Below are 144,179 nucleotides of genomic sequence, written 5' to 3'. Positions count from 1 at the left end.
ACACATTGCATATTATCACTAAGTACAAATCAACCACTGCAGTTTTAGTACCAATAAAGATATATACTCTTTCAAAGGGGAAAAAAGATTAACCGTTAATAGTACATGTTGTTACAATAAAAATCAGAGCGGACTCAATACCGTGCCAAGTTTAAACACAGCATTATTGTAAGGACAACTCATAACTGAAGCACGTCATCATTGTGTGTGTTGTAAAATGTGCATTTATGCATTTATACAGGTTTGGTAGAAAAAGAGCATTTCTGTGTACTGAAGCCCTGTTAGTTGCTGCGATGTTTGGGACGGCATTTGCTCCAAACTACCAAGTGTTGGCTGCATCAAGATTTCTGGCAGGGTTTGGACAGAACACATTTCTGCCTGTGTTTTCAATGGGTAACTCACGAATTTAAGTCTTCCCTAATTGAAGAGGTTTCTAAATACTAAATATTTTACGCAGGGCGGATCCAAGATTCGACGTGAGAGGGGGCGTAACATTTTGATATGCGCCCCTCCTTCTGAACCGAAATTTATTTCGTTCAATGTGTTGCCAGTGGGGTGGTAATCCCCCTAGAAAGTTTTAACATAATCTAGTCCGAAATGGTGCATTTTGGGCGTATTTTATTACTGTTTTCTCCAACATTGAAATACTTGGACGATCCGCTAGTGATCTATATGTAGATATGGCGTTTCACAGTGAATTACAGATATAGAGAGGATTGCTATTGTTTCAGTGTTTTCTAGATATAAATTTATTAGAGACTTATCCGTGAAATAAAAATTATATGTCATTGCTTCAAGCAGACAAATAACAAATTCAAATGTTGCACTTATTCGGAGAATGGCCGAGGAGTTCCGAATGATGTTGCACTGTTTTGAAATTTTAGTCCGGTCTTACTTCCATATCTGACTGCAGCGCGCAGATGGCCGGGACACAATGTCAACGATGTAACGTTCTCATACAATTTGGCGCGTTTCTTTTCTTCTGGAAAACTATAATTCCCTGTCATTTTATATCATTTATATATTAATAAGATAACAAATAATTGGTTTAGTTCAAGATCGCAATATGTCTCACCTAAAAAATTTCAATCGTGAAATATAACGATCGGTGCTCGTGTTCGAACTGACGTTAAATTTTGATATGACAACAGGCTAAACTTTCGAAACACTAAAAAATATCAGTGAAATATCAATTTTATTTCACTGTTAAATCTCAATAAATCACCGGAAAGCAAACAATTACAATTAATTTTAATTAACGTTAAATTCAAATACATGCATTTTTCCGATGTAAATGCTTACAGTGAACATTTATCTATACGTTGTTTTTTGTATGATTTTCATATCAGCGATGGAACTGGTCGGTCCTTCATACCGCGTGGCGGCTGGTATAATCGTCGAGCTGTTTTGGTGTGTCGGCCTATTCATTCTCTGTCTTTTGGCGTACTTTGTCCGCTCCGCGACCAACCTTACACTTGTTGCGGGGGTTCCTATGATCCTGGTATTCCTTTATATATGGTATGTACAAGAATATTGAATTTATGATAGTATATATATAATGCACTGTTAATGCTTAATTCATTGATTCACGGTCTCTATATAGGCTTATTCCAGAATCTCCTAGATGGCTGATCTCCAAAGGAAAGAACAAAGAAGCTTATAAAATCATACAGAAAATTGCGAAGAAGAACCAGGTCACTCTCCCTGAGAACGCCATCGACGAACATAGTGTGGAGTCAGGCGAATCAATGTCTGTTTTCAAAATGTTCACAATTCCAAAACTTCTTATTCGGACCTTGATAATCTACTTAAATTGGTGAGTTTTGTTTGTCAATGTTTCATTTTTTCAATTGTGCATACACTTGCTAAACCTTTTTTCATTTCAACTTGGATAAAATGCTCCGATGCCGTAAGTATAATATGCCACTATACCTTGGGTATAAAATGCCACGATACCCTGGGTATAAAATGCCACGCTGCCTTTAGTATAAAATGCCACGATGCCTTGTGTATAAAATGCCACGGTGACTTGGGTGTAAAATGCCACGGTGACTTGGGTATAAAATGCCACGATGCTGTGGGTATAAAATGCCAGGATGCCTTTGGTATAAAATGCCACGATGTCTTTTGTATAAAATGCAACGATATCTTGGGTATAAAAATGCCACGATGGTGTGGGTATAAAATGCCACGATGCCGTGGGAATAAAATGCCACGATGCCGTGGGTATAAAATGCAACGATGCATTTTGTATAAAATATCAGGATGCCGTGGGTATAAAATGTCATGATGCCGTGGGGAAAAAATGCCACAATGCCGTGGGTACAAAATGCCACGTTTCCATGGGCATACTGTCGTGGGTACAAAATGCCACACTGCCGTGGGTACAAAATGCTACACTGCCCTTGGAACAAAATGCCACACTGTCGTTGGTGCAAAATGCCACGCTGTCGTGGGAACAAAATGTCACACTGCCGTTGGTGCAAAATGCCACGTTGTCGTGGGAACAAAATGCCACACAGCCGTTTGTGCAAAATGCCATGTTGTCGTGGGTACAAAATGCCACACTGTTGTTTTCAAGTAGAAATGTTTTTGGGTTGAACTGATAACTGGCCAAGAATCGATATATTCCTTCTCGAATAAAGATGGCAACTATAGTTTCAAAGAAGTACTATTTTTTTTCGAAGAGTAAGTATTATATTCACCACTGAAAAGTTAGGCATTACTTCGTTGGTGAGGAAGTGAAAGAGGGAACAGATAAACATATATGTCCCTACAATGGGATTTCCTCAATTTATAGCTACGTGTCAACAAATTACCCGGTTAAAACGCAAAAATATCGTGAACATTTTTATTTGTACACACCGCAAATGCTTTTATTTTTGTTTTGTTCATGAAAGCTGCACCCTAACAGATTGACAACTTTTTCTTCTTCTTTTTTTGTCTTGGAACGAGACACATTTTGCGAAAATGCATGGAAACCATTTGTATTAGACTGCTGACAAAAATAAGATCGCAGATTTATATTCAAGTTGAAAAATTGATGTTTTATGCATTTTTCTTAAACCGTTTAATCGTGGCATCCATGGATAAATTCTGATATCCTAAATGCAATAAAACAGAGGGACTCAGCTTTTGAACAGTATCAAAAAGTCAGAAGTGATGAAAATTATAGTACTTTTAAAGCATTACGCAACAAAACACAGTATTTGATTAATTCATCCAAGAATAGCTTTTTCACTGAGACTCTGGAAGAAAACAAAATGATTCAAAGTCCCTGTGGTCTATTCTTAAAAATCTTGGCTTACCTTCTAAGAAAGGGTTATCTTCTTCAAGTTCCTATATTTGTCTTACTATTGGTGGTGATATTTGTTTTGATAAGAAAACTATTGCCGACTCTTTTAACACATTTTATACCACAGTTGCCTCTAACCTTGTTGAAAAATTACCAGTTTGTGTAAATAAGTTTGGAGAATCTTTTGTGACAAAATTTTATTCCAATTTAGGCGTGTTGTTAAATAGCTTTTCTTTTTCATTAGTTTCCGAAAATCAAATTTTAAAATATTTATCTCACTTAAGTGCTTATAAGGCAACAGGTTTAGATGGTATGTCTTCTCGTTTTTTAAAAGATGGAGCTCCTATTATTGCCGAACCTCTTGCTCATGTCATAAATTTATCCCTTATTCAAGGTGTGGTACCAGATGATCTTAAATCCGCTAGAGTAGTTCCCATATTTAAAAAGAATGACAAAACTTCTGTAGGTAACTACCGCCCGGTTTCTATTCTAAGTATTGTATCAAAGATTTATGAAAGGGTTGTACATGTATATGACCAAGTTGAATCATACTACAAAGTAAACAAGTTATTGTATAAATTTCAGTCTGGGTTTAGAAGTGGCTACTCAACAGATACATGTCTAATTCATTTAACAGATTTTATAAGGATGGAAATGGACAAAGGTCACGTAGTAGGTATGATTCTGTTAGACCTCCAAAAGGCTTTCGATACAGTCGATCACTCAATCCTTCTTATGAAGCTTCGATCAGCAGGACTTGGTGATGACATTTTAAGATGGTTTGAATCCTATCTTTCAGATAGAAAGCAACTAGTTGATGTCTCTAGTACACATTCTACTACTTCTACTATTACATGTGGAGTTCCTCAGGGTTCCATACTAGGCCCTCTTTTATTTTTGATTTATGTTAACGATATGTCAGCCGTGGTTAAAAACAAGCTCTTGTTATACGCTGATGATTCTGGCATACTTGTTTCAGGTAAATGTAAGTTTTCTGTGGAAACGTCATTGAAAGATGACCTGCATCTTGTTAGTCAATGGTTGGTTGATAATAAGTTGTCACTTCATTTGGGCAAAACTGAGTCAATTTTATTTGGGTCTAAACATAAAATAAGGTCAAACTCAACACTTGATATAACATGTAATGGTACCACTATTGAACCAACTTCTGCTGTTAAATATCTTGGCGCAACTATTGATCAGACCCTATCTTTTGATTCTATGGCTCGTTCGATATTAAAAAAGGCTAATGAAAGATTAAAATATCTATATCGAAAGAAAGTTTACCTTACAAAACACACCAAGAAACTCCTTGTCATGGCCTTAATTCAATGCCATTTTGATTATGCCTGTTCTATGTGGTATCATGGTCTGACCAAGTTACTTAAAACCAAGCTCCAAACCACACAAAATAAACTTATGAGGTTTGTTTTGGATCTTGATGCAAGGTCTCACATTGGCCCAGAACACTTTAAATTACTCAAATGGTTACCTGTCAACAAACGTGTAGACCAGATTATCTTGGGTCATGTCTTTAGAATAAAAAATGGCATAGCCCCGGACTACATGGGAGACAATTTTATCTCCCAAGATACTGTACACACACATAGGACAAGGTTATGCCAGAAAGGGGCTTATGCTGTTCCAGAGGTCAATTGTTTTGGGTTAAAGTCCTTCTTCTTTTCTGGCATGTCCTTATGGAACAAGTTGCCATCTTGTATCGCACAGACTAAGAAATTACCTGTTTTTAAATTGCTAGTAAAGAATCTTTTTTTAGATAATTTGGCATAATTAGTTACGCTATTAAAAAGCTTTTTTTTCATTTATTTATTCAAAGATTTTCAGTAAAGGAACTATTTTAACTTAACCTCGCATTTTATAAGTAATACATACTGTCATATTCATACTTTAATGTGATAGTTATATATAACTTTCTCAACTATAACTTTATGTTACTAAATTATGTAAAGTGACTGTGATACAACTATGGCAATATTTATTTTAATGCATAAAAACTAACTTTCAATATATTTGTGCAATTTCGATTACAGCTATATTATTACTTAAATATGCAATGCCTCCCTATGCCATGCCAACAAAACAAAGGACCACAATGGAAATAAGAGTCTTCTCTTTTTTGTGTCATCCTTGGTTCGGTGTGCCTGTCATGGCTATTGATAATATCATGTATGTATAATGTTATTTACTATACATCTTGTTTATTTTAAATGTCCATGTATGTGCATTCCTTACTGAAATAAATCTATCTATCTATCTATAAAACATTATTTTTCGAACTGAAATATGAAAATCTGCGATCTGACTTTTTTGTCATCAATCTTTTATATATGTGAGAAAACAGCTTTAAATAGGAATAGGAATAGTTTATTTGGATATAAAGTCAAGAGAGTTAAACATAATAACACATTAAAATTACAACGTATATATTTGTATGCATCAACTTATATACTATACTGTCTATTCATTACGATGTAACTAAAATATAATTAAAATTATACAACCTACATTCTCAACAAATATTTTTTGCTGTGAAATAAAGTCAAAAATAGTCATATTTAACTTGAGCATTTACTAGGGAGTAAAAGGAAGAGCTCGACTGTTCCAGGGCCGTGGTTAACATGGTTTATTACGGTCTTGGCTTGAACGTTGGAAATCTGGGTGGAAATATCTACGTCAACTTTGCCATCAACAGCGCCGTGGAGACGGCGGCGTACCTACTATGTCTCGTTTCCTTGCACAGAGTGGGTCGGAAGACATTGCATTCTGGAAGCATGATTGTCGGCGGCGTCGCATGCCTTTTGACAATTTTCTCCACACTTTATGGCGGAACATGTAGGTACACGCGTACATAAGGCGAATTTTTTTTTGTTTCCACTAACCCGACCGACTCTGTATTTTCCTCCCGAGTCTACACTTTTTTGCAGACTCTGTATTTACCTGCCGACCCTACACTTTTTTCCAGACTCTATATGTTCCTGCCGACCCTACACTTTTTGCCGACTCTATATTTTCCTCCCGACCCTACACTTTTTGCCGACTCTATATATTCCTCCGGCCCTACTACCGACTCTATATTTTCCTCCCGACCCTACACTTTTTTTGCCGACTATATTTTCCTCCCGACCCTACACTTTTTTGCCGACTCTATTTTCCTGCCGACCCTACACGTTTTTGCCGACTCTAGATTTTCCTCCCGACCCTACACCTTTTTACCGACTCTATATTTTCCTCCCGACCCTACACTTTTTGCCGACTCTATATTTTCCTCCCGACCCTACACTTTTTTGCCGTAGTGTGGATTTTTTTGTAATTTTCTAAAAAATGTGCATTTTTAACTGAACATGTTAAAATTTTACTATTTAATGTTTAAAACTTTATACAATAGTGATATGCCCTGATAAATGTCGGTTTTGGACAGAATCGGTTTTCAAAAAAATGTCTTCCTACCTACCTACCCAATTTGTTTTGGAGATGTTAGTGGAAACAAAGACCTTTTAAGCCTAAGAAATAAAAGGCTGTCCCCCCCCCCCCCATGATTTCTCCAGAGTTTTATGTGGCATGCATTTTGAGAGATATTTTTCATGAACAAAAAATGACAGCAATATTGACACGACAATTAACGCGTTTAAAGTACATCTTTTATTCAAAAGACACCACACAATAATTATATGATGACCTTATAAAATTACGTTACAAGTGACAAAACTACATACAGAAAAGACTTATGTGCACTCTATGTAACACTTACATGTTTTGTCAAATATTTTTACAGCCTTGCATTGGCTGACAATAGCCCTTTCAAACATCGGGAAGTTTGGAATATCTGCAGGATTTGCAATCGTGTATATCTGGACAGCTGAACTGTTTCCCACGCTGGTCAGAAACTCGGGGATCGGTTCTAGTTGTATGGTCGGACGTTTTGGAAGCGTCATTTGTCCCTACATAACAGACCTTGTGAGTTTAATAAAAGAACGCATTTTGCTATTGTTTTTATTCGCTGTAAAGCAAGTATAGTTTAATATTGAATTTCCAAAGCTAGAACTTTTGTTAGCTACATCAGGAATCGGATCCGACATAGCCTCATTCTAACCGCTATTTTTTTCTCACTTTTTGTGTAGATGAATCCTCCTCTTCCTTAGTGATTCACTATGTATGCGCTATATTGCCCCTAACAAACGTTATTTATTATAAATTGACTTCAGGACTTAATTATGCTACTTAAGTTCTTATGTTTCCACTTAATTAAACACCATTGTACCTTAGTGTGTATACCACGTGATAAATTACGTCATTTATGCTACGTCTGAAAGGAACATTTTTCTTCAAATGAAGACTTAGAACATAGATAAATTTTCTATTCCTACACCATCAGTGTCAGAAATCTTAACTTTAGTTACGCTGTAAGTAGATCGCGTAGTAATTTCAATTTAGCAGTTAAACTTAATTACTTTACTCTTGGGAATCATATTTTTTTTAATTCAATTACACACTCCAATGACAATCCATTTAAACTCAGTTATACACAATACATGTTAAAAAACACTGCATTTAATTAATGCATTTTGTTTACGAACTACTTCTACTGATTTACCGGCATACACCCTAGGTTGTTTTCGATGGAAAATGGTCGCGAGTTCCGAGTGAAAATGTCTAATTAAATGCCAAAGTATTATACAACATATTTAATAATAACGATCGGAAGAGATTTTTGCCTTTTCATAATTTCTAGTGGTAAATCTTACACACGAGACAATATACTCCATACCGCGAATTTAAGTTACGATGTTCACCAGATATGGTTTGCTTTGCCATGTTTATTCCACATCGGGTCACCAACTAACACAGTAACGTATATAGCACGTCCACGACCTGTTTACATTGAGCAAGTTAAGAAAAATGTTCTACTTTTTCATCGGAATCGGATAAAAGTCGTCATTTTGGTACGATATAATTGAGTGACCCAATATTGAATAAATAATATGCGGTTACACGGTGACTAGGCCCTGACCTATGGCGTTGCGTCATTCGTGTTTGTTGCGTGTGATGTTTTAACAATGTTTCATCAATTTACAAATTACAATCAGGGTCGTTTTGTGCCGGGAAAATTTGGGCAAGCTCTACCACTGATTGTGTTTGGCGGTCTCTCCGTAGTTGCCGGTTTACTGTCCCTTTATTTGCCGGAAACCAACGGAGTTCCTCTGCCGGAAACCATACAGGATGCAGTCAACTTCGGCACCAAGTTTGTATACCCTCTTCCATAATGTTTCTAATTTAAAAAAATGCCGCGTAGGACCTATTGTCCGATATCTTATATTTTGGGATTTATATAAACTGGGGCTTTGTCTCCATTTTGCCAGAGAACTATAATTGCAATCGGGTTTGTTTGATATGAACCTAGGTAAGGTATAATAAGATTCATTGGAATGGGAAAATAGACGCCTTTTTGGTACGATATAAAATTTGGTGACCCAATATGGAAAAAATATAGGGTTGACCGCGTGACCAGTCCTGAACCAATGGCGTTGCGTCATCTATGTTGGTATAGGTGTGAATCCGTTTGATATATACTTGTTCAGGTTTGTAAGAAATACAGCTAGTTCGTTTGAGCTGAAGCTTGTTAAATGGTTGGGTTTCTTATATATGTAGAAATGGAATGCAGCTAAAAAGAGGTAACATGCACGAGTTATCTTCGCATTGCATTGTTTTTCTTTAACCCGTGGTGGCTGAAACAAACTGAATAACGGGATCACATGCTGAACTACAAATATTACCACTGTTGACTCTTTCAGGAAGGAGAAAAACAATGATGCCAAAGAGAAGGCCTCTTTAGTATAACCAACATGTTTGTGAATGCGCTAATATTCAAGAGACAACACTTCCTCAAATACTACGTGTTATTCGAGTTGTTTGTTTTCTGTAAAACTGTACTCAGCATACTTACTGTAATAAATATGAAAAACGCATTACTTTTCAGATGTAAACTTCGAACTGTTCGTGCTATTTATTTGCACACAAACGTGTGTGTTTTTGCTTTTAACAAATATTAATAGGCTGATCTTCAATAATACGTTACAGGCATATTACTTGGATTATTTTAAAAGCAGTTTATTAAAGCAGTGTTTGAAGTATTAACTCAATATCGGAAAGTCAACCAAGTTCATGCGATTTCTTTTATCGCGAAAGCATAAAAATACTTGCAATTTAAACATATCTTTACTGATGACGATGTCTTGCTTTATATTTGTAAAGGGTCATGCAATGAAGCTACCTGTAAAGTTTCATTGAATTTGGCCTGCTAGTTTCAGAGATTTTTTTAAGCAAAACAGTAAGTTGGCCATTTTGTTGTTGTTGTTGTTGTTGATCAATCCCAATGCCTTGTTGTATTTTTGTAGAGGGTCAAGCAATGAAGCTTCCTGTAAAGTTTCAGTGTATTTGACCTGGTAGTTTCAGAGATGTTTTTAAAAGCAAAACAGGAAGTTGGCCAGATTGTTGTTGTTGTTGTTGATCAATCGCGACCCTTGTTGTATTTTTGTAGAAGGTTACCCAAGGAAGCTTCCTGTAAAGTTTCATTGAATTCGGAAAGGTTTTAGAGGAGATGTTTTTTAAAGCAAAACAGGAGGTTGGCCATTTCGTTGTTGTTGAACAATCGTGAACCCCTTGTTGTATTTTTGTAGAGGGTCACCAAAGGAAGCTTCCTGTAAACTTTCATCGAATTTGGACAGGTAGTTTCAGAGGAGATGTTTTTTAAAGCAAAACAGGAAGTCGGACATTTTGTTGTTGTTGTTGTTGTTGATCAATCGTGACTCATTGTTGTATTTTTGTAGAGGGTCACCAAAGGAAGCTTCCTGTAAACTTTCATCGAATTTGGACAGGTAGTTTCAGAGGAGATGTTTTTTAAAGCAAAACAGGAAGTCGGACATTTTGTTGTTGTTGTTGTTGATCAATCGTGACTCATTGTTGTATTTTTGTAGAGGGTCACCCGAGGAAGCTTCCTGTAAAGTTTAATTGAATTTGGACTGGTAGTTTTAGAGATGTGTTTTTTTTAAGCAACAGGAAGTTGGCCATTTTGTTGATGTTGTTGTTGATCAATCGTAACTCATTGTTGTATTTTTGTAGAGGGTCACTCAAGGAAGCTTCCAATAAAGTTTCATTGAATTTGGAGTGGTAGTTTCAGAGGAGTTGTTTTTTAAAGCAAAACAGAAAGTCAGCCATTTTGTTATTGAGGGTCACCCAAGGAAACTTCCTGTAATCTTTCATTGAATTTGGACTGGTAGTTTCAGAGGAGATGCTTTTTGAAGCACAACAGGAAGTCGGACATTTTGTTGTTGTTGTTGTTCATAATAAATCGTGACCCCTTGTTGTATTTTTGTAGAGGGACACGTAAGGAAGCTTCCTGTGAAGATTCATTGAAATTGGCCAGGTAGTTTCAGAGGAGATGTTTTTAAGCAATTTTGATGGCCAAACAGACTGACTGACGGACAGACGACAAAGACCGATCACAATAGCTCACTTTGAGCACTTCTTGCTCTGGTGAGCTAAAAACCATCAGCAATGGTCGTATACAGTTATCATGTGAAAAACAAGAGCTGACACAGAGACAGCGCGCTTGACTATTCCGCCGCTTTTCAATGTAAGGATTGAAAAGTTTTGTTTGGTTCCATGCAAAATTTTAACGAGAATTTCTAAGTCTAATAATAAAGGGCCATTATTTGCAAAATACAGTTATCTAACTTGATTATTAAATGGTTGAATACCACTGTATAAAGTCTCAATGCAATACATCAAATAGTTGCTGAGATATTATCCTATGTGTGCTAACATGCAAGACCTTCACCAGAATTTCTAAGCCACATAATAAAGGGGCAAAAATTATATATTATAAAAGATAGAGTTATCTTACTTGATTAAATAAGAAGGTTAAATAGATGGGAGCCTGTGTGTAAAGTTTCAATGCAATACATGATGTATTTGCTGACGTATTGACTTAAATGTGGTTACATGCAAAACCTTAACCAGAATTTCTGAGTCGAATAATAAAGGGCAATTATTTTGCATTAAATGCAAACTAGAGTTATCTAACTTGGTTAATTAAGTAGATTGGATGGTTGAGTACCATTGTATAAAGTCTCAATGTAATCCATCAAGTAATTGCTGAGATATTAACCTATGTGTGCTTACATGCAAAACCTTAACCAGAATTTCTAAGTCAAATAATAAAGGCCCATAATTTGCATTATATTCAAAAATTGTTATCTGGAAATACATATCTAATGTTTCAATGCAATACATGATATATTTGCTGAGATATTGACTTAAATGTGGTTACATGCAAAACCTTAACCAGAATTTCTAAGTCGAATAATAAAGGGCAATTACTTTGCATTAAATGCAAACTAGAGTTATCTAACTTGGTTAATTAAGTAAGTTGGATGGTTGACTACCATTGTATAAAGTCTCAATGCAATACCTCAAGTAGTTGCTGAGATATAAACCTATGTGTGCTTACACGCAAAATCTTAACCAGAATTTTTAAGTCAAATAATAAAGGGCAATTATTTGCATTAAATGCAAACTAGAGTTATCTAACTTGGTTAATTTAGTAGGTTGGATGATTGAGTACCAATGTATCAAGAATCAATGCAATACCTCAAGTAGTTGCTGAGATATTAACCTATGTGTGCTTACACGCAAAACCTTGACCAGAATTTCTAAGTCGAATAATAAAGGCAGATTATTTGCATTATATTCAAATAATTGTTATCTAACATCATTAATTTAGTATGTTAGATAGTTGGGAATACATATCCAAAGTTTCAATGCAATAACTGATGTCTTTACTGAGATTATGACTTAAAGGTGCTTACATGCAAAACCTTAACCAAGGTGTGACGCCAACGCGGACGCCAGGGTGAGTAGTATAGCTCTCCTTATTCTTCGAATTGTCAAGCTAAAAATGATACATTCGTACTGCCTCGGACAGTGCTGGGACTAAATTCAAAGGTATTGGGTTAAAGAGTTTGCCACTTATAAGATTGACAGACATCACCTGGAAATGCCAAGATGGTTCAGTGACGGGAGCTGTTATAGAAAAACGATATAATTGTACGGTATGGCTTTTGTAGTTTGGGCGCAGTCTTTGGAGTAACTGAATTTATAAGGAAAGAAGTTCGAAAACAGTGGTGCATGCTACTTCATACACGTCCTTTATCATGTGCTGTTTGATATGGCTGTCTTGAGACTAATAGTAAAGCGGATCAATAATACACTCATTATGATATGGCTATCTTCTGATTTATAGTAAAGGAGATTGCTTATCAATTACTACTAATCTTTACTTAATGTACAAGGCACTTGTCACTTGAGACCATTAAAAGTATATGGGATGAGACAATATACTGGCTACTTGATGTATTTGACTTTCTTGAGTTTTATTATATATTTTTTATGGAATTTGCTACTTAATGTATCTGACCATCTTCAAAGTTATAGTCTAGGAGATTGGCTCATCCACTCCTTAATATATATATGGCTATCTTGACGTTAACAGTATATAGTATTTGCTAATTCACACATACTTGATACAATGGCCATCGTCAGATTAATATTAAAGGACATGCTTATTCACTGACTACTAAATATACATGGCCATCCAGATATTATAAATATGGTTGATTCCCAGTCGACACATATATCTCTGTCACAACAAATGTCTCCTTCAACTCTGTATAAACTCTATCTATGCATTGATCTAAACGATTTATACATTTTTTTTAATCTTTGAAAGACCACTGCCAACTGTAATAAAAAAATCCTTTACACATAAAACTAAGTCTTTATGTGATACACTATATTGACAGGAGCAAGTCCCTTCTACAGACAAAAATCCTAACAAGTCGGGGATATTAAATAGTCTAATAATGGTACACCGATATCAAAATTTAATTGAAAAATCACAAATTCTGAACACCATATGACTAGTTATAATTTTATAATTCTTATTAGAAATTCATGGCATATTCCATAACCCACGTGCTATCAGCTTAGGTGTTTTTTCATCAAAGCAAGGAAACAGCAATTCAGAATTTGGAACACTGTTTTTTATACATTAAATCTAATAGTGTCATATGACTTGAGTCATTACTATTCAATATTTACAAAGTCATATACTATTTCTTTCTGAAATTACATATTAATGAATTCAAACCTTTTCGTTCTATTATTAAAAAATGACAACAAGATCACTATTTATCTGAAACATTTCTACTGAGACAGATAACTCACGCAATGAATTTTTCAACATATCAAAATGCACCAATTAGAAATGCACTTTCTTCTATATGTGTTCGGCTATATAAAAACACTGTCAAATCCATATATTGATGTGGTCCAATATTGAATTCCACAGTATGTCAAATTAAAGTGGGAAGGAACAGCTTTACCTCTCAGCATAATAGTTCATGACCAAATAAGCCATCAATATTATACAATCATTTCTTAAGATGTTTTTAAAATACTGGTAAAACTGGCAGAAACAAATGCTTCAACATTTGAAATATATTGCATAAAGCGCTTGGAATAATCTAATTTCAACCTAACATGAGATTCATGCAATTTTTGCCAACCAATCCTGGATGGCATTAATATCAGCTTTCTCCTGGCAGCTACACTCAACAAAGTCTATCTTCATGGGCTTTAGGTCGTTAAAGGTGAAGTCACGATCCCGTCTACCGAGATAGGTGTTGTTGTTGCTGGCAGAAGTGTCTTGAAGAGCGGCCGACTTAGTGATTCTTAGGGTGTTCCTGGAAATATACAACATGACAATATTCATATTTTTTTATAAACTATGAGACCTTTCTTTTAGTTTTTTCAATTATATTGACATCATCAGAGTTTAAGCTAAAGAGTAATGGAAGGGTGCTTTTTCATAGCACTCTTTTGCCCTCATGGAGACTAACATGGGTATGCATCTGGCTTCAAAATTATTTATCCCTATCCTGACTGTACCAAACTAAGATTCGCCCCCTGCATATTTGTTATTGTGTATTATTACCATTATGATTGTTTCAAACGTTTAACTGTATTTGTTTTTTCATCATTCTAGATGCATTTTATGAGAAAAATGAGACTTTGAAAAGGAGGAGACTCCACGACAATTACACTAATACAACTTCAAAAAAAGACACAATTTAATTTTGAAATTAAGACACCCTTTCAAAATAACCACAACATTTTGTTTAAGCCTGGTAAGGAAGAAAAATGCATTAAATTGGGTATAAAAACCAAAAAATTCTACGGGGAGATCCCCCATTTCCCCTTGTGGAGCACAACCCAATTTGCCACTTCAAAGCTCATGTAGCTTGCCCTTTTCAAATTTTGGCTGGAGCACTGTTATATGTGATCTATCTAAATTAGGGAATCAATATTTTTGTGTGTGATGGTTTGGATTTTGATTTTTCTCAAACAATTCATAATAAGAGCACCAAAACTTTCACTTGTCTTTTGGTCTTTAAATCTTGGCTGACCAGGGGTCATAACTAGCCAGAACATATATGTACACTATCATTGTTAACATGTGTTAGTATTAAAGGCAATACAATGTCCATCTGACTTTTTGAAAGGCATATAAAATGCTTGTTGTCGGGGAAAAGCACTAAAAGCTCTGCTTTTTAAAAAATCTGTTTTAAAATATTATTTATATAAAAGTATTAAGTTCAGTGTTGCACTGTTGTCTTGGAATTACAAATTGATTACAAGGGCCATAACTCTGCATCACTTTGCCCGACGAAAAAAATAAACTAATGTGCATAATCTTCATTTACCCTCTATCCACATAATGAGTTTCATGAACCTAGCTTTGATACGTTTTGAGTTATTATAGGACCAAATTGGCTATATTTTTAATAAGTCAAGGGCCATAACTCCATATTGCCCTCTTTCCACATACTTAGTTTCACTAACCTAGCTTTGATACTTTTTGAGTTATCACAGGATGGAGATTTTGACGAATGGACGCACAGAGGGTAAACCTTAAGTCCCCTCCGGTGAAACCGGTAGGGGACTTATAAATATGTAAAAAAATTAAAATACTTGAATTGTATTGTTTGTTTATCAAACTCACTATTGTTGAACAAACCCTCTACCTACCCTTCTTGAGTGTTTTATTACAGTGAGTTAGTGTGATACAAATTGAACTCACATTTCCTTCTCCAGCAGCGCCTGTATGACCTTTGCCCCCTTGGTAAAGCTCATGTCCTGTTTGTTGCATGCGACCAGCAGTGGTGGCGACATGTTGGAGATCCGGTTGTCACTCAACACAGTGTACAGGTACCTGTAATACATGATGGTGATGTAAAGGCAACAGCTACATGTACCGGTACTATCATTGCAATACTAATTTCTGAAAAAAATGAAAAAAGGGTTTTACCTTGAGCATTGACAACTTTATTCACTTAAACAATAGAAAACTGAAATATTTTTTTCACATTCAGTTTAAATGAATATACACAGTCATCAGTATCAGTATTTAACTCTGCCACCTACTGTTCAAGCTATTTAGTATTTAAATGTACAACTTTGATACAAAGTATGTGTACTTACTCAGCAATATCCTTTATTTCTTTCTGAACAGAAGAACTGTCTATTACAAAGATGACTCCTCTGAAACAAAGCCAGATAAATGCTCACAACACAGGCTACTTCAAAGAAATTATTAAAACAAGCTGTAAAATTAATCACAAGCGCATAATTTAACTACCAGTATACACCAGTGATGCAAATATGATATGTTATTGGTTCTGCCAAAAACCCCGCAGCCGTTGTATAAAACCAGTTAACTCTTTGATTTGGTCAAATTTAGCCAAAATGTGTATTGATAGGTCAATATTTATCCAACTAATGTTAACCATTCAATTGATTTAAATGTGCCAACTAGCCAAAAGATAACCTGTAGACAATTTATTACAGTTAATGTAATAGGCTGCTGATATATATACCTAGCAAGATCTTTATGCCCATCTAACATCTGCTGTCGGATCCTTTCATGTCCTGGAAGGTCAACCAGCCTCAAGGTTTTTCCCTGAAATAAAAGTAAAATCTATTTGTTTTATCACCAGACAGAATGTTAGGTTGACTTCATATTAAGGATTTTAGGTATAATACTGTGTGCAAATGAGCATTTTTGAAGCATTGAATGATCATGGGGTTTGCTCTGCCAAAATGAATGTAGACTAAGTGATACTGAATATTGTGTAATATATAAAGCCCATCAATTTACTTCACAACATCTATTGAGAGCATTATTGTATGTATCAACGTGGAACATACTACTAAGGGGCAATTTCATAATCAGCATCTGCATGTACTGTTTGCGTTGGTTTCACATCAACCAGTCAATTAAATCTTATCCTAAAATTGTGCTTTTTGAATTGCCGAAAAACTAACTGTTCCAAATTTATTTTTGGGATGGAACAAATGTACTATAAAAAGCATATGATGATGCTTTTATTCACTGATTTTAATTTATTTGCTAACAGTAGTATCAGTGTCTGCTTATTTTGCAATTTAAAGACATATTCGGTCTAATATAAATTTTTAATAAGACTTGAAACAATTGAAGTGCGATTAAGTTATAGTGAAAAGTGATTACTGGGTATTCGGTATAATTAAAGTCAACGTATGCTGATAAGTCTCTCTTTTATCAATATTCATTTAGTGTTATTGACTAGTTGGAATCAGAATTAAAATAGAAGAACCTTAAATGGTGTTTGCTGTATTACTTTAAATTGTGATTTATATATGTATATGAAAGAACAGAAATAACAGAATAATTGCTACCAACAAATGTTAACAATATCAATTGTCAGCTAATTTATGAAATTTACTTCAATCTGTAGTATATAGACACTCACACTTTCAGCAACTGTGTAATTTCCGGAATTGGGAGATATTGATGAAAATGTTTGGTTGTGCTTCTTGTAGATGAGCTGAAATAAACAATATAAAACAATGCCAAGATTGATAGGACAATATACTATGGCCACTCAATTAAACTGTCTTGGTTGTGGTGAATGAAATATTTTTTCTGGTAAATCATTCAAATTTTGAACAAACCTCATATACATTTTACCAAGTAAAAATGTATTCTAGATAATCATTTCTGCAAACCTCAACGCATTTTTATGTGTTAAAAATACACCTTAATGTCTTATGTCTGAGGGTAGGAATACCTGAGTATAGAGGAGTGTCTTGCCAGCATCACAGTTACCCAGGATCAAAACACCTCGTCTTTTGTTTTGACGCTGTCTCAAGAATCCAAATACAACTGAAAGTAAAGAAATATGGTTATTAAATGGGGCTTTAAATATTTCAAAAAAATAATTTGACATCATTTTTCACGAAAAATACAAAAAGAAGCTAATAAATTCTTCTTGTTTTTATTTATATTACCCCACCCATACTAAATACATGCATTTTCGCATATGTTACAGACGAAAGATGAAAAACAAGGCTTTTCTTAAATAAATTCAGGTTCAATTACTTACGAAAAGTCAAAAGTACTACAGAAACTGCTACTATGACACCAATAACGGAATAATCTCCAATTTCGACGGACTTTTGTAAATAATTCATCCAGACAACTACGTGGTTCTTCGCGGAGGCTGCCATGTTGACAAATAACCTATTTCCGGGTTGGGTTACATTCAACTATAGCTTAAGGCGTATCAGTTAAAACGTCCCAAGTCGAAAATGACGGAACGTTTCTGTCCTTGTGAGATACATGTTGATTAATTTTACAAACGTGATTTGTGTTTAAAACCACCAAAAAGAAGCTTCATTTACATAAACTTTAAATATGTTACTTTACTTTTACATTTTATTTTCTGCACTGGTAAGCTGTGATTAACATATGGTATTTCATGACCCACGTTTGAAAATAAAAATTATCTTATCCATCTAACCCTTACTATAGTTGATATATACTGGGAGTAGGATTTGTTCTTTGTACATCTGAAGGTGTTTTCGATAGAAATGCGCCAGAGTTCCGAATGACTTTACTGTATTTAGAGAAATGTTGGTTTAAACAGTATTTATTTTGTATACATGTATATGATATATACAAAACTCCACAAACAACAAAGTACATATATACGTTTTATATACTATATATTTATACTAGTATATAAAACGTATATATGTACTGTGTTGTTTGTTAAGCTTTGTGTTGTAGGTCATGTTTCTGGTTGGTGATTGTTTGGTTTTGTGTTCTATGTCTTTGGCGTTGATCATGTGCCATAAAACAGGGTTTATGTTTTAACTTTCGACTCCTAAGCCTGTTTCTGTAGTTATTAATATAAATATTTATATGGAACCCCTTTCTTCACTATGAATAATCATTAGAATTCATGAAATCCAGTGAAAAGCATTGATATACTGTATGAACTGAAACATATTATTTATATTATATATGTTTAAAAGCGGTAAACAAAGTGTAAATCGTATACATTATAATTATAAAAGATTATACATGACAGAGACGCAATAAAAGTATAGAATTGTACTCAATACTTTTTAAGTGTAAATATAGTTACCGTAACGAAATAAAAACAATATAAAAATTATCATGTTACTCGTTTAAGTTTGCAAAAGCTAAGCAGTATATTTTGCTGGGGTATCGTATTCATGAATTGAGGTACTTTCTATCTATGTTTGATTTTGATGTAACCTGAGTTGGCAATTCATAATTGGTGGTGGTATATTAAGTTAGAATGGAAGAGAAGAAAGAAAAGAAAAAGGAAAGGAAAGAGAAAATATGGTCGCTCAACCCAATGGGTCAGCCTAAGCCTTCCCGGAAATCAATGACACAATTTTAATACGCCACTTTTAGAGCTGAAACTATGAGGTGTTTTGATAAAACGACGAACGTCTATGCAATTTTCAATTTTTGAGTCTTCGTCAAGATTAAGGGTCACCGTACAAAAGGCGGGGGTGGAGATTGAAACGCTTGTAGATTTTCAATCACGTTCGGTCTTTGATCTTCGTATATAGGGCATTCTAGAAAATAGTCTACAGTTGTCTCAACCTCAACACATATGAAATATATGGAGTAAAGATGTTCTTTCGAATTACAACAATGAGTCCTGAGCCTTGCATGCTGAATATTCGAGAGGCGTTGGCCATAGTAAAACTGTGATGGACTCGATGTTATTCCCAAATGGCAGTTGAATTATTTACTTAATATTATTGGCAAGCTTTCTGAGTTATGCATTGTTGCCGGGAGGTAGTTCCAAGATTTCATAGTTGATGGTAGAAAAGAATTTGAATAAAAACTGTGTGGGGCATCGTGGAATTCTAACATCTCATGGGTTTCTAGTGCAATAGCCTGCCTCCTCTGCGTCTGGTACTAGAGAATCAAGGTATGCAGGTTGTTTTTCATTTTGTAGAAAAGTATAATCTATGCATTAATGTTCTCGAACTAAGCGACCCGACGCCGGTTTCAGCTGAGAGCTTTGTAAAAGATACCAGTCTTTTATTGCCTGAGATAATACCAAGAGCTTCTAGCTGGATCTCTTCTAGATCTTGTTCTTCAGTCTGTGTAAGATTATCCCAAACAAAATCAGAATATTCGAGTATTGGGCGAATAAAAGTTGCGTACAAGAGAACGTCTGTCAAGAGTAAATTTTATAGAAGGAAGTACTTTAACACGTTCCCATGCCTTCTCTTTGATCATATTAAGGTATGCACACCACTGACCACCATTAGATAAAATAAGGTCAAGGTGTTTGTGGATGTCAACTTCAGAATTAGTTGTAAGTACCTTACTAATGCAACTTAACCATGAAAAAGGTCGATAATTGCCAACTAACATTGTGCCGTTCTTCTTATGAACAGCACATATATGGGCCAATTTCCACTTCTTTGGGACTTTACTAATTTGAAAGGAGTAGTTTAAAAGGAAGCACAAAGGTTCAGCTTGTTCCCATGCCGACTCCATCTAAACATGATTGTTTATTTGATCCGTACCAGAAACTTTCGATAGCGACTTTAATGATGATACCTCCGATTCGGTAATAACAAAATGACCGAGACATGGTTGATCCTCAGGAAGATGACACTCAGGAAAAGCTTTATTTGAATCATCGAGAAAAGTTTGCGACTGGAAAAAGGTTTTAAGAATGTTAGCCTTATCAGAATTTTCAGTGTGGAATTGATCGTTATGTCTTCGAACAGTAATGTTCTGGCTCGAAGAGGCAGAACTGGTAAACTGCTTAAGAATGTTCAAAAGTAAGTTACAAGTTATTATATCGAAGCTTCTCTGCCAAATTCCTCCATATGATTAATATGATTAATACGAGCTTTCTGATAAGAGATGTTGTTTCATAACGTAATCGTTTTTATGCGGCCCAATCGCTGTGAAAGCCTGATAACTTGGCCTTGTCATGTGCTCTTTTCCTCCTGCGTATGTGTAATCTAATAGAGTTATGCATCCATTCTGGATCAGATTTCCGAACCGTTACTATTCTATTAGGATTTGCTGCAAGCTATAGGTTAACCAGACTTGTTAATGTCAAGTTAATGCATACCTTGATAAGATTTACCTTTTGCGTTTTATTTTTATTTAGGATTGTTGGGATAAGAGTGAGATTGTGCACCTAAACTGGTTTAAACCCCCCAGTAAATTTACATTTTACTGACCGTTCCAAGGCGGTACCTAACAATCCTTGATAAACATACCTAGTTTTTATATATATAGTATGTATGCACTGTGCTACTTGTGGAGTTTTGTGCTGTTCTTCCATTTTTCTTGTTTGTGATTTTATGTTATATGTCTTTGGCGTTTACCCAGTGCCATTTAACCGGGTTTATGTTTAAACTTTTTGCTAATGAGCTTGTTTCTGTAGCTTTTTGCATAAATATTGTAGTAAAGTCCCAGTTGAATAAACACTACGTCGCAATAGGTTGAAGTCCCCTCGGTCATACTTCCATATATGTCTCTTGTAAGTCGATGATCATGGCTTAGAATACTTAAAGCAACAGAAGACACTGAGTAGTCATAAATTTCACATAACGATTGAGAAACAAAGCTAGCATTGAAATGGTTACAGTTAAGTTAACACATTTATAGTATTTAACGGTTTGGATGTAGCAACACGAACTAAAAAGACATACAAAATCACTTACAAAAATAAGCAAGTAGGCAATCAAAGCAAAGAATTATCCGATTGCAATCAGGATATTTAGTCGTACCAGGTTAGTCATAGTATGGGATAGTTATATGTATGTATTATCTGAATTGATAATGTAAAACACGGCGGTGAGGTAGATTTTATAGGGCACTGTAGTTAATATAAATTTTACATCGGGTAATGTACCGATGTGGGAAATCATTCGATAAGCAAGCGGGGTACAGTCAAGATCGTTTCATTGTAAACTTATAGCGTGTTGTTGTTTTCTGAAACATTTTTATATTGGACATTGGAAATTGGAAATTAAATATTTAATATTACTATTTAATTTACATGTTTGTGCGAACCGAAACAGAAGGCAGTGTCTTGCGAAAGGACTCGGAAGCAGGGCGCAGAGACATATCGGCATGCCACGTATTAAGTTTTTGAGCCTACAAAAAAGTACCGTTGCGGGAAAGCCTTACCCACAGATAAGTTAATTTATCAACGACATTCAATTTCTTAGCGTCGTAATATAAATTACGTTTTCTGATTGGTTACCTTTTTTACATACCATAACACAAGTGTTCTCAATATTGACAGATATTATAATAATTATTCAGATTATTTAACAATGTTTGCAGACCATCAGCAGTATATGTTAATAACACAGCATCATCTGCAAAGAATAAAATATAAATATACGAATATCATCTATGGTAACAACATCTACGTCATCGCTATCCAAATATTGTTGCATATCGTTAATGAAAAAACAGACATAAAAGTAGACAGGGTGGTTCCCCTTGTTTTACACCCATATGACTTTCAAAGAAATCAGTATACTCTGTATTTACTCTTACACATGAAGAAACGACATCATAACTTTTCCTAAGCATTGATACCATTCTTCTAGAGAGGCCGTAGAGAATAAGTTAAAGCCAAATACCATTACGATAGACAACATCAAACGCCTTACGGAAATCAACAAATACACAATACAACTTTCGTTTACACTTGTTAATAACTTTGTTCATAATAGACCGTAAAACAAATATACAATCAGAAGTACTTCTTTTGCTTCTAAAGCCGTATTGATAGTCTGACAATAAGTTATTATTGTTGCCCATAGCCACAGCCTATTATCTTAAATAATTGAATAAAAAATATAATTTCGAAATAAATACTTGTGAGAGTTATGCCTCTGTAGTTATTTGCATGGTTTATGTAACCTTTCTTAGGTACAGGGAAAATAATACATTTTTGTCCAACTAGAAGGATATAGGGAGAATACATATAGTTAAATAATTTGCGTAATATCGGAGCAAATATGTCTTTCCATCGAATAAACATTTCCGGAGTTAACTTGTCCGTACCACTATTTTTATCTCATGTGGGGATTGCAACACCCTGAGTTACTTCCTCAATATCAAACTCTTTGAACAATTGCTCAATATTAACAATGTCTATCAAAAACTGCTCTTTCAACTTCATCATCGCTGAATATCGTGCCATCACAACTCTAATTCTTAAAATGGTTAAAAAAACTCGTCTTTTTGTCAAATTTGATATGCCTGATTTGCTACTGCGAATTTCTTTAATTTCAGACAAAAAAAAATCGGAGGCTGTGATTTAGCTAAATTACATCAAATATCTCTCTTATGAGCATTACAAATGTTCTTATAGATATTGCGCTTTGACAATAATATTATACAGTTACCATCACATTTGAATTTTCTAAAATGTCTTATAGCCAAACGAAATTCCCGTCTAGATTGTTCACATTCCTGGTTAAACCATTGATTTTTAAATTTACGTCTAGGTTCTATGTCCAGCGTTTAGGTTCCACCACAAGCATTAAAAGCCTTATCATATAATAACTTCCTGAATCAATATTACCATTATTTTCAACAACATTGTCTAATATTACAAAATTCAGTAGCATTTGAAACTATTGAGATATTATATCATTCCATATTGTCACTATTCAAAGTCAATATATCAACTTTTTTCGATACAAAATCTGTAATTTTAAATTTGATGTTAACTGAGAGTACATCTCCAACAGGTACATGTCTTGAACAACGTTGCAAATCGTGAACAATAAAATTATTGACAACGGGAAATAAATACGTTGAAATAAAAACATAATCTATTACACTATTACCAACTTCCGAATAATATGTACAACTACCAATTTTAGCATCACCTCCTGTTCGACCATTTACAATTTTCACATCTTTGCTTAAACATAAACCCAAAAGTTTATTTCCGTGTGAATTATTAGTTTTATCCATAGACCATCTCGCTGGTAAAAAAAGATTATACAGTCCAAACTCGCTATGTCGGCGTCGGGTATCTCGTCTTTCCGGTTGTGTCGATTTTTTTCTCCGATCCCGAATTTATTCCTTCTTATTCTATATAAAATAAATCTGCTTGTGTCGATTTTTCTATCTCGATTTTTTCGCTATGTCGACCTCCTATTTCAGTCCCATTGATCGAATTTCACACGTTTTACTTGTCCCTTATGTCGAACTGTAGATCCGAGTTGTAGGTATGAAATTTGTCAAGAAGGTTTGCGGCATGTTACTAAATTACCGTGCGTGTCAAAATAACAAACTTTCATAATTGGAGGTTAATTGGTTAGTGTGAATAATAAAAGTTGTTTGTTTATGTGTTTAGTTAAAGAGACATTTATAGATGAAGCTATACATTGAAACGCACAATTTAAATCGACGATGACATCATCATAAAATTCGACATGTTACATAACTAAGTAATTTCTCTATACTGCATGCAGAAAACAAACGGGCATAATATATGTGCTTTACCGTTTTCTTCAATATACAAGTGTATGTTATTGTGGTATTTGATATGTGTAATCCAAAAAACGTGAATAAAATAAATTTGGCACAATAAATATTTTTGAATCACTTTATTCTTAAATAATACATTTGCTGTGTCCACGACCGTAACAAGACCGTACAATTCAAGTCGGATGTCGGACATATATCAAGCTGGTATGTGTTTGGATTGGTGATACATTCGGATGTGTCGAATGTTCGTTATCTCGCCTTTTCCCCAGGTCCCGACAAAGTCGACATAACGAGTTTCGACTGTATATTCGTGTCATTTCTATCAATAGAATAAATAAAATTGTCAAAGTCATGTCTATTCGATAAAATATCCGGCCGTACGCCTGTTCTGCAGCTCAGATCCCCGAATAACCGACTGACACTTTATTTTCTTAAACCGTTATCAATAATAAAAAATATGTTCATTCGGCTGAAAGTAAATAGAATTGCTGGGTGGAACATAAACACAACACGCATAAATATCTTTTGAAATTGAAATACTCTTTACTAGGTTTCGACCAGATTAATCCACTTTTGTCATATTCACACAATGACATTTCATCACTGTATTTATTTTTGTACAATTATAAAATGCCTCCGTGACCACTTGTAAAATTACTACTTTACTAATTTCATCGCCTTCCTTTAAACACGTTTCACACAAAAATAAGATATCGTATAAATTGACAATATAAATAAATTCCTGATTACTAATGTATGATTTTATACCATCAATATTTCAAGGACCAACATTGATTGAACTCTTTTCTCCAATGTCGTAGTCTGATATTGGCGATGGTATGGCAGACCCGTCGTCGTGGGCGTCGGCTGAGCTCTTGGTGTTGTCGTCGGCTGGGCCTTTTGCACATTCGACGTCGGAGATGCTGGCTGGTTCGTTGGCGCGGCTGATAAAGAATTATTTGAAATCTTGATTAATAAGTTTGGGCTGAATTGTAAGCCATTTTCTGTTTTCCTATTGGTTAAAATATTATACTTGACCGGGCAGCACGAGGGAGCTGACATTTAAATGTATTCAATGGACACTTGATATTGGTCTAAGCTCAAAGGTGGTTTTACCACAGTCCAGCAACCTGTTAAGCGTTATCGCTTAAAATTTGATGCTATTTTTTGGATTGCACATTCTGTGTTATTGCATCAAATATTTGTTAAGGTAAGAATTTTGCTTATTTTAGCATATGACTTTTAATGTTTTAAGGTAATTGTATTGTTGACTTAGAGTTTTGTGAAAGAAATATTATGTAAAGTAAATGTCATTGGCAATGCAGTTTGCGAATATTATGGACATGCAGTCGATAAGTAAGTGTTGATAGCTCTACGAATGAAACTATTTGTATACATTTCTAAAAGATCATTATTTTTTGTTATTTGTGACTCATGAGCGAAGCGTAACAATGTGTATCTGGCTTATGCACCAAAGTCGCCTTTAGCGCTGTATTCTTTTTAAGTCACTATTTTGTTTTAATTGTAAAATATTGTTTTAAAGCGACAGTCCGCAAATCGGGCAAATTAGCCATGAAAAAAAAAAAAATTCATCTATGTGTTGATAAGCATTCCTGACTGACGAATCCAAAAAAAATTTGGTTCAAATCGACCTAGAAATGAGTTTTTCGTGTCATTTTCAATATCTCTTCGTAAGTATCGGCCCCCGAGAGTTAACGGTAATATAAATAGAAAAAACAGTGGGATTCCAAAGTTCTTGCGCATGCGCAGGGCGATACTATTTCCCGGTCTCTCCTCGTAAAATCCGGTCTCATCCGGTCTCATAATTCCCAGTTCATAACTTATGGCCCCAGGCAACGGATTGTGTTGCTGATGTTTATAACACGATTTTGACAATCTTATTTGTTTTTATATGTAACAAAATGGTATAAAATATATAAACATTATGTCTTAATTTATGCAATTTGTTATAGGTATACACTATTTATGCAATTCGTGTTAAAGGTGTAGAGAAAGATGCGATGCAGTACAAATGCTCATGTTTTTTGCATAAAAGATTGAGGACGGCTAGAGTATGAAGTAACTTAGAATTGCACCTTTTAAATTATGTTATTTTATGTTATTGTTCTTCCTTTTATGTTTACCCCCCCCCCCCCCGACATAAAAATTTTTAAGCATAAATGATTACAATTGAAAAATTCCATGTTTGCATATCCGACTCATATCGATACGATACGATATGTTTATTGCGTAAAACATTATACAATGTTCATCGCATGTAAACAAGTAAATCAATGAATGGAGAAAAAGTACACAAACACATTTTCTGGAGCTAAAAGTTGCAATGTTATAACATCCTATTATAGTAATTATGCGTGTGCTTAGACATTAAAGCTACTAGATGAAGAGTGTTTCTTTGAAGTTGCGCCATTCTGAAGTAATCAACACATTATGTCTCCATTTTTCGTTTATAATTTTGTGCTATTCGCTAATGCTAGGTTTATATTAGGCCACGATTACCACGATGTCCCCGATTCCAGAGCATCGTGGCGAACGTAACAGAGCGTGGACTCGAATCGGGGTGATCGTGGGGGAGCGTAACGGAACGTGGTTGAATTGGGACATCTTGAGCATCGGGACAGATTTTAAATCAAACTTAAATTTCACCACGATTGCCCCGATTCATTTTCTAATCGTGACATAGCGTGGCCTTCGTAACAAAACGTAACAGAACGTAACGAAGCGTAACAGAACGTGGAGTACAATCGCAACAGATCGGGACCAGCGTGGACACATTTTTTCATCCCGCTTCGCTGCGACGTCTCACGATAGCTCCACGCTCTGCTACGATCTACCACGATCTGTTACGATATACACTTTTCTACCATTTATTGCTCCACGTTGCGTCACGCTCTCCTACGGTATCCCCGATTGTCGTTCACGTTCTGATACGCTCTGACACGCTCCAACACGTTTCCTCACGATAGCCACGATTTCCACGCAAGCTGCATATACATAACAGCTTTATCTACTGGTACTCTATCGTTTAATCATGCCAGCTTATAAAAGTTCCACGACTTCTATAACAACCAAATGTACATGCCTGTGGTGTCTTTGCAACTGCTAATGCTGTGGATTTTTGTTTTAAGAATGGCTATGTAAATACAAACGTCAATTTCGTTGTAAGTGAAATGAGGGAACATCTAGTCAGCTGTCTAGAAAATAAAAAAAATCCGTTTTATAGAGAAAATGAAAAGTCGCGATCCCTATGAATTTCAAATTAAAAACATTCTGTTCATGTGAAATGCCAGAATTCGTCGATAATTTAGTTATTTGCGAAAATAGAACATGCAGGAAAAGATTCCACATGAAATGCGTCGGCATAAAAATTAAAATTAGACGATCAGTTGGCAGAAATACATAAGGCAACTGGTCGTGGAAGCGCATCTGCTGCAACAAAATCAATAGTTAAACAAAAGAAGGATAATAGAATTCCTGAAGTACTGAGATAACTTACAAATTTGATTTACATGTAGTCAAGCATTGTTATTTTTTTTATTACTATTATCAATAGTATACTTATAACTGAATTTAATATGAAAAAAACACACACTCAATGTGTTTGTTATTCATGACATTAATTTCAGTACATGTGCATATTTCATGTTTTTATCTTTGCCTAAATTTATTTTATGTTTTATTGATATAAAATTTGAAATAAATAGTGACATAATTATCATCAAATATCTAATGTTTTAATCAACTGTAATCTTTTGTAATCCTATTACCCCCCGCGGTCATTAACACCTTTTTGATCACGCCCGATAGCTACTATAAAACAGAGACCGGAGGAGACCGGGACCGGATGAGACCGGGACCGGGAAATAGTATCGCCCCCCAAGAGTAGTCGGAAAAACCGTAGACCTACTTTCTCTTTTGCCGTCTAAAAATAGCAACTTTCGGCAATTTTCAATTTGTTAAATCTAAGTTATTAAAGCGATTTTTTAAAAAATAATTGCGGTTCAGTCGGTCTGAAACAATGTGGAACTTATTAAAAACTTTTGAAATACGGTTACTTTTGCGGACTGTCGCTTTAAAGCTAAACAAATGTCTTGCTGAGTGATATTCAATGTATCTTTGATAAAAAAGTTTAGTTTATACATATAAACATGTTTTATAGTCAATTTCATTGATGTTCTATATGCACAGTATGTAAGATTTAAACTGTTTGTTTAATTAGAACTTTGAAACTTTGAGTATATTAAAACATGCATTAAAAGCAGTTTAAACATTTTAAAATGTCGAGTTATTGATATAAATTTACAATGGTTTTATGTTGTTCTCTGATTTTCACCCTTTAAGAGTACCGGTATGTTTTGTGACTTTTTTCCTTCTTTTTTTTCGACCACCCGGTGGACATTTTTTCCAAAAATTCTTGTAAACCAAAAAATAAAAAAGGAGTGGTCTTACTGCTTTCTAGCGTGACTATCAGCTGATCGATGTAGACCAAGTACAACCAAAGCGTGCAACATTTTGTGGATTTTCAATAAGATCAAGTTACGTGAAATGTGGAATACTCCAAATAGTTACTAATAAGATATGGAGTTATACTCAAAATCATATAAAACTTTATCTGGAGCTTTGGTTTCATAAACAATGCGCTGCCATGGATAAAGCATTAAGGAATTTTTAGTCAAATCTACTCTACACTTCAAACTTGACTTGAGGCGTATTTAATTTACTAACAGGGTCTGCAGGCTTTACCAAATGCATCCCATAAAATGCATTGGACATACTAATTAGGTTTATGTTTAAGGCTTCTTTCTACAACGCCTAATACCTCTGGATCTATCACCCACATACTATTTCTTCCCTGTATTTTTGATGTACATGTATCTTAATAATGCCCTCAACATATGTCACTCGTGGACAAAAATGAACAGATTTATATCAGTTTTTTTTAAAATATGCATATAAGCATTATACTACATGCTCAAGATATTGGACTGAAATTACCGAGAAAACTTAGAAATATTCACACACTTTTTGTTCCATTCGGCATTACATGACTATGACAAAATGTAGCCTGTCAACGCTTTGCGCGGTTTGATTTGAATTGTAAAAGTGTATAATATTCATTTAGTAAATGGTTAAAAGGTTGTTAGTATGTACCTACACAAACGAATGTTTTTATGCGACACACATTTAAAAAAAAAACTCAATTAAAAACTAATAATCTCAATAAATATGTCAAGTAATAGCCGATTTAGGCAATTTAAAACGAAGAAATTATACTTGAAAAAACTGATTGTAGGATAAAATGAACTATCATAATTTCATTTAAAACTTTATGGTTTGATATCTTACGCCTTATTAGCATTTATAGCATCATAATACGATCCATATTTTTTTAAGTCTTTTAACGACTTCTCAGAGGTTATTTCTGGGGAATAAACCTGTCTGAATGCGATGACCCACATTCTATTCTTAACTGCATTGTACATGTAGATGTTATCGGTTCCCGGCCGAAGCAAAATGTACAAATCTTACAATGTACAAATGGATGCAATTGTGGTTTTATATGTGTTTTGTATGATCCATAAACGTAAAAGAAATAAATTTGACACAAATAATTCTTCTTTTGTTTCACTTTAATTTCAATAATAAGTTTGCTGTTTTCACGACGTAAATATTTAACAAGACCGTTCAATTGTGGATGTAAACATCGTACAATCCAACTCAAACGTGTTGGGATTGGTGATATTTTTTTGTTATTCGGATGAGTCGACTTTTCGTTATCTCGACTTCACTAGGTCCCGAAAAAGTCGACCTCACGAGGTTCGACTGTATGTATCAAGTGCGTTATATTACGAAAAACGCAGCGTTTCCAAACTATATTAACCGCATAACATAGACTGAAGACTCATTGCGGCGCAACTTTTAGCAAGCTGATCAATATGCAGAACACACTCCGTAGCAATTAGAGCAGATTGCTTACTAGGTATTTTCGATGTAAATGTTAATGTAAATTAGGTCGTTGACCCACGCAGGTCTAACCGCGCTGTGGTTGATACGCCCGTGCGCGCATTAATTCGCTAAAAGTTAAAAATGTTATGTCAATCTGCCGATGCGATTTCCGAGATACGGTTATAAAAGTCTGCAGGCCTAGCGGCCTACAGCCTAAAAATGATGAAAGTACTCCTCCTCGACGCACAGAGCGCCGGACGTTTATAATGTCTGACTTCAGCCCGTCGCGCGTACTACGCATTTCAAGTGTAATCGCACATATTTATGATGATGCGATTTTTTCCACAGAAGCCAAGTTGCCCGAGATCGTAGAATAAGCTTCCGTGCCAAACCAAATCGAATGCGGCCTTCTGGTTCAGACTCGCGGTATAAACATGTTTTCACCCTCAAATAATAGATTTTGTGATAATAGACATGTGTGTTGATTCTGTTTAATAAAATCCGTTTATATAATTTGCAGAAACAAGCGAGCAGGGAGACGGGTCTGTGACTGTACGGATCGTTTTTGACTTTTCCCTTTCCCTTATATATTGGGGGTATAATTCTGGATTTCCATTTCTCTGGCAACGTTTCAACGTGTCACACAGATTAATTAATGCTTCTTGAACTATCGACCCCCCATAAATGACATGCTCGTTTAAAAATATTTTGTCATTTCTGTTTCTTTAACGTTTTCGAAGCTTCTTCATTTTCATTAAGTCCAATATCAGCTACAAGTGATGGGTCAGTTGTATTGTTGTTCCATGAATAGTCATATACGCACTGTATAATTTGTTCATTTTTTTATAGTGAATACTAATAGTCGAAAACTGTTTCAAAATACTACTGTTTGCAACGCTATCACCGGTATATTCAACACTATCAACTTTTTCTTGTTTCAGTCTCTGTATACGCCGAAACTTTGCATTGGCCACATTTTTTCACGGTATCATATTCAATTCCTTGAGGCCGACCCGCCGCCATCCAGATCCTTCGTAGATGTCTTGCTATGATGTGCCCGGCCTCCACTTCCTTCGTCCGCTTAAACCGATGACCGGTAGGTTTCTCGTGGCAGCGTTTAAAACGTCTGTAATGTGATAATTTAGAAAGTCCGGGCCGCAGCAGTCACTCTCTGTTTCTAACATGCTCTTCTATTCATTTTCAATTGTACTTTTTTATTGTTCAACGTCATTGTCACTGTCAATTATTTCGAATTTTTAACCTGTTCTCGGAATGTTGGTTCTATTCGAATAAAGTCCAGTATATTGCGTTGGCATAATCGTATAAGCGTCACCATGGTTACAGAACTGTGATACTGATAAAAACTTTTTTTAATTATCAAATTGATGAGTAACCTTGATTTGCCCCTCCCTCGATCGCCGTATTGTAGAAACTGGCAATTTAGGTCCCCAGCAACAATAACACTCCCTACTTGGGTATAATGACAAATCAACGATTTTATATGAAGAGTTTATTGGCGAATCGGCATGTTTGCCTTTGCCCATTTACTAACTATCTAATTATGGCCGAGACACAAACGTATTATGATATAGCATTTATATAGTGACATGACAAATATATTTACAAAAAGCAATATCCTACTTATATATATATATGCAATATATCGTCTAATAAATTTTATTTTTAGCTCGACTATTCGAAGAATAAGGAGGGCTTTACTCCTCGCCCCAGATCTCGAGTTTGCGTCGGCGTCCGGTTAAAGTTTTAGGGCAAGTTGGGATTTTCACCTATAAGTCCAATATCCTTCATTCAAATCCCTTAATACTTCACACAGTCGTTCATGGCCATCACATAATGAGGTTAGATAACTCCATATTATTATTTATACAAATTATGGTCCCTGATTGACTTTGGAACTTAGGTTAAAGTTTTAGAGCAGGTTGGGATATTTATTAATAGCTTATGTACCCTACATGCAATTGACTTGATACTTTACACAGTTGTCCAGGACCATCATAGAATGAGGTTACATAACTCCATATTATCCTTATTACAAGTTATTGCCCCTGATTGACTTTGAAACTTACGTTAAAGTTTTAGGGTAAGTTTGGATTTTAATAAAAAATATTCTTTACCCTTCATTGAATTGAATTAATACTTTGCACAATTATAATGATGACCAGCTTACAATAAGGTAACACATCCCCATTTAAACCCTTAATACCAATTATGGCCCTTGATTTACTTTTTTTTTAAATTTTCTTTTGATTTATTTTGACAAGCACATGTTTATATTCTTAACCAGATTTTCACAAAGGGAAAACAAGATATAAGAATGACTTGTGTCATTATTTGGGCGGGCTGGTGGGAGGACAGCGTCAAAGTCACCTTAAAGGGACTGTACACCAGATTGGCACCAAAAACGTTTTTTCTGTAACGAATCTCAATTATCTAATAGAATGTGTTACGCTTTGATATCATAATTGTAAAAAAAGTACTTAAATGTAAAAAAAAGGTGTCGGAGACCGGTTTCGAACCCGTGTCGGTTCGAACCCGTGTCGCCAAAATTGCAGTCCAGCGTCATATCCACTGTGCTACAAAGGCTTACTCTAATTGGATGACATAATTAAGCTTTACACCTACCTCGGTAATATCACGCGATAACACCGACAAGCCAATCACGCACAAGAAATGAATTATACCTGGTAGATAATGGAAAAATACGAAATAACTGCTTAACTTAAATAAATTGTAAACTCTGTGGTACTTCAGTTAGTAAGTTTCAATACATTGTACACATCGATGCCAAGTTTATGTCAGTTTTCGACAATTTTCTTTTTCTTTTTTCGCTATTTTATCATACGGAGTACAGCCCCTTTAAGTATCGAATAAATTTAGCGAGGTTTGACATCCAGTGACCAAAGTTGGTATATAGGAAGAGGTTATAGAGACCTTTCATGAGATTGCGTTTGAGGCCGATAGGATCAAGGTCAAGGTCAAGGTTATTTTTAATGGAAAAATTGTTGGTGTTGAATAACTTAAGTAAGGGATGACATATTGCGAGCAAACTTGGTATATATAAAGAGTTCATAGAGACCTTTCATGAGATTATGTTTTGGCCCCCCGAGAGTAATGGTCACTGTTTACTTTTTAATTTGATTTTTATTGCTTTTGACGCGCACATACATCAATATTGTATTCACTTCTAAGTCAAAGCGGCGTAGTCGAGCGCGCTGTCTTACGACAGCTCTTGTTATCTAAATCGTTACATGCTGGTAAGTATGCACAAAAGATGTACTGTGGTTATAAATTTAAACACTTAACTTCTAAACCACTTACTCTATCGTTTGAAATATTTTCAATAAGTTCTGTACAATATGATAACGACTTTTTATACATAATAGCTACACCAGATTTACCACATCTTATGCCGTTATGGGACCATACTCATGGGCGGATCCAGGAATCGACGTTGGAGGGGGGTAAATTAGGGGCGTACCCTTTTGACTTGAGCCCATCCCTAAGTAACGAAATTTATTTGGTTAAAGTGTTGGGAGGGTGGTTTGGTGGAAAATGTTAACAATTTAGTCCGAAATGGTACATTTTGGGCGTATTTTATTACTTTTCTTCTCCAATATTGAAATAAAAAGTAATCTTAGACGATTTGAATCCGCTAGTGATACTGTACTGTTATCAGCAGTGACAAATGAATGGGTATGCAATAATAAATCCAAATGTTTGAACACCAGTAACGCACAAGATTGATTAATATCTCTATTGTTTGAGATAGTTCTTGCAGACTTACTGCGATCCATGATAGCCACCAGTCTCAATACAAACTTAATGTAAGTATGCATATGGCGCCATAGGTCATTTGCAAGAAATAATCCTAAACACATATAAAATCTCTGAATATATTCATCGAATCGTTATAATATTGCTGTCAAAACAGTGAATTGTGGCAAATAACATTTCTGCCAGTGTACAATTAGAAAGTATCATAAAATCTAATTACATTTAAATGATAAAAGGTTCTTATCATTACATTCAATTATAAAACAACTGTTTGGTCAACATGGTGATTTATCAGACGAAGTAGTATCAGCCTAGGGCTACGACCTCAATGAAATGCAATTATTGAACTATATCTACAACCTTTGGATCAAACACGAAGGCAGAGACTTTCTGCAATTTAAAATAAAGCTGAATGGAATACTCTTTATTTCGTTGGTAACAGTTTTTGTGTAGAAATTGCAATTGTATGTGAAATTACAACATTAACTTACTGTGGAATATTCTTAGAAATCGCAGATGGGGTATTATTTTTTTTCAAATGATTAATTTGATATATCAGCTGTGTTTTTGTTTGCGGCTGTTTAAGGCCTTTTGTTTCTGCATGTATATCATTGTGTCGTCATATGTAATAGTGACATTCCCACCTCTACTGTGATTTGCGTTAGTGTCCTACTAACCAATACGGTTAAACTGTCGTGGAAATTAGTGGTAGTATGTATGCAGAATGAACATGACGGCTCTTAAGGCTTTATATTTAGAATTATTTAAATGTAAAGATTACGATTTAACGTCTCAACTCTGCCAGTTGTTCGATGCAGTTGTATAATAAATATATATTAAACTATTCATGTGAAATTTGGGGTTATACAAAATCGAAAGAAAAAGAACGAGTTCATTTGAAGTTCTTAAACTTTAAGCTCGGTTTATTTACTAATTCAGGTTACAATACATGCAACAACATGGATATGGTTTGTATAAAACGCATGTTAAATTTCTGTAAAAGATTATTACATGTTAAAACTTTTTTGATACAAAGGTCTGTATTATTTTCATTGCTTTTTGGTGCCATTTGGCCCACAATGATCCCGATTTTATCCATAAATACTTACGGTCGGTGTACGTGTTCACGGGCCCGGACACTATTTTGTATGGTTATGTATTATGAGTTTATAAAATGTTTGCAATCCTCTTTACATTTTCAAGTCTAATAGTTAGTTCTAATTCAGACATTTAGAAAATGGCCACTGTTTTCATCGTTAATGTAAATTCATAACATTCTGATGATAATAATTTAAAATATGGTGAAATTTAAAATTTATGGAAAATACTCGTATATCTGATTTTGGGTCGTTGAGTGAAATTAAAGTTTCCATAATAGATTCAACAATGTGTGAACATTTCTTAAATGTTGGTTGTATTTAAATAATTCTGTGAGAGTAACATTTTAATCTTTTGTGGGAATTATATATACTGAAAGTGTAGTTGGACTTAAAGGGGCTAGACACCAGATGGTCCCAAAATAGGCAAATACATAATTTCCACAAGACAATACTATAATTGTCAATACGTGCTAGTATGAGGCCTATAATACATCACTTTACATGGTTAAAATAATATTGTGATGTTGTCTCAGCTGAGTTAGCCTGTGTAAAATTAGCGCACAATTGTTTATTGTTTGTATATATTCAGCATGTGAAAGTCACGTGATTATACAGATACATATTGGATTTACGTGGTAGACATCCGCAGTAAAATCTGCGACAGATACATGTGTGGTAAGAGATGTGATACATCAGTAAGTGAAATTCAATGCGTTGTACACAATGATATACATTAAATGTAAGTCTTTGAAAAAAAACTTTGGACAATTTAATATTCTGTTGTAGTTAAATTTAAGCATTACTTATTTTAAATTTCTTGTGTAAATTTGTTATTTAAAATATTGATTTGTTGAGTGTCTGTTACTGATTTCTCTTTCACTGTTGCGTTTGATGGTAGTGATATTATTCATTTTATTACTCACGAAATAACGTCACATATAAATTATATAAGTACACCATAAGTCATACAACTGTAATGAGAGTAAAGCACGATATTACATTATTCCCATACTCGCTCGGGATATAAACAAGTGAATTCGGTCATCTATTGTTTGAAAATAAAATAACCGAAATGTGCTCGTCACAATAGACAACGCACGATCTCAATACCAGCCGCCCAATTGATATCTGATCGACAGCGGCTTCGAAAAGTTAGTTTCAACACTTTAAAGATGTTCTTTTGTGATCCCGGTGTGTTTGAGTTCAATTAACTTACACTTTTTACCTTAAAATATTAAAAATATACGTCAAATTGTATCATCGGTGAATGAAATACTAAAAACAAATCATAAAAGGGACATAATATGCCTTTATTTATGTATTTTAGACCCTACCCCGTTCAGTTCGACATCCCTAAAATATATCCTGAAGAAAACTGCTTTCTTGGCAAAAGAAATGCATAAACAAGTTGATTATTTTAATGCAGATACCCGTGAATGCATATTTGTACTAAGATGTAATATCTAAACAATGTATGTTATGACGTTGTCTGCCTGTAGGCCCTTAAATATAGTGAGCATTTCAATATGATCCTGGTTTAAATGTCTGTATATCGGGCTAGGCTAGTCCCTCTGTGTCCTCATGTTAAAAAACGCGCTGTTTTTACTTGTTGATAATGTCATAAACGATAGTGCCCTTGCAGCAACAACCATTCACTTGGTGAATCGAGCGAACTACTGTGGATTCTGCTACGACAATGTAGTTAACATTGCAAGCAATGTCAATGTCCATCGAATAGTTGTAGTATGTCGAGCACACCAGACAATTGTCGTAGTAGATCGCAACGTTGAGAAAACGACTGTTTTAAAGATGATTTATATACGGAATTCTAAACATATTAACGAACTATCACCAGTTAACTTTTCTCGAGTTATGAACTATTGCTTAATTTCGTTAAAAGTAAACAGTGTATTACTAATGCAATAACAATGACTGTTTTGTGTTTTAAACAGTGAAATATCATTTAATAGATGTAATTCTATATTATTTCACCCAATATGATGAGCAAAGAATAGATGAAATTTATCAAAGATATTTATTCCAGGGCATCCATCTCGTCGCCTGTGGCATAATGAACACTTCGCCTAAAAGAAGCTGTTTTGTGCTGTATAAATTGCGAATAAATCATCTGAAAGTATCTTAAATATCTAACTGATACATACAGAATCATCAAAAATGAAATGTATGAGCAGGAAGTTTGCTTGCGTGTGTCTGACCGGACTTCCAATCTTCGCCATTCTCGCGGTGTTAGTGTCAAATTATTCTGAAAATATTGTGAGAAATGTCACATGTGAGGAACTCATTAATATATATGCGCATGAAGCAGTCACTGAAGAATTAATATTGAAAATCGCGAAAGCTTGTGTAGATAATAGTGTTAATGACCAAACGTTCAATAATGACATGTTCAAGAGGGTGTTTAGTCATGAATATTTCAATCAAGTGTCTTGTAACCCTGTTGTGATTGGACCGCCGAGTTCGGCCATGCCTATGGTCTCCCTGGCTAGCTTTCCTGGATCCGGTAATACTTGGACAAGACATCTGCTTGAACAACTCACAGGTACTTTTCATTAAAACGTTGCTAAGAAACTCAAATGTTGCTTCATTTTGTGATCTTAATTCATGTTCCCGAATAGGTCTTAGATGATGGTAACGATTGCATAAGATCACAAAAATGCCGGAGCAATCAACAGTGAAACCATTATGAGAATTTGTTGCATGCAAAAAACACACAAGCTTTATTGATGCTACTTTCGCAAGTAAAAAGAATAAAAGCACACAGTAAATATTTATATGTTTTCATCTTGCAAACAAGCATAGCGAATGAGTGTGAAGAACGCTACAGCTATAATGTTATGTTGTGATATCACATGTTTAACTGACATCGTAGCATTTATACCTGACATCGTAGAATGTATAACTGACATCGTAGAATGTATAACTGACATCGTAGTATTTATACCTGACATCGCAGCATTCATACCTGACTTCGCAGCATGTTTAACTGACATCGTAGCATTTATACCTGACATCGTAGCATGTCTGACATCGTAGCATTTATACCTGACATCGTAGCATTCATACCTGACATAGTAGCATGTTTAACTGACATCGTAGCAATTTTACCTGACATCGTAGCATGTCTAACTGACATCGTAGCATTTATACCTGACATCGTAGCATTTATACCTGACACCGTAGCATGTCTAACTGACATCGTAGCATTTATACCTGACATTTCTAGCATTCATACCTGACATCATAGCATTTATACCTGACATCGTTGCATGTTTACCTGACATCTTAGCACTTATACCTGACATCGTAGCATTTATACCTGACATCGTAGCATGTATAACTTACAATATAGAATGTATATCTGGCATGTATAGCTTTTACTGACCTCTGACATCTTAGCATTTCTAACTGACTTATTTGCATGTCTAACTGAGATATAACTAACATCATAATTGTCTTGCCTACCTTAATAACAAATGCTTAGATTTTGACAAACTTGTGTGTTATCGTGATATTGCATCAACTTTTCAGGCATACAGACTGGAACTATATTCGAGGGCGTGGTTGCAGATACATTCTCGGGGGAGAGCATTTGTCCAACCAACAACAGTGTGTTCTTGGTTAAAACCCATAAAATCGGGGCCATAGCGGGAAGGGTTAGGAAATTCTGTCCAACGCATCAGACTCTGCAATTTGAAAAGGCGGTACGTGACGACTGAAATTATTCTAGTATTAATTAATTTTTCTTGTACACAGTAGTGGTCATTCGGAACTCGTCAGGCCATTTTTCTTTAAGACAACCTCGGATGTATGCCGGTACACAGGGGCAGGTTGCGTTGTTTTGACACACCACGCCCCCGTCCGTTTTTTTTTTTTTTAAATTTTATTATTATTTTTTATCAATTTTTAGTAAGAATATGATGTGGTAACTGTAACTTGTGAAAATTGGCAAAAAAAAAATTTTTTTTGGCCAATTTTCACAAGTTACAGTAAACAAATCATATTCTTACTAAAAATTGATAAAAAAATGATAAAGAAAAAATTAAAAAAACAACAACAAACGGACGGGGGCGTGGTGTGTCAAAACAACGCAACCTGCCCCTGTGTGCCGGTACATCGGTTGAAGAATTTCGTAAATTTTAAATCAGCCATCTGTTACTAGTATACACGAGTATGGGTTGCTAAATATGACATATCAACAAAATCATACTGAAAAAGTAATCGATACATGAATAACAACATGATAAATAGTAATATTTTATCACATGATAATAAATTAATAATATGTTCAGTTTTGTTAAATATACATTGTATTATTTCTCATTCTGTATGCATATCTTATGTAAGTGGCAAGATTATTAAATTCGTTTATCTTTCTAGAATTAAACAGTGATTCATCTGGAAAACACTTGGATTTCAGGTTTATATATTACGGAACCCATTCAACGCTTTCTTTTCTACGTACAACTTGGTGCGGGTGGGGAAGACGGGATCAGTCAGTATGGACTCCATTAAGAACGACGCACGTAAGAATGTTTCCGACAAAATAACTGAAGTTTGCTGAAGTCTTGCGAGGATCAAAGTGGACCAGGCCCCAATTTCTCGAAACTTCTTAAGTCTCTTATAACAGGATTAAGCTAATCTCACTATTTTTGTTGTTATATTAAATGTGTGATATTTACTTCTTCAAGATTTTTTTTAAAAATTATGTAGGAATAATCTGTATGCTTATCAGAATAAACCATTTTTCATTTATCAAAATCCATTTTCAGTATGTAGTATGGCTAATTGAAATAATGACTTAAGCCTGTTAAGCTTAAGAAGTTTCGAGAAATTGGGGCCAGCAGGTGACTTATTTCAAACTCCATGTGTGTTAATTTTAATGTTAAAGAATGGCGCCGCCGATTACTAAATAATCTAAAACCTCGCAAATCGGCAAAAATCTTAAGATCGCGATAAGGGACCTCGCGATTTTTTTACCAATCTGCAGTGTTCCGAATGTGCTTGTCTTATGCACCAGTCAATTGTAACCACGGCCCCCGAGGTCCGGGGAATAGCGGGGACTTTTACTTTCGGTCCAGCCAACCCAGGCTAAAATCCCCGCCCTGCGGAGACGAACAGATGGTAAAATCCCCGCCAAATGCCCCCGCACCCCAGGGACCCTAGGTAAGGCCCATTCCCCGCTATATTTAAAGCGAAAGCAAAACCACAACATTCACCCGGCACTGCGGGGCCACCTGAAAGGAAAAAAACACGGCCCATTTCCCCGGCTATTCCCGGTATAACCCCGGACCGGGGGGGGGGGGGGGCGTGGTTACAATTGACTGGTGAATTAATACTACTCTTGAATAAACACTTTATACATTTTTTTCTCTTTTTAGATTTTGAGAATTTCGCGACAAGTCGGGCAAGATCCTGGAGTGATCACGTGATGTATTGGCTCAAGGATTTCAAAGAACCGGTGCACGTGCTCGTGTATGAACGATTGAAGACGGATGTACTTTGGGAAATGTTCAAGCTGTATGAGTTTCTTGACGTTCCGGTGACGTTACGTTCATTGTGGTGTTTGTCGTTGAATTTAGAGGGTAGATACCACCGTGAACGCAAGGATTGGGTAACTCATGACAACATATTTGCGTCATCAGTGACGTCAATTTTCAAGTCAGCAGTTGATAACGTAACAGACCGTTTACGTATGCATGGTGTTGATGATGATGTTATACAGTCGTATTATAAATATAACGATGAATTGTAAATCAGAAAGCTTACTTATGGTAACTGTAGTGCGATTTAACGTCGCCAAGTTTTTTTTACAATCATACTTGGACTTTAAAAAATCCCCCAAATCGCGAAAATAAAACAAATAAAACATGACAATATCGCGAAAAGAGCGACGCCAATTAAAGGTTTTCCACAGCAATCACGTTTACGATGATATACACGGTCAAGCGAACATACGAGTGTATTTGTCAAATAGTCTCCTGTAATTCTGTATAGAATGGCCATATAATTATTTGTTTTATGTGTTGCATGTAACTTTTAGTATGTATATGGACGAGACTCTAATAAAGATATAAATAAAATACGTACAAAGCTACGAGTGATGTTGTGATTGCAGTGAAGGGTGAAGAGTGAAGACATGGAATGTTTTTCTCCGGGGAATATTAGTGATTTAAATTAAATAAAACTGGATTATTAAACTTATTTGGACAGCAGTGTATTGTGTAAACATCAGACTTCATGTCAGATAACGAAAAAAAGAAAAACAAAAAATCTAACAAGAGGAAAAAGAGTGAAAAGAGAAAGGCGAGAAATTGGAATGTCAGAAATATGGTTAAATCAAGAAATACAACCGATTTCGATCGAAATAATACGACAAAGAATGATTGATATTTATAAACAGTCGTGGAATACAGATATTAATGATACAAACAGACTAGAAACATATCGCTGGTATAAAAATGAACTCAATCAAGAAAAATATCTAGATAGTATACACATAAATAAATATAGAATTGCCCTTACAAAATTTCGAGTTTCCTCACATGACCTATTAATCGAAACGGGAAGACATCATAACATCCCAAGAACAGATAGAATATGTACCTTTTGTAATATGAATACCATCGAAAATGAATATCATTTTCTTTTAGTATGTCCAAAATATCACAATCTACGAAAACAATTCTTTAAACCATACTTTTGCCATTGGCCAACAAAACAAACATTTATTAACCTTTTGTCCTCAGATAGCGGAAAAACTATGCACTGTGTTAGTAAATATCTATATCATGCATTTTTGTTACGATCAGAACCTAATTATGTTGAGAATTGATATGATATATAGTACACTTCTCTATTGACTATGTCTTTGCTCTTCACGATGATTTGTTTCATATGATTTATTTCATATGTTTTGCATTTTGGCTATAGATGATATGTCATTTAATGCTGAATAAATATTATGTTATGTTATGTTATGTTATGTTATGTTATGTTATGTTATGTTATGTTATGTTATGATAACACTCCTTGTTTTCTAGTACATGTAGGACCTTATTTTTCATATTTTCACAGGTCTGTGAAAAATAGTTTCAAACTGTGACATATATGATTGACCAAAATGGTGGAAAGCAAGAGAATCATATTCTTCACAGATTTGTCTACGACATTGCCGTTTGATAAATTTGATATTAAAAATGTAATATGAGAAAGAAAAAAAGAAAAAAAATAATAATAATACTAAAAATAATAACAATAGCTCCCTGGCTTTTGGCTCCAGCTCAACCCAGAAAAAGAGTATAAACATGCTTATTCCGGTAAACAGGCGGTCATTTTTTCCCGACAAAATAAAAGCACTCGATAATACCGCTTTTATCTTAAATGTAAGCTTCTTGAGTGAAATTCAGCTGAAAATTGGTGAAAATGTTCTACTTTCGTTTGTAAACATGCATGTGTTTGATGGGAGAATCGGTTTTATTACTCCATAAACAATATGTTTACAAAATAACTGAAATACGTGTGAAGATTAAACATATTTATATGGCACTGCATTCCCCGATTTCTCAAATAAGCCCTCATAATTGTGATATTAGATAAAATAACGAGTCATACTTACGTTTTATGATGATATCCGTTCTTTTGCTCTAGCTCGGAAGTGTCATTGGCTCTTTTTTATACACCGCTCCTAAAAGAGCTGGAGCCACTGTTTCGCAGCCGTGTATATAGCACTGCGGTATTCACTGCTTGCCCGAAATTTAGCCGTTGAAAGCGTTGGAAATACTTTTTCCAGTACATCTGTCTATGCCAACACAACTCACGACAACAAACACAATGCCATCTACCTTTACTAGGTATACACCAACGATTACGGTGCCAACAACAACCAATAATCTTCCTACTTATACCACTATACCCATACAGCAACAACATAAAAAACAACAAAAAAACAACAACTATCTCTACAACAACCGCCACTGCGCCTACAACTGTAGCCAACTAACAGCAACAACAACATTATAATGAAAGATTCTTTGACTAGAATATATACGCATACATGTATATCAACAAAATCTACCTGCAATACTGGAAAAAACAATCTGTGACAAATGTGACTCAGTTGTAAAATTTACTTTTTTTGTTAAAAAAATGATGCAATTTTTTACCTGTGAGGAATGTGATTTCATGGTACATAAAAAACCGGCTTCGATAACAAATTTCCCAGGAGCTGTGACATAATAATAAAATGATTAAGCCTGTGGTCTAGATCAAATAGCAAATGAATACTTTAAATCAACGCGTCATATTTTTATCGATGTCTACGTTAAATTGTTTAATGTTGTGTTGCAAAGTGGTATTCTACCTGAATCTTGGCTTGTTGGTGTTATACTACCGATTTATAAAAATAAAGGAGACATGATGTCCCCGGAAAACTACAGACCAATTACAATCTTAAGCTGCCTTGGCAAACTATATACTGCAGTATTAAATGCTAGGCTTACATCTTTCATTGAAGAAAATGAGTTGTTGTTAAAAATCAAGCTGGCTTTCGAAAAAAAACATAGCACTATTAACAATATATTTATTTTGCATTTATTGTCAGAATATTGCAAGCATAAGAGAACCAAACTATTCTGTGCATTTATTGATTTTAGAAAGGCGTTCGATTATGTATGGAGAGCGGGCCCCTGGGCAAAACTAGTTAAATATAATATAAATGGGAAATTGTTCAATGTCATAAAAAATATGTATAATAACATTAAATCATATTTACTGTTGAATAATAACACAACAGAATATTTTCAATGTTGAAGCGGTGTCAGACAAGGCGAAAATTTATCTCCTATACTGTTTTCTTTGTTTTTAAATGATTTAGAGCAGTATATGCTAAGTAAAAGCAACTCATGTATTGATATAACTGATGTTGACCTTGATATATACTTGAAAATAGTATTATTATTGTATGCAGATGATACAGTACTGTTTGCTAAATTAGAAAATGAGCTAATTTCTTTAATGAATAATTTTGCTGATTACTGCGATAGATGGAAGCTTGATATTAATATTGAAAAGACAAAAGTTTTAGTATTTGGTGACTGACCAAGACGCAATAGAAATATCTTTGTTAATAACAAACAATTTGAAGTTGTAGACGCTTTCAAATATCTATGAGTAACTTTTTCAAAAAATAGAAGGCTAACAAACTGTAAAAAAACATGTTGTGGAGCAGGCTAGAAAAGCTTTATTTTGCCTTTATGTGAAGATTAGAAACTTATGTCTACCATTAGATTGCCAAATTAAGTTATTTGACAATACGGTTGCACCTATTTTACTCTATGCTTGTGAAGTTTGGGGCTATGGTGACCTTAATTTAATAGAAAAGGTGCACACTGATTTTATGAAATATATTTTGAATGTTAAAAAAGCACCCCTCATATAATGCTTTATGGTGATCTTGGCCGATACCCTTTAAGTAACGCAGAGAAGGATTTTGGTATAAACTGACCCATAACCATTACAATATGTCATCCATTTTGTATAAATTTCTATTGAAAGATTTTACTGCTCATGAACAGTATTATGGATGGTTGAGTAATGTCAAAGCTATTCTTGATGAATGTGGTTTGAGCTATATATGGCAGAACCAAGATTATACTGCTTCAAAGCAATCTTTGTTAAATCTGGTCGAAACTTGTTTAAAAGACCAGTTCAAACAAGCCTGGAATAGTGATGTCTTAAACTCCTCCAAATGTACCAATTACAGAATTTATAAAATTGAATTGGAACTTGAAAAATGTTATCTTAATGTAAATGAGAACCTTGTCCAATCTCTAATTAATTTTAGACTTTGTAATAATCATTTACCAATTGAAAAAGGAAGATGGTTCGGCATAGACAGAAATGATAGAAAATGGCAATTGTGTACTCTAAATGAAATTGGTGATGAATTCCACTATCTTTTACTGTGCCCATATTTTGATAATGATAGGAAAAGATACTTACCTTATGTAAACAGGCATAATACTAATATATTTACTTTCAAAAATGTTATGTGTGAAAATGATCTTTTTAAGCTGAATAACCTGAACAAATTTGTCAAAATTATATGTCAAGCTTTTAAAACCCCACCTGGCAACCCTTAACCAACATTACTTTATTTTTCGAATTTTAGCATCCACTGTCCTTATGAATAGTTTTATCTGTTGTACTCAAACTTTTGTTTGAACCTATTTAGTACTACATTACTAACCATACAGCCTGGTTAATATATATTAATATATATTATTGTTCTTTTACATGTTTATATACAACATTTTGTATTATTCATGTTGATGACCTCAAAACACATATTTGTATTATGTGATGAGAGTAAATAAAAACTGAAACTGAAAACATATATGTTTGAAATGTGTGACAAATGTGATCTTATTTTTCCCAGCTGTGAAGAATAGGATCCTATTTTTCCAAGGTGGGAAGAATATGATCTGGGAAAAATAAGGTCTTACATAGCTTTCAATACAATTCAAGTTGAATCTGAACTTAACATTCGTTTGCAAAAATAAACCTTTGTGTATGGTAAATCTGCATTCTCACAGATTAACCGATTTGACAACTTTCTTTTATTTTTTTGTCTTGGAATGAGCCCATTTTTGCGTAAATATCTGCAAACCAGTGATTAAAGAATTCTGACAAAAAAATCCGTTGCTGTTTTATGGCTAAAAGCGTTACTAACGGTTAAAGAAAAATGCATTAAACATCATTTTTGGAACTTTAATATAAAAATCTACGATCTGATTTTTTTGTCAGCAGTCTTATATTACTGGTTTCCATGCATTTTCCCATACGTTGTCAAAACGTTCAATCTGTGAGAGTGCACCTTTAAGGGTCATATGTCGTATCCGTTGTATTGTTTTATCAAGTGTTAAAGCTGCACTTTCACAGATTGAACGTTTTGACAACTTTTTTATTTTTTGTCTTGGAACGAGCCAATATTTGCGATAATCCATGGAAACCAGTTATATAAGAATGTTGACAAAAATTAGATCGCAGATTTTTATATTTAAGTTCAAAAAATGATGTTTTATGCATTTTTCTTAAACCGTTAGTAACCATTAATTTTCGAATGGAAATATGAAAATCTACGATCTGATTTTTTTGTCAGCCATCTCACATCATTGGGTTGCAGATATTTACGCAAAAAATTCTCTTTTCAAGACAAAAAATAAAAAAAAAGTTGTAAAAATGGTAAATCTGTGAGAGTGCAGCTTTAAACGTTACGCAAGAAATCCCTTTGCATACGTCTACTTAAACCCATGTGGCATTTTTAATAAGTGCTCTGCGATCTTCTATTGTCTCATAAGGTACATGTAGTATTAAATACCATGTTCTTTGCATATTTCTTTCAAATTAAAATCGGTATCCTTCAAAAGAACCACTGTTTTTGACATGTATTCATCCGTTTTGGTATATAACAAAACACTTGTATTGACTGTGGTAACTATTATTTGGGAGTAAGAGTGCATCTTTAAAATCTTGTGACATTTTAAATATATGCTCAATACCGGCGAGAACACTCAATTGGTGAATTGTGCCCATAGCTGGATGACCTAGCAAGAAACAAGTAGCGGTTTTACAGCGCTTTTTAAATAACCAATGAACAGAGAACAAAACCGATCGGAAACGGACAAAAACAATGCTTCCAAAAAGAAAATAGAATAAGGCTCAAGTAAATTTTAAGAAAGACGATTTATTTCTCCTGCAAAAGTGCATCCATATTTATGCGAGAAGGTGAACGAGCAATAACCTATCTGCATTGAAATATGCTCTTAGTAACTCCCGGGTGAGACTAGAACACGCAGCCAACGCCCTTTCGCTTTCATGCGCGGCTTCAGTAAGGGAAGTTGGGTTTGACTGGACCCCTGTTCCGTGAAGTTGTGAAGGTATTAAAGGGTGTTTCTGTGTTGTGTTATAGGACCAATACCAAGCACACAGAAGCAGTTTTGTCTCTTATGCAGTTATCTCCCTTGAGGAGCAGAGCAGATTGCTGCCACCATGTACGAAAATAGATGGATTTCAGCTATATGCATGGTTTCTTTTGAAAACTGTTTACACGTATTTATGCAACAATTTATCAAAATTGTTGACAAATAATAATTTATTTCAAATTAAAGAACATTTAAACTTCTTGAATGACTCCATACAATTTTGGTCAATTTAATGATTTGAAAAGCAGTTATTTCTCTTTGATCAACTTTTGAGGAAGAAAGTTATGTCAACATAAAAAATAAATTCTTGAACACTGTATTTGTTCAAATATATATTTTTTTCGGAAATAAACAAATTTCACCGATTTTATTACGGAAACATACTAAAATTTCTAACCATTTCTATGCTAAATGCTGGAACATTTAGAATATTTGCTCACATTTGGACAAAGTGCAACATCATTACCAAAAACAAACAAACAAATGCTCGAACATGTTTTGGGTGTCATTTTATATATCTAATATATTTTCTGTCTGACGTTGTATAACAAACTACACTGAACATTTACGCAACACTCAGTGACTAGTAAGTAAACTTACAAACCACAGATCTAGTGTTTATCCACATGTGTTCTATTTACATTGTTTACCTTGCACATTTTTAAACCAGTTATGTAAGATAAGTAACTTCTCAGCCCAAAATGGAATATTACTGTAGACTCAAACAAAAAAAAAATACATAGGGAGAATAGTCAACGTGTATTAAACATGACAACCATGGACAAGAATGCTCAAGAGTTAGACTAAGATCTCATTCACAAGAAATAGAGACTGGTCGATGTATTTACATAAGTAGAAAAAAATAAAGACTGTAAACTTGGTGTACACAATACGAGGGATGTCCGGATATATATATATATATATATATATATATATATATATATATATATATATATATATATATATATATATATATATATATATATATATATCCAGCAATGATTGCCAGTGTCCCATCTCCTAATTGGTGGCGCTGCAAACATGGCGTGACCCTGAAGCACCCTTTTTATGGCATATCTTTGGTATTACATTTTATGAGATAAGAAGCAAATATGATTGGCTGAATAAAGCCAAATAGTTGTATCTACCTCTCATGGCTTAGATAAAATCAAAGCACTGAAAGTGCTGAAGGGCTTGACAGGTGAATCCTTCTATGTGATATTCAAAATTGAATGATAGCATGCCGCTTGCTTTCTCGCTCTCACACCTGCCCGTCCACACTTTTAACCTGCCAACACATCCGCCCGCTCACATTCACCACTCAAAGCACACTCATAACCCAACCCACCCACCGTACTGATTCGGTGTATTCTATGAGCAGCAGAATAAAACGGGCATCACAGGAAAAGGTGGTATTCAGATCCAACATTTATATTAGTGTGTTATTCTATTATGCCTATCCACTCAAATTTTAAGAGAAAGTGAGAACAATTGTAGAATAGAAACTACTCTGTTAATTCAGATCATAACTTAGAGAAGGAGAGCAAAACAAATCATTTACAAATGTACATATTTAAATCAATAATACGTAAGTGCACTATATGTAAATAAGAATATTTAGAATGCTCATAAGCGTATGACTTACATACGCAGGGTTTGATTTTTTTAACTTACACATAGAAACATAGGAAAACAGAGGAAAATGACCCAGCTTACCAAGAAGTTGGAGTATGAACGCCAATATACGTTTGCAAACTCTGAGGTACATATCAATGGATAATGATGTAGGGTATATGTTCTTCTCTTCCATACAATACCACTGGGTATATTTCGTCCGTTTAGCTATATTCACTGCTAGAGCAGTGCAGACAAAAGAGCGAAAGTCGCACTGAATTTATGATGTATTGTACATCTGAATCCCCCTGTATTATTCTATTTGTAGAATTGTGATGCAATATAGTTCCAATTTGGTCAAAACCAGAACTTCAAGGAGATTTCCAGTTTATAGGGGTTTCTCTTTTCATATCCGTTTTTATACTGTGTCTTAAAATTGATATACGCAAAATTTTACAAACTATTCCATGATCTTATTTTGTAAATCATTCATTATTCCAGGTATGGTTAAGAGACGGATTTTCATTGAAAGCTGGTACTTTCGAGTATGGTGTTCAACTCTACATGGACTCAGTTGAATTTTTGTGGTCTATTACAAAAGTCTGGATCTAAAGTTCAATCCTAACACTGATTAAACATCTTTGTGTTAAAAACAAGCAAATAAATAATCATATTTCTCAAATATATTTATTGAAAAAACAATATACACACACTATAATCGGCACAAAAATACCAGTTACGTTAATATATACAAATTAGATTTATTGTTTACAATTACAGTATGGTGCAATCTCAGAACGTGTTTGATCTAACCAGTGTCATGGTTGAAATCCGGAAATATAAACATTCTGGCTCTACTCAGCTTATCATCCAGGACAAACAACACAACACCGTATTTTACAACCAAAAGTGTAGCGTATTGATTTACATATGTAAATTCAGAAATGATAGAACACGTGAATGAGTCATGAATCATGAATTTTAATTAACTAAACGTGACTTTTTATTTGTACCGGCATAAGGGAAACACCAGTATGTGAATTCAAGGTTACATCTATTTTCCTGTTAATATTTACAGAGTCGTGAAAGTGTCGTCCCATAGTAAGTAAGAGTTGGGTTTTTTAACCAGCGTTTAAAAAAATCCGTTTCCACAACCAAATTAAAACAAATAAAAACTTTAGCCCATTGTAAGTAATAGTTGGGGTTTTAACCAGTAAAAAGGACAATTCCTGTTCCCATAACCAAATATGTACATTAATTATGCTATCTCCACGAAACAAATGAATATGGTAAAACTACAAATTTAACATTTAACAAATTACAGCAGATGAACCATTTTGTGAAATGCACACGTAGTAAATTGTAACCAAATCTAATATACACCAGCGTTCAAATGTATATAATATATACATTACAATGCTCATAATGTTTATCACAGCAAGAACACCCCAAAGACCAATGACAATATAGTCATGGCTACCGAGGCGATTTTAAAGCTTCTGGAAGACCCAGATCGAAGTTGGCGCTGGAAGCGCGCTATTGCGCATGTCTGTTGCAAGCGTCTTTGAACCATACCATCATTTTTACACGAGGAAGGGAGAAGGTTGCATTCGAACTCGTGTTTAAGCCCCACCACGCTTTTTTCACACTGAGAATCCCAGGCGCTGAGATCACACTCCATATGCTGTACACGCAGTCTGAAAAAAACCGCATATACGTGATCAGAGGCGGTTCCACTATCCAGCATTAACCGTTAAATGCGGTATGTCCCTAGTACAGAATATCGAAGAATGGTTAGTATATACGGGGGAAGGGTTTTTTCCTTAGAGTTTTTTTTTTCATTTAAATGTTTCCCGGAGAGACACATTTTAGCTTTCCTTTCATTTTAAATTGATATATAACAAAGAATAAATTGTTTTGAAATCTAACGCTGGAATAAATTGTGTTGCAATCTAACGTTGGATATCTATGTTGAATAAAACCATTTAAACTAGATGTTTCCTCGGACATTGACAAAAGTCGTTCACTTGGACAATTTTAGACAGTTATCTTTTATTTCAGTTACATGAATGTAAAGTTCACGTAGTTTTGTTCAGTTTGTCATCGAAAATGTCGTATGATGAAAAATTGCTTTAATTTCAAGTATTGTTTAGGAATAAATATATAATCAGTGCGATGTGTTCGTATACATTATATCAAAATAACACTGTTTCGTGGGTACATGCATATAAGAAATATGTATGCATTTTAATCACACATAAACACGCACGCACGTACATCTACGTATAGCACACTATCCAAGCGTGTGAATTCAATTGTTCCTTAAACCTCTGTACTTACTGGCAATATCTGGAGTTGTACTGGCCAGGCGGCATGTTGATCCTTGCTTGTTCTGCGGAGAGGTCAGCGACCTTCTGTATCATGGTGTTGTAACACTGCGCCGCCTCCTGTGTCTTGTTGTTAAAGCACTTCACTCCGTCCAAGTAAACTGTTGGACATAAATAATCGTGCATATCGAAAAAAATCAATAAAGCCACATGCTAATGCATTTCGCACATGCCAACTGAATCCATATGTAGACAGCGATGTCCAAAACACGCTTTTTACGGCGCCAACAACTTCTAAGTTTAGAAATAGAATAGATATTTTTTCAGAAACAAATCTGAATTGCATCTTTTAATTCAATGAGCGATAAAAGACCAATCTTGATAAATTCCAAATTATGTTTAAATCATAACGAGAGCAAAGCAAACGGATTCCGACACTGATCCATTCCACAATTGATCAAGGGGTACTCGGTTGGCAGGTTGCTACGCATGTGCGCATTGCCATAGTGACCAAGTGTACCAAGTGTCATGAACGTATTATAGTTTTGGTCAAGGTAAATGAATTTTTACATGACACCTTTTCTCTACAGTTAACAAAATGGAGTGCTTCTACTTACTGCCAACGTCATGGCATACGACATCGATTCCGTTACGTATAGCTTCTACGTCATATCCGCTGAGCGCAAGGATTTCGGAAGCGCCGGGACAACGCTCAATTTTCTGATTGAGGCACGTGTACAGCTGTTGTTTGACACTGAAACAGACAGAGTTACACATAAGTGTGTGTGATGTATCGGAAATGTGTTGAACGAATGTGTATATTGGCTAGATTGTTGTTGCGATTGTACGGACGAGCATGAAACGAAATCGTTTGGCAGGTGAAATAGGGCTTATACATATGATGTCCATACTGTGTATATAGTTAATTAATAATTTTGCAAAATCCTAAATTCAATTTAATTCTCAGAAACGGCCGATGCTAAAAGTAAACTTTGTCATTTAACGTTTGTGGGTTTTTAATAATAAACTAAATTTTCATTATTTGATGAAAATAAGACAAACTGACAAAAACGATCAAAATATTAGTTTATGAGCCCCAATATCTATATGTATGAATACCACGGGCCGGGACAAAACGTAGAGAAAAAAACGAGTACATATTCAAGAAAAGAAATTTGTTACATGTGTTAATTATCATTATATTTATGATTATAATGACGACGACGACGGCGGCGGCGGTGGCGGTGATGATGATGTTGATGATGATAATTATTATTATTATTATTATTATTATTATTATTATTATTATTATTATTATAAAAAGATGCCATTACCATTATTATTATCATTTTATTATTATTATTATTATTATTATTATTATTATTATTATTATTATTACTATAACTTTTATAACTATAAGTTATAGTATAACTACAAAATGTATACAAATTAAAAAACGAATGGTATTGAAAGGTTAATGACAATTGTGTTTTAATTAACTTGTATTAGTATTTGATTTACCGTTTCATTTTAAGTGAAAACCAGCCTCTGCGAAAAAAGTGCTTTTTTAACAAACATAAAACTGTTCATAATAAATATGTCGCCGTTCGATAAAAAACAACATTGCAATACACACTAGTTAGTGTCAAAATGTCACCAGTTATTGAATAATTCACATTTGTATTTAATTAGGTCATGTACATATACCTCCATTGCCCTTGGCAACATAACGGAAATAGTTTTAGCATTACTTCACGTATCTAATCAAGTTATTTATGCTTTTTCGTCGAGTCATTTAGATTTAGAAGTATATATGATTCATTTTTGGTATAAGATAATAAAAATACAATTTTGAAAAATGTAACTATTTAACGCAATTGTTGAAGTGTATCATGTAAAGTCTCACATTCTTGGTATCCTAAACTAGTCGAGTATTTTTTGCAATGTGGAATTTACATTTCCATGATTTCAAACATTACATTTTCGCACTAAAGAGAAAATAGTGAAATGGCACTACTTACCGGCAGAATTTATCGGCAGATTTCGTGTCTTTTCCTATGATAGAGCCAATGATCTGACTGGGCCCCAAAGTCCTGGACACGGCAGTAGCGTTTGGTGAAAACAGGCTTCCGTCTAGTCCAGCGCTCGTGTAACAGGATTTAAGGTTGTTGAACAGGCTCCTGTGGCACATGTCGGGGGCCGGGAGAGGACCTGGGGTGGGGAAGATTGAAGTCAGATGTACGATCTATGAAGACAATAATAATAAAAAAATGCGCAAAAACAAGCGTGTTTCTGTAACTCTTGACCATAGCGCTTTAGCTGCTCTTTTTTAAACGTTGTTCGAAAGAATCACCGAATATTTGAATATCAATCTTGCCATTCGTTTGCATCCCTAATATATATATAGTTGTTTTAATCAATGTGCAAATAAATATTTGTTAGTATTTTTCCATCATAGTTTACATCAAGCCGTTTTAAAAAGTCGTTTTGAAAAGGTCCTTTTTGTTGTCTGACGAAACAAAAGTTTCCATAATCTATACGATATAAATAAGAACACACTCTTTGTTAGTTGAATAGGCAATTATGAAAATAAGTTAAAGTTTCTCTTTAATTTAAGACTCATCTTGATGATGGTATAATCTCTTACCATTGCCGCACATTTGTTGAAGTCTTGACACGAGTTCAATGGCTTCCTGTTCGAGTCGGATATACTCGGGAACTGCCGGGCATGTCTGAGTGTTCCGAAGATTGCTAATGGCGGAGAATATGCACGCTATAATAGTTCCTTGTAGCCTGGAAATGGTTAATATACGATTATTAATCATTTTATTAGTTTGTCGTCGTTTTTTACATCAAGAGCATTCCCTGAAGGCAACCCCTCCCCCCCCCCCCCCCAAATATGATGGTAAAGTCTCACTCTTTTAAATTGTTACCCGAAAATAGTTAAATATATATCTTAGGATTACATTAAACATTATCCCAATGCTACCAGCTTTACATATGGTCGAAAACACGCACATATCGGTCTATGATGTTATTGTCTACTTACACGCACGGCTCAGAGAAGCTAGACGATAAATACTCTTATGTACACAGTTAATTTAAAGGTGTTAACAGCAAAATATATGTATAAATTGAATAGTGTTGAAAATATAAAGTTAAAATATATAATGAATACGTGCTATTGTTGTATGTCAATGTATCCAAAAAATATTTCTAAAAATATTTATTTAAACAAATAACTTACGAGCAGAGACCGGTTTTAACCTGCTGGACGTTTCTGGGAATGGGACCCTGGGTTCCGTTTGACAATACGGCGACTACGTGCTGCATTTGGTAGCCACCATTTGACTGAAAATGATTTCAGTAGTTCAGTAATTATGCATGAAGCAATAGTTATCTTACAAAGACTGTTCATAATATTTCAGTTCGAGGTTCGAAGTTGTGGAATGTGTGCTATTTCATATTTCTTTCAATATTGGAATTGTTTACAAAAGCTATTTATTTTTTTTAAATGTGGTGTTTTGTCCATTAAATTAACTGAGGTTGGTGTTAATAGTTCAACTAAGTCAAGCTGTTTTACATATGTGAAAAATGAAGATAACGATTTTATAATATTTATATTGAATAAGTACCTGAAAGCACCGAGTCACTGCGTCTCGTCCCATCTGCGCACAGGAAGCTGCAGCCAAGTTCATGCCCGCGTTCGGTCGCTGTGGTAACACACGTGGGTTTGAGCGGCCCTGTCCGTTATCTTGCATTCCAGGGTTGGGTCCGGGTATCGAGGGAATCCGGGGGCCGGTTGGTAGGACAGCAGACATCGCCGGACCGTTAAGCGATGGATTTGCGTTTGCGGGCATTCGGACTTGGTTTACGTTTTGAGGCGGCTGTGCCTGGGTTAAACCCAAAATGATTAAAGCTGAAATAAAGGAACATCTGTATAAATTGTAGAATATGAATTTGAAAATAACATGATGAACAGATTCGATTTCAGATGTATGTTTTATTATCGCTAAAATTCCATTTACTTATACCTTAATTCTTATATGTGAACATTCAACTATTTCACCCGCTAAAAGAGTAAAAGGTTTATACTGATTAATTCAAGACGAACCATTTTCCAAGAAAATACAAATTTATAATTCAACTGTACTAGTAAATGTATTTATTTCTATATAAATTACTTACCAATATACCGCTGTATTCCAAACATTGTGTGTATATCAGCCAAATGAATTCTAACAAATATTACTGTAAGTAGATATCAAACATAAACCTTACACTAAAATTTTTTTTTTGTAAAACTCACAAAGTATTGTATCTTGTCTTTAATCACTTAATTAAATGCATCAATTTTCGGGTCGACATTTCTTTTAAACCCCCAGTTGGATATGAAGTCATTGCAAGAAAATTGCAGACGCGCGACTCATCTGTCAAACTTTCAGTTACAAGCCTCCGACTAAATATTTTAATTGATACATCATTGACTTTGACCGGCGACAGTTTATAGTTTTCGCATGAATAAAGTAAAACGTTTGTACCGGATGACGCAGCGCGCGCTTGTCTAAAAATCCCCTGAACAAAACAAAAAAATCAAAACCTTTAATTCAGGAGATTATTGTTGTAGAAGTGGTAACATTTTATCTCATTGCTAATGTAAGGCGTTGAATTTCCAAGGGCCTCACTCACAAATATTATGTTGGCAACTATATTTTCTATACTTGGTTCAAATTGAGTTATTTTACTTCTCATTATAAACGAACATAAAACAGCTGCAGGGAGCATCTTATGTCATTTCTTAAATTATTCATAGTCAAATTAAAAGGAAAATGATGAATAGCAAGACCCATTAACAATGGAAATTCGCTTGTAGTAAAACAATAAAGTATTTAACAGTGGAGATTGAAGCATTTATTGCTGCCGAACATTTTGGAAGAACTGTCATGGCGTACTGTGCAATTTTTAGAGTTTTTTTTCATGTAGAGAGATTTTTCTTCTTTCTTTTAAGATTAGCCTGACTGCCCCACTCCCAAACACTTTTATAGGCTTAGAAAAGTAATTTTATAAATGGTTTTCATAGTTTGCATTCGCTCGAAATGTATGTTACGACATTTTCAACAACTAAAATTACATGAGGAAGTTGAATGGTCAGTCGAATAGAACTAGCACCGAGAACAATAATTGAAAACAAAGCAAGTGAATGCTCATAATAAAATACTTAGTCGAGGGTGATTTAACAATAGAGCTGATATAATTATATATGTATATGTAACAGGAAGGTCTCCAAGACTGCGTTTACCCCTTGCAAAATTAACTGAATGTTTTAGGTAATAATAAAAAAAACACATGCAAAATATATCATATGTATAAATATATGTTTTCCTTATCTCTACCTAGAACTGCAAACATTAGGTAAATGATGACCTAGATTGTCAATTATTTCATTATGTTCCCTTTGGCAATTTCAAACAGTTGATACATATTTGGTGATATGAATAAAAAGGTGTTTGGTCAAACTGTCATTGTAATGCAATTTCAAAACTTGTAGAAACTGAACTTACTTACTATTAAAAGCATAATTGTTAACAGAAGGAAGACATTTTAGTGTTTGTCATTCACACAAACAACTGGGCAGTCCACGGGGTAACGCGCTTCATCATACGATACGCCTGACTGACATTTGCAGAAAAGAGTTTAGAGAAAACACTGATTTTATCTTTGACGGGATCTTATCTTACAAAGTTCACTTAACATTCCTTATGTTTGATACAATAGATTGGGATTTACAGTTTTTGTGATTTTTATGTCTTTTGTGTAAAGGGCAAGTGGTTTTGATCATTGTACATTTGAACGAGCTCATTGCTCAAGTGTTTTTTTTGCTACTCTATGTTACATTTTGAAAGACCTATCTATTAAATTAATAATTGCTATACCTGATCTTATGTGTTTATTGATTACCATTGGCAACACGTGAACAAAGTTTCAAGTTTTTGAACTACAAAGACGCCAATTTCATGATAATACCGTGATTTTTATAGCTAAAATAGTTCCACTTTGAATGGCGAAATGTCGAACCCATCGAAAGAGCCCTCGACACACAGACAGTCTTAATGCTCTTCCATATAATTGCAATACAGAATAACATGAGAGTTAAACAATACATGGAACCTGCGAACCTACAAATCAACTTGGTGAACATTCATCACAAAATCCTTTAATGCATAGTAAAGAACCCTGGTTCTGTTCAGTCCAGACCAGTCCCATCAACAGTGCTCATTTTGTCATCTAACCGCAAAGTGGAACCTTTATCCTTGTGATACAGACCTTTTTATTGTGCGTGATACGCCGCCTCATCATGCCAAACTTTCATGGCAAGTTTATAGTACATGGACAAGATGCATCCCAAACATGGATCATTTCAATCTTTGACCTCTAAGCATGAGCTTGACCGTTGAGGTTGATCTCGTGCATGACACGCCGCCTCATCATGGTGCAACCTCATGGCAAGTTTGTTTTTTTGAATATCGTATTATGCACGGTCAAGATACACCCCGTACAAATTCAGTCCGGATGGACGGACGGACGCTCGCTCGCATGCACATACAAGGAACCGCTCTTGCTCACTGCAAGAATAGTAATAAGAGTAACAGAATAATATAGGTCATAAAAAGTAGATGGTCCCTTTTTCAAGGCAAACAGGTCAAAAGTCAAGGCCGTGATGAAATTAATTAGAATAAAAGCTGTGATAAATACATTCGAAATGCATCGTTAAACTGATAGCCGTTGTTATTTGGGCTTATATGTACATAAAGCCTTTAATATTTGACATGTTTTCACGACGACCTTCCAATTCATTTTACTTGTGGATAACATTTTCAGGGTGAGGAATCACTCGACTTTAACGGGGTTCTCACGTGTGTCACCACGGTTCAAAACTGATGTAAACAAGCACGAAATGACATGCAGTGATTCCTAAAAAAAATAATAGAAAGGATAGGAAATAGTTCTTAGCTTATAAAAAAGACTATGCTAATTACTGCTTGTACACATGTGAAATATTTTGTATTTGCTTTTAAATTAACGATGCAATCCATGGCAAAAATTTCAACTCGACGGAATTTTGCAGAACGCTGTGTGCGCCGTGAGTCTTTGTTTTGTATACATTTCTTAGTAATTAGTAATAGTTAAGAACTCATTCATATGTAAAATGTTAATTTTGTTTATTTCTTTCATGAAACGAAATGTTTGTAAAATGTCTATTAGTCCTTTTAATGAATATCGATATTTCAAGAAAGGCTGCTGTAAACGTAAATAGTATATATTATGCTGTTTACGTGAGTTCTTCTCATAACATTGCTTATTTTATTTAATAAGTAGTTTGAACTACTCTATCAACTGTGACGATAATGCATTCAACATTGAACTATTATTCAAAATGATATTTCTTTCATGAAATGATTGTATATATCCATCCATTTGATTGATTTTAAAATGTTAACTTTATGTTCTAGGTAGGCCGTCTTGGTGATACCTCCAAATTATCCATCGTCCCTTTGTAAAAGACGGAGTCAACCCAAATATGCTTCACCAAATGTTGACAATAGATGGATAAATTCAATTGATGCAGTGATGAATACATTCAAATGGAAGACAAGATATACTCCAGCCCATTCCGTTCCATGTACATCCCTCGGTAAAAGAAAGTCAACAGTAAAGAAATGACTGAACTACGTGTTAATGTACACTTAATCATTAAACTATTGAATGGAAGAAATAAATGATAACATGTGTTGCTGGTTGGATCCATTGCATTTGTATGTGACGTCATTATAAACTTCCTATTTATTTTTCATGATATTAGCCAAACCCTTTGAGAAGTGATTCAAAACGTCGCGCTCATAATGTAAACTTTCAACCATTTGAAGTTATGGATGTAGTGGATGCAATACCAATTTATTTGATATATTATTTGTTTGCATATTACATAAGTATAGTCATGTTGTTTTTACATAACTATAAGTATATTCCATTGTGGTTTAGCATGGCCTTTGTACAACTTTGAATATATTATACATCGGAAATGTGTACACAAAAGACAAAACTATCTGAATTTTAAAAAAGCTGTAGTTTTGTTTTCAAAAATGAAACGTATTTAGGGAAGTCTATTGTATCAGAATGTGAAAGTGAGGTACACAATTTTTAACAATTGTTAAAAGATTACTTTTATATATAGAAAGTGTTTCACAATATTAGAGTAGATGCAAATAAAACAAAGGTGATAAATAAAAAAAGCTTAAAACATTAGGCGATTTTTTAAATTTTTTGTATCAAGGGCTTGAGTTTGAAATTGTGAATAAATTTACTTAAATAGGAATAGTTTTAAGCACTTTTGGGTCATTTGTTTTAAACTATGGTTGTGAAGTTTTGTGTCTACAAGATGACATTTATATCAAATTCTGTAAAGAAATACTGGGTGTTAGAAACCAAACTCAGAACAATTTTGGATAAGATATTTTGACCATTTTCGAAGCATGGGATTTAACTGGAGTGTGGACAGTTTTATGATTAACCTTTACGAATGGGGTTATTGTTATTTAGTGAAATTACAGATGGACAATGAGTATTTGGAAGTGTCCCTTTGATGACCTTCAGGCAACATAAATTGAACATTTTCAAATCGATCCAATTGATGTAAATTCATACCATGAATAAGAGTTTTAGGTTATGACGGTAAAGTTGGAAGGTAGTTGGTAGTTGGGGATTCGAATATTTAACTACTTACCAGTTGCCAGTTGGGGATTCGAATATTCAACTACCTGCTAGTTGCCAGTTGGGGATTCGACAAACACTGTTTTAATTCACTTTTATTCGTATGTTCGCCAGTCGGATATTCGACCATTTCCAGTCGATAATTCGCGAATGTTCAACTGCAAACCAGTCAGTAGTTGGCAATTCAGTTAATGTCTTTATGTATGGTTTTAAAAGTCACATATGGGAAAATTAATCGCCAAATGTTTCTTTATGCATGAACACATATGTATCTTTGCGACAAACACTGTTTTAATTTACTTTTATTCGTATATTCGCCAGTCGGATATTCGTCCATTTCCAGTCGATTATTCGCGAATGTTCAACTACTAACCAGTCAGTAGTTGGGGATTCAGATTATGTCTATATGTATGGTTTTAAAGGTCACATATGGGAAAATTAATCGCCAAATGTTTCTTTATGCAGTTATTGAGTTATTGCACTATTGCGACGGCTTGTGTCAAGTGGCCTTAAACGTGGTAAGCATATTGTTTAAGACCAGTATATAGTATAGATTCTATCAGTCAGTGGGTCGAAGGCCAACGTCGTGTTGACTTTTAATTGAAAATACGTTTCCAATTCATTATTGAAGAATGCTCTGGTTTCTTGACCCACATCGCTCACACAATAGACTCCATTTACTTGTCAAGCAAGGTCTGCCTACCAAGTTTTAGGTTCCTCGGCTCGAGCGTTCACCAGTTATATTGATCGGAAACGGGTTTTCAGCTGAGTTCATCTCCTGGCCATGACTTACCTGCCTATAAAAATTCCGGTCCCTGGGCTTTAGCACTTCAGCTTTTGATTTGAAACGGATTAAAGCTCAATCATTACCTTGAAATTTGACCTACATGCACTGATCTCCATTACAATACGATTCATTTACTGGTCACGCCTAGCCTGCCTACACAGATTTAGGTCCCGTGACCAGAGCATTCTTCAATAATATATTCACAACACTTCATCCTTCTGTCCTCAATCTTAGAGGAGTAATGATCATGATAACACCAGTAGATGAACCCTACCGTTTACTAAAGCCTGGTTTACACTGTCACAATCCTGCTATATCCCAGATAAAACTAGACAGTATATCGGGTGGATCCGGGACATTTGTGTCCCAAAGAAAATTGCATACTCATATTCCCATTGCTTTCCTTGAGTGCTCCCGGTTTATAAGCCAGATGCCCCAGTTTGATTCCAGATTACCCTGGTCTGGTGCAGTGGATTTATGGATCTTGAGTTTCCCAGTTCATCTGATGTTACCTAGGTTGTGCCCCCTGTACCAGCCTGTAACACCTTGATCGTTTCCCGACCCTGTTGATCAAGTCATGGTGTCATCTGGTGTCCCCCGGTTGTAACCAGATAGTAAATATAAACAGAGACAATTGGCATCAGTTTTCTATCGGCTGGCGAAGAAGGATCATCTATCATATAAGTTGTAATATCTTAAAAATGCCTGGAAAGACCAGCCTGTTAGAAAAAGTGTCACTGAGCGCTTGCAATCACTATTGTGCAAGTTGTCTGCTGATGGGCCAACTGTAGCTGACAGTTTATCAACTTAAGTCTGTTGCTGGTCTTGATCATATAATACATCTCATTAATGTTTGATGCTCTCAACTGAAAACACACTGAGAATTAATCCCCGAAAACGCCAGTTCTTGCTATTCCTCCGTAATCCCCGTGTTGTTGTTAATTTTTTAACACATCCGTTACGACCAATATGTTTCACTGACTATTGGAGTGTCTGTCATTCTCTCACTGACAGTTTCAATATCTATCAATATATATATCCATCCCACTGACCATGAAGGACTAACAAGATCTTTTCACTGAACAGTCCAAGGTCTGACAATACATCTCACTGACCGATCAAAGTTCTGACAAAATATCTCACTGACCGGTCCAAGGTCTGACAATGTCTCACTGACTGGCCCAACATCTGACAATATCTCACTGACCGGCCCAAGTTCTGACAATATATCACTGACCTGTCCAAGGTCTGACAATATATCACTGACCAGTACAAGGTCTGATAATATATTACTGACCAGTCCAAGGTCTGACAATATATATCACTGACCAGTCCAAGGTCTGACAATCTCACTGACCAGTCCAAGGTCTTACAATATATATCACTGACTGTCCTAATTCAGAAAATATTTAACACTTCCCATTCCAAGGTCTGACAACATATCTCTCACTGGGTATGACTATGTTTTGTTGACTTTTCTATAGTCAGGCAACATATCGCTCTGACCATCTCAAGATATGACAAAATATCTGCTTGCTTATAAAAAAAGATGAAAATCAAAGTGTTTTTTATTTGTTTAATCATTTGATTGAAACAATTGAAAAATCAACAATATCACAATATAAAATAACAAGTTCTGAACATGCATGAAATATTTCTTAACATGCTATTCTACAAAAACGTTATTCTTTACATGCATAGAACATTTAAATACTCCTGCAGAGATAATGAATGGCACAACTGTTATTTCTAAAATGTCAGAACATCACACACACAAAAAATAAAAAATAAGGCCAATGGTGGACTATTGAACTGGCCATAGTAAATTTGAATGTACAATAACTGTCATTGTGTCCAAAAATCGCTCACCTGAGTCAAGTTAAAATTAATTTTAATTTCAGAAACATTATATCAAATCAATGTTCTCAATATAATAGATTGCAGTGAAAACGGAATTAACTTGATTCAGTGGTTGGCCAGTGAATGTGACGGCTCTTGTTTCCTTCATATTTCATCAAATATTAATAGATTGATATAAAGGCTGCAGTTGCATGTGCCTTGTTTTTATGTAATGTTATATGTAAAAGAAGTTCCATGTCTTAATTAATCCAATGCTGAAGACAAACAGTGGACCTTTTGGTTCAGCCTGTGGAATTTTAGATATACCAAAAACGATAAAAAAACAAAGGTTCCAAACCTTTTATTCACAAACCAAAATAAAATGAAAAATTGTCTCCAGCCAATAAAATGTCCAACATAATATGGAAGATACTTTGTGGACTTTGTAGCGAAAAGTTAACAAACGAACTACTACTGTTAACAGTGTAATATTCCCGTGTTAAGGACTACTTCACGGCAGAAAAGTTTACAAACAAACTACTTCTGTAAACAGTGTAATATTCCCATGTTAAGGACTACTTCACGGCGGAAAAGTTTACAAACGAACTACTACTGTAAACAGTGTAATATTCCCGTGTTAAGGACTACTTCACGGCGGAAAAGTTTACAAACAAACTACTACTGTAAACAGTGTAATATTCCCACGTAAAGGACTACTTCAAGGTGGAAAAGTTAACAGACAAGCTACTACTGTAAACAATGTAATATTCCCATGTAAAGGACTACTTCAAGGTGGAAAAGTTAACAAAGAAGATACTTCTGTAAACAGAGTAATATTCCCATGTGAAGGACTACTTCACGGTGGAACAGTTTACAAACAAACTACTACTGTAAACAGTGTAATATTCCCATGTAAAGGACTACTTCAAGGTGGAAAAGTTAACAGACAAACTACTACTGTACACAGTGTAATATTCCAATGTAAAGGACTACTTCACGGTGGAAAAGAAAACAAACAAACTACTACTGTAAACAGTGTAATATTCCAATGTAAAGGACTACTTCACGGTGGAAAAGAAAACAAACAAACTACTACTGTAAACAGTGTAATATTCCAATGTAAAGGACTACTTCAAGGTGGAAAAGTTAACAAAGAAGATACTTCTGTAAACAGAGTAATATTCCCATGTAAAGGACTACTTCACGGTGGAACAGTTAACAGACAAACTACTTCTGTAAACAGTGCAATATTCCAATGTAAAGGACTACTTCAAGGTGGAAAAGTTAACAAAGAAGATACTTCTGTAAACAGAGTAATATTCCAATGTAAAGGACTACTTCAAGGTGGAAAAGTTAACAGACAAACTACTACTGTAAACAATGTAATATTCCCATGTAAAGGACTACTTCACGTCAGAAAAGTTAACAAACAAGATACTACTGTAAACAGAGTAATATTCCCATGTGAAGGACTACTTCACGGTGGAACAGTTTACAAACAAACTACTTCTGTAAACAGTGCAATATTCCCATGTAAAGGACTACTTCACGGTGGAACAGTTTACAAACAAGCTACTACTGTAAACAGTGTAATATTCCCGTGTGAAGGACTACTTCACAGTGGAAAAATTAACAAACAAGATACTACTGTAAAGAGTATAATATACCCATGTGTAGGACTACTTCACGGTGGAAAAGTTAACAGAGAAACTACTACTGTAAACAATGTAATATTCCCATGTAAAGGACTACTTCACGGCGGAAAAGTTTACAAACTACTACTGAATACAAGATTACTCATTGTCTCTATGGAAATACTTCACTACTAGACCATAACTACTCTTCCAGACCATTACTTCAACTTATTGGTACTTCGCTACTACACCATACTTCTTTCCAGACCGTTACTTCAACGTCATTGATACTTCACTACTAGAACATAACTACTTCTTTCCAGACCGTTACTTCAACGTCATTGATACTTCACTACTAGAACAGAACTACTTCTTTCCAGACCGTTACTTCAACGTCATTGATACTTCACTACTAGACCATATTACTTTACTTCCAGACCATTACTTCACTTCTGGACCATTACTTCACTTCCGGACAATTACTTCACTTCCGGACCGTTACTTCAACTTTGGCGTTGCTTTTACTTTACACTTGCTATCTGGATAACATTTAAAAGATTGTGATTTGATTAACATTTGGATAAAGACTTCATTTTATTATATTTTGTGCTAGGACTATTCATCGAACTAAACCTATTTTAGACATATTACTGGTGTGTTTAAGCAATGTGAGTTATTATCATTCAATATCATTCCAGTTTAATTAAAAAAAAAGAATTATATAATTTTACTCTTTTGTGTAAGATGGTTGGAGTGTAACAGGAATGATATTTTCCATATAATTATTTAATGTTTTGTTCTTATAATAAACATATGTCGTTTTCTCGGTTGAGCAGTATACTTTTATATTAGGAATGTGTTATTTCATCAGAAGTATATATTGTTAAAGGCTGTTTTAATGATAAACAGTATATAATAGACCGCCTTGTTTGGTTATTTTATACTATTGCATGAGGATCGTTTTGGAGGGAAACTTATCGCTTCATTAAACTGCATAAGGGTCGTTCTATGTAATATTAGTTATACTGTCAGAGTTTATCTACTATATAAAACAATAAGCTTTATTTTAAATCTTTTGCAGACGTCTCTTATTTTGATAGGACCCTCTTTATAATATAGTTTTATTCCATGAAAATCGCATGCTCATTGGTCATTTTGGGGTATATCAGGCTGGGTTTTCTGGTATTCTGGGTCCAGTAAACAGCAAAGAAAGGTATGTGTTACCTAGTGTTTCTGTTCCACATTTAGATTCTGTTAATTTCATATATGTGTGTAAAACTTATAAAGTTGAGCTGAGTGTTTCTGTTGTTTATTAAGCATATGATTAAAGAAGAACCTAGGAATAAATAGGTGTTGTGTTATATTTATTAACTTAGAAAAAGTTCCTGTTACAGTATGATGGGATGACAACAACATTGTAAATGTCTCAAGCCAACATGGCATTAAACCAGTACAGGCAGCAAGTAGATGGTCCAGAACTACCCAGTACAGACAGCGAGTAGATGGTCCAGAACTACCCAGTACAGGCAGCAAGTAGATGGTCCAGAACTACCCAGTACAGACAGCGAGTAGATGGTCCAGAACTACCCAGTACAGGCAGCAAGTAGATGGTCCAGAACTACCCAGTACAGGCAGCAAGTAGATGGTCCAGAACTACCCAGTACAGGCAGCAAGTAGATGGTCCAGAACTACCCAGTACAGGCAGCAAGTAGATGGTCCAGAACTACCCAGTACAGGCAGCAAGTAGATGGTCCAGAACTACCCATGAGAGAATTAGAGTAACATAGCCGTTTCCCATCAAACACTACAACAGAACAATGGGTGGAGTCGCCAGGATTGATGAAAACATTGAGCTGTAGAGGACTGGGATACGCTCAAAGAAATGGTGGTGGCCTGTGTTTATTTACTGTATCAATTTGGCTGTACAGCAGATCTGGCACATATACAGAGCCACCAAAGTTGGAAAGAATGCACCACATGATCTTTTGGGTATTCGAAGAGAATTGTAAAGGTTTTCCTCGCACCAAATGGAAGGTTGCGTACACCCGGACGACCAAAGAGACGACCAAGTGCAATCACAAAGCGAGTGCTGGATGCTGTGCAGAACGACAGCCTGAATCACTTTGCAAGGGCCTTTTCCCAAAGGCATTGTGTGCTGTACGGAAAGAAAAGTAGAACGGTCTGCTTCAAATGTGATGTTGGTGTTTATCACAAATGTTTTGAGAGATTTCACATGCTGTGACATTGTTGTGTCCTCAACATGAGCATATATGAAAGATAAGAATTTGCTATTAAGCTGATGACACCAGAATTTTTTAAATGAACAATAGACATTTGAAACACCACATGTGTTACACTGCATAATTTGAATAATGAATGAATTATGTGTAAATAATATCGACAATAATGCCTTTTGATATTATATTCACAGCATATCGCATTGACACTGTATGTGATCTTTATCACAAAACAATATACTTAGTCAATGAAATATAACCAATTTTTATAATTTTGTAAAGTTTCTATCTTACTTTCCCATTTTCTTCAAAAATAAAAATTCAGACTATTAAAAGCAGAGGACATCGCAATAGCTGTAAAAATGTTGGTGTCATTATCTCTGAAAAAGTTTAAGCCAATGAAAAACCTTCATCGGATATGCAGGGTGGTGCTAAAACCCCCGTATCCAGTACCTGGTATCCCCCGGTACCCGGTATCACTTTCCTATACCGGATTATGTTGATATCGGGGTTATTATCAGATGATAAATCCAAGTATCACACAGTCTGTTATTTATTGTTTAGTGCTAGAAGAGCTGCCTACAAAGGAAAAAGACCAGCTACTAGAACTCGCCGGTCCAAAACACCAGCGCTCGGAAACATCAGCGAGAAAGTTTTAGCAAAGCAGAAAGAAGGGATGAAGGTATGTTATTTTTAATTTATAATAATAATTCATCACAGTACTTGTGGAACAACCTCCTGGCTGTTAAAAAAAATGTATTTGTTTGGTGTTTATTGTTTTCAAGTATATTCCATATTTGCGATTGAAATATGAACATGTTAGCATTATTTTGGAATAATAAATAATTATTTCTGGATATAAATAATTATATTTATTTTTGCCAAAATAGCAGGTAGCCGCATGCTACTAAGGACGCCGTGGTCACTAAGCTGTTCGGTACGCTTCAGTTGTTCACGCGCGAATATCGTGCATGCGCATCGCGATCTCTGTCTTTCTCGTGACGAATGCTTAAGTAACAGGCCGATAACTCTTGGAAAATTCTTAGACACATTTAAGATCCAACTAAATCCAGCCCTTTCTACATTCACCATGCCGGGAAGAGGTCGAGGGGTCAAGAGGTGGAGGACGGAGGAGCCATTAGCGGATATCCCAAGCCTAGACAGCAGTGAAAAAGGTAAAAACACCGTTGTTTTTGAGCAAATAATACAGGAATTGGGATTGATTTCTCCAGTAATGTTGCACTTGTGGAACAACCTTCTGGCTGTTCAAAAAAAAATGTATTTGTTTGGTGTTTATTGTTTTCAAGTATTTTCCATATTTGTGATTGAAATATGAACATGTTAGTATTATTTTGGAATAAATGTAAAAAAGCTGAGCAAAATTGCTAGTCAGCCAGTCGCTATTTTACAGCTGCAAATTTTAATTGTGATATTATTAAGTTACCTGTAGAAACAGGTGAGCAAGCTTACCAAGCCACAAATGCAGGCAGCAATTACCAGGGCCTTTGAGATGGAGCCAGGGCTCATGCTGCTTGTTTTAGCAGCCCCAGCCCCTGAAGGTAACCCACCCAGAGGTGCTGGGCTTCAACCCAAGGAAGGGAATATAATTCCAAGCTGGTGTGTGTGCAGAAACTGCCGGGACATGCCAACACAGGGAAAGAGTTTGTTTGGCCGGGAAGCTCGTCTTTCTCATTCTGCTGTAAGAATCTTAATGAAACTGAAATTCAACATAGATCTAAGACATAAGTGTAACTAATTGTAAAGAAATGTAGACATTGGTGAACTTTTTGAAGCTTCATTTATACTTATGTTTTTCATTATTAAATACTGCTATATTGAATTGTGGGCAGGTGTGAAATATGGGCAGTGTTCTCGTATCAACAGTTGTTAGGTATTTAATGCTGGCAAAGTTTGTCTTTATACTAAGTACTGTGAAATCATTAATGTTCGTGGGGCATTAATGTTCGTGGTTTTCGTGGGTTGGGTGATCCACGAATTCAAGATCCCACGAAATATAAACCCTTTATTCACTTTTTCAATTGCCTTGTTACATACTCTAGTATATTCTTTACAGAGGTCACAGTATACAGTGTTAAAACCTGTCTCACTGTATAACTTACGATCATTATTCTGTTAATATATAATAACTGCCTTTAACAAATAATGAACCAAATCAATTAAATGTGTTTTATGCAGCAAATGACAGTTATAAGCATGTGGTTAAACGTTTGCTGTTAATGAAATCTCCAAGTTTACAAGATGTCTGTGATGAGTGTCCATACTCGATTTTTTATTTAATGAAATAATTAATCGATTACTAGTACATTGAAGGTTACTAAGCACCGAACGTGACAATATACGCACCTTTTCGGTGTTTTCACAGTTTGCAAAATTCTTAATTGGCATTCAATGGCTTCCCCTATCTGTATTTATGATCAGGGTACATCTTCTTTTATTACCTTTATTCCCAATTAAATCGATATATGTTATGTTATGTTATATGCACTAATTGGCATGTCGTACCACATTAGCGAGTGTCATAAACCGAGTGACGTAGAAGACGGAGATCACGGGCCAGCGCATGGATATTATGCAGACGATCTAGGACGATCCCATCTTCGATTTTTTTTCAATAATGAAAATCCACGAATTCAAGTACCCACGAAATTGTTTTTTTTCGGCAAACCACGAAATTTCATGCCCACAAACATTAATGATTTCACAGTAAGTATAAGTACAAGTACTCTTGCTAGGGTGAGTACTAAGTGTTGCGAAGTACTACTTGAAAATTGGTACCAAGTTAAGTATGGCTGATAATAATCTGTCCCTGGATATTTCTTATTTCAAATCTTAGCCTAAGTATCTGTGATGAATGCCACTGACTTATGATATACCTTTCCTCTTTAAGGACTTTGACCTCCTTGTAATGAATTAGGGGAATTTGGCCCCTGCCCGTTTAATGAGGCAAGACATCCTCGTTTTCAATGAGGAGGAAGACCTGCGGAGATCCAACCGCCACCTGGCCTACAGGCAGTTTATTTTATGGACCCACGGATATTTGGGGTCTGGTAATGGAAGGGTTATTCCCTCATTCTGTGTCTGGAGGATCCGGAAAACCTTACCGGATCAATATGGACAATAAACTGGCTTTGTGCCAAGTGCAATAGGACACACATTTTGCATTGTATCTGCAGGGATGACAATTTTCCTCGATGTAGCAGTTTTTCTCGTCTTTTTTTTGTACTCAAAGCTTGAACACTTTTTTTGCATTTGATCTGATTCATGAATAACTGAATATATGTATAGTGTGATGGTAATATTACTATTTTGTTTGGTTTCCTCTTTTTAAAATAATTTTTTGAATCTGATCTGTTTTCTTGACATTTTAAAATGTTCAAATAGGTTATTAAAACATAGCATGACCATAAATTGTTCTGTATATTATTGTCAATGACTTGTTTTCTTAATAAAATTTGTACTGTGTGCTTTCTAATATGTTTTTGTTACCATTTTCTTTTCTACTTAAAAAGCTCATTCAAATGATGCTCAAGTAATATATATTTGTTTGGAACTTTCACATATTCATGTTAAAGATGTGACCATTACCGTTGTCAACCTTGTTAAGAACAATCAAACGGACTAATGGCAGGTTCAATTTTCACTCTTAAGATATAGGCTGAATGCATAAACTGCATATAGACGATACCTGATCATATTTGTTAAGACAAAAAAATAACTCTGTAACAAAACCCACTTCAGCAAAAAACTTCCATGTAAAAGACAGAAACTGTTAATCGCAAAAATAAGTTAAAAGTTCATAAGTGGGAAAAATCTTTCAGTATTTAATATTCATTTGTTATATATCAGAAGTAAACTGTATTTGTAGTACAGAGGTATCCAAATTCTTCCTTCATACATCAGAAACAAACACTTTAGCAGAAAATATTATGGCATGTTCAATTACAAATGAAGATAAATAAAGCCATAAGTCTATTCAAGTATGACGCATTATGTAACAAATCTGTACAACAATTTTGGAAACTGTAGTAGTTTCGGAATGTGCCGTCATGGCAATATATAATTTACAATGTTATTTTGTGTAATAAATTCATCAACATGGTCTCTGTTGGATAAAAAATGCGGGCAAAGGAATATACGGTTTCTTTACCCAAAGGAGCTGACTGTGTCCGGTCACAGTGAAGCCAAGGCGAAAACATATGATCATGACATTATGTAACAAATGAATCCAAGAAGCTGCAGGAAGGTCAAACTTTGACCTCTGAATTAACTTTTTTACTTATTTCAGTTTGGATCTAAGGTAAACAGTTTCTACAAAACTTCAGTTGTGAGCATTATTGTCCCTTGGACGATAAACCTCTTTTGAAGAAAAAATGACAATTAATAGCAAAACTTAACAATAACTCTGTCCACTTCAATCCTTCAGCCACTAATGACAAGGTTTTGAAGCTGCTAAGAAGGAACCACTTGTTAACCATTCAACAGATCTCAATGCAACATGAAAAAACAACACCCATCGTTAACACATCAACCATTAAAGATAACTAAGGCTGTCCCTGGCAACTTACAGTTTTAAAGTTGATCATTTCTCCAAAAGAAAGGAAAGGAAAGCAAGAAGTATGACATGGAATTTTCATTCACAATGAATAAAGGCTTTTATATATAACCCTTTTTACAACAAAAAACAACAAAAAGGAAAGTTAAGGTGCTGTGGAGAAAACCATAACACTCAGTTGAAGTTCTTTCAGTCCAACAAGGGGACAACAATTATAAAAGCCAGAAAGACTATACTATAACTATTACTATAAAGGTGAACATTACCTCTGGCAACATGTGTACCAAGTTTCATTTGAGTACCGTAAATGACTGGGTATAAGATGATAGGGAGTATTAGACGCAGGCAAAATAATCCGTGAAAAAAAAAACTGAGGAAAAAACTTTTAATCAATGTTTTGTGTTAAAGGACGCATAGAAAAATGTAAAAATCGGCTGCCGATTTCGGCCACCATGTTTGTTGACAGTGACGAAAAAAATTGTTTTCGTGCAAATGGCGATGGTTATCTTTAAAACCATACAATGACAATGCAAAATATGTTTCATTTTTATTCGTTTCATGTTAGGATAGGCACCGAAAAGAGTGTGACAATTCGTTTCTGGATGGCACTGAAAAGTACCTTTTAAGACACTTTGTAAGATTTCTTTCTGACAGTATATCGTAAACGATAACCTGTCGAGAATGAAAAGTTAAGTAATGCAAAAACCTTATATTGGAAAAAAAAGTGTGTCTAATACCCAGTCATTTACGGTACCTTGATTTTTTTTAATTTATGCCCTATTTTTAAAGAGGATAAAAAACAATATCTACAAGAGCGACCCAAAGACCATGGCAACGAAAGTCTTGACCCTTTTTCAATGCAAAGCTAACACATTTGCTTACAAGATTTCTACCACTGGAATAAAATATTTTATAAGTGCTGTGGAAAAAATGCCCACGCTGGTCTGTGTTTTTCGGTCAGGGGTGTTCTGCAACTAGCAACATATGCACATGAGTCATTTGATTATCTTGGATGCATTTTTATTTACAGCCAAGGTTCGAGGTTCTGAATCAAAGCTGACGACCCAATGTCTATGATAAAACCTCCTCATATTTTCTTTGTAAATCAAACAAGCTTTAAACATGTATGGCTTAATGCAATAAATCAATTCTAGTACTAATGTTTATGCTTCACAGACCTTTTTTCATTTTCAGACAAAGGCAGATCACAACAGTTACCCATGCCATATAGAACATGGCAAACTAAATAATGATAATGTTAGTTACATGTATCTAAAAAACAACACTCATTACTCATACCCAGCAGCAACCTACTTACCAGTAGTTATGATGTCCATTTTTATGGGTGGCACAGGTTGATGAGATACCTTGGTAACAACAGTAAGATTTCAATATACAGGGTGTGTGATCTGATTGAACTCTTTACAAACCTGTTACAGATGTACATATATCCATATTCAGTGGACTTTGGCAACTTGAATAAAGTGGAGACTGCCATCCAAGTTTAAATATTACTTGAGGCACATAGTTCAACTGTAGACAGTGTCTGATCTTGATGGAGGCAAATAGAACAGTTCAACTGTAGACAGTGCCCGATCTTGATGGATGCACATGGAACAATTCAACTGTAGATTGTCAATTGCTGCCCAATGAAATTGTGCTGTTCAAATCTTGATTGAGCTTGTAACAGTCAAGTTAAGATGGCTTCTGCAGTCTAGGTATTGCGGGAGTTTGCATTCAAGTAAAGACAGCTTCTGCAGTCTGAGTGTTTCGGGAGCTTGCACAGCCAGGACAGGAATGGAGGGTGTCGTGGATGAAGATGTCACAGTCGATACAGAACAGGTTCTTACATTTCACACATCGATACACCTGAAGTAGACAATCAAATTTTCTAATTGGTTATAATTGTTGCACTGAAGGCATAATATAAACAACGTCATGTGGTTTAAAGTTCAAAATTGTTATAAACAAAACTTTAAATCAGAAGTCAATCTTCTATGGTGTATATTAATTACTTTCAATGAAATAAAGAAAACATTGTATTGAAAGAATTTGTGTTCTTATATGCTAGAGAAATAGAAATCAGCTAGGACATTTTACTTAGGCTTTAAAGGACAGGATGCTGAAATCATATTTGAAGTTTTAATCGAAGAAATATTTGACCCTCTTAAGCTTTTTATTCCATGAAGGTAAAAGGGTGCTCATCCTGGTCTCCCAGAGGACAGATGGGCGTTACCAAAAAAGACCAAAGTTTAGCACCCTTCCATTTAACTCGTTAGCTTAAACCCTACTTGCAGAAATGAATGTTTTCTCTTGCAAATTGACAAATAAAGTCCATGTAATTTGTTGTTTCAAGTTGTCAGTTCTGTGAATAAAGGAAAGACTATGAGGTTTAATAGGCACTTACAGACTGTTCCAAAATCTGGCCTTGACAAGCATAACAGTATCTGCAACAAAGTAAATATTTTTGTGATAAAAGTTAAGTTTATCTTGACACACTTGAGTTAAGATAATGTTAACATTTAAATACTTTACACAATCTTTTGGTTTTATATGCTGGCAGTGGTCAAAATAAGCACAAGCACTGCATTGGTCAAATGCTCTTCAGGCTTACTCAAAGCATGGACATCACAGAGTCTGGCTTGTTGGTAGATTTGGATGCTAAGCACTAGAGATAGAATTCGGGCTTGTTCATCTTAAACACAAATTTTGATGATTTTACCAGACAAAAGAAATAAAATATAAAATTCCTGACCATTCAAACAATATATTATTATTGAAATAAAATAGAATTGTGAATAATGAATTTCTCATCAATCTGAACTCCTTTTACCAACAGAACTACTTAATTCATCAAAATTAAACAAAAAAAAATGCTTAATAAAGCTTACATATTGAAGCCCGGGTCAAAATCTGTGACCGGGACCTCCTTTGATTGATCAAGTGGGAACAGGTGGTGGTAGGATCTTGCTAGATGAGGGGCCGACACGAGCGTCAAACCTGCGTGTCAGAAAAGATTTCATTAAATTCAAGGATTGTATCTCAAGGTCATGTTTCCCGATATGTAATTCTTAGTAAAAGTATCATTTATATCGAAACAAATGGTATGATTGGTCATATAAACAATTTGTTATGTATTATGTATGAAACAAATAAACACAGAAACATATTTTGCTAAATGCATTTAGTATTGTATGGTTTACAATAACCATTACCATTTTCATGAAAAATATCTTTTTGGTCACTGTAAACAAACATGGTGGCCAATGGAGGCATTGTTTCCTATAAACCATATTAAGGAGGTTTTTTGCCTGCGTCCTATCTACACTAGCTTCTTATAATAAGTGATTTACAGTATTTTGATTTTTAAAGAGTTCACAATTTGTGTTTCGAGCAGAAGGTAGTTATTGGATACATACCACAGGCCTTGCACTCGATGGGAAGCTCGCAGTACTTGCTCTTACATTGAGGACAGAAGTAGCCAGTCGTGCTGAACCCCTCCACAGTCTTACTGTCCAGGTGACTGCAATGAGCACAAGAAAAGTGGGAATGAGGCTTACAAGTCTGGGCTAGTTTCATTAAAGGATCTTAAGTCATAACAAGAGGCACATCAGTGCCTGTGCTCCACTGGCCAAAAGGTTCAAGCAAAGACCACCTAACGAACATTTTCGTCAAGTTTCATAGAAATACAATCATCAATTTTTGAGGAGAAGTTATTTAAAAAATTTTTTTACTTTAATAGCTCTGGCTGCCATGTTGTGCAGTGGACCGAAATGATTTGGGCAATTTGAGTAAAGGAGCACCAAACAAACATTTCTGTCAAGTTTTATCGAAAAAAGGTCATCGGTTTCGACGACAAGTCGTATAAAGTTTTTTTTATTTTTTAGCTCTGGCAGCCATGGTGTGCAGTGGACTGGAACCATTTAACAAATTTTGGTTAATGACCATCCAAGGAACATTTCTGTTAAGTTTCATCAAAATCTGATCATCGGTTTCTGAGAAGATGTTCTTTAAAGGTTTTTCTATTTTTTTGCCCTGGCAGCCATGTTGTGCAGTGGACTGGAACCATTTAACAAATTTTGGTTAATGACCATCCAAGGAACATTTCTGTTAAGTTTCATCAAAATCTGATCATCGGTTTCTGAGAAGATGTTCTTTAAAGGTTTTTCTATTTTTTTGCCCTGGCAGCCATGTTGTGCAGCGGACCGGAACCATTTGAGCAATTTTGGTTAAGGACCACCCAAGGAACAATTCTGTCAAGTTTCATCAAAATCTGCCTATCCGTTTCAGAGGAGATGTCGTTTAAAGATTTTGCTATTTTTAGCTGTGGCGGCCATATTGTGCAATGGACCGGAACCATTTGAGCAATTTTGGTAAAGGACCACCAAAGGAACATTCCTGTGAAGTTTTGTCAAAATCCGCTTATCAGTTTCAGAGGAGATGTCGTTTAAAGTAAAAGTTTACGCACGCACGCACGCACACACGCACTCACGACGGACAATCTGTGACGACATAAGCTCCATGGCCTTCGGCCAGTGGAGCTAAAAACAACATCTGAAAATCTGTAGGGTGTCACAGATTTCAACTACTTAGTTGTTTTCGTTTTCAACTTTGTTTTTCAATTTAATACTGGCATTCATTGTTCTCAAAAAATACCAGCTGCCAAAATTGTTCATTCAAATGGAAATGAGGCTAGTTCAAATTTGGAAATATAACTGAACTTAAAGTAAAATAAGTAATAGCTGGTAAATTTCTTTACTATTTGAGACTGTTCAAATGAATCTAATTATAGTTCTTACAGGCTATATAACCAAAATATGACACCAACAACGAGCAGGATCATTGTCGCAACGGCCCTTGGATCAGTTGATATGCTTCATTCAAGTGCATTATCATTCCAACTATGTATTTAACATTATATAGTTATAAGATATATAGTTTTCAAATAACGAAAACCATGTGCCATCAACATCCCATTGCGACCACCTTCGCTTGTCTGTATTTGGTGGGCTTTCCAGTCAAAAAGGGGGAATTACTCAACCCCTTATAAAAGCCCAAGTTATTTGCTTTGCTATACATGTGCATATTGTCCACTATGTTCTGTTTGCATACTTTCAATTAGTTCAAGAGAAATTGCCAATGTTAATATTTTAGCACAGCCCTGATAACGACAGTACAAAAGCTTCGATAATGCCAGGACTTCTTCCTTCCAAAACAAGAGGGCCAAGATGGCCCTATATCGCTCACCTCAGTAAAACTTTGTGCTATAGACTTGTTGATAATTAAAGGGCAATATCAGGGATTTGGCTTCTCTGATGTAGTATGCCCATTCACGCTCTCACCAAATTTTGTGATGATTGGACAAATGCTTAATAAGTTATTGATAGGACAAGAGCAATTTTAGGTAATTTCTATGATAAGAGCACAATAACTATCGGGTAACTTTAGCAATTTTGCTAATTATCAAACACGTTCATACACATTCAGACCAAATTTGATTATAATTGGACAAAGGGTTAAAAAGTAATTGATCGGACTACATACTGGATGGTGCCTGTCTGCCCTTCCATACAATAGGTGGAACTATAATACCCGTATGTCCAGTTTTTAAACACATGACAAATATGCATTTGTTTACAAAGATACAAAGGACAATAACTCTTACAATATTTTGGTTGGATTTTATATAACTCGTCACAAAAAATCACAATTTACTGTGAATAAGTTCATGAAGTTAGAAGTTGGTACCTTCAATGATTTAAAACAATAAATAAAAATAAAAAAACAGATGACCCATATTCGAACTTGACTTCAAAATGATCAACCTTTCAGACAAATTTCCAGGATATTTGGGCTGAAAATGTTACCTCTAGAGTTTTAACAAGGTTTTTCCATATTTGGGCTCTTTGACCTAGTTTTTGAACCCAGATGACCCATATTGGAACTTGAGCTAGAAATCATCGAAACAATCTTTCTGACAAATTTCCAGCATATTTGGGCTGAAAATGTTACCTCTAGGGTGTTAACAAGGTTTTTCCTTATTTGGGCTCTATGACCTAGTTTTTGACCCCAAATGACCCATATACAAACTCGTAATTACTGGGACAAACATACTGACCAAGTATGTGACAATTGAGGCAAAAATGTGACCCCTAGAGTGTTAACAAACCAAGTGTGGACGGACGACAGATGACGGAGACGAAATCATCCGATCCTAATAGCTCACCCTCAGCCTACGGCTAAGGTGAGCAGGGTTCGAATTTAACTTTGAGGAGCACTCGCAAAATTTTGCCAGTGCTTTCTGAGGCAACTCGCAAAATGAAAAATCAACTTGCAATTTTATTATTTGCTTTATTCCCTTTAGTATTGTCTAATTTAACCCTTTCCCGCATGATTGTGCCAAATTGCCCCTTTATCTATTCCCGCATGATTGTTCCAAATTGTCCCTTTATCGATTCCCGCATGATTGTTCCAAAATGTCCCTCTATCGATTCCCGCATGATTGTTCCAAAATGTGCCATACTTATTTACGGTCATTTATTAACATATCTGTTGCTTATTTTTTCGCAACAAATGCATTTATGTGTAATATAAACATCGATAATTATATAAATAATGAAAAAAGATGATGTTACTATTCAAGATTTTCGGAAAATCGCGACTTAAAGAGACAGAGGTCAAACACGCCTTAAAAGTTCACAGCGCATGCTTGACGCGTGCTTGTCTCGTTTTTTAATGGAAAATCCCCATACACGTCACTAGCTATTTAAAACTACCAATAATTAATATCATATAAATATATCCTTTTGATCACGCGCTAATGATGTCACCTATCATGGTTAAGAAATGTGTCAAAATGGCTGATTTACGATGTAGTAAACAAGAGTCTGGCTTGAATAAACACATGTCATTTGTCACTTCTGTTTCCAAAAATGGAATGTTAATCCGGTAATAAAAATGTCCCCTTACGTCTGTTAATCAAAGTTAGTATTTTGTTGTGAATACACGGATAATAATAAAATTATATGTGATATGACCCAGTTTGACAGCTGTTAAAACACGTGTTCTCTCGATCTCGATAAATACACAAGAATGTTGTCGTAATTATCCATGCATTTCGGACCGTGATTTATTGCCTTGTGTTGACAGATTTTAATTATATTATTACGGAATCAATAAATTTAATTTAAATAGCGATTCTGACTATTAAAAATTCGAGTTGTTCGGCTTGTTGAGGGCAATATCTAGTACGTTCCCAAAGTTTTTAAAACTGTGCCAGTAATAGACCCAGCCTTTTATTTTGATATTTACAATTATTTTATTCAATTCATTTCAAAACAACGGACATGCAAATTTTATTTATGAGAACAATGAATCTGAAATAACATTTGTAGTTTGCCCAATTAAATTGTGTTTATTTTTTAACAATGCATGATTTCTGTGATTTGAATATTTGTTTATTGTCAAAACCTTTTTAGATTAAACTATGATCACTAGATTCGAAATTTAATAACACTACAAATTCTATATTCATTATTTGAATTTCTAACATTATTTTAATGAAAAGAAATACTACAAAATATTTAAGTTGTTATGCATAGGTGTCAATGGAAATATAGTATATAATATGAAATCGATTGAAACATCTTCAATTTTTCACAGGAGTTGTGTTTCTCTATAAATATTCAACCAAATAATTTGTGACGCGTCATGAGACTTTTGGCCCGAAACCGATAGCCTCGATTTCGAGAAAAACGTGCGCAAAGTTGAAGCGTAAAAAAATAAGAAAATAATGAAGTTTTTATCGTAAAAACAACCATTAAACAATTTGTCACTCTAGATTGTTCAGTCAAATATATTCTTTAAAATGTAATCCTCATAGAAATAGTGTTTTTTAACCACTTTCTTTCGTATTGTTTATTACTTTTGGTGTTATCTCCCGTAGTTGTCATGAGCTATTTTTTAACCCAAATTTGAGGATGTAGGTCAAGCTGAACCAAAGGCATTTACATCAAATTAGGAATTTGTTGGTAAGTAGAATTATTTTCATTGTTTAAGCATATAATTTTACAAATGTGTATATCTTTAATGTAATGCAATATATTCTAAATTCGGTCAAATGGATGGAAATTGATCGCAGGAAAAGAAAGCGGAAGTGAAATTTGAAAGTCTGACATTGAAAATGTAAACAGATCAAAATCCAGCAGATATTCTCTTTTTGCATACTTATGATGACTGAAAAAGGACATAATCAATTTTTCATCATCTTACCGCGGCCAACTATCAATACAATTATTGATGGATTTTACGAATTAATTTTGAGTTGCAGTCTTTTTAGCTATGTTGATGAATTTAAAGTTGTAGATGAACCATTTTTTGCAATGTTGATTTATGTGCATAACATATCATCTCATGAGGTTCAGGTACATTGAAATAAATTTCTGTTATGATGAAGATGATCATGATGATTATGAAAATAATAGACTAATGCAGATGGGGGAAATGTTTATATAGAATTAGAGCACAATACTCTAAAAGCCAGGACCAATATTACTGACTGTAGCTGCAAGCTGCTTTTTGAGTATGCATGACATTCAGACTACCAGGAACTTTCTTTGGCATGCAATATTGTGTACATGTTGATCGGCCGGGGCATCACCCCAACTATAAACAGTTAAAGATTTGTATTTCTGTAAATACATATTTTTAGAACATTATGATCAAATGTGAATTTCAGGTCAAGCACCTGCTGTACATAGAACAACAATCCATTACAGCTTTGATTATGCCGAGCAGGTCTTCTACCCATACTAGGCACAGCAAGAGTGCCCTGCTTTGAAGTGTTCTGTAAATCATATGGTAAATTTTATTTATAAATTGAGTGGTTAATACAGTTTTGCCATTTGACTAATTTATTATAGAGGAAATGGAAAACCTTTATATTTTGTAAATTCACAGAAAAAACAGAGAAGCGCTCACATTTGCTCTGCGGCCGTCTTGTTTAAATATTTTATATCACCTTTATTCAAAGTTCTTACTTGAACATAAAATTAAAGTGTAAATAAATATATATATATACACATCTTTTCTATTTCAAAGTGTGTTTTTTCAGGTTCACAGATATCTCAGTGATAAGGGTTTAGCTGTTAGTGGCCATTGGTGCGGTACCTTATTTCCAACATCATCATATAGAGAAGACTCTGCATACCTGCACATTGACAACTGTGTTGGGTGGAATAAAAACAATGCAGTCATTGGGTATGATTGACATAAGCAGTGTTGAAGTACATCACTTATGCACTGCATATTGACACATGAGAACATTAGAATAACAAAACAATGTAACATTTATTATTTTTTCAATACAAGTAATCAGAAATCTCAAAATATTCATTAGTCTTATAAAAATAGTTGGGCTTAAATCTGTTCTCTTACTTCTCTAAATGTTATGGATTGAAGGCAATCAGTTCAATAAATTGTATGTTATTCTATGTTTAAGGGTCTGATGTATTCTGAAGGGAGAGAAACAGCATTTACTTAAATGGAAGCAGGTGACATAAAGTTCAGTCCTGTGTGAGATTTGGTCTGTGGAAGGTAAGTTGTAAAGATGTTGTTGTTTTTGTTTTGTTTTTAATTTTGTTGCTTTAAATGTTGATTTAAAGCCAAATTAAAGGATTTTGTGTATACAAATATTGACGTTTGGTGCTTTATTTAAACACTGAAGTTGGTTATAATACCTTATTATGTAAAAGAAAGCTTGTGTTAAAACAATAGGTATAATATCATAATATAAACAACATGTTTATTTATTTATTTAGACCAAATGGAGGCAGCACACATCCTTTGTGGATTGATGACCTTGGCAAACTGGTTATATTCTTTGACTGGTTGGAGTACACCAAGTGACCCCTGAAGTCCATTCCAAACTTGAGGAAATATCATCACTTCAGGTATAACAGAAGTATTATAGACTGCCTGTGTATGTATATCTATGAACATAAGTCAAAAACAATTTTAGATATTTTGTCCATTTTATTCAGATGTGAGTTTTGATGTTCAAGTTAATTTGCAAAATTTATTCCAAACACTAAGTAATGTACATATATGAACATTATTTTGCAGAACTTCAGCTGACAACCCAGTGAGTGAATTCATGAGAGAGCATGCCCAGGACAGTGAGATTGAAGTTAAAATTGACAAGCCCACAACAATGGCTTTTCCATGGAGAGTACCCTGAACGCATCCAACTAAAAGGACGTAATGCAAAAAGGCTCTGATCCCTTAAATAAGTGAAAAAAACAATAAACTGATATGTAATCTTTATAAACTAAATATAAGATTTGAGAATGAGCCTGTTACTGAGCTGATGAAAACGTGCATCAATTTTTTATTGACAATTATTTATTCAATAGAAACATGTTCATGTGAAATGAAGCTACCAGTGATTTTGAGTGAAAAACTGTGGTTTTAGCAAATGAGTGATAGAAGGGTGCTACACCCTGTCTTTTGTTGGTAGAGCCCCTCTGCCATATAATGGAGACCACTATATGATTATTATTAATACAAACTTAAAACAATCTGGCAGTTGAAGCCTATAAATGCTTGAATTGAAGACATTTATCATATTGTTTGTCAATATTAGTTACTTCACAGCCTGATAAAATGTACCTTAGCAACCTTTCAGTTTTTCTTCAATATCTTTATTTTTAAAACCTTCCTGAAACATTTTCAGCTTTAACTTTTACCTATGAATAAACACCGAAAATATAATTTGTCATGTACTATGTGACCAATTGCATACCTCTTGAGACTACATAATGACGTGTACATGCTAAGTAGTTAGTATGTTAAATAAATTGCTTTCATTTTTGTAAAATGTTAATGTTATGTTTATTAAATTAAAAGTATACATACCACCATTTCATGTTTTATGAGCAATGAATGACTATACAAAAAATCACATTTGAGGTAAATTGGTAAAGTTGGTGTGATTATAATCATGTTTGTGGCATGTTGCCATGGTAACCAGGATAAAAAACAAACCCTTAAATACCATTCGAATGAGATAAATTATAGTAAATTACAGGGGTAACATACTTTAACTTTTAGATATATACATTGGTTTGTATTAGGTGCAAGTTCCAACCTAATGTCAATTTATTGTGAAAATTTGCCAATAAACTACTGTACTTGACAGTTTTTTTTTATTCTGATTTTTTTTTGAATGTCAAATACATACACCATGTACAGTAAGGTTTGAGGATATCAATTAACAAATCAATTATTATTGAATGCTTCATATGGCATTTATTGTATATTTAAATGCAAATTTAACCCCAAAATGCCTTTTTCAATAATGGTTGCCATGGTTACCAATTAATTTTCATTTATTTTCTCAATAATAATTGAGAATGGTTTTGAAAATATATTGTTGTCGTTATAATGTGGGAATTGTGTATATTGTAGTTGTGAATATTTATTGCATCTGTGAATACAAATGTTTCAATAAATTCTTGAACTTTACCGAATTTCCAGCTGTTTCTTAACCAAGTGCCCTTCTAGTTTTTGTCATAATTTCGTTAAAAATAGGAATTTTTGAATTTTCTTTTCAGTATTTTTATCCTTAAGAATAGTACAGTCAGAAAGCACTCATATCTCATTTTCGCCCAAAAAGTGGTTTCGGGCCAAAAATCCCGTGACTGGTCACATTTAGACAACAGAATAAAAACTAGAAATGTGTCCATAGGACACGGATGCCCCCACTTCGATTTTTTGTCACAGAAAATAAGCCATAATGATTATTCAGGATAATCTGCACATATAGGATAAGTTGAGTTGAGTTGGGTTTTACGGCATCGCAAGACTGTATAGGTTATATGGCAGGCAAATAAAGGGCCGTAACTCCTAAATGACAAAAGCGATTTCCATGGCTATCGAACCTGATCAAGATATTATGGTCACAATCATGTATGTAAAGTTTGGTGAGGATTGGACACATACTTTTCAAGAATTAGATTGGAAACATATATTTTTGAAGTATTTTTGGCAAAAAAGGGCCGTAACTCCTAAATGACTAAAGCGATTTCCATGACTATCGAACTTGATCAAGATATTATGGTCACAAACATGTGTTTAAAGTTTGGTGAGGATTGGACAAACAGTTTTCAAGAATTAGATCGGAAACAATCTTCGGGACGTATTTTTCAAGTCTTTTTTTGCAAATAAAGGGCCGTAACTCCTAAATGACAAAAGCGATTTCCATGGCTAAGGAACTTGATCAAGATATTATGGTCACAAACATGTGTTTAAAGTTTGGTGAGGATTGGACAAACGGTTTTCAAGAATTAGATCGGAAACAATCTTCGGGACGTACGTACGTACAGACAGACAGACGTACGTACGGACAAGGGCAACCCTATATGCCGCCACTTTGTGGGGGCATAATTATACCACTGGATTGGAAATTCATTTACCTACAAACTTTATATTGAACTATAATTGATTAAACCAAAAGAAATACTAGAAAAATAAGATAGAAATGCATAGGGGGCAATTTTTCAATATTCTCCAATAATCTCCTATGCAGTAGGGGTACTTATAGGGGCTTATTATCTATTGGCTACTGGTTATCAATGTACTGATAAGCCATGCAGTGGCAGGCCTAATATGGCTGATTTGACATGAGGGAAAGGGTTAAGTAGAAATTTACACCTAAGACATATTATGAATATTAAAACGTATCAATCTTGAGTAACTCGACTACTAGAACTTGTTGATGGCTTATTCTTTTTGGGGGGTACGGAAAGACTCATCAGATGCTGGCCCCTTTTTGATTACAAAGCTGTCCAATAATTTGACATTGTTCATTTTGTATATTTACCCTCCCCATCCGGTAATATCCATTCGGCAAACACGGTGCAGATTTCATAAAGTAGATATAAGTATTAACAAGAGCCGTCGTAAGACAGCGCGCTCGACTAAGCTGCTTTGACTTAGAATACAATAACGTATAAAAATACCAAGTTTGGTCTCTTTATGTCAAACCTAACTAAAACTAGAAATGTGTCCATAGGACACGGATGCCCCCACTTCGATTTTTTGTCACAGAAAATAAGCCATAATGATTATTCAGGATAATCTGCACATATAGGATAAGTTGAGTTGAGTTGGGTTTTACGGCATCGCAAGACTGTATAGGTTATATGGCGCCATTCAGGCAGGAAAACACTTGTTGGATCCACATTGGACACATACTTTTCAAGAATTAGATTGGAAACATATATTTTTGAAGTATTTTTGGCAAAAAAGGGCCGTAACTCCTAAATGACTAAAGCGCTTTCCATGACTATCGAACTTGATCAAGATATTATGGTCACAAACATGTGTTTAAAGTTTGGTGAGGATTGGACAAACAGTTTTCAAGAATTAGATTGGAAACATATATTTTTGAAGTATTTTTGGCAAAAAAGGGCCGTAACTCCTAAATGACTAAAGCGATTTCCATGACTATCGAACTTGATCAAGATATTATGGTCACAAACATGTGTTTAAAGTTTGGTGAGGATTGGACAAACGGTTTTCAAGAATTAGATCGGAAACAATCTTCGGGACGTACGTACGTACAGACAGACAGACGTACGTACGGACAAGGGCAACCCTATATGCCGCCACTTTGTGGGGGCATAATTATTTGATACATAAGGTGACTTTGATGCTGCCCTCCCACCAGCCCGCCCAAACAATGACGCAAGTCATTCAAATAACTTGATTTTCCATTATGAAAATGTGGTTAAGAATATACAAATATGTCTTTCAAAGGAAATAAAAATAAAAATAAAAAAAGATTCAAGGGCCATAATTTGTATTTAGGCTTAAAACGGAGTTATGTTTCTGGTTGTAAGATGGTCGTAAATAATTTTGAATTTCATTAAGTGCATTTAATGAACAGTATAGAAGTGTTTTTTTTATTAAAATCCCAACTTGCCCTTAACTTTTACTTGCCTAAAACTTAACCTAAGTCAATCAGGGGCCATAACTTGTATTAAGGATATGGAGTTATGTAACCTCATTGGGTGATGGTCCTGAACAATTGTGTGAAGTATTAGGTCAATTGAATGAAGGGTATAGAAGTTATTAAACAATATCCCAACCTGCCCTAAAACTTTAACCTAAGTTCCATAGTCAATCAGGGGCCATAATTTGTATAAAAGTTAATATAGAGTTATCTAACCTCATTATGTGATGGCTATGAACATCTGTGTAAAGCATTAAGTCAATTGAAAGAAAGGTATTGGAGTTTTAAGTGAAAATCCCAACTTGCCCTAAAACTTTAACCTGCCCTAAAACTTTAACCTAAGCCAATCAGGGGCCATAACTTGTATTTAGGATAATATGGAGTTATGTTACCTCATTGTGGGATGGTCCTGAACAACAGTGTGAAGTATTAAGTCAATTGAACAAAGGATAAAGAAGTTATTAGTAAATATTCCAACTTGCCCTAAAACTTTAACCCAAGTTCCATAGTCAATCAGGGGCCATAATCTGTGTAAAGAATAATATGGAGTTATCTAACCTCATCATGTGATGGCCCTAAACAACTGTGTGAAGTATTAAGTCAATTGAATGTAGGGTATTGGACTTACAAGTGAAAATCCCAACTTGCCCTAAAACTTTAACCGGACGCCGACGCTGGGGCGAGTAGTATAGCCCATCTATTCTTCGAATAGTCGAGCTAAAAACAATAACATTATAAATTTAAAATAAATAAAAGCAATAGTAGCGAGGATGCTCTGGACCATGAAATATATCGATCAACAGTCTATTCACTTTGACAGTTGGGCGGAAATATGTTCAAAGGTTGATAGGGTTTACATATAGTGCATGAATGCGCTAAATTTAGCCAATGATTGAGCTAGGTAATTACGTCATTTGTATTCACTTTGTATTATGCACGCCTCACAGCATCCTGGAAATATTCAAGATAAAACTTGGCCTTTTTTGTATTTGTTCTATTTTTGAAAACTTACTAGAGCGTGACTCCGTACTGTCTTTTTTATACTGGTAGTGTAAATATGCCACTTGTAGGCTGTTTACACTCTACTACGCAGCTGAGTTAAGTTCATGATTATTCTACTTTCCTTTTAACATTTTGTGGTCTAGAAAAAGCCATTCGCAGAATTTTGCGAGCTTGAATAAAAGTCACTCGCAATTTGCAAATGTTGCTCGCATTTTGCGAGTATGCGAGTCTAAATTCGAACCCTGGTGAGCTAAAAAAAGACAAGGTATTCACAAGAATACTATGACAATTACAAACATTTACAAACAACCTGGTAGCTGCTGGTAAGCCTGTCAAATCTGATCCATGTTGATGATCATTAAACAATGACCCAGTACTTTACAAAAGTCTATGTACAGTACGTACCACATACAAAAAGCAGGCCTGTCTTTGTCTTGTAATGATGTTTCAGGAAAACCCATCCAATCTGATCCCATATGTATGACTAAATTACATACACAAATACATGTACATACCACATACACATGGCAGGCTTGTCCTTATCACTACCTAGCTGCTGATGGGGGAAGCCCATTCGGATCAGGGAAGACTCGGTGTTCATCTGAAAAAAAAAAAGACATTAGTGGTAACAAATATTATCAAGGGGCATAAAAGAGATTGTTCATCTTAAGAAAATCACTGTATAAAAGAATTAAATCATGCTACACTTTATAGAAAATGAACACAGAATTAATACGAATATTTTTTGTAATAGGTGTACTTTATTGTATCAAACTATTTAATTTGCAAACCTCGCAAAACATTTTAAACCTTTACCAGCAAAAACGCATTTCAAACCTTTATTGTTCTTCATAGAGAGTAAATTTTACAATTACTTAACAATGACCATTCAAATTTAACCAGCCTTGGCAGTGGTAAAAAAATTGCAAAAGCCTGCAAGCCCTGCACTGGTAAAATTCTTTTCGGGCTTGCTAAAATTCTGGATTTTATCAGGGCATTTTTAGTTTGATAACAAGCAATAATACAACAATTTGGGCTTGTTTTTGAATACAAAAGTCTAATTTCGATAACTGCCTTGGTAAGCAGATCTGGCAGGTTTTAGAAAGTGTGTTCTATGAACAGTAGTTTCAGAAACATGCCCATTTCAAATCAAACTTATTCACAGGGTAGCTATGGTAATGAAGTAACAAGACTTACCATGGCAGGGGGTGGACTGGTGTGCTGATTTAAAAGATCTTTAAAGTGGCTCTCATCCAATATCACAGTGTAACGACCTACATATAAACAAATTACATGTTAAAGGTTGACTTGGCATTGTTAAAGGTAAAAGGAAAAATTATTTTGCATCACATTTGGCAGATTTCACAAAAAAGGCAATTATTTGGCCCATTTGCTTTCATTTATTGTTATTGCATGTCAACGTCATATATACAGCAATTGCCTTTCCCAACCCAATAAGAACACCTAATAGAAGTGATTTGTATTAAAATAATGAAAATATTGTGTTAAATAAGGTAAAAAAATGTAAAAATATGCCGATATTTAGGACAAAAAAGACAGAAAATCTTCCCGGTACCAATATACCACTTTTTTGAGGATGCTTTTCAGTAACATCTGGTAAGTATTTTATTCTTGTCTGTTGAATAATGTTTGCAAGAAATGTTAATTAAAACAATAATATATCTAAAATAATTGCATTTCGTTCGTAATATACTTAAATTTTCGGTAATTGCGCATGGTGATAACGTTACGGTAATCTGTCCTCGAATTGTTGTGTAACATTAGCAGACATGATCCACTGCTAACTGTTTTAAGCCTAAACACACCTTTATTAAATCACTGAAAACAAAGACTACGTGTCGGATAAAAACAGTATTGCATGTAACAAGAAATTGGTCATTCCCGATCATAAAGTTTTTTAGGTCTAAAAATGTGTTAATGTTACTCAAAATCGATTCTGTCCCATTTTAGCATGACGATAGCACCTTTTCTATTCGTGAATAATTTACACCGACTGAGGGTTAACATCCGGGTAGCGATTACTTTTATATTTGACTGGTTCACAGTTGACATTGAAATGATAAAAATAGTGGTGAATACCGTTGATAAAAACTTAATCCAAGTTTGGCTCATTCTGTCCTTCGATGTAACGTTAACATTATGTCACGCTAGCATTAAGACAAGCGCTTAATAAAGCAAGAAAATCGTTGAAATTTGATGACTTTCCCAGAGTCAATTATTCAAACATAACAATGTCGTCTGTAAACTATCGTTTGTAAGTATTCATTCATTAGGTACGTAGTTTATATTGAATTCATACCGCTTTTGTGTTTGATATCGTTATTTATTGGACAGAATTAAGAATTTTTGTGATTATCAATTGACCGTGTTTATCAATCGTTTATATAGTTTGTTTTATACTGTATCAAGCTCAAACAGTCTGTGGTAGGTCTGTATTTTAATTTGTTGTGAAACATTCTGTCCAACTGCTAATGTGACATACTGCTAATGTTACTCATTCTGTTTTGTGGTAACACTAGCACATACTGCAATTAGCAATGTATAATATATATGTTTAATATCAAAGGTAATGATAATTGCACCATACTAGAGACATTTATATTACCACAACAAAACATTTATGTTCATAGCTTATCTGATCTGATATAAAAAGAAAACCTATGTTTGCAGAAAGCATTTTCTGTCTTGTTGTCCAATTAGGGTTTGTTTCAATAAATTTATTTGAGAAAAACGAAACAATCTTTATTTTTTGTCTGTACAATCTGTTTTATAGATAAATGAACCATTTAGTGCAAGACAAAATACTTCTTTGGATCAAAATATTAAAAAAAACAAGTTTTTACCGGCAATATTGTAACACTAGCACAAATGGTATGGTGATACAAAATTCTTTTTTTTATAAAAATGCATGAATAAATCATTGCAAATGTTCTAAAATATGATAGATAAGAAATTGCTGTAAAAGATTATGTTGAAATCACAAATCTGCAATAAACTTCAAAAATCAATATTCGCCGGGAACTTTTTGGTCACCAAAACGTGAAATCTGCCATTTATAAACTAGTAAAATGAGCTCTGAAGAGCTTTTAAAGCGCCATCCACATTTACAGTTTTAAAATCTGCTATGTGTTAGTGAGTATGAACCATTTGCCATTCCTGGTTGATAATCTGTACTTATCAACAACAAGGCTTCAGGTGGGGATCACACCCTGGGGGCGTATTCACTTATGCTTGAGTTTAAGTTTGAGATTAAAGACTCTTAAATGTCATAAATTATCTTAAATGCAGCTATTTTTTACAGAAAATATGCAGATAATTGTTAAACATTGTAAACAGCATATATTGACGGTTTTACCATTTTACTCTTCTAATGAAAATTGTACAATAAAACAAGGATTTTCTGTTTTGATTCAGAGACTGAAACATTAACCACTGGAACACTGACCACGTCAATTATGATCTCAATAAACATTGTCCAGAACCTACAGGTAGGGACTGCGTGTAACTCACCATTTGTGTCTGAACACAACTTCCTGCAGACCCGGACTTCGGCAGATAATCCAACCATAGAACAACGGATATTGCTTTCTCCCACCAACTATAATCACAGATTGAGTGAATGCATTTTTATTTATATTTGAATGGTAAGTCTCTACATAATATTGAATTTCTGTATGGTCATCAACACTGCCATCTAAGACTTGTCAATACAGCTTTTTAATGCACCTACAACCACATTCATCGGTCATCATTGAATAATCATCTTAGATTCAACTTAAAAGCCAAGAGATTGACCAGAGTACAAGAATTATACATCATTTTTTTTTACTTCATTTTGTAACTTTTGACAGAAATTCAAATGATACAAAAGCCCAAAATTGACAGTGAAAAGTTTGATGACCTGACCTTGATGGTTTCCAGTATGTCTCCTGGATCACACGTGGTCAGGCTACCAAATATACACACAACCTCTCGGCTAGCATGGCCAGGCATATGTCTTAAAACAAAGAAAGTACATGAACAATTTAGACAATTCAAAAAGAAAAAAATTGTTCCTAATTTTTGTCATTGTTTCACAAAATGAATGATTTCCTGCCTCATTAGAAAGGAGTTTATCACAGAAAAGCTTACAAAAAAACACCTTCAAAATAATTTACATGTAAGACAGAATTACAGACAATAAAGTTATCAGATAGGCAAGAATGTATCAAGGTAAACTGTAACGATTCTGTTTAATAACATTTAATCAAACAGCCAATACATTTGAGGGGAAAATATGCCTACCTTAGAGTCTGCATGGCGAGTTCAAGGGAATTCTGGAGTGAAGGTTCTCCCTGACAAGCCCGCTCTTTTAACTTCTGAACAGCATTGATGTGGCGCCGGGGGTTACCTGAGAACATTTCATTCACTTTTACCAAATATCTTAGTCCTGTATCATGTAGCAGTGTATGAAATTCGGCTTTGAAACCACTAGCCCATTCGGGCTACCAGATAGGAAATTTTACTAGCCCGAAACCAATTTCACTAGCCCAAACTTAAACACTTAAAAGTATCATTCGTTCGGAATATTTTTTGGAAGTTTAAATACGATTCCGCAACGATTCTGAATATCTAATCAAGCATGCTGATACAGTTTCAATAAATGCTCCACAATCTGAACATTGCGTCAATAATAAATTATAGTCATACATATATTAGTGTAGTCATCAAAAGTTCAGTAACTAATAAAGTTTTCAAAAAGGTAATACGAGAAAAATATTTCCTGAACATATCTTTTATTTAATGGAAAGAGTTATGCATGTACGATAAGTTCTGTTATCCAATGCATCCTTGTCAAATCCGATATGCACCAGCGATTGTGCAATGACATTTTTCTCTTTTCAACTTTCAGTTTCACTTTCAAGTTTCAGAAGTAACAACAAAAATATATCGATGTTTATATTGCCAATATTCCTATAATTGTTCTTTAAAAATTAATGGCAAAGCTATTTAAAGGTATAAAATAGAACTTTACTGTACTGTACACAGACAACGAGTTAACTGTATATCCGACAGTTCTCCTTTCACTTTGATTAAATTTGTCAGGAAGTAAGCGAGCACCTGTTTCCTCCGCATTTAAGACAACTTTTGTAGAATGATTATGTTCTGTTCGCATTAAAAACTTAAATATCTTTCTTTTATATTAGCTAATAAATAAAATATATTTAACACATTCCCTGATGGAAAGATGTCGAAAAACGACTGCGACCAGCGCAGGTCCAGACCAGCCGGCACATCCGTGCAGTCTGGTCAGGAACTCCCCTGTTCGCTTTATGTCAGGAAATCATTCTAGAATCTAATAGTGTACAGTGGAGATCCTGATCAGACGGCATGGATGTGCCCGCTGGTCTGAATCTACACTGGTCGCAGAGGCCAATAAATGCGTATCTATGAAGGAATGGGTTAAATGAAATAAATAAAATATCAATGTTGATATTGCTATTTTAGCATTGTCAATTTTCATAGCCATCGTTGTTGTGGAAAACTGCCGACTTTATCGGTTAATTTACATAATGGGCGGAGTTAATGACGTCATAGAGTTTGACTGCTGCTAATAGACACAGTTAATTACTTGTCACTTCGGGCGTTAATGAATTTTGGCATGTGTTTATATTTATTGATTAAATAAACAAACATTGAGCACATGGCTTGAGCCTTGAATGTAAATTTCGGCGACCGACTTCGCCGTTGTCAAGGCGACTTAATCGCTCCAGTCGCCTTGAAGGACGCATTCTTGAATAATAAGGCTTTGCTTATAAAAAACATGATGCGTAACGCGTTTAATTGGCAGGTTTTTTTAAATAACCTAAGGAAAAAACGGTAGCCCGGTCGGCTGTGGAAAATCGGTAGCCCCAGCTGAAATTTGGTAGCCTCGGGCTATCGGGCTACCGTGAATTTCGAACACTGATGTCGGTATGTTTAAGGCCACACAAATTTGATACCTCTTTCATCAGATTTTGGTTAAAAATAACTAGGGCGAACAAGGTAACAGGTTTTAACACATTTACCTTAAGAACAGGAGGAAGCGACACAAAACTATTAAACTGTTCAACAATGTTTACAATGCACTTAAACTTTTTAGAAAAACTTTATGACGTATAGCTGAAGAAAATTGTCTGAGTAATGACTCGCTCATCTAGCAGGACTTATAAGGTATGTGTGATATAGACTGACCTCCTAACTCGGTGATTTTCTCCGCCCTCTTGTTCTTGGTTACAATTATCCCCAGTTGACTGATAGGGTTCTGGTCGAAATACTCCTCTATAAAATGCTCCAATAACTGAAGACAAGAAGGGATGAAATGCATCAAAACCTACAAAAATGAATGCCACAAATCGCTTTCATACAAAAATATAATCTTTGTTCCTCTTTTTACTATATAAGAGAGTTGACAATGTCCTATACAAAACATTTCTGCTCTGAAATTCAACCACAGTAGCTTGAACCAGTAATGGCTTGTGGAATATTTCTCATGCCAAGCACTAGTTAAACATTCAGGCTTGTTCATTGAAACCTCTCATTTGATGAGTGTTCAACAGGTCTTAACCGATTGTCAGTTTGCATGAGCGACTCATTGCTAATATTGCTGGTTTGTTTTGCTATAGAGTCAGAGTCTTAAGCCCAGTCCATATAATTCTGTTATTCCTAGACTACACTAACTACCTTTAAGGAGCAGACTAGTCTTGATGGCTTAAGGTCTTGATCATCCATAGCTGAAGACATGTCGATGATAATAAACATGTGACGCATCTGAAAAATAAAAGCAGAAGATAAATCACACAATTTTTTATAAAACAAAGGGTCAGCAAGAGTCAAACAAAAGTACTGCGGAGCCAATGCCAATATTTTTATCTTGTTTTAGGTTGTACAAGCAGGGATGTCAATGCTTGGTAACAAAATCCACTCAAAATGGAGACACTCAAATTAACCTTACACATCCTTTTATCAATTTTGAACATTTCGGACTAGCTACAACACAAAATGATTTTATTTTTCAGAAAAACAGCTGATTTCAACTGATCCAAGGTTTCATTTCAGGCCATGGTTAATTTAACCAACACTGACACAAAGTCTATTCCATTATCTCGACTTCATTATTCCAAATTCCAAAAACAAAAAAAGCATATAAAAAGTATTACTTTATTTCCCTTTTCGTCTAAAACATTCAAGCAAGTCAAGGAGATCATGATGTGTTTTAACACATAATACAAACCATTCCCAGTCGGACATTGGTGATCTTCTCCAACTGTTTTCTCCGCTTCGCCTTGTGAACGAGCTCATCAATGCTAGCCTGAAGGGAGCCCTCTGCATCTTCTTGCAGCACTTCCCTGACAAAAAAACAACTTATAATTAGACACAAAAATAACAAGTTAATGAAATACAGAAGCTTGAACAACTGCCTGTTCTGAGAATGCAGTAGGCCATGATCATTAACCTGCTGGTCTTCGAGCAACGATAGAACAATGTCCAGGAAAGTTTGCAGCAAACCAGTCACATCTCTGTTATCTAACAATGCCTAAATAATATTTACTTGTATGTTCTTAAGTTCAAAGTCAAACACAGCTTCACCCAATCGCAATGCTACTAAAAATGACAAGATATGTTCACAAGTTGTCCGTACGCAAAAAAGGCAACATTTGAGAACCTGTGTTATATAATATTACCGCATCAAAGTGGTTCCCGCCAAGACTTAACAAAGGACAGTATTCGCGTCACGTGCTATATTTATATGTTGATGGTTTATACACTCTTTGTCTTCATCCTTATGAGCACATTGAACACTTATAATTGGAATTTGATATTTTGTTAAATAAAGATAAATAAGATTTAGAACAATTTGAACAATTGTGTTGAATGGATACTAACTATTAATTTATTGGGCTAGGTGTTCGAATGTATTTGCACCCAAAGCCAATTGGGTACAAAAGAACACCATTTGTGACGAAGAAACAATGTAATGATGATATTTATTGGGTGATATTTTTCAGTGCCTCCTTATATCTTTGATAATGGTGATGATAATGTGATAATTGATGATGATGATGATTGAATGATGACTGATGATAATGAGGATGATTATAACTTTACTGTAAGAATAACATTTATCATTTATCCTCTGAAATTAATGTAATCTTCCATTAAACATCATACATCAGACAAATTAGGTATCACACTTGTTATGGACACAGGTGACGTTGCCCTGCATAATACATAGAAAAGCAAGAATAACTGTGGGTGCGCGTTTGAGGATTAAAAATCATGGAAGCATGGGTACAAATATATTCGATTAAAATCAACATTGATACAAAATGTCTGTTAGCAACAATAATTTCGTGACCCTGAATATATTCATGTGAAAAGCAGACAATGGGAATGTCCGTCGGACAGTCGGACATGTCCGGTATATTTTCATTTTGACCGACGAAACTTTTGTTTTGGTCGGTCATAATGTCCGGTGAAAAATTACAGTCAACACTGTTTAATTTTTGGAAAATTTACTTTGTTTCTAAATAAATGTTTAGAGTTATTTTTAACTATTATCATGATTATTCAGCGTGTTAATCCGTGTATTATAATTATTTATCAAGAATTTCCCAATTTTGCCAAAATCGACGCGAAAATTCCATATTCCCAAAATACCGAAAAAAACAACCTGGATGTGTCCAAGATTTACAGATATCAGGATAGTTGATAAACAATCGAGTGTTTTATGATATCTGAACATATATATTTTTTTTTGCATAATGACATAAATTTATCTGTATTTAATAGTAGTCAATAACATTTTCATATAAATTTGATTTTATAACAGAGTTAATTTCAAAATTGTGGCCCCCAGAATTCTCTCCGCAAGGACTGTTTGTTAATTTTTGCTGGGATGGTGGACATCTCAAGTCTGCCATACTAAAAAAAATCTTCAAACGACTCGTTGACGGCCATTTAGGTGGACTAGGTTAGGCCCATTCCCTGCTATATTTCGCGCAAAGACAAAAACAAACGCATTCACCAAGCACTGCTGGCAGTGAATTACGGACACTACGGACCATGGACATTACGGACCAGACACTACGGACCAGATTTAGGGACATTACGCACCAGATTTAGGGACATTACGGACCAGATTTAGAAATTTACGGACCAGATTTAGAAACTTACGGACCATGATTTAAACACATTTTTTTAAATTATTCTCTCATTAGTTTTTAATTTGTTAATAAATACTTGAATATGAGTGCTCAGTATGACGTTATATCTTCCATAAAACTGTGAAAAATCGCGTGAAATTCGAATAGATCGGCAGTTAAATCAGTTAAAAGCAACAGAAGATATATGTTCCAAAACAGTTTATTTACCAAAATAAATCGAGCACATATAAGAACATATCAGTGTTTACATATAAACAATAAACGATGTGTGTTTGTTGCAATTCTTGCAAACTGATTTTTCAAACTGGCAATTTCTGTTGCCTTAATTAGTTATAATTGTACCCGTAATTATCGGCGGTATATTACAAAAGAAACAAACATTACACTGACAACCTTTAATTGGCAATCATAAAAGTGTGAAAACCCATTGTAACGGCGCACTTTCAATTAAATCAGATGAAACGGAAAACAAACAAATATGACTATTCAAATTTTATTTCAGAAAGCAATCGATCACATATGAAAACATTAATATTCACATTTACAATTATAAGATAAACACATATTACGTTCATTATTATTCATTATTATTCGAATTATCATTATACTTTATTAAACATACATTGATGTTTAACATTGGAATTTCATGGGATTTTTCAGTTACATTAAAGATAATTGTCATACTGAGCACTAATATTCAAGTATTTATTAACAAATTTCAGACCAATGAGTGAATAATTAAAAAAAATGTTTAAAAACAATATAAATCATGGTCCGTAAATTTCTAAATCTGGTCCGTAATGTCCCTAAATCTGGTCCTAATGTCCCTAAATCTGGTCCGTAGTGTCTGGTCCGTAATGTCCATGGTCCGTAGTGTCCGTGACCCCTGGCAGTGCTGGGCCACCTGTAAAAACACGGACCATTTCCGCAGCTATCCCCCGGACCTGGGGGTGGGGCGATGTTACAATTGACTGGTGCATAACTGTGATAAATAACGGGTAACCCCCTCCCCATCCCCTTCGAGGACTATAGAAATTATCTCTCCTGATCTAGAGTCTATTTTAACTGCATAAAAAGCTCTTTCACGATAATGAGTTTTTACAACATACCAGGTCTTTTCATATTCAGTCTCCCAGCGATATCCTTGGTCATCTTCTTCCGTCATTTTTGCAAAGTGTTGTTCATTGAAGCCACAGCATGCAAATTTTGCGCTAACTACGATTGAACGGTTTTCTAATGAACTTGTTAGACAAATCGTCCATATCGAATTCCGTCCATATCAATCAGTGACTGAGTGACTGGGTGATCTCCCAGCTAGACCAAGACGTATATTTTTGACATCGTACTTTTTGCCTTAATACAAATAGAGGAAATGTGCACCCTAACCTTAGTCATATGATATACGTTTCCTAATAGAATGAAGGTTACATGACCGACAGCCACCGCAAAAAGTCTAAAGTATTTATTAAACAAACAAATATTCCTATACATACAAACAATATACAGTATAGAAAGAACCCGAATGTATTGGAAATACCAGTACATGATAAACGGGCACACAATACAATTTAAACAATCTTTGAAACTCATCAGTAGGTTTAAAAAATTGAGCTATAAAGTAATGCGTACTGAAACAGCTCATAAACGATACTGAGAACGGACAAATAATGATCATGAAGAGTATTGTTCTTTAGATTCCAATAAGTACAAATACATTTGATCTGGTACATATACAGTACACAGTGTACGACTTATAACAAAGTTAATACGCATGTCTTCTTCAAACATTCATACAACAGGTGCAATGGACTTCCAAAACAGTGACCAGTATATTTGTAAAAACAACTAAAAAACGTATTTTAAAAAAATCAGGTTTGTGTTTAAGATGACAATTAGTTTCCATGTACGTCAATAAAAAGGTATGTATTCAGAGCTCTTTTAAAACAAGCAAACGTGTCACAGTCCCTTATTCCCCATGGAGCGTTCATAAGAGACTTCGTTGCTTCACTTGTATGGTCACCTATCTATTGACCATAGTAAGATCGACATCGAGTTCAATTGTTTCTCCATGTTCATCCTCGAATCCAATTTGCACAGAGATATCAAAAAACGAAAATAGCATGGTATATTGATGTAAAAAGAATTATTTCTGTATTGTCGTAATGATGAAAACGAAGTCATGTCTTCCTAATGTTCTCCATAAGAACTATTTGATTTTGTTGAAAGTTTAGACATTTTATATTAACATGTTGGCATGTATTCTCAACACAATATACATGTACCATGACAGGCCTCAACACGACATATTGTTTAGACTTGGGGAACCATATACAGATATATCCTGTTTCATAAGTACTGGTTTTGACCGAATATTGCAAAAGCCTTGATTTTGTTGTACAGTCATTTGCTTCGTCGGCTTGATTAAATTGATCTTCAGCATACATGATCATAGAACCGTGTTTACAAAAAAAACCATGTCCATTAAACCAATTGCCGTTTTGACTAAAACTAATTACAAGACAGTCTCATTTTCGGCATGATTTTGTTTTTATCCAATAAATGACAGAAAGAAAGTCATTTAACATTATTTACTTTTTATTCAGCAGGTTCTTTTGCATGGGATCGGATTCACAATGATGGTTTATAGAGGGAAATTTGGGTAACTTACATTGTCTTTTCATACTTGTAAGCGAATGTCATTTTGTAGAAAAATAGTTTTATTGCAACTTTTCAATTTCATCATCATGATTATTTCTGTCATTTGATCCAGCCAATATCACGGGCTCTGGTAGATTTTATTCACCCAGTTTCCTGGCATTAAAATACCAGAGTATTCTTATATGCTGTTTATGAAACGGAATAACGTGACATGTACCACTCAGTTTCGTCAGGCCTTTATGACCCGTCGGGGTCGACATCCCTTCATGCAGCTAGGTTAATTACCGACACACATTAATCACACCAATATGTCTTAATTACCGCAGTGACAAGCCTCATCCAAAGAGTAACCAATATTGACGCAGCTTATCTTTATATAATAGTAGACCGATAGCAAGAAGGCGTGTCGGCCGTATACTCATGTGTTGATCTGCTATCTAATGGTTGGCTGATCACCAGAAGGCTTGTCAGAAATTTTTTCTTGACCATCATCCAATCACGTTTGTGGCTCTCCCAAACTCATCCCATAATAAAATGGCATTAGGTGTGGAATACATCGGACCTTCACCTTTCCAATATTATTAACCTTCGATTTTAAATTAAACAACATGTGCTATTTGATGGGTCTACTCAATTTGTAATTTAATATGAACAATTCCCGCCGCACACAGCTTTGCATTGTTCTTCCAAATTTTGTCAAGTTGAAATTTTGACAAATACAATGAAAGTCTAAAAATATTTCACACGTGTAGCAGCAGAAAGTAGAGTAGTCAATTAAAGATGGTGAATTTTTCTGAGAAGAAGTTGTTTAGAAATTTACATTTATTTGCTTGTTCACATAGTTTTTATCCCTGATGTCCAATGTCAGAACCCCGTTGAAGTGATTCCTCGCTCTGTCATTGCAATTGACTATCAAGAACGCCAATTTGAATTAAGTTTAAAGTGAAGTTTTATACATGAAAAACAAATCATTCCATCTAAGAATTTCAACATTATTAGGTATTTTTTTAATGAAATATGACAATTAAGCAAATTCGGTCAGAAATAATTAACTATGTAGTGCACATGGATACAAGTGATGAATAGTGTGATTGATATCAATATCAGGGATGTAAACACAGTACGGCTGGATATTTAGTACCTGTACCAATAGGCACTTTGACTTGATATCATCATTATTGTTTAGATCCTTTACCATTAATTTGAAACTTCCAACTGGTAAGTTATTCCTATTCTCTTTCTTTTATAGGGCCTATTGCAGTCACTGCATAAAAAATGGCACCCGAGAAAAGGCTAACCATATGCCATCAACTGTGTTAGCAACTATAGACTGCCATCCAGTAGTTTTATACAGAGCCATTGGATCTCATCCTACTTCAAGTGTAAAATTGCCCAACAGTCAAGGAATTGTTGTGCGCTCAAAGCCTGTGTTATTTCGATGTTTAATTATTAATCATAATAATGTTAGAATAAGGAACTTCTTTTCATCAGTTCACAAAATAGCTAGGCCACTTAAGACGGAATTTTTAGTGCCTAAAGAGCTGATTTATAAGAACAGTTATAGAAATGCGAGTGGAATGGGTCGTATGCTAGGCAGCATTGGTAGGTTTCTGAAGATCCGATACTTGGTCCTAACAGGTGCCATCGGTGGAGGTGTAGCTGCAAATCAGGTACATGTACTTCTGTTTGGTTAGCACACATTGCCGTTCTCAAGTCCCGTCATTTTCTTTGTTTGTTGAAATAAGTGCATGATTATAAAGAGATACAAATTAATTTCGATATTTCTATGATTTTGTAATACAGTCGAAACTCGTTGGCTCGATATCTCATGGCTCGATTTCCTCGTTGGCTCGAACCAAATTAAAAGGACCGATTTTTATTTACTCTTTGTTCATATAAATTTCGATCGGATGGCTCGATATCTTGAGGGTCGATTTTTCTCCCCGCTCGAAGTCGTTTTCGCGGTCCCAAACAAGAATTTCACACTTTGATTTGGTTGCTTGGGTCGATGTCATTTTGGCGGGCTCAGTTAAGAATCTCACGCCTTGATTTGTTTGATTGGCTTCATTTAGCACAAGGCGCTAATCGATTAAAATTGCTTGACTGATATTATAATTATTATCGAATTTAAATTGTTTAACAGTTTGAATAAACATGCCATCACTTTAAGTTATGTCTCTAATTGTTATCCATCCCTAAATTACTATGCATTTTGATATAACTTTTAAGCTATATTTGTGTTACCCACTGTTTACAATTGCTTGTTTTCGCATAAATGTATTTTTATTATAAATAAAAAATAAAATGATATTTTCTAATAATCGAATAAGTCTATTACGAAATTTAGGGTGCGTAACTATGCCCAATAAATACTCTTCCTTCTCTTGCGGAGATAGCGTAGCCAATAACAAACGAGGTAAATAAGGATTTATGTAACAAATGAAAAAATAACATTCTGTAAGCAATCCCGCTTGGCTCGATATTCTCGAGGCTCGAAGTACTTTGGCCGGTCCCTAGAATATCAAGCCATCGAGTTTCGACTGTATTTCATTTTGTGGTACATGATATTTTTGTATTAAACTTTGCAAACATTCATTAAAATACATTTCTTTTTTTGAAATGAGGTTTGTAGATTATAACAAAAAACCAAAAGCATTATTTTGTTGCAAAAAGCCCCTGGTAAGTTTTTGTTTTGCCTAGTTATTTTGTTTGCTCACATTCAACTTGCACTTTTATTATGCATTGGTTTGATTTTGTTTTCAGACTTATGAGAGCTGGAAGCAGTACATTCCGGATTTAGAATGGCTGAAGGAGTATATCCCTGATGAAAGGAAGTTGTCCAGGATTGCCGCTCAGTTTGCTGGTGCCCAGGATCTAGTCAGTAGGGTCAGGATACCAGATGCGGTGAGGAATGGTTTAGTTTCTATGTCACTTGGGAAGCCTGTCAGCTGGTGTCATCCTTGACGGTGGCTTCCATTGCAACAGTGTCACACTTTCTTTCTGTAGAATAGTCTTTGAATGCCTTGGTGCTCCAGACAGACCACACACCCAGTTCTTGGAATTCCAGTGATTGTATTGGTTATACAAACATAAAATGAGTTAGGTCTAAATAGGATAATGATGCATATATGTACAATAACTTAATCATGGCCTAGTTAATCTGTCATCATGCTAGATTTCTTTAGTTTTCCAGTGATTTATAAAGATGTTAGGCTTGTTTGTTTTCAGTTACTGAACATACATCAGAACTTAGCAATTAAGGCTAGTGCGAGAACATATGAATTTCTCAAACTGCACTAATCACATTATATCTGTTTAATTTACAGTGAAACTGCGTTCCCTCAAACAAGCGTTCGTTCGAGAACCGGCATTCCCTCGAGGTCGGAGCTTGGTCCCGAACTTTTTTCCTTCTATGTTCATATAAAATATACCCACGCTGCATCGAAACCTAATTATGTCGAGCAGTCGAGCAATATCCTCGGTCCCAAGTTCACAAATCGTGCACAAAACCTTATGGCTACCTCGAGGACATAAATTCACACTTTTTCCCGAACGCGTGTTTTAAAATAAACAAACATTTGCTAGGTGTTAAAATTTTCACAAGTTGTAAAAATTGCAATGACAGTTGAAAGGCAATTTGATAAGGTGTGAAAAACCGTTTATCACTGTTAACGCATGACAGATATTAGTTGATATGGGCATTTGAGATGATAATTATGAGAAGTTACTGACGATAAGTAAATTGTGAGAAATTTAAATGAGTAATAAAAATATGAATAAAATACCATATCGATCCAACATCGGATTGAACAGTTTCGCGAAACCGAAATCTTGTCACAAGATGCGCCAATTAACAATCCTTGATTTTGCGAAACATAAATCTGAATAATGCCACAATATGTACTGTGATACAAATGTTGCTTGTTACGAAAATGTGCTTTTTTGTTTAAATAAACATTTCTATTTATTAATTTATTGTTTTTTTCATTTGCGTTTTACATTTAGTTTACGACAAACTTTGAACATATTAGCGATTTCCACAACGCAACACATAATCGTTGTCTTAGTAAACAGTCTGTTTGATGACTTCAACATTAAAATACACTGAAAGATATTTCATATCAAACTGGAAAATTGAAAATCGGGTCGTTCGAAACATCGGTTCCCTCGAGGTTTTGGCTCGGTCCCTGGCGACCTCGAGCGATCGCAGTTTTACTGTAGTTCAACTTCATTAGTTATAAGCACTTAAGGCCCAAACATAATTTATTATGTTTAACAATATTCATGTACATCATCGTACAGTCCTACATAAATTATTTTCCTGTAAATGTATCTTGAAATGTTTTAATAAAAAATGAACTTTTAGTATTAAAGTATTATTTTCAATTTAGAGGAGAAATGGACAAGATTTAACCATTTTAGGACAATATTTCAGGCAACATTGAAGAAGTTTACAGACTGGCTGGATGAGAGTAGAAAAGATATATCTTCAGCATTTTTTGCAGATGGTATGGGTTGTTCATCATTCATTTATTTGTCCATTTGTAATATAGAAATAGTCAATGATTTCATCTTATTTTTATACATTTAATGTGTGCACCATGTTTTAGGGGATTTTCTTTGTATTCATCAACTAATTACTCCCATATTAGAATGGTAACAAGTTGGTGGAGCTTAACTGTTCAGTGATCAGCATGTGGATAAATTACAAGTCTATTTCCTCATACCGCTTGTTAGATATTGAACGCTTTCTTTGACAACATGGTACTAAACTGTTACTTTAACCTTTACCTTCAACATTTATATTTAACATCGTGCAAAGGCAGTGTTATATGTCCAATAAGGTACTAGTTCCCAGTAATATAATATTCCCATCAGAAACTGGTTCCCAGTGATATATTCCCATCAGATACTGGTTCCCAGGGATATAATCCCATCAGATACTGGTTCCCAGGGATTTATTTCCATCAGATACTGGTTTCCAGGGATATATTCCCATCAGATACTGGTTCCCAGTGATAATGGTCTCGAGTACCATTCATTGCTGTAATTCTGTATATAACAGCCTTCTAACAAATGTTGAAACCTTGAATGTTTCTTAAGATAAATTCTGGGGTTTTCAAAGTAAGAAATATTAGCTGACTTCTACTAAACTATGAAATCTTTTTGAAACTTAAGACAACATTGAAAGCACTTGAAAAGTAAATGTGGTACACAAATTTGTGTCCAATGTTTTTGAATCATACCCAACGGTATATTACCAGTGATCGAAATTAGCACAAGCCTGCAAGCCCTGCACTGGTAAAATGTCTTCCGGGCTTGCTCAAATTCTGAAATTTATATAGCAGGGCTTGTTCAAAAATATGATTCCATGCAAAAGTATAAGAATTCGGGCTTGTTCATCCGAAAGTCTAATTTCGATGACTGTATTACTATTTCCTTCCATGGATATTATTAATCTGATAACTTGAAAATCTGAAAATATTTCACATTTGTTTAAACCTTCTGTCTTACATATTCCCTGACTGATGAAATGATTCTCTCCCTTGGCTATTTTCAATAGGGAGGGGAGTTTTAATTGATGGCACGGGTCTGACAGCTATGAACGCAGGTTTGTAATTCTTTCGCAGTTTAACCAGATAAATTTTATCATTGTTCTAGCTGTTGAGTATAATAATAACACTGATCTTTTTCTATTTTGAACTAGGTAGTGGCAAGACCCACGCTATTGTTATTTAAGACAACATGGTACTCAAGACCATTACCATAAAAGAAAAATAATTGAGATAATCTCCCTTGAAGAAGAGCATTTTCTATAATTCCTGACATATAGTCTTCCTTTTTCTCTACAAGTAGAGGTTTGAGTTTCAGTGGGTGTGTGATTGATTATAGATGTGCTTGCTTTGAAAACATGAAATCTTTCAGAAAATTGTCTTATTCCAAACACATGCTTTATTATAGTATATGTGATTGCATTGATTATTTTTTATTATTAAATTGACATTGACAGTATCTAGTTAATACCTGTAACAATAACATGATATATTTACATATTATATAGGATAGTCAAGGTCTGTGTGAAATAACAATGTTAATATTGTGTCACAGATGTACATGTTGACTCCGGTAACAGTCTGCTGCCTAGTGTGGGAATAAACTTGAAGAGAACGACAGAGTCAAAGGTGAGAGATGGTAGAACTTGAATGTGGGTTGAGGTGTTCAGGCTTATGTCTCTGCCAAAGGGAATTGCCAGCCAGATTCACATTCAATCATTCAGATGTGCTTTGACAACCAAACATTTATTCAGCAGTTTACACCCACCAAATTTCCATTTATTAGTGAAAACAATCCCCCTATTTCCATTTGGCCATATTTTTTTTTATTAAGTGAGTGAATGCGCACTGGCTACAATACAGGCATTCAAAAGTCATTTAGCGCTGAACACCAAGATGATGAACTTTAATTTTGGTCGTCAAGAATCTTCATGGTAGTACCTGAACAACAAAGATCTCTAAATATGTACTTAAATACAAAGCAATACATAAAACATACAATATGAACATATTAATGTACTCTTAACTTTAATTGTTGTATACCTTGTTATTCCATTACTGATCTGCCTTGTGTAATTGACAATTGATAATTATTTGATTAAATGTACATGTACAGAGGTTGTTTTTCAGCCTGACGGACAATCCAGGCAGGACAGCCTTAGTGATGAAATCATTAAGATCCAGGTACATTCATTTTGTACTTAAAATTACAATAAGATGTGTATGCATCATTGAACAGAACATTTTGAAACTGTCTACTGGTATGTTATTCTGTGCATATTCATTGTTATCCTGTTCTTTGTGTAAGTTGAATCTCACTAGTGTAGGTGGCGATGGCCAAATGTTTAGTGTATCAGACTCTAGATAAGGGAGTCCCAGGTTTCATTACTGTAAGCCTCGTGGATCATTTGAACTGGTCATCACCCAGGAAATTCTGTTTAAAATATTTGTAAATTGGAATCATTTCAAACATCAAACAGTATTATGTCATGGTACAGGCTGATATATGTCAGAGAGAATGTTAGTTATCGGGTGGGTTAGTTCAGTTGGTGAAGCATCTGATTTCCAAATTTGGTTGAGTGTTTGATCCCCAGACATTTACAGCTACTTTCCTACGGTTAATATTTTCTATAGACATTGAAATAAGACCTGCACGCTGTATCTTTCAGACAAAGTACCAGAAAGAGGTGGACAGGTTGGAGAAGGAAAACAAGGACCTGAGGAAACAGCTGAACCTCATGGAGACGAAGACGGGCAAGAAACGCAAAATGAATGTAAGAAATATCAATTCTCATAAATATATCAATTCTCATAAATAGCCTTATAGAGTATTTTATTGACTGGATAAAAATGCATTTAATTCACTTTTAAAGGAAATAACTTTCATCAGAAACGAATCAGTCTTTTAGTTGTTTATGGGACTGTTATGTTAATAGTCTGAAAATTCAAAAAGTTGAGAGTGGTCCTGCAGTAAAGGTGCAAGCCTCTCACCCAAGTGGTTGTGGGTTCGAGCGCACTTTCTCATAGCCTCTTTAAAAGGACACAGTACTGGTTTCTGCCCAGGAAACAGACTTGAGAGTGATTTTAGAGCAATCAGCTTTTATCACAATCAAGCTAAAATCAATTAATCTTAGAAAAATAGAAGATGAATATTTTTGTACTTAGGTCTAGAAAATACTAAAAAAACCTATGTTTTTGCTTTCTCTAGTGATTTAAAATGGAATATTACCATAACCCCCGTCTGTCTGTCTCTTTCCAGAAATCTTTGATAGACATGTACTCTGAGATTTTAGACGTGTTATCTGGGTTCGACTCTAGCTATAATACACAAGATCATTTGCCCAGGGTAAGTGGTTTTGTTACATACAAATTATTAAAAGTATCTATAAATACATGTACATCCAAATTGCCACAGTCTATCTTGTCTGTTTGAAACAAAAAAAGGCTGTTGGCTTTTCTTCTGTGGTGCTCTTGTTAAAAGTTCAATGATAATTCACAGGTAAATGTTAATATGGAAGGGGATGTTTTATGACATATCATTCAATAAAAGCTTTACCTCTTACAATCATTGTTATGTTGCAGGTTGTAGTGGTGGGGGACCAGAGTGCCGGGAAGACAAGTGTTCTGGAAATGGTTGCCCGGGCCAGGATCTTCCCCAGGTATGGTGATGATGTGTGCGCCAGGCTCTATAATGAAATTTTGTTAAACAAAAATTGTAGAGTCCTTATATTAAGGATTGAATGTTTAAGTATTGCAGTTCATCGGTGTATGTTAACATGTGCACTGATTATTGGTACAACTTCAAAATATTTCAGTCACAAATAAGCTGCAATTTAAAAAGTATTCACTGCTTGTATAAACACTAACTGTGTGCAAATTTACTGTGAGATAAACTACCTTCAAGATTAAAAAAATACTCTCAATGATCTTTAAGTTGTATAGAATTGGCTGTTTGAACGTCAATAGTGTCAGTGACGTCATTTATTAAATCGATGTCACATTCCTTTATACACAATGAAAAATTAATTTGACCAATAATAATTGCAAGGGACGTGTCAGACAACTTCCAATTCATTGGAATAATGTTATTGAACTAGTGATAAAGAAACCGCTTTTTGAAATGAGCAGTTACAACTATTATGAGTTTTGATTATTGGAAAACAATTTGCATGATATCATGAAATAAAACAAACAGAAGTAATCTTTCGCCTCTTCTTGATTCATACATTTGAAATGCCGCAATATTATTTCCATGGCAACAGGGGTTCTGGGGAGATGATGACAAGGTCACCAGTCAAGGTCACTCTGAGTGAAGGTCCCTTCCACATAGCCCAGTTCAAAGACAGCAGTCGAGAATTTGACCTCACTAAGGAAGAAGAGGTTTGTCTTTTATCTTTGTTAAAAGTCCTTTGAAATGATCATCAAAAGGCCACAGCTCAAGGTAACTGTGTGATGTACTAAATAGTGGAAAATTTGGTTTTACTGATAGTATTAATTTCTGGTTTTAACACATTAATCATGAGCATTGAAACCCACCCAAAAATTAAAACATATATTTTGAGTGACTTCAAATATAATTAAGAACTAATAATAGAATAAATAGCATAAATTCTACAGAATTGAGAAGTAAACAAAACAATTATTTTTTATCTTTATCTCCTTTAGTTGAGAATTTGACATCAATAAGAAAGATTAGATATTGTATATATGCCATCTTGCCATATGTAATTAAGCTCAGCTGTAGAAAATCGCATTGAACAATTTTGAAAAGATGCAGATCTAATATAGTTCATTGTCAGGAGCACTACACTGATGAAACTTGTGTATAGAGGCAGGTCTGAAGAAATCAATCTGTCTTTAATATTTCAGACAGAAGCGCTGAGACGCGAGGTGGAGCACAGGATGAAGAAAAGTGTCAGCAAAGGCCAGACTGTCAGCAACGAGGTAAGATAGGGGTTCTATATATGGAATAGGGCCTCATTTTGGCTAAAGTTTTATAGGCTCTTTTTGCTGAGAAATTCATATAGAAATGTCTAGTTGTGAAGGAGAAAAAATCGCTATAGAATACACTATTACTGTTCATTTAAATATCATATTTGTTTAACTGGCAATTAAAGCCATCTTCATCTTGTATGTATTTCATTTAATGGTGCCTGGTCTAGTTGTGATTTCCCCTCAACCTTGAGATCATGGGTTTAAGCCCCACAAGGGGTAGTTCCTCTTGGCCTCTCCAACAGAAAACCATTATTCAATATATTGCTTATCCTTATCCTTAGTTATGCATCAGTGATACCATTCAGTCTATTGTTTAATTATTTCTACAGTTATTCCAAAACACTTCGATTCTACCTTAGATTTAACTTTAAATATATTTGAGTTGGTTATTAAATACAGCCCCAGTACTGGTCTCAGTTCAGAGGGAAGTGTAGACTGAGAAGTGATTCATATCAGCTTATAGCTGTTATCACTACCAGTCACACAAGATTTGGTTTAAATTAATTGGAGAAAAATGAACTGTTAATGGGATATTTTTCTTCATTTCAGTGTATATCAATGTCTGTGAAAGGTCCGGGTATTCAGAGGATGGTGTTAGTCGACCTACCAGGCATTATCGCGGTAAGTTTTAGGAAATATTCTTTGACAGATGAACACCATCCATTTTGTTATAGTTCTTAAAATCACTTGCTTCATATGTTTCATTCATTCAGTACTTGTCTTCACAATTATAAAGAATCACACGACCACACTCTCGCGCAACATCGTACCAACAAGAGTGACTTAGTACAAGTAATCATAACTATTTTCACAATCGTTGTTAAATACATAATGTTTAAACTAAACTAGTGAATAAATTGAAATATTAAACTTTTATTCTTTTGTTGCCAAGAGTTACTTGTATCATGATAAGGGTTAGCAAAAGGGTGAAAGGAGGGTGCTGCACTCTGGCGTTTTTTGGTTGGAGGCCAGTATGTCCACCCTTCTTCCTTCATTGAATTCAATGCTTAACATAATAAAAAAAAAGCATTGTTTTGTTTAAAATCTTAAAAATCATACGATAAATACATACAAACTTAATATTTCTTACAAAACCTGGATAAAATGAAACACATTTAAAACATTTTCGTCAACTTAATAGTATTTAAGTACTTAATGGCCCAATACAATGTGCACTTTTCTGATGCATTCTACACCTTTTTAAAATCTGGCTAAAACCTTACATGATAATCCAACTCAAAATATGAGTTTGTTCATATGGAGCCGTGCATATTGTACCAATATAATAGTATTGTGCAGCTTCACACTGAATTGTAATGTGATAATGGCCATGTTACAGACCGAGACTGCGGTGATGGCCAAGGATACGAAGGAGAGCATTAAACGCCTGGTGAAGAGTTACATGGAGAACCCCAACGCCATCATCCTCTGTATACAGGGTAGGCAGTAATGTCATTCAACTTGGAAAGCATTAAAACTTGATATAAAAAATGTGATCTAGACCATTCATCGAGTCTTTTTTAATATCAGTTGTATTAAACCATGTTTATATTTCTTGTTTTAATTGATTCACAAGTTGTTGTTTTTCTCTCAAATAGTTAATAATACTTCTAAAAGTCATACATCATCAACTTAAAACTCTATAACAGGTTATTTGATTATTTCAATTGTCAAATATTCTAGCTTGTAAGACATGTTTTTATTTCTAGATGGGTCGTTGGATGCAGAGAGGAGCAATGTCACAGATGTGGTCAGCCAGATTGATCCTAGCGGAAAGCGAACAATCTTCGTACTGACCAAGGTGGACATGGCAGAGTCCAGTCTCTATAACCCAAACAGGGTGGGTATAATACCTCTTCTGATTATTTTCTTGGTGCATAATGATAGTAACCATCTCATGGTTATCAATTTGTATATCTTGTGAAGATGACATGTTAAAATGTTAAAGGGGTAAGTACACAATCATGTTGGCCTACCTATTGATCGTTATGATATCAGTAAAAACACACACTATTTCATTCTGTATGAAATATCTTTGGGGTTCCATAGAAGTATAAGACAATGAAACAACACAAATACATGGGAATAGTTTTGTCTAAGGCAACAACAAATAAAAAAAATTCTACTGATTTTTACTGAATAAATTTGGAGTGAGCAATTCCATTTCACTTTAAAACAACAGCAGACAAACGCAAAATCACTGTTTCCTTTTTCATAAATATTTAGAATAATAATCCTGTCAGATCAATATCACCATTATTCACCTTATGTTGTGAGACTCCAGGTACCTGCCTGATTCAGTCTTCCACTAGTTGTAACAGACATAAAATAACATGTTTTGCTTTGCCTTATTCAACATTAATTCAAAAGAAAGTGTGGTTTTACACTTTATCAACTTTCCTGGGGGAAATTGGAGTGGTTAATTCTCCAAATTGTCAATTTGGTGTGGCCTCATGAACAAAACCACATGAATTTCAACCCAGATATTAAACTAACAAGATGCTGATTTTCATTCAACCATTCAATCAACCAAAAATGGGATAATAATTCAGCAATAAATCATTCCACGTAGTTGAATAGTCTAATGGAAAACTTTGACCACCTCTGACAAACATCTTCCAACAAGTGGTGAGGTAGTGGTGCTCATGTTTAACTGGGCCATAATAGTTATTTTTAAGGACACAAATATTTTGACTTTTATTTTAGATAAAGTCAATCTTGGAAGGAAAGCTGTTTCCCATGAAAGCTCTTGGATATTTTGCCGTAGTAACTGGCAAAGGTAAAGGAATCTTCACAGTTAAATACACATTGTGTAAATGGTTTTATTTTAATGTGATTAAAATCATTGCCTGCATACAGTTACTAAAGAACATATGAAGTTTTGACTACTTTTTTCACTGTCCGTTTCAGACTGATTTCAAAAAGATATTTCATGACAGTTGGCATGTCACTTAATTAGCGTGCTTGTCAAAATAACAAGCTGTTAAATTTTATGAGGTAATTGTTAAGTGCAAATTACTAAAATTGTTTATAATTTATTTAATGAAGAGCCATGTTTATTATGACATGTATAATAATTGTGTAATAAGCTGATATAGCCATAGGTTTGGGGTTCAGGAAAATATGTGCGCTTCATGAACATAAAGACGATGTTTATTTCAGGGAATTCCAATGACAGCATAGAAACCATCAGGGATTACGAGAATGATTTCTTCAAAAAGTCCAAACTACTCAAGTACGCAAATTTACAAGTTAGATTATGCATTTGAGAAATTTAGATATTTTTGTTGTTTCAGTCCATAATCATAACCACTCGAATGACGATAGATTTGTCTGGTTATCCCAGACTGTGTAGAAGAAACTTTTGTGAACATTTAAACCAGGGCTTGTTATAGTTGTAATTAAAATGTAAGAATGTAGAAAAATTCATATGATCCGTTAAACACTTTAGCCTTAGGGCTATTCCAGTTAAACATATGTCCCACCCCAGGACGGCAAAATAAAGAAATTCTGTAGGGGGTAGGTCTTTTTCTTAATTTGCTACTGTAGGGGGTGGTGATAAGTCCAATTTCGCTTCTATAGGGGGCGTCATTTTCTTTTTTGCTTCTGACCGTATCTGCTCATTTATATTCACTGCCCGATGGTGAAATACCGGGTTTTTTTTATCCATATAACATATTTTACCGAACGTCGTGTACAGAATTGGTTTGGATACAAATTTTCGCGATATTACGAGTCGGTTCCGCGGTACCGAAATCAGAAGAAGTTGCGTCCCTTGACAACAAGATGGCGGAGGCGCCAGAATTTGTACATTCGGAACTCCTCGGCCATTTTTTCAAAAACAACCTCGGATGTATATGGACGGTTTACATACTTAAAAAGTGGTACGTTTAAGTCCGCTGCAAATAGATCGCGTAGTAATCTTATTTAGTAGTTAAAAATTATGACTTAACTCTTGGGAATCGTAATTATGTTTGCAATAATACACTTCACTGGCAATCAATTTAAACTGAGAGCAATGAATACAACTCTTAAACACTACATTTAATTAATGCTTTTATTCAAAAAAATACGGACTACTTCAACAGATGTACCGGCATACATCCGAGGTTGTTTTTGAAAAAATGGCCGAGGAGTTCCGAATGGAATTTGTAAAGTCGTGGTCGAGGACCAACCTACAAAATTGGCTAGAAACCAATAGTTGCGCCGCATGTGTGGATACGTTTCGTGGTAAGTATACCAAATTGCAGTGTTCGACACTAACGGGGTCCCGGGATCCCGAGGACACCAGTTTTTCGGGAGGGACACCTGAACTTCGAAGTCCGGTATTCCGTCGGGACACTTTAAATTTCTGACTGATAAACGCTAAATATCAATAAATAAGTAGCATTTAATTAATTTATTACCTAAATTCGGGCTCCCTAAATTTCTTGACAGCACATGTCAAAACAATATTATTAATTATCATTATCGGACTCATCAAAGCGAAAGTATAGCTGACTATAGTTACGTCATGAATCTATAAATAAACAGGTCATTTCACAGGCGCATGCAGGTTAACGCTTCCGTTTTGTTGTTTACATTTTAAACAAGGTCAGAGCTGACAGAGATTTATTATCGGTAAAATACTTATGTGGAATTGTTTTGCTTATGTGTCAGAACCGCCCAAAAAGATGCCAACTCTGATGATACCTTTTATATAATATGATGCGACCTTTGAGTATTTACAGTAACATTTACGACACAAAAGAACTGCATCCTACATTCAGCATTCTTTGTTAATTGGCATTCAACTTATCAATATTCTTTGTTAATTTTAAAGACATATATTTTATGCCTTGATAAAAAATAATAGAAATAAAATTTGCAGGGTTTTATTCATTAATTCAATAAATTTATAAAATTTTATGACTTTTTGGCGCGAAAATTAACATGTATACACAATTTTTGGTCGTCTGCTCTTCCAGTATGCACTTCGACTGTTGGGCAGTCTGATTGATTTATCAACAGCTCTACTTAATATTGATTGGAGTTTTCACAAGGCAGATGTAATATTCCTACAGTTTCTTAATGAAAAGCACCGACATTTGACAAGACCCTGAACCATGATGTATTTTATGCGTATTTTCCAAAAATCTAAAAATAGTAACAACATCAAGTTTTTGTTTACATTGTATCCATCTCTGTTTTTGACTGAAAACAAAAGGGACTTAGACATTCTCCCGCTTTTGAACCCAATCTACCAACTTAGAGACCAAAATATACCTCACTGCCATTCAGTGCTACTAACCTGTCATTACATGCTGCTGAAAACATGTATAATAATTATGGTGGTTTATACTTGCATTACAAATTGAAAAGTAAAAGGATGTTGAATTTAATATTAAAACAGGCTCAACAATGAAAAAATGTAAAAAGTGGAAGGGACTCCTAATTTCAGGAAGGGACACCTGATTTCAAATGTTGGTGTCCCTTCGGGATCCCTTGGAAAAATGGTTAGTGTCGACCCCTGAAATTGACAACAGTTGTCTAGAATTTTATTAGAAATCATAATTTGTACGTATTGCGTAAATGTTATAAATCCGAATGTTTCGTCCCCTTAACATTTCGACCACAAGTTATTTTAAGGTTGTATATAATTACATGGGTGAAAGTTTCAGCCTCATGTGGCTTAATATGCACTTATAGCAACATATGAAGAAACAAGAGAACCAACATATGAAGAAACAAGAGAACCGTGGTGTGTAGGTTATAGTCCATATAATGGAAAATAACCAAATTTATTAATGGAAAATAACAAAATTTATTACAAGCGAAGCCCAGTAATAAGTTTTGTTATTTTCCATTACATGAGCTGTAACCGACTTATAGTTCACCCTAGTTTCTAAGCCAATCATCGAACAAGGCCGTATACAGCGTGCCCATTGACTGCTCGAAGTTCATTTGGCGCGCGCCATGTCTGTTGACCTAGTTATAATAATTAACTTATTGGATGCAGATGTGATCTTATATGAAACCTATTCGAGCAAAGATTTGAAAATCTCTGGGTGATGATTGGCTTAGAAACTAGGGTGAGCTATAAGGTCCTATATAGCTCACCTGATCAAAGAGTTACAAAAGAGTAATTGCAAATAATCTTTGCATATAGACGTATAAAAAAATAAACTTCTCAAGGGGGTCCGAATTTGCTCAAAAAATATTCTAAAGGGGGTTCTTTTCTCATCAAATAAACTTCTGAAGGGGGATGGTCCATTTTGAAAGTGCCTTCCTGGGGTGGGACATATGTTTTACTGGAATAGCCCTTAACAGATTTGTACATTTGCATTTAATTTATTGTAAATTTGTCAAAGAAAAGTCTATAACTCAACATTAAAGCCATCTTTATATCCTAACATTAAAGCCATCTTTATATCCTAACATTAAAGCCATCTTTTATCCTAACATTAAAGCCATCTTTATATCCTAACATTAAAGCCATCTTTATATCCTGGTTAAGAGTCCAAAAGTGTTTGGTTTCTTATCATCATCCTAGTGTGAAAGCTTAATAAGTAAATATGCAGATAGCAGCAGTGATTGAGTTTGAAAATGTATGCTATAACAGGGCAGGGGCGCTAAAGCACACCCAGGTGAGTACCCAGAACCTGAGCATGGCCGTGTCGGAACTGTTCTGGAAAATGGTGAAGGAAAACATTGAACAACAGGCTGATGCCTTCAAGGGTGAGTGACATGTAGGATACTGTTGGTATAACTAATACACTAAAGGTGTCACTGTATCTGTATGCAGTCTGGAAAATCATTAAATTTCAGGCTACATGTATTTGGCATTATATAGACTGTAGCATGTCTGTTTAGTATGTCTGTTTTTCAAATATTTGAAGTGTTGGTGTCATCTTAGTGCCAAACATTAACCTCAGCTGTATCTTACATGGTATAAAGTATATCTAAAAACTTGATACACTTGGTGCTAGATACTAAATTTCAAGGGCTTCAACTCTGGCTTTAATTATGTATGATTTATGCCCCTTTATCATCTGAAAATAGGGCAAGCATTGACGTTTGGCATGCAGCAATCTAACATGGACAGACTCTGTCAATACTGAAATCTCTTAAGAACAACCAAATTTTGGTGTGCATTGTTTTTACATGGTGAGGTGGCCTTGTCAGATTTAGCCCCATTTTGGGTACTTGACACTAGTTTGCCGTTGCGCCAAGTGTAGGCAGCAGAAAGTTTGTGCTCTTGATAATTTGTGTTATTGTGTAAAAAAGGATGACTTTAGAACCAGGATTTTTTGCATAGTATTTGATGAATATATGCAGACAACATTTGTGTGATTTTAATTTAAATTCATTTATTCGAAAGTGGGTTTTATTCGATAAAACAATTGGATGTACAATGAAATAGGCTGCTTTTACCTGTAAAATAGTTTATGCTATTTTAGTGAACACAATCTCACAAACATAATGTGCTTTATAAAATACAATAGAGACCAATTATTGAAGATGGAAAACATACCCAGAAGGTTTTTACGACCGGACAAAGAAACATTGAAAATATTAAAGGATTATGATATTTTGACATACAGATCTGCCAGAGGCGGTCATTATCAGCTTACACGAAATTGGGATGACGATCAAGGGATCAATTTGGAAAATTTAAGAGCATTACCTGAAGCTATTCCAACTGTAATATCAACATGTAGATCAAAGCCTAAACAAAAATTCAACAAAGAAATGCTGGACTCTAAGAGAAAAATGAATTTATCCCACATTGAATATGAATCTCAAACAATAGTTAAAGGCCAGAAAAACATTAAAATTTGTTGCATAAACCCAAGATCCTTGAAAAACAAAACGATATCTTTTAGTGACTTGATCCTCTCGAATGATCTAGATATCATTGCTGTGACTGAGACATGGTTAGGCACCTCAATCGATAAAGCATGTCTAAGTGAATTATTACCGGATGGGTATAAAATCAAGCATGTGCCACGCCCAGGTAGTGGTCGAGGTGGTGGGGTGGCCCTGATCTATAAATCGGTGATTGGTGTTAAAATAGTCTCTTCAACCAGTGATAATATATTTTCAACATTTGAACATATTGAGTGTAATGTAAGTATCAACAACTATACATTGCTCATGGCCGTTATGTACAGACCTCCTCCATCAAAGAAGAATGGCTTGAATGCACGAGATTTTCTGGATACCGAATGGCCAGATTTCTTATCAAAATTTGCCACAATTGACAACAATGTCATTATCACCGGCGATCTGAATTTTCATTTGGACAATCTTTCTGATCGCGACACCATCAAATTTAACAGTGTGCTTCAATCCTGTGGCATGTATCAACATGTGAAAGGGCCAACCCACGTCCAAGGTCATACCTTAGACGTGGTCATCACCAGAGACATGGAAAACATAATATCTGCAGTTGTAGTGACCGATCCTGGATTATCAGATAGCTCTGGCAAAATAGCTAAGGATCATTTCGCAGTAATGTTGAATGCGCTTGCAGCGAAGCCCCCTCCGGTTAAGAAAACTGTAACATACAGGAAACTTCGGTCGATTGACGTTGATTCATTCAAAGCTGATATTCTATCATCCGATCTTTTGAAATTTTCTCAGAGCACGTCAGATGCAGACACTCTTGTCTCATCATACAATAGTGAACTTTCAGCTTTAATAGACAATCACGCGCCATTGTGTTTAAAAACCATCACATTGAGACCATCTTGTCCCTGGTACACGGAGGAGCTTCACGGTGCCAAACATGTGAAGCGTAAGCTAGAACGTAAATGGCAGATTTCAAGACTCAACGTTGACCATTTAATGTACAGGAACCAATGCGCAATCGTTAACAAAATGTTGAAAAAGGCAAGAATTGATTATTACTCAGAGAAAGTAAAATCAAGTGAACGGGACCAAAAAAGTTTGTTCAAATTAACGAAACATTTATTGAATGGCCCAAGCGAAGTTGCACTTCCACCAGGTAAGAAACCAGAAGTTTTAGCACAGGAGTTCAGCGATTTCTTTATAGATAAAATAGAAACAATCAGAACGAACATTTCATCTCAGCATCAGAGTGAATCAGTACCAGAAGATCGACGCACAGAAGTACGTGATATTGCGCGAATGGATAATTTCATTCCAGCAACAGAGGAGGAGGTGAAAAAGCTTGTTCAACAGTCAGCTAACAAGTCTTGTGAACTAGACCCTCTTCCTACATGGCTCTTGAAATCGTGTATAAACGAACTTCTACCAATTTTGCTGAAAATTGTTAACAGCTCGCTTCAAAGTTCAATCGTGCCTAAATCATTTAAAGCATCACGAATAAGGCCATTGTTAAAAAAGTCTAGTCTTGACAAAAACATACTCAAGAATTACAGACCAGTATCAAATTTGCCATATCTCTCAAAAATCCTCGAAAAAGTGGTAAACAGAAGAATTGAGGAACATTTGACAAACAATCAATTACATGAAACAAACCAGTCAGCATACAGGAAATTTCATTCAACTGAAACGGCATTGGTAAAAGTTCAAAACGACATTCTTGAATCATTAGACACAGGTGATGTTACAGTACTCGTGATGCTGGACCTGTCGGCTGCATTTGACACCATTGACCATAACACGCTTCTTCAAAGACTCGAATCTGACTTTGGATTTGCAGATAAACCTCGTCAATGGGTCGCATCATACCTAACAGACCGCTACCAAACGGTATGCATCGACGGCAAACTCTCTGAACCGGTCCTTATGAAATCAGTGTTCCTCAAGGATCGGTACTGGGCCCAAAATTCTACACGATGTACACTAAGCCGGTCGGGTCTATCTGTAAAAACCATCGTCTAAACCACCATTTTTATGCAGATGACTCCCAACTTTATCTTTCATTTAAACCAACTGACCAAGCATCAAAGATAGTCACAATCACGCGAGTTGAACAATGCCTAAAAGAAATCATATCATGGATGAATTCAAACATGTTAAAATTGAATGCAGACAAAACTGAATTAATTCTTTTTTCAAGTCAAAAACACTCCAAACTTGTTGAAAATCTAGAACTGGAAATTGGCGATACGAGCATAAAACCATCAAAAACTGTTCGAAACCTTGGTGTTACGCTTGATTCGAACATGCACATGGACCAGCATGTTAATTCGGTGACTCGAACATGCTATGGTCAGATACGACAGATTGGTCACATTCGGCCATATTTGACCGCTGATGCCACCAAGACTCTCATAAACTCGCTTGTGACATCACGGTTAGATTATTGCAATGCTCTCTTGTATGGCGTGCCGAAATCAACAACGAACAAACTGCAAATTGTTCAAAACACAGCTGCACGTATCATTACGAAAACAAGCCGTTTTGAACACATAACACCAATCCTTAAAGACCTTCACTGGCTTCAAGTACAAGATAGAGTTAAATATAAAATTATCATTCAAACTTTCAAGACCTTGCATGGTCTGTCACCGGTTTACATGAGCGACTTAGTAGAGGTTTACGTGCCAACTAGAAACCTGAGATCAGCAAGTGCAGCAACCACCCTTGTGCCACAAAAATGTCGACTGGTCTCTTACGGTGATAGGAGTTTCAAAGTTGCTGCCGCAAAACTATGGAATTCTCTCCCGGACACTCTCAGAAAAGAATCATCACTTAATTCATTCAAAAGAGCTCTCAAAACACAACTTTTCAAAACTTCCTACAACGTATAGATAACAACTGTGACTGTTTTTATCCCTACTTATTTTTAAGATACAGAACTACAGTAACTATATATGTATATGTATATGTATATGTATATATATATATATATATATATATATATATATATATATATATATATATATATATATATATACATATATATATATATATATATATATATATATATTTGGTTTCATGTTGTTGATTTCTTATTCTTATTTTACTTTTTTATGCTTATTTTATTGCATATAGCATTTTTAGACACTTTATGTGTGTATGTTTTTTTTTACAACATGAGTTTCACTTGAATTGGTTTAATATGTTAAAATATGTCACTTTTGGTGATTTCCACATATCTGCGATATGCCACATGTTTAATTGTAAAGCGCCCTTGAACGTATTTTTTTTATGAAAAGGGCGCTCAACAAATCTGGTCTAATAATAATAATAATATACTTTAAATGTTCAAAATCTCAAAATGGACTCTGGTCTGGTTTCTACCTGGAAAACATGCATTAGTAAGATTAAAATGCTCATGTCTATCACGAATCAAGCTTGCATGAATTCATATTAAATTGTTAACCAAGTTCTCTATATTTTATTTCAGCTACCAGATACAACTTGGAAACAGAGTGGAAAAACAACTTCCCTCGACTACGAGAACTTGATAGGGTATGTTAGTGGGCTCATGTGTCACCAACACAAGTATTGACATAGGGTATGTTAGTGGGCTCATGTGTCACCAACGCAAGTATTGACATAGGGTATGTTAGTGGGCTCATGTGTCACCAACACAAGTATTGACATAGGGTATGTTAGTGGGCTCATGTGTCACCAACACAAGTATTGACATAGGGTATGTTATTGGGCTCATGTGTCACCAACAAAAGTATTGACATAGGGTATGTTATTGGGCTCATGTGTCACCAACAAAAGTATTGACATAGGGTATGTTAGTGGGCTCATGTGTCACCAACAAAAGTATTGACATAGGGTATGTAAGTGGGCTCATGTGTCACCAACACAAGTATTGACATAGGGTATGTTAGTGGGCTCATGTGTCACCAACACAAGTATTGACATAGGGTATGTAAGTGGGCTCATGGGTCACCAACACAAGTATTGACATAGGGTATGTTAGTGGGCTCATGTGTCACCAACACAAGTATTGACATAGGGTATGTTAGTGGGCTCATGTGTCACCAACACAAGTATTGACATAGGGTATGTTAGTGGGCTCACGTGTCACCAACACAAGTATTGACATAGGGTATGTTAGTGGGCTCACGTGTCACCAACACAAGTATTGACATAGGGTATGTTAGTGGGCTCACGTGTCACCAACACAAGTATTGACATAGGGTATGTTAGTGGGCTCACGTGTCACCAACACAAGTATTGACATAGGGTATGTTAGTGGGCTCACGTGTCACCAACACAAGTATTGACATAGGGTATGTTAGTGGGCTCACGTGTCACCAACACAAGTATTGACATAGGGTATGTTAGTGGGCTCAGGTGTCACCAACACAAGTATTGACATAGGGTATGTTAGTGGGCTCGTGTGTCACCAACACAAGTATTGACATAGGGTATGTTAGTGGGCTCGTGTGTCACCAACACAAGTATTGACATAGGGTATGTTAGTGGGCTCGTGTGTCACCAACACAAGTATTGACATAGGGTATGTTAGTGGGCTCGTGTGTCACCAACACAAGTATTGACATAGGGTATGTTAGTGGGCTCGTGTGTCACCAACACAAGTATTCGTGTGTCCCCAACACAAGTATTGACATAGGGTATGTTAGTGGGCTCGTGTGTCACCAACACAAGTATTGACATAGGGTATGTTAGTGGGCTCGTGTGTCACCAACACAAGTATTGACATAGGGTATGTTAGTTGGCTTGTGTGTCACCAACACAAGTATTGACATAGGGTATGTTATTGGGCTCGTGTGTCACCAACACAAGTATTGACATAGGGTATGTTAGTGGGCTCGTGTGTCACCAACACAAGTATTGACATAGGGTATGTTAGTGGGCTCGTGTGTCACCAACGCAAGTATTGACATAGGGTATGTTAGTGGGCTCATGGGTCACCAACGCAAGTATTGACATAGGGTATGTTAGTGGGCTCATGGGTCACCAACGCAAGTATTGACATAGGGTATGTTAGTGGGCTCATGGGTCACCAACGCAAGTATTGACATAGGGTATGTTAGTGGGCTCACGTGTCACCAACACAAGTATTGACATAGGGTATGTTAGTGGGCTCATGTGTCACCAACACAAGTATTGACATGAAATGAGCTTAAGCATCTTACCCTTCAATTGTTCAGGCCCCAAGTTCACAAATGTACTCAAGTCAAATCTCAATCTCAGCTCAATTTACCACATAAATGCATAGTCTGATACAAAATCCTGCATGTTTTTATACTTGATGTAAACGTATTTTTCTCATAGAATGTGTTGATAAATATTTTGTCAATATTTCATAGAAAACTAATTCTAGAGCAAAAAATATACTTGAGTAATTGTCAAATCACAATGAATTGTTCTCAATACATTTTTGGCTGTAGGATATTTTTCCTTTGGAATATTGACCATTGAGGCATTAATCAACATTTTCTATTATAGAATGTGCTTTTAAAAGGTGCAAAAACATTCATGATTTTAACAACTTTGGACGCTATGTTCTCAATTGAGTTGAGACTGAGACTGAGATTTGACTTAAGTATTTTCATGACATTGGGGCCAGGTCATCTAAATTTTATTAAACCATGATAGTTGAGTTACTGGTAAACTGTATATCATATTTCAGGAGGAGCTGTTCGAAAAAGCTAAGGGGGAGATACTGGATGAAGTTGTTAGTCTGGGGGCTGTCTCTTCTAAAGACTGGTATGGCTAGGAAATATTTTGCTTCTGAGTGCTATTACAGTGAATATTATACCTAACATAAATGTGTCCCTTCTTTGTATTTATGAAGTTGATCAGTCTGTATGACATTGTATTTTAACAAAAATTCAGTTTTATGATCTCATTGATCCATATAGTAATTTTGGCTGGTCCAGACCTGTCCAAAGAAAAATATGGACTGCTGACATCATACAATTGCTAAGTGGGACATTGCAATTTTCAAACCGACAAAAATATTTGGCAAGTAAACAAGACCAGGTTCAAAAGCTATTAATAAATTGAACGGGAATAAAAAATATTTGATATAATATGAGAAATATGGCACAGCACTTCGGGCCATATGGCATCTGCTAATGCCTCAGTCCATATACACCTACAGGAGCTGACTGGCCGGTCCTTATAATGTCATTTGACCCTCAGTGGTGTGTAATATTTCTTAAATAGAGCATGGTTTGAGGTTCATGTGCATATGCAATGAAGAAGGCCAGTGTTATACTCAAATATGAAATATTTATCAATTCTACGCAAAATGTAAGGGACTTCTAACATCACATATGAAAATGTTGTTGCATAGCATACAGTATGATGTCATATAACACTGTCGTGCATTGCAGTCTAGTCATGCATACTAGAAGTAATAAACATTTACTCTGCAAAATTCCACAGTCATCTTTAAAGTTGTTTCAGACAGTCTGTTGTCTAGCCGGATTTAGTTTGCACATTATCTTGAGGGTGAAATTAAAATAGATGAAATGAAATCACTAGCTATAAATGAATAATCCTCTGCGGTTCTTTACATATTTACCGTATTTCCCCGACTATAAGGCGATCCGCTTATAAGATGACCCCCAAACTTTGCCCATGAAATCCAGTGTTTTTGTCTCGACTTGTTTATAAGACGGGGTAGTTTTTTAAAGCAAATACAGCGCTTTAAATTCTCCAAGTCTGTGATAATGTTCAAGCTAAACAGTCAATTATCAACCAAATTTGTTCATCTGCTTAGGAGTATTGATTTTTATTTTCCGATCGTTGGGTATGTTTGGACCAGCCTAGACTTAATTCTGGGAGTTAAGTGGGTTAATACGATATTTGATTGACCTATTTAAATACAAACCATTGCAGTTTTCTAATTTAAACCTAGGAATGTCTGTAGACATAGTATCACTGCAGCGGTACACATGTTTATCTAGTTTACATGGACATTATTTTGGGTTTTCTGCTAATCTCTGGATAAGACAACCATATCAAAAATCATAATAAAATCCTTTCAACATAAAATCATATAGGGTATAGCAGTATGTTCTTATTCTAGGGAGAGCCTGTTTTACAAGAAGCTATGGGAGAAGGCAGCCACGTATGTTTTTGAAAACATCTATGTTCCTGCTGCACAGGCAGGCAGTATTGGGTAAGATTTACGAAATTTGATTTAAGCTTGCAGAGTGAATTTTAAAATCTTATTTTCCTTTAAGCTGTAATTGAAACAATTGTCTGTGTTTTTCCTCACTGAACACGCACTATGTATTCTGTAACTTATGTAAGAATTAAAAAAAAAAATTAATTGTGTTCCCTCTCCTTTGAACCAGACTAACAATATAATTCCTCAACTGTTTCCAGGGAGTTTAACACTATGGTGGACATCAAACTTACAGAGTGGGCCAGCCATGCCTTGCCCAAGAAAAGTGTTGAGGTTTGTTACAGTGCAAGATTAAGGCAATATAGAGATGAGAAAATAGCTCTCCTACTTAAGACAGGCTTCTTATGAATGTACAAAATGTTGGACTAAAAGAGTATCTTATTACTGTATGATGGTCTTTTTAAACAAAACATTGTTGAATGATTTTAGAACTACAGAAAATAATAGAAAAACTTTTGATTTAGAAAACAAATATCAGTATAAAAACGGGTAGTTAGGTTGATGATGTGTTAAATGGTCAGAAAATCTTCACTAGTTTAATGTAACTTTTAATTTGAGTGTAACCTTGTAGTTCAATGTAACCTGCAGGTTGGCTGGGACGCTCTACACCATGAGTTTTCCCGTCTTGTTGAGAAGGACACTAAGCGTGGCAGCGAGCTAGATGATGTGTTCAACATGTTGAAACTGTCGGTCATAGAGTCCAGCAAGTCCACTCATCATTGGGACCACAAAGCAGAGGAAAGCTTGGTAAGGCTGAAACTCCCTTTATATGTATCCCTCATAGCTGCTCCTTACTTATCCAAGTTTAGTATATTTCACCTATCTATCTTTTAAAAAATAGAAGTTTAAGAAATAATCTGGCTTATCAAAGCCTTTTTGGTGTTGTCAGAGGTATTGCTGTGTGAAAATATTGCTCAGAATTTACATTAACTTTGTGCTCACTGCATATATAGTTTAAGAAGTGACCTTCAGCTTGTGATACACCAGATCGTTCTTGACCTTGTGTATGATCTCATTTTAGCGTGTGATTCAGCGGAACATTCTCGAGGACCGCTCTGTCCATGACAAACACCAATGGGACGGGGCCATCGTCTTTATGGAGGAGACGCTTAAAGAACAACTTAAACTAAGTGAGTTTCTTGCCATTGTCATGTTGTTACAATCTTGTTAGCACAATGTTGTGTGCAAGGGTGGTCTTGTCTTGTGGGATCAACTAGAGTGCCTGGAGATAATCCACTGGTCAAACTGAAAACAAATACACTTTAATACTTCCATTAACTTCAAGTTCACTTCATGTCACATCTAAGGGAGAATTTGTTCAAGTAAGGGATATATGGCCGGTGTTGCTATCTTGTAAACTATAATTTATAAAGGTATTACTTTTGGGTTCACTTCAGTAGCGCTTCTCTAGAAATATATACAGACCTTTTTTACCAATTATATAAAAGTCAATGAAGTAGAGATTGTGAAAAGCATAGTTTATGTTAAGTTTTAAATAATCAACCCAACACAATATAAGAATACAGTGAAAAATAACTCTTTATATAATTTCACTTTCTTGTTGCTTAAGAACTGCCATGTTTTTACACTTTGAAGTATTTTAACCTATACTATAGATTAGGAATCTGAACCTCCCTATAGGTGAATTCAAGGAATAACACCAAAGTGATGCAATATAATAGACATGTAGTTAATAATAAATGATTTATAACTGCAGATTGAAAATTAAAATAGCCGTTTTAATCAGTTAAATCTGCTCTGTGGTTCTTTATTGATATGAATTTGGCGTAGTTGCTACTTTGAAACTGTTTTTTAGCTCGACTATTCGAAGAATAAGGAGAGCTATTCTACTCACCCTAGCTTCGGTGTCACACCTTGGTTAAGGTTTTGCATTTAAGCAGTCCTTTAAGTCATTATCTCAGTAAATACATTATTTATTGCATTTTAACTTTGGATCTGTATTCCCAACTATCTAACCTACTAAATTAATGAAGTTAGATAAAAATTATTTGAATATAATGCATAAAATGAGCGGTTATTATTTGACTTTCTGGTTAAGGTTTTGCATGTATGCACACATAGGTTAATATCTTAGCAACTACTTGATGTATTGCATTGAGACTTTATACAATGGTACTCAACCATCCAACCTACTTAATTAACCAAGTTAGATAACTCTTGTTTGCATTTAATTCAAATAATTGCCCTTTATCATTCGACATAGAAATTCTGGTCAAGGTTTTGCGTGTAAGCACACATAGGTTGATATCTCAGCAGCTACTTGACTTATTGCACTGTGACTTTATAAAATGTACTTAACCAACCAACCTACTTAATTAACCAAGTTAGATAACTCTAGTTTGCATATAATGCAAAATAATTGCCCTTTATTATTCGACTTATAAATTCTGGTTAAGGTTTTGCATGTAACCACATTTAAGTTATATCTCAGCAAATACGTCATGTATTGCATTGAAACTTTAGATATGTATTCCCAACTATCTAACCTACTTAATTAATGAAGTTAGATAACACTTGTTTGAATACAATGCAAATTAAGGGCCTGTATTATTTGACATAGAAATTCTGGTTAAAGTTTTGCATATATGCACACATAGGTTAATATCTCAGCAACTACTTGATTAACTGCATTGAGACTTTATACAATGGTACTCAACCATCCAATCTACTTAAATAACCAAGTAAGTTAACTCAACTTTGCATTAAATTCAAATAATGGTCCTTTTTATTCGACATAGAAGTTCTGGTTAAGGTTTTGCATGTAACCACTTTTAAGTCATAACCTCAGCGAATACATCATGTATTGCATTGAAACTTTATACACAGACTCCCAACCATTCAACCTTCTTAATTAATCAAGTAAGATAACTCTATCTTGCATATTATATAATTTTTGCCCCTTTATTATGTGACTTAGAAGTTCTGGTTAAGGTTTTGCATGTTAGCACACACTGGTTAATATCTCAGCAACTACTTGATGTATTGCATTGAGACTTTATACAATTGTACTCAACCACCCAACCTACTTGAATAACCAAGTTAGATAACTGTATTTTGCAAATGATGGCCCTTTATTATTAGACTTAGAATATTATTGTATACAACCTATAATAATATCCTTTAATGTATTGCATGCAATTTCCATCAAGTCTGTATTTCATGTTTTAGAATTTTACACAAATCTTTGCAGGCATCATTCTAATCTTTTTCTGATCCATGCATGTTTCGCCAAAATTTTTCAATCCTTACACTGAAAAGCGGCGTAATAGTCGAGCGCGCTGTCTCTGAGACAGCTCTTGTTATTCAAAATAATGACGAATCTGAATCATTATTTTCTCTTTCAGACCAAGACACCCTGAATGACTTGACAGGCCCGGGTGCATGGGAGCAGTGGTATAACTGGAAGCATAGGACCCCCGAACATCGCAACAGGATCGCAGCTAAATACGAGCTGGAGAAACTACTTAAACCACAGACAGTGAGTGGTTTGGATGTTTACTGATAAGATATTTATCAGTCAATCTATGTAAGTTTCAGACTGCACTAAATCAAAGGTGACCCAGTTCATACCAAACTACCTTTATATGTTTACAAAATAACTCAAATACGTGTGAAGATTAAACATATTTATATGGCACTGCATTATCCGATTTCTCAAATAAGCCCTCATAATTGTGATATTAGATAAAATAACGAGTCATACTTACATTTTACGATGATATCCGTTCTTTTGCTCTAGCTCGGAAGTGTCATTGGCTCCTTTTTATACACAGCTCCTAAAAGAGCTGGAGCCACTGTTTCGCACTCGTGTTATATAAATAATAAATATTTATAGCTGATAAACCAATGGTGAGATCTACTAGTCATTTGATAACATTAAGCCCAACCGCCCTGATATAGATATTTACAACTATCAAACCAATGTTGTAAAGTTTTACTCGTGACATGATTATCCTAGAAAAACAAATGCATGTGGATTCAGATTCAACATCCTTTTGTTGAACTAACGAAGTAAATACTAGGGAAGTAGGAATCAAATTTAAGTGTGATATAGATCGGACTGTCGAGATAATAGCTTTTAGTTCATAGTTTGATTTTGAAAGAATAACTTGAATCTTTACACTTATGTTTGGCATTTATATATAATCTAGAATCTGACAAAGCCCTTAAAGCATTTTACAGTGCAGGGCTTGCGAGCTGGTGCTTATTTAAACTACCGAATTCAGAATTGTCCTCATATGGCCTGAAATGACAGGCATTTGTATGCGTTTCTCTTGCATTAAATCTTGATTGATTTCTTCTGTAGAATCACCGGCCTTCCCTGTCCCAGGATGAGGTCACCACAGTGAAACATACCCTCCAGAACCAGGGCATTGACGTGGACACAGAGTTTGTAAGGCATTTCAAGTATCTAAGGGTCTCTGAATATTGTACAGAAATTACTTCACCTTTCTTTTAATGATTGTGTCATGTACAGAAATTACTTCACCTTTCTTTTAATGATTGTGTCAGAAAGACACACAGCATAACCTGCCTTTATCAAAGTGATACTCTTATGTAAAATCAAAACATAGACATGCATAACAAACATATGTTTTGAGTGATAAACCTTAAACTAATTTCTAAATTATGCAATATTTTGAAAAGGTGGTTTAGTCCTAGCCTTAGTGTCATTATTGTTGGCATAATACAAAAACTGTGGCCGTTACTATTCAATTGTTTAAAACTAACCCTATTCACGAAAAACTTTGAACATTGCATGTGGCAATAAGCACAAGCAAAGGCCACAATTATGCCATTGATAAAAGATATAACACATGGGTTTTGGCATCTGGTTGAGGTGTTATTGTTCCTGTTATCTTTGATCTTGTATTTGCAGATTAAGGAGACATGGTACCATGTATTTCGGGAGCGCTTCATCAAGAAGGCCCTACAGCAGTGTACAGACTGTAGGAAGGGATTCTACCATTACCAGAATGCCATTCCAAACTCTGGGGTCAGTATGTTTCAATAATGATTATGGTGATAATTAAAGAAGTCCAACTTCAACACAAATTATTTATTTATGAAACAACGTTTCGGCCATTCGGCCTTCATCAGGTTGTATGTATATAATGAACAGGAAATGACGTCAACATCAAATGACGTCAACGTTGATAACGTCAATATAGCATACATTTTTGCGCAAAATAATGTCTTATAGGATCTAAAGAGATACAATTATACTGGTAAAATGCAATATAAATGCATAAACAAACATCAATAAACCAGTATAAACTATATATATGACCAAGATTAGAAAGTTAAACCATTCAATTGAAATTGTGTCCATTGGGAAAACAGAATGTAAGTATCAATCATGTGTTTCGGGTCCAGATTGAAAAACTGACTCGATAGCATGTGTGTAAGCCAGAAACGAGGCTTAGGTTTGAGGTCATGGGTTCTTGTCGTATATGGATTGATGTTGATATCTAATGTCTCCTATTGGACGCCACTATTCGTGTTTATGGTTGAAACATGCTTAAGTGTAGATTATGACAAACCCAGCTCAAAAACTTGCTGAAAACACAAAATATACTTCTTAAATTATTGAGACTGTCACAAATGTAGATTGAAACAGAATAAACCATAGCATAGATAGTATTTATAGAAGTATTTGTACATTACAGTTGGACTGCCATGAGGTGGTGCTGTTTTTCCGTCTACAGAGAATGCTACAGGTCACCAGTAACGCACTACGCCAACAAGTTGTCAATAATGAGGGTAGGTTGTAGTTTTCATGATCTGCTACCAAATTTAGTTGATAAATTCAAATAAACCAAGCAGTGTCAGAGTTGCTCATTGTGAACAAACATGAATGTTTACACAGCTTTTTGTTATATATTCAGATATTTACATAGTGGTACCCATAATATAATTGACCATACACATATATTATATTTATGATGCTGTAATGCTTATATGTATGTTCAAAAAGCATAAATAGTTTATATAGAGTTATATGCCCATCATTTCTAATAATCCATGTATGGCCTTCTTGTAATGTGTTATGCTTATTAGGCCTTGAGTATGTTTTAAAGGATGGCTTGCATGATTATTGTGAAGCGGGCTGGCAACGTTGATGTGGATTTCTTGTTTCATTCCATGCTTTCTACTATTTGGCACTCTGATGTTTTTGGTGTTTTAGCTTGTCTGTTTTTTTTAAAAAAAGAAGTGGAGTTGGTTACATAGCATTGGTGTCGTTGTTGTCTGCATCATAGTGCATTAACTTTAACCTTACCCATAACTGGAAAACAGTTCAAGATATTCAATTAAAGCTTGCTACAGATTTAACCAGAAAGAATACATACTGTTTAATTATATATGCATAGCACATAACTCTGGCTTTTATAATTGTTGAGATAAATATACCGGTACCCTTTTTTCAGCTGATTTCCAACAGAAGAGTATAAGATTCGCTCTGCTTGGCCCTGTTCTTAGCTCACCAGAGCATGAAGTGAGCTATTGTGATCAGTCTTTGTCCGTCGTACGACAGTCAGTCAGTCCGACCTTCCGTCAACAATGCTTAAAAAAACATCTCCTCTGAAACTGCTTGGCCAAATTCAATGAAACTTCACAGGAAGCTTCCTTGGGTGTCCCTCTACAAAAATTCAACAAGGGGTCACGATTTATTAACAACAACAACAAAATGGCCAACTTTCTGTTTTGCTTTAAAAAGCATCTCTTCTGAAACTACCTGTCCAAATTCAATGAAACTTTACAGGAAGCTTCCTTGGGTAACCTTATACAAAAATACAACAAGGGGTCGCTATTGATCAACAACAACAACAACAATCTGGCAAACTTACTGTTTTGCTTTAAAAAACATCTCTGAAACTTTACAGGTAGCTAAATTGCATGACCCTTTACAAATAAAAACAAGTCATCGTCATCAGTAAAGATATGTTTAAATTGCAGCATTTTTATTAATGCTTTATCACAGAGTTGTGGCCCTTTGCTTAGGTGAGCGTTTTAGGGCCATCATGGCCCTTTTGTTCTTGTTTAATTCCATGTATTACCCAATGTTGCATAATTACTCTACAGCTCGGAGACTAGAGCGGATTATTAAAGACGTATTAGAGGAGTATGGTGAAGACACAGAAAGACTGAAGAAGCTGCTCACCGGGCGGCCAGTGGAGCTCGCAGAGGAACTCAGTATGTTCTTACACATTACATGCTGGTTAATCAGACGAAATTCATAATCAAATTGATATGGACAACCATAATCAATCATTGAGTCAGATGTATAATTTCTTACACAGTATTGGTATGGTCATAACATTTATGTATATTTCAGCAGCTTCTTTATCTTTCATATTTTAAAATTGGTCGATCATATTGCGAGATAGAAAATAAATAAAAAAGAATTAATTGTTTGTACATTCATAGCACCAATTTAGTTATATGATGTTTTTAATCAGCAAATAATACAGTCCTGTATAATGATATATTTTATGTTTTAAAGAAAAAATATACAGTTTGATAAAAATTAGCAGACAATTGTATTAAACTTGGTTAAGGTGTCTACAAGTTATCTGTTGGTTAGTTTGATCATTTAAATGAGATGATTGGTTAATAGAGAGTTCATATTTAAGTTTGAAATTTATGAAGATGATAGCCTAGAACAAAGGATAGCCTAGAACAAAGGATAGCCTAGAACACAGGATAGCCTAGAACACAGGATAGCCTAGAACACAGGATAGCCTAGAACAAAGGATAGCCTAGAACAAAGGATAGTCTAGAACACAGGATAGCCTAGAACAAAGGATAGCCTAGAACAAAGGATAGCCTAGAACAAAGGATAGCCTAGAACAAAAGATAGCCTAGAACAAAGGATTTCATAGTATTAAATGAAACCTTGAAGAATAAAAATTTCAAATTATGTGCTTAAAACAAAGTAGAAGCTGCATACCTTTTTTCCCTTCTTGTTTATAAATTAAATCTTAATATGTATGTGTTCTTTGTTCATTTTAAACTATTGTACTGTGGTTATTTCTGTTGGATTGAGTGTTTTAAGGAATGAATTGCAAGGTTGATTTAATTATCGGGGTATAAATGCAATTGTGCTCGTCAAAGTGTGTGGAGGACTCCAAGCGTATTTTGACCAGCCCAATTGCGTTCATATGCACGATAATGACATCAACCCCGCAATTCATTCCTTATATTTACACCAATAGCTCATTATTTCATTCAGGAATTGTTAAGAAAATACTTTATTTCATTTAAGAAATCCTTTCAGTATTCCTTTCTTACCCATTCTCTAAATAGAACGACCAGACTGTAACTGGAAACATTTTTTTCAAATGACGTCACAATAACGTGGGAAAAGATCAACCACTTGAAATCACTTTAAAACGTAAAATTGAAACACTTATGGCAACAATACATTTAAAATATTATAAATTAACACTTTCTAAAATGTTGATTTATATTTACGGGATCTGCTGACACAATACAAACAATAACAAGTTCAATAGTTTGCATGTATATCGCAATGCAATAAATTGCGATCCGAACAAAGATGTTGCAGTTCATTTAAGGAATTGAAGTTGAGGTGTAAATATAATTGTGTGAAGGGCTGCAGGCCTGAATCACGTGATAAATACCTTGTCTGGTCTGTCTGTCTAAGTGACGTTTTTTTCTTTTCAGAAAAAGTGAGACACATACAAGAAAAGCTGGAAGAGTTCATAGAAGCTTTGAACCGAGAGAAGTGAACATCTACAGCATGATCTAGGAGTTATATTGACTATATTATTGGAATATGATACCATGTAATACCATGTGAATTAAGGGTAGCGGGGAGTTTTTCTTCTATTGAACTGTCATGACGTGTTAAATATTGTAACAAATGAAGAGTTGATGTGCTAAAAGATTGAATTGTTTTGGTGTATGTAAGTTTATATTGTGAATTTCTTGAACATTCAATAATACATGTTAAAGCTGTACTCTCACAGATTGACCATTTTGATAACTTTTCGTATTTATTGTCTTAGAATGAGCCATTTTTTTGCGTAAATGTCTGGAAACCAGTGATACAAAGCTGCTGACAAAAGGTCAGATTGCAGTTTTTCATTTCTATGTTCAAATTAGGATAATTTATGGCTAAAAGCGTTACTAACAACTTTCTTCTTTCAAAAAATAACATTTTCAGTCGTTTGTCAAAGATTTGAGATCTGTTCTATTGTGAGTTATCTTATAGGACTGAATTGAAGGCATTGATACAAAAATCAGCTGATTCTGAGACAAAAACTAAAAAAAAAAAGTCAAACTGTCAATCTGTGTGAGTGCAGCTTTAAGTCCTTAAACTAAGCAAGTATTGTAAGGGTTCATTGATAAATTAGCTATGACAAGGTAACTTACCTTTTTCTGAAAGTTTTTTTATGAATGATTTACTCTGCACAAGAATCAGTATCATTATAAATGAAGACTGAAAACAGCCAAACCCCTTAAAATAGTGAGATTGTATGTAGTAATGATTATTTGACTGAAATGTTGCTTTGTTTTCACTGCTTTATGTACAATGATTTGTCATTTTTCAGAGCGAAAGTATTCACTGCAAGTGATACATCTGTTGTAGCTTATTTGGTGCATCTCCAGCTTTGTAGAAAATGTTAATGCCATCACAGACCTTTCATATCATAGCAAGTAAAGGGTTTGGAATTTTAAATTGATTTAAAAGATCATTGAAGTTAAGAGGAGTTACATCCGAAAGGGCTTTAAAATAAATAATGCATTTACATTATTATACATTTCTACTAAAAAAATACAGAAGTAATCTTGTTGATATTTTCTTTTACAATAACAAAAAGTGACTCGAATTGGTAAGAATTGATTCAACAGAATTCATGTACGTTCTTAAAATGCTAGCAACTGCTTGCATACTGACCCCTCAATTACAGAGCATTGCTATAAAAAAATTATTTTATTGATAACAATGTATGTTTCCTCTTGTCCTAAAAATAAACTTGCCATACTGTATCAGATACTTTAAATATGTACTGCAAGCATTTAAGTGCTAATACCAGCTTGTTTCGTTATGAATTTTAATGTTTTACGTTTTTCTTTATTCTGCTATTTAAGTGTATACATAGGAAAAATATGGCTAAATATGGGACAAGCCAACAAAACCAAACTGATTTATATCTTAAAGTAATGAATTGCATCACAATCTACATTGTTTAAATGTCTAAAATTTGATTGTTATCAACAATTCCAGCAAATGTGATCGACTAGCGGCCAGTAAGGGCCCTGATTGCAGTTTTACATCTTAACAAATATGATGTCATATTTTGGCCTTTGAAAACGTGTTATATTCTGTTATGCTATATGTGATATAAGTCAGTTAGAGCATAAAATGTAAGATGGGGCTCACATGCTCTGCTCTTCTTAATCTTTGAGATTTTACATAATATGTTGTAACCATTTCATATAAAAAAATTAATTAGAAGTTAAAGTCACACCATATAATGCTTTGGACTTTTCCAGTGACATTTTGTAACTGGACATTGTAATATATAAACATGATTCAATTATACTATTATTTAATGTGATTATAATTTCGACATTTCTGTTAATGAAATAAAATATTGAAAGATGATTCCTTTTGTTTATTGAAAACCGTGTCGGCTGTTCAATTTCAAAGTCATTCCACTATTAACGTAAAAGGGGCATAATTCTTGAATACTTATGCGATTTATCTAAGGATCTAACTTGATTTTAGCAAAATGCCCACATACACTGTCACCAAGTTTCATTGTATTTGGACAATAAGTTCGCCAGTTATTGTCTTCAAAATGTTCTGCTTATGCCGAGGATGCCACTGCCGCAACAGGCGCCAAAATAATACCTTTGTTATACGAAAATAGTAAAAAAATAACATAAAACTTGACCTTTTAATAACTGAAAAAAATAAGCTTTGTCAGTGGAACTTGGTGTATGGATCAAGGTTCTATGAACAATAGTGAGTAGAGGTTATAAGGAGAATATGCTTACAATTTCCAATTTGTTAATAACATAAATATTGATGATGCCACACCTATCTTAGCATATATAAAAATTGAAGTTGCATTCATATCACTTTGCCTCAAAAAGCAATGCTTTAATCTTTGAAACAATCAATTGAAAAAATATGCACTGTTTTGCTCGAATTCATTTATTGACTAATTACATTTTCACAGTATTAATATCCTTTTGTGAAACTATATTCATGACTCAGAATTAATATGCTCGTGCTGGGCTTGAACCAACAATCTCCTGGGTAAGAGTTGACACCTATGCCACTAGACCATCGTCGGTCTTCCACGTGCGACCCATTCTGTTACTCGGTCTTCCACGTGCGACCCATTCTGTTACTCGGTCTTCCACGTGCGACCCATTTTGTTACTCGGTCTTCCACGTGCGACCCATTCTGTTACTCGGTCTTCCACGTGCGACCCATTTTGTTACTCGGTCTTCCACGTGCGACCCATTCTGTAACTCGGTCAGCCAAGTGCGACCCATTCTGTTACTCGGTCAGCCACGTGCGACCCATTCTGTTACTCGGTCAGCCTCGTGCGACCCATTCTGTTACTCAGTCAGCCAAGCACGACCCATTTTGTTACTCGGTCAGCCACGTGCGACCTATTTTGTTACTCGGTCAGCCTCGTGCGACCAATTATGTTACTCGGTCAGCCAAGTGCGACCCATTCTGTTACTCGGTCAGCCTCGTGCGACCCATTCTGTTACTCGGTCAACCTCGTGCGACCCATTCTGTTACTCGGTCAGCCAAGTGCGACCCATTTTGTTCCTCGGTCAGCCATGTGCGACCCATTCTGTTACTCGGTCAGCCAAGTGCGACCCATTCTGTTACTCAGTCAGCCAAGCACGACCCATTTTGTTACTCGGCCAGCCACGTGCGACCTATTTTGTTACTCGGTCAGCCTCGTGCGACCAATTATGTTACTCGGTCAGCCAAGTGCGACCCATTCTGTTACTCGAGCAGACTCGTGCGACCCATTCTGTTACTCGGTCAACCTCGTGCGACCCATTCTGTTACTCGGTCAGCCAAGTGCGACCCATTTTGTTCCTCGGTCAGCCATGTGCGACCCATTCTGTTACTCGGTCAGCCAAGTGCGACCCATTCTGTTACTCGGTCAGCCACGTGCGACCCATTTTGTTACTCGTTCAGCCTCGTGCGACCCATTCTGTTACTCCGTCAGCCAAGTGCGACCCATTCTGTTACTCGGTCAGCCAAGTGCGACCCATTCTGTTCCTCCGACAGCCACGTGCAACCCATTCTGTTACTCGGTCAGCCAAGTGCGACCCATTCTGTTACTCGGTCAGCCACGTGCGACCCATTCTGTTACTTGGTCAACCACGTGCGACCCATTTTGTTACTCGGTCAGCCTCGTGCGACCCATTCTGTTACTCCGTCAGCCACATACGGCCCATTCCTTAACTCGGTCAGCCTCGTGCGCACGCACACACACGTACGCACGCTCGCACGCACGCACGCACGCACGCACGCACACACACACACACACACACACACACACATATACAAGACGACACCGAAGACCAAGAAGACTTCCGTTTTCGATCATTACTTGTGGGGACATATTTTGCAACATTTACAGCTATAAGGGAACAGGGTACTTAATTGCGTGTATTACGTTGTATTCATATGTTGTATTCCTCCTAGACGAAAAACAAAATTTCTCTGTCGGTGATGACTTACAATAATCGTTTCACAATTCATGTATACAAACATGAAATGTTCTATCACTAACATCAAAAGCGTTAACGCGAGGAAGTGCTTGGACCTTAGTGTTTCAAGAACTGGTACATCGTAATGGCTTTGTTTAGACTGTTGATAGACTTGACACGACTCAGTTATCACGAGGAGGGTTTTTACCTCTATGTAGCTTTTACTTTAAGTGTTATGGATTTCTTGGAATCGTGAATAACGAATGTGATGACTTCAAAGGATTGCCCCAGTTTTCTCTATCATGTAGGAAGCAACATCACGCAATTCAATTCCAAGCTTCTAAGACCGTCCTTGGTCGTATTAAAATTGAGCAACATCACACGATCATGGTCTGTTGGACATGCGATGCTTTTATTTTTTATTGGGTTTTTCAATTAAATGATTATTCAGGAAGTTATTCTAAAAAAAATCATGATATTTTGTATACCAAATTGGACGCAACATAGTTCACAAATGCCTTCGTTATAAACGTGCATTGAAATGACACGCACCTTTATCGTATCATTATTCCAACTAGCTTATAGTTCTAGTTGTTGTTATGCAACAGTCAATTGTAACAACGGCCCCTCCCAGATCCGGAGAATAGCAGGGACTTTGACTTTTGGTCCAGCCAATCCCGGAGACAAAACCACCGCATTTACCTAGCATTGCGGGGGCACCAGAAATATAAAAACACGACCCATTTCTCCGGATTTCCCCAATATATCTCCGGACCTGGGGGGAGGGGGGGGGCGTGGTTACAATTGACTGGTGCATTACCCTAACAATGACGGTTAAGGAGCATATATATATATAAATTAAAGCTTGATGATCCATTTTTGTATTTTTAAAGTATTGGGTCATGTTTAACAGGCATCATGCAGTCGGAACGAGCTTAAAATAATAGTACTTAAGGTAATAGAGAACTAGAGGTCAGACAAGTTGTCGATGACTTACGAACGCGCATTGGGATCTGCTCGCCGTTGTCAACCAGAACTTGAGGTCAGGCAATTTGTCAATGACCTTCGGACGCCCATTGGGATAATAATAATTCTCACCGCTGTAAACACATACTAGAGCTCAATAGAGTTCATGTCCAATTCCAACGGAAACCTTTTCCACACTGTTTTATTACAACATTTAAAATATAAATTAAATTAGAAAGTAGCAATATATGATCATGTTGTTGAAAACAAATATGGAGAGTACAAAATGGCAGATGCTTTTGAATCCTACTTAAATATTAAACGTCACATACAACATTTTGCACTAAAACTATATCACTAAGATATAAATTTTGCACCTAACCTTTTCTCAAGTTTCTGAAGTTTTTCATTTGTTGTTTATAACCATTGTTTTTAATCTGCGTTTACTTCAAAGGGAATTCAAAAGCATATATATATATATACACAAACGAACACCAATATCGTGAGGAGTATAAACAATCGGAATACAACCAATTAACACGGATATATATATATATATATATATATATATATATATATAACAATTGTGTATAAAAGTATAAATAATACCAAACATTTTCCCATACGATTTTAAGTTTGACCAACACATTTATTATGTCAGATGTGAGCAAGTGATTACAAACATTTCTAGTACATCATTCATTGTTACAATTCAGCATCTTCTCCAGAAATAAGTTGTAATATGATTTATATTACCCTCACAAACGAACACCAATATCGTGAGGAGTATAAACAATCGGAATACAACCAATTAACACGGACAGTACAAACTGCTGTATTCATTTCTATGCATGCCTTAGCTGGTTTTTCTGTTGACATGATCGTTCCATTGCCACATTGCTGGTCGTAAGAGTCATTTAGCTTCACATGTGAAGTATTTTGAGTGTACGCCTTTGACCATAACTTCTAAACAAAACAGATTTCACAACCCGACTAGTCGCTTCCATGTTGATTGCCGCCTTTTATTAATTTTTAGCAGTGCGATGACTAACAGATCTTTGGAAACATCATAATAATGTGAAACACTTTTGAAAGAAGGGAGGATAAGTCTAAAAACTTGAACTATAACCCGTCATGAACTGAAGAAGAGACCGCACTTAGACTGAACGTACCTGTTTTTTTTTAAAATAAAAAGTATAGTTTTTCAGTAACAAAATACAACAACAAAAAACACAACGCGAAAATACACGTGTGCATAGTTGATTGTCATACAGATCATCTACATTTTCTTGAGCAGATGTGACAGGAGCAGAGCGGAAGCGATGGTTGCCATGGTGACAGTCAGACCGGAAGCGTTGTTACATTTATCCTTTTTGCAGAAGCATAATGCTTGCTTCTCGTCCTTGTTCTCTACGCAGCCATCAAAACCTTTATAAGTTGTGCTGCAGCCGCGGGCAACCGCTATTTGTAAAAAAAAATGAATTGACATGAATTAATGAATTTGAATTAAAATGCACATAGTAACTTTAACAAGCAACAAAGTTGATATGATTTATACATTATATAATTGACGAGTGGGTGAAGCGAATGTTTGTTAATATATATATATATATATATATATATATATATATATATATATATATATATATATATATATATATATATTAACAAACATTCGCTTCACCCACTCGTGATATATATATATATATATATATATATATATATATATATATATATATATATATATATATATATATATATATATATATATAAACTATATATATATATTAAGTACACTAACATATATCAGAAGTGCGCGGATCTCCATAACAAACACGGCCACCTTGAAGTATCAATAGAGGCAGGGGCGTAGCAAACCCTCTATTTATGCGGAAAATTGTGAAAACAATGGTGCAATCTAAGCATTTTGAGGTGCTTTATTTAGTACCAGTAAACATGTCAGAATCATGTGGATTCAGCCGCATACTCGTGTATAATCAGCTACAGTAGAGGTCCCGGTAATTGAAACAATATCAGTTATATCTAGGCCGGATAGTATTTCTACGAAGGTGGCAAACATATAAACATTCGGAACTCCTCGGCCATTTTTTCAAAAACAACCTCGGATGTATATGGACGGTTTACATACTTAAAAAGTGGTACGTTTAAGTCCGCTGCAAATAGATCGCGTAGTAATCTTATTTAGTAGTTAAAATTTATGAATTAACTCTTGGGAATCGTAATTATGTTTGCAATAATACACTTCACTGGCAATCAATTTAAACTGAGAGCAATGAATACAACTCTTAAACACTACAATTAATTAATGCTTTTATTAAAAAAAATACGGACTACTTCAACAGATGTACCGGCATACATCCGAGGTTGTTTTTGAAAAATGGCCGAGGAGCTCCGAATGACATATAAAATTAAATGTTTGTTTGAGTTAATGTCGCATTTCCAATATTTTCAGAATTTACTTTTATATGTATAATACATAACTAGCGGGCGTTTATCGTTGGGAGAACTTGGAAATGCTCCTCCCCTGGCCCTTACAATATAGGTTTAAACATGAGACGGGTGAGGGGATGGGCGAGCATTTCTCCGAGGAAAGAATTGCGCGTATTCTTCTGAAATGTGGCCATATCAATATTGCAAGGAGTTGACACCCTCGAATATGGTAAGAATGTCATAATGTCAATCTTGGTGGTGATGGTGATGATGATGATGATGATGATGATGATGATGATGATGATGATGATGATGATGATGATGATGATGATGATGATGATGATGATGATAATGATGATTTTAACCACATACAGTCGCCGTCCTTTGTCTTTGTGCATGACGTGCACGACGTCGATGTGAGGACACCATCTGCATTGAACTCGTCTTTACACTTGGTATCGCCGGCCACACACGAGTAGCATTCTATTCCATAGGCGGTGCCTAAAACAAGGATACTTTATTGAAATTACCATAAATTTTAATTGGAACTTTAATGATTAAATGTCTACGATCATACCATCAACGTGCTTCATTTAGAAAGCGTCCGACGAAGACAATTTAAATTGAACGTCAGAAGTTGGGGGGTCACGTTTGATATAAGTTTGTCATATTAAGTTGGTTCTTTAGAAATTGGCAAGCATAGAGGCATTCGCGGTTTCACTAAGTAAGATTTGTTGAACTTATATATAAACATTTAGTCAGCAGATCAAATAATCATTTAATTCTGTTAATCATAAAATACAATATTACAAAATATTTAAACATGACAGAAAACTCGAACCGTATATAGTTAAAGAGGACAAGTTGTAAATATTAAATATAGCAAAAATATAAATGTAATGTATTTTTTTTTAGCTGCACTCTCACGGATTTACCGTTTCGACAACGTTTTTATTATTTGTTTGTCTTAAGATGAGCAAATTTTTGCGTAAATAATCTGCGATCTGATTTTTCTGTGAGCAGTCTTATATCACTGATTTCCATGCATTTCGCATAAATTGGCACGTTCCAAGACAAAAAAATAAAAACAGTTCAATCTTTGAGAGTGCAGCTTAAAATATAAAATAAATCAGTTTACTGATTTGTCTTATAAGTTGTAAACAAAAACACCACTTAAACTTAAATAACATTAATTTTGGTTCAGAATACTTCCAGTACATTTTCTGAACAAATGAATTAAAATACACTCACGTGCGCTAAGCATCAGAACAAATGCCACAGCAACCACTGACTTAACAAGAGTATTCATGTTGCGCCTTTGTAACTTTTCACCAACTACACGAAACGTTCAATTGTTTCCTTCGCGTGCCGAACGTCGACTGCAAGAAAGGAGCTGGTCGCTGCGTTTATGTAGTTACAAGGCCGGGTGTGCTTAGCAACGGGTCTGTTAGTGGCATTGATTATTGATCCGTTAGCTAGATTCTAACCGTAGTTCTACTCACAGCAAACATGTACAATTTGTATATGGATGTTTTTCTCCTCCTTGGAGCGTCATAACATTGGATATACAACGGTCCGATTGTTCAGAATTTTGTGAAAGTAAACACCGTCGTTAACGCAATCGCTATAAATTTTAAAGGGTGTTTTTTATGATGTGCCCTTAGAATTGAATAAAACACACACAGCTGAACCGTGTCAGAAATTCTCCAGAAAACGATCATCTTAATTAAGCAATATTGTCAACTTGAACAATGTTCTGGCCCAATTTATCGATAAAAAAATCAGCTTAACAATCTCGGGTAGTTCATTTCATTAAGCATTTTTTAAATAAACCTATGATGGTTACGATTAGTTAACAAAGTTTATCGTGATTATTCCTAAAGATCGTTTACAATAAAAACTGTTCAGAATGTAAATATTACACAATTTATACCAAAACAAAAATAGTGAGCCTTAAAAGCTCGATACTGTTAGGTTTCGGGAAATGTGTACAACTATTTACGGTCCTACTTCTAAAGCTGGTCCGTGTGTGAATATTGTAACCGATATTTAACAAGTATTGTTGTGGGAATATGGTCAATTCTAACATTATTGCGATCAGTGAGATTGTTAACATATATAACTATATGAAAATATTTTCCGTACTCTTTCGAAGATGGTTTCATAACTTCTTCTTCTTCTTCTTCTTCTTCTTCTTCTTCTTCTTCTTCCTTCTTCTTCTTCTTCTTCTTCTTCTTCTTCTTCTTCTTCTTCTTCTACGAAGATAGTTTCATAACTTCTGTTAAACCATGCCATGAAATCAACAGACACACATTCTCCTTCTTTCTTCTTCTTCTCTTCTTCTTCTTCTTCTTCTTCTTCTTCTTCTTCTTCTTCTTCTTCTTCTTCTTCTTCTTCTTCTTCTTCTTCTTCTTCTTCTCCTTCTCTTCTTCTTCTTCTTCTTCTTCTTCTTCTTCTTCTTCTTCTTCTTCTTCTTCTTCTTCTTCTTCTTCTTCTTCTTCTTCTTCTTCTTCTTCGAAGATGGTTTCATAACTTCTGTTAAACCATGCCATGACATCAACAGACGCACAATGTCACTGGACAACAGTGGCACACAACGTCAATGAACGACAGACGCACAATTGAAACATCATTGAAAAACAGACACAGATTACAGAAACATTAACATATCGTTATCAATTTAGGTTGGATATGTCACAGGACTTGTATTTGATAAATTGAAATAAATGATAATCTTTAAATGTGATTGTTGTCAGGAGTCTTTATTCAATATAACCAGTTGCTTGAGTAATATAAATTACCATTTCTCTATTCTATGATTCTTTTTATTTTTCCAACTAAAGTTCCGCCCCTACAAGTCCTGTGACACATATATAAAGAATCTCGTTCACAGGTTTAATGTTGTCAACATTTACTTTCAACCTGTTTTTCAAATTGAGCCTGCTACTTACCTTTAATAACAAACACAAGTAACAGCTGGTAGTTTTATTTGAATAGAAAACGGGGCTAATCCAAACGTAAATTCCGTCAATTGTCAATTTCTAACGCCTTCGGACGAAATGGAGCACTTTCTTTCATATTTATACATGGAGATGATTGAAAACAACAAAACTCAATGTTGCAGTCATTTTGTTCACATTTCACATGAAATTAATGTGATGGCTTACCCCGTTAGACGTACTTGTGTCCCTTTAAAGGCGGGACGTTTACACTGTACTTGATGACAATTTGTTCACAGTAGTGTGAATGTACTTAATATATTTTTACAACAGTGTGCATATAAGCGATTTAATGTTGTTCACAAATGAGATGTAATTTTGTGCACAACTGTGCACATGTTTGTAATATTATTTTGTGCACAACACTGTGCATGTATTTGATGTAATTTTGTTCACAATACTGTGCACGTATGTGATGTATTTTTTTGCGCAACATTGTGCATGTATGAGATGTAATTTGGTTGACAACAGTGTGCAATGAGATGTAATTTCGTACACAACATTGTGCATGCATGAGATGTAATTTTGTTGACAACAGTGTGCAATGAGATGTAATTTTGTACACAACATTGTGCATGTATGAGATGTAATTTGGTTGACAACAGTGTGCAATGAGATGTAATTTCTTACACAACATTGTGCATGCATGTGATGTAATGTTATCCACAATATTGTGCATGTATGTGATGTAATTTTATCCACAACATTGTGCATGCATGTGATGTAATTTTATGCACAACATTGTGCATGTCTGTGATGTAATTTTATCCACAAAATTGTGCATGTATGTGATGTAATTTTATGCACAACATTGTGCATGCATGTGATGTAATTTTGTACAAAACATTGTGCATGTCTGTGATGTAATTTTATGCACAACATTGTGCATGTATGTGGTGTAATTTTATGCACAACATTGTGCATGCATATGATATAATTTTGTACACAACATTGTGCATGTCTGTGATGTAATTTTATGCACAACATTGTGCATGTATGTGATGTAATTTTATGCACAACATTGTGCATGCATGTGATGTAATTTTATGCACAACATTGTGCATGTATGTGATGTAATTTTATGCACAATATTGTGCATGCATGTGATGTAATTTTGTACAAAACATTGTGCATGTATGTGATGTAATTTTATGCACAACATTGTACATGTCTGTTGTACATGCCTGTGATGTAATTTTATCCACAACATTGTGCATGCATGTGATATAATTTTATCCACAACATTTTGCATGTATGTGATTTAATTTTGTCCACAAGATTGTGCATGCCTGTGATGTAATTTTGTTGACAACAGTGTGCAATGAGATGTAATTTTGTACACAACATTGTGCATGCATGAGATGTAATTTTGTTGACAACAGTGTGCAATGAGATGTAATTTTGTACACAACATTGTGCATGTATGTGATTTAATTTTATCCACAACATTGTGCATGCCTGTGATGTAATTTTGTTGACAACAGTGTGCAATGAGATGTAATTTTATCCACAACATTGTGCATGCATGTGATGTAATTTTGTACAAAACATTGTGCATGTCTGTGATGTAATTTTATGCACAACATTGTGCATGCATGTGATGTAATTTTGTACACAACATTGTGCATGTCTGTGATGTAATTTTATGCACAACATTGTGCATGCATGTGATGTAATTTTATGCACAACATTGTGCATGTATGTGATTTAATTTTATGCACAACATTGTGCATGCATGTGATGTAATTTTGTACAAAACATTGTGCATGTCTGTGATGTAATTTTATGCACAACATTGTGCATGCATGTGATGTAATTTTATGCACAACATTGTGCATGTATGTGATGTATTTTTATGCACAACATTGTGCATGCATGTGATGTAATTTTGTACAAAACATTGTGCATGTATGTGATGTAATTTTATGCACAACATTGTGCATGTCTGTTGTGCATGCCTGTGATGTAATTTTATCCACAACATTGTGCATGCCTGTGATATAATTTTATCCACAACATTGTGCATGTATGTGATTTAATTTTATCCACAAGATTGTGCATGCCTGTGATGTAATTTTGTTGACAACAGTGTGCAATGAGATGTAATTTTGTACACAACATTATGCATGCATGAGATGTAATTTTGTTGACAACAGTGTGCAATGAGATGTAATTTTGTACACAACATTGTGCATGTATGTGATTTAATTTTATCCACAACATTGTGCATGCATGTGATGTAATTTTGTTGACAACAGTGTGCAATGAGATGTAATTTTATGCACAACATTGTGCATGTATGTGATTTAATTTTATCCACAACATTGTGCATGCCTGTGATGTAATTTTGTTGACAACAGTGTGCAATGAGATGTAATTTTGTACACAACATTGTGCATGCATGAGATGTAATTTTGTTGACAACAGTGTGCAATGAGATGTAATTTTGTACACAACATTGTGCATGTATGAGATGTAATTTGGTTGACAACAGATGTCTGTGATGTAATTTTGTGCACAACATTGTGCATGTCTGTGATGTAATTTTGTGCACAACATTGTGCATGTCTGTGATGTAATTTTGTGCACAACATTGTGCATGCATGTG

General features: G+C 35.0%; 7 protein-coding genes and 1 long non-coding RNA gene across 10 annotated transcripts in view; 4 read left to right on the top strand and 4 right to left on the bottom strand.

Moving 5' to 3' along the window:
• The window catches only part of LOC128246252 (organic cation transporter protein-like), a 16,431-nt gene extending 7,212 nt beyond the window's left edge, over positions 1-9,219 (top strand). Inside the window, exons 5-11 of the mRNA XM_052964444.1 lie at positions 277-393; positions 1,350-1,518; positions 1,604-1,816; positions 5,922-6,148; positions 7,089-7,270; positions 8,401-8,555; positions 9,106-9,219. Coding sequence (XP_052820404.1) covers positions 277-393; positions 1,350-1,518; positions 1,604-1,816; positions 5,922-6,148; positions 7,089-7,270; positions 8,401-8,555; positions 9,106-9,151 — 1,109 coding nt within the window. The 3' untranslated portion in view covers positions 9,152-9,219. The remainder of the gene's footprint in view (positions 1-276; positions 394-1,349; positions 1,519-1,603; positions 1,817-5,921; positions 6,149-7,088; positions 7,271-8,400; positions 8,556-9,105) is intronic.
• A 4,012-nt stretch (positions 9,220-13,231) lies between these two features.
• LOC128202852 (signal recognition particle receptor subunit beta-like) lies at positions 13,232-17,986 on the bottom strand. The gene is made up of 7 exons (XM_052904011.1): positions 17,857-17,986; positions 17,542-17,636; positions 17,224-17,298; positions 16,309-16,391; positions 15,914-15,973; positions 15,513-15,644; positions 13,232-14,115 (listed from the first exon to the last, which is right to left on the bottom strand). The coding sequence occupies exons 1-7, from the start codon at positions 17,978-17,980 to the stop codon at positions 13,920-13,922; spliced, it is 765 nt and encodes a 254-aa protein (XP_052759971.1). The 5' UTR covers positions 17,981-17,986; the 3' UTR covers positions 13,232-13,919.
• A 19,653-nt stretch (positions 17,987-37,639) lies between these two features.
• Positions 37,640-41,308, top strand: LOC128246251 (WSCD family member GA21586-like). Its single transcript, XM_052964443.1, has 5 exons — positions 37,640-37,715; positions 38,705-38,877; positions 39,594-39,699; positions 40,555-40,737; positions 41,292-41,308. Exons 1-5 carry the CDS (start codon positions 37,640-37,642, stop codon positions 41,306-41,308), a joined length of 555 nt encoding a protein of 184 aa, XP_052820403.1.
• Positions 41,309-50,203: 8,895 nt separating this feature from the next.
• On the bottom strand, positions 50,204-54,862 carry LOC128246250 (uncharacterized). The gene is made up of 7 exons (XM_052964442.1): positions 54,734-54,862; positions 54,346-54,449; positions 53,746-53,891; positions 53,120-53,309; positions 51,716-51,852; positions 51,112-51,259; positions 50,204-50,468 (listed from the first exon to the last, which is right to left on the bottom strand). Exons 1-7 carry the CDS (start codon positions 54,857-54,859, stop codon positions 50,204-50,206), a joined length of 1,116 nt encoding a protein of 371 aa, XP_052820402.1. The 5' UTR covers positions 54,860-54,862.
• A 14,674-nt stretch (positions 54,863-69,536) lies between these two features.
• On the bottom strand, positions 69,537-96,388 carry LOC128202676 (general transcription factor IIH subunit 2-like). 2 transcript variants are annotated; one of them, XM_052903723.1, is made up of 13 exons: positions 96,269-96,388; positions 93,227-93,341; positions 92,677-92,763; positions 92,188-92,293; positions 90,259-90,364; positions 89,881-89,971; positions 89,485-89,572; positions 87,151-87,227; positions 86,469-86,554; positions 74,357-74,460; positions 73,829-73,937; positions 73,345-73,384; positions 69,537-72,806 (listed from the first exon to the last, which is right to left on the bottom strand). In XM_052903723.1, exons 1-13 carry the CDS (start codon positions 96,322-96,324, stop codon positions 72,675-72,677), a joined length of 1,197 nt encoding a protein of 398 aa, XP_052759683.1. In that variant the 5' UTR covers positions 96,325-96,388; the 3' UTR covers positions 69,537-72,674. The 2 variants fall into 2 exon arrangements, with proteins under 2 accessions (XP_052759683.1, XP_052759684.1); XM_052903724.1 differs by lacking the exon at positions 73,345-73,384 and having other exon boundaries at positions 72,670-72,806.
• Positions 78,824-82,465, top strand: LOC128202679 (uncharacterized). Its single transcript, XR_008255787.1, has 6 exons — positions 78,824-78,967; positions 79,675-79,796; positions 80,050-80,195; positions 80,437-80,531; positions 80,756-80,887; positions 81,060-82,465. It is a non-coding gene; the product is annotated as an uncharacterized LOC128202679 (long non-coding RNA).
• Positions 96,389-97,681: 1,293 nt separating the features above from the next.
• On the top strand, positions 97,682-133,068 carry LOC128246830 (dynamin-like 120 kDa protein, mitochondrial). Of its 2 annotated transcripts, XM_052965299.1 has the most exons (30): positions 97,682-97,818; positions 99,067-99,487; positions 100,581-100,721; positions 102,253-102,325; positions 103,381-103,428; positions 103,926-103,999; positions 104,501-104,554; positions 105,040-105,144; positions 105,630-105,716; positions 105,953-106,029; positions 106,633-106,750; positions 107,240-107,314; positions 107,915-107,986; positions 108,705-108,804; positions 109,075-109,205; positions 110,072-110,144; positions 110,528-110,600; positions 113,967-114,082; positions 118,689-118,753; positions 120,903-120,979; positions 122,310-122,402; positions 122,612-122,684; positions 123,000-123,158; positions 123,433-123,541; positions 125,777-125,910; positions 126,739-126,825; positions 127,312-127,428; positions 128,102-128,195; positions 129,516-129,626; positions 131,121-133,068. In XM_052965299.1, exons 1-30 carry the CDS (start codon positions 97,793-97,795, stop codon positions 131,183-131,185), a joined length of 3,048 nt encoding a protein of 1,015 aa, XP_052821259.1. In that variant the 5' UTR covers positions 97,682-97,792; the 3' UTR covers positions 131,186-133,068. The 2 variants fall into 2 exon arrangements, with proteins under 2 accessions (XP_052821259.1, XP_052821260.1); XM_052965300.1 differs by lacking the exon at positions 103,381-103,428.
• Positions 133,069-136,746: 3,678 nt separating this feature from the next.
• Positions 136,747-139,936, bottom strand: LOC128245700 (uncharacterized). The gene is made up of 3 exons (XM_052963925.1): positions 139,824-139,936; positions 138,945-139,073; positions 136,747-137,582 (listed from the first exon to the last, which is right to left on the bottom strand). Exons 1-3 carry the CDS (start codon positions 139,879-139,881, stop codon positions 137,401-137,403), a joined length of 369 nt encoding a protein of 122 aa, XP_052819885.1. The 5' UTR covers positions 139,882-139,936; the 3' UTR covers positions 136,747-137,400.
• Between the last annotated feature and the right edge of the window lie 4,243 nt (positions 139,937-144,179).

Source organism: Mya arenaria, chromosome 9, assembly GCF_026914265.1.
Source record: "Mya arenaria isolate MELC-2E11 chromosome 9, ASM2691426v1".
In the NCBI taxonomy this organism is placed as follows: Eukaryota; Metazoa; Mollusca; class Bivalvia; order Myida; family Myidae; genus Mya; species Mya arenaria.
Note: the sequence above shows the minus strand (reverse complement) of the source record. Positions and strands in the feature narration are given on the sequence as shown.

Excerpts from the sequence above, each read along its gene's own strand:
- LOC128202852 (XM_052904011.1), bottom strand. The coding sequence starts at position 17,980 with ATGGCAGCCTCCGCGAAGAACCACGTAGTTGTCTGGATGAATTATTTA. Across the intron at positions 17,637-17,856 it reads TGTAGTACTTTTGACTTTTC|TTGTATTTGGATTCTTGAGA; the intron begins GTAAGTAATTGA and ends CTTTACTTTCAG. Across the intron at positions 17,299-17,541 it reads AGACACTCCTCTATACTCAG|CTCATCTACAAGAAGCACAA; the intron begins GTATTCCTACCC and ends TGTTTATTTCAG.
- LOC128246251 (XM_052964443.1), top strand. The coding sequence starts at position 37,640 with ATGCCTATGGTCTCCCTGGCTAGCTTTCCTGGATCCGGTAATACTTGG. Across the intron at positions 37,716-38,704 it reads TCTGCTTGAACAACTCACAG|GCATACAGACTGGAACTATA; the intron begins GTACTTTTCATT and ends TCAACTTTTCAG. Across the intron at positions 39,700-40,554 it reads CTCCATTAAGAACGACGCAC|ATTTTGAGAATTTCGCGACA; the intron begins GTAAGAATGTTT and ends TTCTCTTTTTAG.
- LOC128246250 (XM_052964442.1), bottom strand. The coding sequence starts at position 54,859 with ATGCAAGATAACGGACAGGGCCGCTCAAACCCACGTGTGTTACCACAG. Across the intron at positions 53,892-54,345 it reads GTTAAAACCGGTCTCTGCTC|GCTACAAGGAACTATTATAG; the intron begins GTAAGTTATTTG and ends AACCATTTCCAG. Across the intron at positions 51,260-51,715 it reads CGTATGCCATGACGTTGGCA|TTTACTTGGACGGAGTGAAG; the intron begins GTAAGTAGAAGC and ends TATGTCCAACAG.
- LOC128202676 (XM_052903723.1), bottom strand. The coding sequence starts at position 96,324 with ATGACGGAAGAAGATGACCAAGGATATCGCTGGGAGACTGAATATGAA. Across the intron at positions 87,228-89,484 it reads GTTGTGTTCAGACACAAATG|GTCGTTACACTGTGATATTG; the intron begins GTGAGTTACACG and ends GTTTATATGTAG. Across the intron at positions 74,461-86,468 it reads AAGCCTGCCATGTGTATGTG|TCACCTGGACAGTAAGACTG; the intron begins GTATGTACATGT and ends TGCTCATTGCAG.
- LOC128246830 (XM_052965299.1), top strand. The coding sequence starts at position 97,793 with ATGATGGTTTATAGAGGGAAATTTGG. Across the intron at positions 97,819-99,066 it reads GTTTATAGAGGGAAATTTGG|GGCCTATTGCAGTCACTGCA; the intron begins GTAACTTACATT and ends TTTCTTTTATAG. Across the intron at positions 129,627-131,120 it reads GGAGCTCGCAGAGGAACTCA|AAAAAGTGAGACACATACAA; the intron begins GTATGTTCTTAC and ends TTTTCTTTTCAG.
- LOC128245700 (XM_052963925.1), bottom strand. The coding sequence starts at position 139,881 with ATGAATACTCTTGTTAAGTCAGTGGTTGCTGTGGCATTTGTTCTGATG. Across the intron at positions 139,074-139,823 it reads TGTTCTGATGCTTAGCGCAC|GCACCGCCTATGGAATAGAA; the intron begins GTGAGTGTATTT and ends TCCTTGTTTTAG. Across the intron at positions 137,583-138,944 it reads AAAGACAAAGGACGGCGACT|CGGTTGCCCGCGGCTGCAGC; the intron begins GTATGTGGTTAA and ends TTTTACAAATAG.